Raw genomic sequence first — 104,834 nt, forward strand, 5'->3', positions numbered from 1 at the left:
CAGGGCCTCATGTCTGAGAGCTCCAACAACACTCCACCAAAAAGGAAGAGAATGGTTGTGGCTGAGGACTCCCTCCTGCAGGGATTGTAAGCATCCATTTGTCATCCTGGCAGATGTTATTTGCAGAGCCTGCATTTAGGATGTCACAGAGAGATTTCTAGAGCTCATCCATCCTTCAGACCACTAGCCATCCTGTTCGCTCATGTAGACACCAGCAATATGGCCAGGAATGATACTGTGCAAATTAGACAAGACTAAAAGGCTCTGGGCAAGGAAATTAAGGAGTATGGAGCTGAGGTAGTGTTCTCAATTTCTCCTTTTGGAAGATGAAGGCCTAGGCAGGAACAACTGTCATGGAGGTAAACACGTGGCTAAGAGCATGGTGTTGACGTGAAGGCTTTTGAATTCTTTAACAATGCACAGATGTTCAGAGAAGAAGGATTACTATCAAGCAATGGGATCCATAGACCAGAATAGGAAAGAGCATCTTTGGGCATAGTCTAGCCAACCCAGTAAGGAGGACTTCAAACTAGGTTTCATGGAAGATGGTAAATAAAGTTCTCCAGCCACAAAGCAAACAATCCAGAGGGGAGAGAACTGGAGGAAACCTATCTCGTGAAAGAGCCAGAGAGACATAAGCAGCAAAAAGTGATGGAAGAGGAAAATGAGTAGGTCAAAATGCAAAATACTTCAGATGCATGCATATGTAAAGCATATGGGGAACAGACAGGATGAACTGGAAGTTGCAGCCTGTAAAGAAAACTGACTTGATTGGTATTATGGAGAGTTTGTGGAACAGCTCTTACTGCTGGGTCATCAACATTGAGCAGTACGCTCAGTTTTGGAAGGACAGGGTTGGGAGAAAAAATGGTGGGCATCATCTTTTATTTCTTTTATATAATATAAAGTGTATAAAAAGTGTTTCTTTTATATAAAAGATATATAAATAAAAGAAACACTTTTTATACACTTTATATATAAAAGACATTTTTTCCAGGGTTCAGGAGGAAGAAGGCAGGTGATCAGTATATTTGGGTGAAGATGAAAGGGGAAAAGATAGTGGGGATTCGTTACGGATCACCAAGTGAAGAAGTGGAGGTGGATAATTCTGCATGAAGCACTCCTTGAAGAATGCCTCGTAAAAATTATCCAGAAGTTATGACATGGCACTGTAAGGGGACTTCAGGTTTCTGGATATCTGCTGGAAGAATAATACTGCTAAACAAAATGTTGAGCAAGTTCCTAACTGGAGGACAATTTTCTGTTCCAGGAAGTTGAGGATGCAACTAGAGGATCATTCATCTTGCATCGTTTCCTGACCAACAGGGAAGAACTGACTGAGGTTATGAAGCTTATGGGACACACGGCACAAAGTGATCATAAGATGATAGAATTCATGATTCTGACACAGGGAAAACATGAGGTCAGCAGAACTGAGATACTGGATTTCAAAAGGGTGAACATCAAACAACTCAAGGAGATGGTAGGCAAGGTGCCATGGGAGGACAGACTGAAGAATGAAAGGGCCTAAGAACTGGCAGCTTCTAAAGGGCACAGTATTGGCCCAAAAAGAAGATATTCTGACAGGAAGAATGGCAAGGAACCAATGTGGCTACACAGTTTGCTTCTAGGATTTCTTCAAAAGCAGAGGGAAAGCATATGGGCAATGAGCAGGCCACCAAGGAAGCCTAACATAAAATAACAAGAACTTGCAGAGACAGAATCAAGGAGGGAAAGGTAAACAAAGGTAAAGCAAAGGAAGTTAAAGATGAGAAGAAAAGATTCTATAAATACATTGGTTGGAAAAGAAAGACCAAAGAAGCTGCGAGTCCACTGCTAAATATCTGGGGCGAGCTCTTAGATGAAAAGAAGGCAGACCTGCTGAACAGATACTTTTCCTTAGTCTTCCCCAAGAAATAAGCTGCAACCAGATACTTAACAAGGATTATTTGAATAGGGAAATGAAGAAGCTGAAGATCAAAATAACGCAATTTTGATGGATTTGAATTATGTCAAGCCAGCAGGGTCTGATGAACTTCAGTTCAACATAATGGAGGAACTGTCAGAAAGGATCTCACAGCTCTTGGCAATAATATTTATCAAGTCATGGGAGATAGGCAAGATAACAGAGAACTAAAAGCGTCAACATGGTGCTCCTCTTCAAAAAAAAAAAAAAAAAAAAAGGGGGGGGTGGGGGGGAGACTTACAGGCTAGTTAGTCCATAGGTGGGCAAAAAACAAAATATGGCCTGCAAGCTGATTGGATCCAGCCCACATGTGGGCACCCTCCAGTTGATTGTATCCGGGCCATGACTGCTCCAGCAATGCACTTCATGGGGCTGAGTCCTGCCTGCTTCTGCCAAGTCAGCCTGCTCTGCACTCCCATGTGCTAGCCTCAGCCCTGGCCAGTGCGCACAGCTTCCTGGTGGGGCTGCTTCTGGTACGGCTGCAGCTGCTTAGTACTGCTTGGCTCCCCTGCCTCCAATGACTCCTCATCTTGCTCCTCCTGTGCCTGCTGCACCACTCTGGGGTTGGGGGGCAGCAAGGTGACCCCTGTCCCAACACATGGGTCTCCAGCTCCAGTTCCCAGCTGCCTTCCACACATTCGGCCTCCCACAGGCCAGCTCATTGTGTTGGGTGGGCAAAGTGGATGGAAGGCAGCCTGGAGCTGCAGCCCCATGTGCTGAGTCAGGAACCACCTGGCTGCAGCATCCTACCTCCCCCCCACCACACACACCTGGAGCAGTGCAGTGCAGGAGGCCCAGGAAGAGGAGCTGCTGGAGGCAGGGGAAGCCAAGAAGTACCCCAGCAGCAGCAGCCACAGTGGGAGCAGCACGGCTGGGAAACTGCACAGTGGCCAGGGCCAGCAGGTACAGGTGGGAGCACAGCATGGGCTGCCCCACGCAGGAGTGGGTGAGACTCAGCTTCATGTGGAGCACCATGGGGGCAGCTGCTGGCCAGATGGGGGAGAGGTGGAACTCACCTGCACCTCACCACTTGGGTGAGCTCTGCTGCACATGCTTCCTGCCTTTCTCCACCTCCTTCCTTCCCCACATACACACCCATGCAATATACAAAAATAAGACTTTATTTTGAACTATTATGCAATCCCCTCTATACATACTACTCAAAAAACTTAAATCAGGACAATTACTTTTTTAAATAAAAATAAAATATATTAGCTGTTTGATTTTTAGCATATAATTGTTTTTTATGTGTAATTTGTTAAAATTATAGATAAAATGAGAAATAAAATTTCGCAAAGATCTTATGTATGGCCCTCGACTGCTCACCAAAACCTAAGTGGCTCACCAGCCAAAATAATTGCCTACTCCCTGAGTTAGTCTCACTTCAATACACAGGCATTTACTGGAACAAATTGTAAGGAAATCCAGTTGCAAGAATTTGGAGTAGTAAAGCTGATCATGAGTAGCCAACATGGATTTGCTAACAAGTTTGATCTCTGTCTTCAACAAAGTAGCTATCTGGATCTAAGAAAGGAATGCAGTGGATATAGTGTATCTGGATTTCAGCAAGGCTTTTAACAAAGTCCTACACGACCTGTTCATAAACGAATTGGAGAAATGTGGGTTAGACAAACAACTACAAGGTGGATAGAAAACTGGTTTAATAGCTGTAAGCAAAGGAGAAGGATCTTGGAGTCTTGGTTTGATTATAAATGCAACATGAGTCTACAGTGTGTGATGCAGCTGGAAAAGGTGAATGTAGTTTTGGGCTGCATCAACAGGAGCATTAGATGTAAGACATGGGAGGTGATAGTGTCACTTTACTTGGTGCTGTTAGGCCTCATGTAGAGTCCTGAGTGCAGTTTGGGGCTCTATTTCAAAAAGGATGTGGAAAAGTTAGAGGGCATCCAAAGGCAGGCAACAAAAATAATAAAAACTTTGGAGTTGCAGCAACAGTAGGTTTAGAACGGATATCAGGAAAAACTTATTCACTGTTAGAATACTGAGACAGGGGAATAGGCTGCCTAGGGAAGTTGTGAAATTATTAGAGGTGTTCAAGAAGAGGTTGAATAAATATGTCAGGGATGATGTAGGAGTAGCTATTCCTGGAGTGTGTTGTAAAGTGGCAGTTGGAAGCCCAGGAGCCCCACATACGCATGTGCACAACACATCACTGGGTATGGCAGGGAAGATGCTCCCGCCACAAACTGTGGCAGGGAGGAAGCGTCTGCTTCAAGCAGAAACTTACCTAGAACATTGGAGTCATCGAAGAATCTGTTGGCATCCTCAGCAGCGGAACTAGGAAAAGAACAAATAGCACCAGCGTGGGAGCACTTTATAACTGTGTGCCAGCACTGATTAAGCAGGTGGAATGGACGCGCCAGCTTAAAAATAGCCCAGAGTGAAACAACAGGGGAAACAGAAGTGAGTTCCCTGCACTGTGCAGAACCACACACACTGAAAGTATGCCCCAACAGGAGTAATTGGTGGGAGCCCGCACAGAAAGGGCTTCCTACTAAGGCTGGCTCGGAGGAGCCAAGATATTTACCCGGAGAACCAACATGGTAGCCGGAACCAGACAACCAGAGCTGGAACACAGAGAGCCCTGCAAGAGATAAGCGAAGAAGGGAACATCAAAACTGTGAGTAAGGGAGCAACAAGCACTATTCAGTATATGCTCATTCCCTTTTGGGACTGTTTTGAATAGCTGTACCCATGGCTGAGTTACTGGATTTAATTATCAAGGAGTGCTGTAGCCCAGCATTTGCAGGCCACAGAGACCTTGTACTAATAATTATATCCTGGGTTGTTAAGAACTTGGACCCAAGCTGTTTTCCTTACACGTTCTGGAAGAGAGACAGTCATCGGGTTGGCTCTAGGTGGGGTGTAGGGGAGGTAGACCCCCAATTGACAACGCCTGTGTGGCTGACGAGAGCCAAAGTAGTAGGGAATAAGAACTACATCCCTTAACAAAGTTGTAACATTAAAGTCATGTCAGGTGAGGACAGATGGGACCTTGATTAGCCATTACAGGAAGTGAAACTATCACTACGGATATAGTAGTGTACAGAAGTGGCTAGCCACCCAAAGAAAGGCAAGAGATCGGCCAGCGACTGACACTGTCAACTACACTGGGATATCCTGAGGAGATCGCTGTAGACTCAAGCAGAAAAGACCAGGTGAAAATTGGGAAGGAATATACACAGCAGGAGGAGAATCCAGAAGACATCCGTGACTGACTCTAGTTATGAATGAAGATTAAATGAGCTGAGAAGTTTATGGAGGAGATCAGAGGGCCAAAACTCCCTGTTCTCCTGTTATACTGTGTGATGTAGGGGTTTGTGTTTACAATCCCCAGGTTGCATTACCAGAGTGTGGAGAATATTTGGTTTTCCCATGCTTCTGGGCTTGGAAGGATTTTTTTTTCCTCTCTTGTCCCTATGGGTATGGGGTGGGGGACACCTTCCTCAGAAGCATTAGGTGTTGTGACTGCAGCAAAGACTGATGGAGGTGTACCAGTGGTCCTGCTGAAACTAAAAAACCCGGAGCTTCCTGGTTAGTGGTTCCTGCCCCTCTGTTCAGGGTCAAACTGATCATCATATTTGGGATCAGGAAGGAATTTTACCTCCCAGTCAACTCGGCATTGACTCGGAATTGTGAGATTTTTTTGCCTTCCTCTGTAGCATGGTTCTCTTCCTTAAATCTCTTGAGTGTACTTTAACAAGTACTTCTTGTCCTTGCAGTAACAGGACATGGACAGTACCGTGCCTTATCTGTAGCATGTTAAGGTGTTTTTGGCATTTGGGGGCAATGTGACTTGTAGTTGTGTGACAGCATTGTTTGTGTTATTTTAGGAACAGATTGTTTAAACGTTTGTATGGGATGGTATAGGTAGGGTTGATCCTAGCTTGAGCAGAGGGTTAGAGAAGATGACCTCCAAAGGTTCCTTCTAGCCCTACTTTTCTATGATTCTAAGAATCCTACAAGTCTTATCCTTCTATCTATTTGATGTTGCTTTTGCTTCCATGAAACATAGTTGCCTTTCCTGAACCCATTACCTGCAGTCCTTTTTTCCCTCTGGGTCCTCAGAGGGAGCTATCCCTTCTTGGGCTAGCTCTGTCTCCCTTGAAGAATTATTTACTGAAGTAAACAAAACTCCATAATTGGTATTAATTAAAGTAATTTGAAAAATTATTAATCACCCAAGGGTTTGTAAGCAACCCAAGAAAGAGTGTTTTTAATTCAAAACATGATTTATTTAAAGCCTATGAAGTCCCTTTAAATTTACACTCTTTAATAAGACGAAAGAAATTTCATGATTTTTGTACTAGGTAAAAGGCAACACCCCACATCATGGGCCACATACCTGTTTGCTTCTTAACTTGGGGCTTATGCAAAAAATTGCAGCCATACAAGCCTGCAATAATTAACGTAGCCATATCCCTTTTATAGGACTGTATATTCTGCTTTAGGATTTAAACAGTCTCTTAGCTAAGCAAAAATTTATGGGCAAGCATACTCTTGTTTCCTGTCTAATTGATAGTTCTCCATAATTGGGAGTGCTTTTGAGACCAGCAAGCAAATAGCCTTGGTTTAAGCCAGAGCTTTAAGGGACAGATGTCATGTGGGCTTCCTCCATCAATCTTTCACCAAGCTTTTACTCCTGACCTGCAACACTCCCTGCTTTTCTAGTCCTGTGCCTCACCTGGCTCTGCTAATGCACCTCTGTCCTGACTTGGAGTAGGTCCTGCTGTTCCAGTCTTGGGACTGCTGAGTGGAAAATGCTGGAAATGAGAATTGCATGATGTCTTTATAATGAACAAATACAAAATAAGCATAAGCAGAAAGAACCTTTCTCTCAATATAAAACTAGCACTTTTAGGCCTTGTTTATAATCATACCAATGCATTTTCTTCCTTTAGCAGGATGGAAGCAATAAGGTCAATAGCCTATTGACTCAATGGTCTCCCTCTTCCCTTCTCCAATAATTTGGAATTCAAATGTTAAGCTTCTTTTAAATGGGATATTCCTAGTGTAAGTGACAGCTGGGGTGTTTTCAGTGAAGGAAAGCAGGAAGACCATGGAGAATGACAAGGCAGTAGGTTTGCCACCTTTTAAAGATTTGAGGAGGAATCTTCTGAAATGATTGAGGAGAAATGGGCACAGCAAGAGGAGAGAGGTGCATTTTGTTATTTTCCAGGTGCCACTGGATGTGCTCTGGAAGCCAAAGCACAATGTGAAGCTAAAGCATAAGGAGAACCATGACCTGCTTGCTCTTTAAGGCAGCAGGTCCAGTGAATGGGGCACTAGAATGGGGGAATCATGAGTCCTGGGTTCTATTCCCACTCTGCCACTGATCTGCTGTACAACATCATGAGTCACTCTCCCATTGTCTATTTTCTCTTTCAGGCTTCATCTGCCTCACATATTGAAACTGAAAGCTATCTGGGGCAGCCTTGCAAGTTCTTTGTCTCCTATTATAGCTCTCTGTGGTGACTAGTATATTGGGCCACTGTAGACACTATTGGGATGCAAAGAATTTTTGGAAAGCTACAACCTTGTCAAAAGTCTGAGTTTCAAAATAAGTCTCTGCACAACAATAAATGCAGTCACAAAAGAACAGTTAGTGATTCCTTAGCCATCTGATTTCTCCATCTAAACTCAGTTCAACTGCCCCCTCTTATTCATAGGGTAGATACAGAAGTAACGTGCAAAAGGAAATCAAAATGCTTACAGACTCTTTCTATAACCCTTCTGTGTTCCCACAATGCCAGCAGAACCCAGATCAGCTGTGAACCTAAACAAGGACAAATCATGTACAGCTGTACTCTTCTGCCAATGGTCTATGCCTGCAGTGTGATGCACTCTGGTTCTCTTATACTGAGTCCTGTGTGAAATGTTTATCCTGTAAATTCAGCTGTTACTGGTAAACAGGACAGCAGTTAGTGTGCACAAGTGTGCGGATTTGGATTTGAAAAAGCTAGCCTACACCTAGTTCAAGCAGTAATATACTTTATTCGTCTGGGACATGACAAATGTATATGTTACTGACATAGTGCTACCAATACAGATCCTAGCTTGAATGCCAATGTAAAGGTCCCTCATACCAGTATAGCATGTCTTCCATGCAGAAACAGCTAGAAGACAATGGGTTCATCTACATTGGTATAAGGGTATCTGTGCTGGGGAGCCAGTTTGTCAATAAGCTGCTATGGAAAACTAAGAAGTGATCAGACTGCTAAGTAGTAATGCTGAATATTAGAAAACTACCTTAAAGAAATCCTGCTGCAAGAACACTGAGCTTAGTTGTTATACAACAAAGTACTTGCTTAAGTTTTACCAAAGTCAGTGCATTAATCTTAAGATTAAGCACATGTTTAAATGTTTTGCTGAACTGGAACTTGTGTCACAAGTAAGGTTGAATACATATGTACAAGAAAAATTACCAGTAAAGGCAACTAGGGTGCAAGTCAGAAACAAATGAAACATTTGCCTTGGTTCCTGGAAAGAGTCTGGGGCTGGTATTCTGAACCAGGGTGTGGTTGGGGAAAACACAAAGAAAAGACCAAGAGCACTCAGCAAGCCTGTTGGGGCTTAAGTCCGCATCTTCTCTCTGTCCCAAAAGCTACTTAATAAAATAGAGTATATCACTTCACTGAAATTCATGCCTATTACTCATACATGACAATAAATGGATCAATTGAAAGTGGGTGTACAGGCAGTCCTCAGACTTATGACACAATTGGATCCTAAAAACAGTGTCTTAAGTTAAAATGTTGTAACTTGGAACCAATTTTCTCATAAGAAACAATGTTATAAATGGGAAATTGGTTCCTGAACCAAGGTCCAATACCCTATTTTCACTAAAAATCCCCCAGAATTTTGTACTTGATCAATTATAGATGAATAATATAGCTATATTAATGTATTTATATGGTAAATAGTAATCATATGGATTTGGAAGGACTTCTTTGAGGTGACTTCACTGGACTTTTTGAAAGTCTCTTGGTTGGACTTTTTGAAGGGTTCTTGGCTGGAGTCTTCTCAGGAGTCTTGGCTGCAGGTTTTTCTGGAGTCTTGTCTGCTTTCTTAAAGTGTCCAAAGAAGTTTGGACAGGTTCTCCAGGGAACACAGCAAACTTGTTCGCTGGTGTGGTGTTGCATCAGACAAGCGTTGTAAAGTTGAAACTGACATCATAAAGTTGAAACAGAGTCTCAATTTATGAATGTTGTAAGTGCAAAACATTGTAACTCGAAACATTATAAGTTGAAGACTGCCTATATTTGGAAAGACAAGGTTTCTTGGGTGAACTTGATATCTTTTATTAGACCAACCCAAATGGTTGGAGAATAGTTATTAAGCAAGCTTTCGGGTTCAAAAACCCTTCGTCAGGCTAAGGACACTGCAGCAGTTGCTGCGTGCTCTTCCTGGATGGAATGAAAAGTAAACAAGCCAGGGGCTGGGCTGGGCTGGGGAGTCAGTTGCCAGGCATATTTGGAAATGCATATAGACAGCAAAGGATCCTACTGATATTGATTACAGCAAATCTTCTGCCACATCAGGACCATCACTGTGTCACTGTAGCCACTCAGAAGTTCCTAGTGAAAGCAGGGAGAGAATTTGGACACTCACTAGAATCAACAGCTAGAGTGTGAGATACCTCTGAGAAATTCTGTTTTTACCTGGTACATGAGCCGGTAGTGACCCTTATATAGAGGTTGTGTATTATGCTTTCTCATTCAAAAGCTACTTGTAACCTTTTCTTTGAGAAGCTGTCATGCCTCCATTGTTTGCGGCAGGACTTTGATATTTGGCAGGAAGAACCTATTGGCCTTTGTTTTGGCCCATAAAATTCCACTCAGCTTTGGCTGAGATTTTTTAAAGTGCTGAAAGTCACCATTTCCATCCTTTCCCTTGTGTTCCTTGGAAAGACATAAGCATCCTGCCAAAACCATGGAATATTCTGAGGTGCAGCCCTGAGAACACGAGGATTCTGGCAGATGAGAGAGGAAAACGGGCTGAACCTCTAGCAGAAAAGCCCAAGCCCAGTACATGACCCAATTAGACCTTTAGCCCTTCCCTCTCCAGTGGTACCACATGAGGTTGGAACTCCCTCCAGCTCCTGAACAGAAAAAGAGATTTGCCTGTTCCCCCCTCAGATCAACCCCTGGCTCAAGCACAAAGTACCAGCAATAAGTTCCCCATCTGGGGATGGCAACATGGACATATCTATAATGTGTTTAATTACACTCTGTAAGTGCATAATTGCATGATTTTTTTCTCTGCAGTACCCCTGCCTCATTGAATATACACAATGGAACCGCAAAAAGGTACATAGAGGTTGCACAGGCAACTATAAATCTCCCATTTCCTGAATTTTGAGTCACTACTTTGCTGTCTAAATCAACCTTTAAAGAAGAGGGAGGGTTTGATTTTGTGCAGTTAAGTCCAGAACCCAGGACCCCCTCCTTCAACAGAGTGTATCCCTCTCTGAGCTTGAGTCTCATTTCTTGCTAGTTCCCTGGACGGTTTATGCATTTTACCTTAGACATTGGCTAACAAACTAGAATAATTTTGGCAGCAGGAATCAGGGCTCCCACCCTATTCACAGTGAGTACCATAAGCACAAGGCTATAGTCCATACTCTCTTACTTGCTCTCCTCTCCTCCTGCACTCATGACCCTTCTTCGCAGTGGTCCAGCTTGAACAGTAACCACCTAACCTTGCAAGTAACCTGGTAGGTGGGGTATTCCCTTGACAAGTGGTAAGTTTGAGTCCCCTCCCAGTTGAGGGCCTTGGGACCCAGGTCTGCTGCTTCTTGTGTAAGTGTATTTACCACTTAGGCTAGTGGACCAGAGGTGGGCACCACCACTACTACTACCAGATGTATTCAAGAGTGGCTGATGTTGGCATTTCAGCGCTTCTGTCAGGCAGCTTGGTTCTGGTAGGTGCCTCCTCTCTAAACAGTGTTGTAGCCCTGACTTAGAAGCCTAAATTCTGAGGAGGAGCAGGAGTTCAGGCATACTGGGTGCATCTACACTTTCATTAATCGCTTCTTGGCCTCTTGTCAGCTCAGATCAAGCATTGTCCTATGCTTGCCTGGCAAGGGAAACACTGTGATCACTGGGGCGGTCTTCCTAGTCACACCCAGGGAAGACCACTCTCTTGGCATGGGGATAGTATCTGTCAAGGTAATGTCAAGTAAACCTCTCACTTAGCTGCTGCAGTGGGAAAATCTTGGCTTTATGCCCACTTTATAGAAAGGGGAGACTCCTCCCTAGTTTTCTCCTGGGGTCTTAAGACTAAGGGCAACCAAAACTCGGGGGCATCCAAACCCTAAGCCTCCGGGCTTTGGCCTAAAAGTAGGATGCTTGCCAAAGGTTTTGGAAGCATATGAAGCCCTAAATGGGGGTGGAGGATGTTTCCTGCTAGTAGGGTCACTTATGGTTGTGGACTAAGTCATGGATTTGGAATTGTTTTGGCTGATTTGGCTTGGAATACAGAAACTTGAAATAAAAAACAATCTACACATTCATTAATGTACTGTAATTACTAAATGCACCATAACCGGTACTACTTCTCGGTAACACTGGCACACACTTTTTTGTGATACGCATTTACTAGTTCTGTGCATTAACACAGCTTTTGTCTGCCCCACTAATGCACAGTAGAATGAGTCTATCGTGCATTTATAGTGTTGTGTTGACACGCCTACATTTCCTGTCACCTAGCTGTATGCATCTCCCTACTCAGCCCTTTGGCAAACTGGTTCACCCTTGGGTACACAGTTTGAATTACACTTTGACTATAGGGTGGTGGGGTTGGGGGGTCCGCAAAAAAAATTAAACCAGTTCATTGATTAACAAGTCCACCTCAGTGAAGGAGCAATCCAATCAGCACTTGGGTTTCTCCCTGCTGCCCCACCATTATGCCTCAGTTCTCAACTGGAAGAATCAGAAGGGGTAGGGTACCTGATGTATTCAATTCTTGTATAACCAATTTAATCTCCTCAGACTGTCTAATGGGGTGCTTGGTAGTGATTGCCAAATTTCGAGAGTTTGTTTTTGGGTTTTTTGGGGGCATGTTCAGGGGGATTTTATCCTTTTTGTTCTTACGATTTTAGGAAAGGAACTCAGAGCAGTATTACCAACTTGCATGATTTTATTGTGAATTTCATTATAGTTTATGTTTTCCTTAAGGTCCCAGATGCTGGAATCTCAGCTACTGGGGCATCTCAGCTCTCTTTTCTCTTTACAAAAAAAAAAGAAAAAAGGATCTTTCATGTTGTGGAGAAATGATTGAAAAAAATTAAGCAAGCAAGCATACCTTAAAGGCTCAGAAACTGGGGGCACAGAAAAAGTAGTAACACATTTTTAATAGGTTTGCAGCCTGACATGGTTTTTGATCACTTGCCATTAGAGCTATCAAATACATTTTACATACATCATCAAAATAACCATCAAAACTTAGCACATATTTGCCACCTTGAATTCAAATTCAGGCCTCAACAATTTCTTGTGTCAAGGATTTTGCTGGCACCCAGAAAAGACCAGTGCAGGAGAACTACAATTGCTACTGAAGAAAACCAAAAGAGGCAGGAGCAATCTTTGGAAGAAATCATCTGGAAAGAAGGATGCTGTAGAAATACCCCTGCAGGGGAAAAAGGTGGTGGTAGAAGGGCTGACATACCCCCATGGATAAGGGTAGCCTCCATTTGATCCTATACTTCTGGCACACATCTCTAAAGTTCCTATTGCTGGAATATCCAGTCTTTATATAATAGAGAAAATGCTTAAACTGTCCAGTACCTCTCCCTCCTCTGCAAGTTTCCAGACAAGCTTCTCTTGAAGTTATAGAACTGGAAGTTACAACATCTATACAGCCAGGGGCGGAGGGAGGGAGGGTCTTCCATGGCATTCAAGACTGAAATGTTTAGTTTTGATCATTACAAAACACTTTATTTTGATTTTGGCCTTTATTTTTTTTAACTGTAATTCACTTAAATGTTTAAAAAGGGGGTTTTGAACCAAAAAAAGGGAAAATTTCATTTTGTATTTTGTTTCAAAAAAAGTAAAAATTGAAAAGTTTTCTTACAAAAGCTTTTTTTCAACAAATTGTCATTTTCCAATGAAAGAGCATTTAACTGAAACACTCCCAACCACCTCAATGCTTGATCCAGACCTGACAGATACACAAGTAGGTGCATGCCATAAGAATTCACCACCACCTGCCAACAACTACCACCAGGACCTTACCCAGGGATTCATATGCAAGTCATTGAACACGTCATTTCCCAAAATTTCACTCCCTGAAAGGATATTTCAAAGGAGCACCCCTGGATGGCAAGCTGCATCAAAGGGACACAGGTCACATGTGATCCACCAACCACGCTTTGGGAACCAGTGGACTAGAACATATCTTTCAGAAATACTCTGGTCCTGAACTTTGCTTAATGCTAGGGGGGCAGGATATTTGCTTTGCCTGCCCCTTGGGAAAAAGATCTGGAACTGAATGCCTTCAGGTCTTCAGTGACATTGCAGCCTGTGCATCTTACTCTTTCACCCATAGCTTCTTATGTTAAACAACCAATAGGAAGGAATCACGACATATGTGACTTCATAGCTGAAGGAAGAACAGTAAATGGAAGAAAAACAGTCTAAGGATCTCTCCAAAAGAAATGAACCATATTGATCATGTATACTCCTACTACTGGTTTGAAAGTTGCTGCTATACCAACTATATCCAATATACTGAAGGTCTGACTCTTGCTCATTGCTTCAGAACCACCAATCATCAGTTTAGTGTCTCTGAACTGTAGCCTAATCCAAAGACCGAATCATCGGGAACCAAAAGAATTGGAGATTCTTGGATGCTGCTAAAGGTGGGCTGCAATGGTTGCGGAAGCTTGTCCTTCCTCTTTCTATTCTTCCATGCTGAATTGAAGTGCATGTGTGATGTGAATATAACTGTACAATGTTAATTGCAGATGTCACTTGACTAATGTTCCTCTAAACCAGGGGTGTTAAACTCATTCTGAGCTCTGGGCTGACTCCGTGAGACAAACAGCTGCAACAGTGGTGGGCCAGGTGGTGGCTGTGGTTAGTCTGGTGGTGGTGATGGGGGTCCAGCAGTGGCAGTGAGAGGGCAGGGATCCAGCAGCAGGGGGAGATGGCAGTGGCCCAGCAGTGCTGTGTGGGGCCAAGTGTCAGCAGCAGGGCAAAGCAAGGCTGTATCAGCCTTGCCCCCCTGCTGCCAATGACCATGTTCCTGAATTCTGTGGCAGGCCAAACACCCTGGCCATACTCCCAACTTCCAGTAACTCAGCAGGCCAGATGGTACAGCTCTGCAGGTCAGATGCTTGACACCAACTTGACACCCTGCTCTAAACTGAGTATGGTCATTTGCTGCAATAATTTAGATGGTTTAAGAAATATTACAAGGTAAGGTTCTTTTTAAAAAGAGCTTTTAAAATAATTTTTGGAGAGCCCTGTCACTGTTTGTGGTCCTAAGGTGCATCTGCCTGAGGGAGCTGAAAGTTTGCTGTTACTTCCTCAGCCTGGATCTTCTGCTGAGAAATAGGTTACAGTACAGGAAGTGCAGTTTGTAAGAAACAGCAGATGCTTTCCAACTTGTTTGCAAGACCAGGTTAAAAATGGCTTGTACCTCTGTTAAGTTAACCATTGTTTTAAAACAAAACAGTTCACCTGTCCTTACAATGCTGCAAGCCTGTCTTTTCCCATGCATTCAGATGCACCATGTCATTGTCTGAGCCCTACTCTTCATCGGACTTGCCAAACTGGTAAACTCCTGGTTGACTGTAAAAATGTCTTTGATGTATTTGCAGTAAAACACATTTGACTTCAGTAACTCTCGTTTGACCTGCAGATGCACGAACTATAGAATCTCTCTGCTATTACAGTGCGGTTCTAGAAAGCCGCTCCTTTATCCAGAGCCCCAGCAACTTCCTTTCCAATGCCTAATCCATGCCTGCCTCCCTTTGGACAGGCCTGGCCACTTCCTTTCTGAACAAGCCTCAACTCCCCCCCCCCCCCCCCCCCCCCCCAGTTTGTTTGCTTTTCAGAAAGCTGATTCAGCCTTAAAGCAGAGCGTTGCAATGCCTTTCAATGGCGCTTTACACTCTGTCTGACAGTGCCCCCAGGGCTTGGAAGAAAGGGAAATAAGGACAAACTGCAAAGTAATCTACCCACAGTAACCAGTCTGAGCCCTTCTGTGAGAGTCTATCTAGCAAGAAGCAGCTGCAAAGAGCAAGGGCAAACTACAGTTAACACAAAGCCACTCCGTGTACCCAGCCTCTCTGTTACTTGTTCTATCCATATTTGATAAGGAAAGCTTGTCAGAATGACAGGCTGCACGATTTACAAGACACCAAATGGAGGTGCGGGGTACACTTGTTTGCTGGTGTCTCGTTTTTTCTCAGCTCCTCAGAGGCACAGTGATTGGGAGGTTGGGGATGCTCTGCGTGCAGAACTCTTCCCTTCAGGCCCCCTTGCTCCTGGCTGGGAGGGACATCATCTTCCCTTGGGGAGAGGAGGCTGTTTTTGCAAACAAGATGCCTTGTTGCCCAGGAAGAGGGAGAAATTCCCGGGGGGGGGGGTGAGGAAGAGAGAGGAATTTTCTCTTGAAACCACAGGAAGCTTGGGGGAAGCAAGGAAGGGGGATTGAGGCTCATCTCCCTGATGCATAAACTCCTGTCCTCAGTGCCCCAGGGAGCACCCCCTGGGGTGGGAGAGCAGGGCAATCCTGGTCTCCCCTGAGCCTTACCCCACCACTTGGCACCCTCCCACCAGTCCCTAAGTTCACTGGAGAGGGAAGAAGCTGGGGGGAGCTAGAAGCCCCCTCCCCGTTTTTTCTCAATGGGCACTGACCCCCCCCCCCATTTTAGCCCCTCCCTGCACCAAGCCTCTTCCCCCAGTGCACACTGGTGCTGCCCGCCCGGCCCGCCCCCCAGACCCCGCCCCCTCACCCCTGCGGGGCCTCCCCCACCCCAGGGTGACCTCCCCCGCCCCTCCCTCCCTGACCCCACTTGCCACAAGGGGCCCCGCCCCCTCCCCAGGCCTTGGCCCCTCCCCGCGCTGACCTCCCCCTCCCCATCGCTGGCCCCTCCCTCCACCCTCACTAGCCCCGCCCCGCGCTGACCTCCCCGCCCCTCCCCCCTCCTCCCGGCACTGACCTCCCCCCCGCCAGGCGTGCAAATCTCGCGAGAGTACACGCGCTTTCACTAGTGTCTTTGCACCAATCGATCCCTACCGGGCCGGGCCGAGCCGAGCCGGACGAGGGGGAGGGGGGCCGTGGACCCAGCTGCACCCAGCTCAGCCCAGCCCAGCCCCCACCCTCACCCTCACTCCCACTCCCACAGCGGGGCTGCCCGTGCCGGGCGGGGGCGCCCCGGGTCCCCGTGCCCCCCGCCCGGGCGCCGCCGCCGCCGCCTCCCTTGGGCCTTTGTCCTCCGAGGCCGCCCCCCACCCCCTCCCCGGCCCGCACGCCCCTCGGCCGGGCGCGGAGCTCACGCGAGGCCGGGGCTCCGCGGCCTGCCCCCGCCCCACGCGCGCCCTCCGCGGCGGGTGCCCGGCTCGGGAGAGGCCGCGGAGCCGCCCCGGCCTCCCCCGCCCGCCCGCCCGCCCGCGCCGCCGCCGCAGGAGCAGGAGCCAGGAGCAGCACGGCGGGTCCCTCCTGCGGCCCGCTGCGGATCCGGGCCGGGGCGGCCGCGCCAGGTGAGCGCCGGGAGCCGGCGGGCGCGAGTGCAAGCGGGAGCGGGGCAGGCCTGGGCCGCGGGCGGCGGTGTCAGCGCAGGCCCGAGGCCCGCCTGGCGCTGAGGCGGGGGGCGAGCGGCCGCCGGGCCTGCGGGTGGAGGCGGCGACGGCGGCGGGTGAGTGGGAGGAGGCGGCCTGCGGCTGCGGGCTCGGCGGCGGCCGGGGCAGGGCAGGGCAGGGCGGCGATCGCCCCCCGGACCTCGCCGGGGAGGCCGGCCCGGGACCCCGCCCGCCGGCCTCTCCTCCGAGGTGCTGCGAGCTGGCGCTGCCTCCAGCGCACAGGCCTCGCCCAGCCCCTCGGCCGGTCGGGTCCGGGGAGCGCAGGGCCGGGGATGCCCCCCGCCCTGGCTCGCCTTGCAGGTGGTCCCGGGCGGCCTCTCTAGTCCCCGCTCTTGCTGGGGGATCACCCAGGATTTCTGTGCATCACTATAGCAGGAGGCTTGATCAAAAATGTGGGGTGGGGCAGGGGGCGCTTCTGCCCCCCCTCCCCCAGGGTCTGTCTGGCTTGCTGATGGAAAGGTACCGTTTGAAAGCTTTATTAAACAGGTGCTTATAAATAGGTCCCTCTATTCATCAAATTTAGCAGCTTATTGAGCTTGGGGTTGTGGTGTTTTTCATGGCTGGGCGTGTTCTCGTAAAGGGCCCCAGTTGGATTCGCCCAGGACCTTGTTGTCACTTCGGTCTGCAGCGTTTGGAGGAAACAAGGGATTGTGGGGACAAAATGGACAGCAAGCAGAAAAGGAGCAGTTGCACAGTGCCTGTTCCAGAGGGCACCTGCTGCCCTTCAGGAACTTTCCTTCTCGGGTATGCTCATCGTATAGCAAACCTGTGTATTTATCTCTTTCTCGTTCGCAGCCCTGGAAATGAAACTGGAAAAGACGTTTCTGGAAATGACGGGCTTGCTCCGAGGGCAGTTGGGAAGATGTGATTCACAATTCTAAAGAACTTTGACATTTCTCCCTCGTTTCACTTTAATACTGAATGTGTCCATTTTGGAAATTAGCCCAAGCTACAGAGGAATGTTTTCTTAAATGCTTTGTATAATGACACCAATGTCAGTGATCACCTGGAGGTACCCAGGTACTTCCAGTAGGCAAATTCCTCTGATGTAGCTAAAAGTGCCTGGGTGTTTGGAATGTTGCAGGCTAAAAGGAGAAGTTTAAACGCGCGTCAGTGCCTTCCTCCCCATCGCTTTCCTGCTTGGAAGAACTCAGGATGTGTGTTCTAGGTTCTTGCCACAAGAATGCATTGTTTGGGGAAATCTAGTGCTTCAGGAAGTGGTCAGATATAGAGAACTGGGGTGTGAAAAGGCTTTTTACACTGTACAGAAGAGATGGAAATGTCAAAGCCCCAAGCCCTCTTTCTAATAAAGCATCCAGTAGGAAAATACAGAAACATTTTGTAACTCGGATTAAGAGATCTTGAAATAACTATTGACGCTGTTAAAAATGAAGCTCCAGAATGACCAGTTAAACAAATAAATAAATAAATAAAACAACAACCATCTGGGGCAAATCATCTTACTTCAAGTTATGTTGTACTGAATTGTCATACAGCTATTACCCTTCAGCTTCATCAGAACATACATTCTTTTCCTCACACCTGCATTTCATAAACTTACAGTGCATCTCTCTCTCCCTTTTAGCAGCAGAAATGATGGAAGAGTTGCATAGCCTGGACCCACGACGGCAGGAACTGTTAGAGGCCAGGTTCACTGGAGTAGGTGTTGCCAAGGTGAGTACAGATACCCACAGCAACAGGCACAAAGTTTGGTCCATTTTTCACATTACGTATTTTTTTAGTTGCGTGGATTCAATAGCAGAAAGATTCTTATTGATAGCTGAGCTTTGTCCACTTACATTTCTTAAAGTATGTGTAACAGGATGCATAGAAACAGAAAAAGTGAGAAATGTTTGCTTCTACACATAGAGGCTTCATGGTAAGAAACCTAGGTTTGTAATTAAGAGGTTCCTTTTTTAAAGGACTGTTACCATCTTATTGGCATTTTATAGTTAAAATAAAAAGTTCAACACAACAGCTTATTCTGGAAATGAGAATCCAATTAATCTTTTTCCTTTCTCAAGTTTGGGGACATAATTTGAGTATTTTAGGTAGACACACTTTTAAACCCATGTGTAATCCAGCATGTAACTGGGTTTTTAGGACCACTGGGAACTTGTCTGTTTAGAACTTTGTGAGCAGCTTCCTGCAATTGTGTGAGCTCAGTTAAATTCATTAAAACTTCTATTTATTCAGAGGTAAGCTTGCCTGATTCTGCGATCCACAACTCGATAGTGAAATCCTAGGTTTGTTCTCGTATAAAACTTTGTACCTGATCAAGAGTTGCCTCTATTGACTAAACCATTCAGTAATAAATTGCATAATTGTGACCCTTCTGTTGAAAATTTCAGGGCAAGCTGTTGGTCTCAGAAGGTGGTAGTGCGGTAGGTTCATTAATAGGGCCCCTTGCCTCCAGTAATTCTGGTTTTTGAGATGACAACAGAATGAAGCTAATGTTGCAGTGGACTCCTAATATAATAAATACATAAATACAAATACTTGGTTTAGATTTTAGGCCCAGGTTAGAATTGTATTGGGAAGAGATAGTATCTTCCTCCTTTATAAAAAAAAAAAAAAAAAAAAAAAGTACCAAGTGAATACATCAAAATTTGGAACAGTTACTTCCAAGTTTGTCTATTTTCTGAATTGTACTTTGTGTAGGAGTTGCAGTAAGTAAACTCTGAAATGGAATTGGTAAATAAAAAATTGCAAATTCAAGGCTTTTCACTAGTTTGAAAAGTTTGTTGATGGTCATTTCAGTTAGATATGATTTTACTCGTTTTTTGCTCCACACTACAATAGTTAAAGGTAAAAATTCTTATGTATTTAATAAAGGGCAGTTGTATCTTTATAAACGTGGACACATTTGCACTGCTACACTTCCCCTTTTATACCAAAATAGTTATTCCCTTTCTTGTGAGACCTAGCTCTTCTGGTATAAAGCATTTTTATACAGCTGTAGCTGGGTACAGTTGTTCTACATCTTTCGCTTTGCTCTCATCCCCTGTGCCCAGTGTGGACAGCTTAATTCTCCCAGTGAGGATAAAGCAGTGCAACTTTCCCAAAGTTCCTAGAGGGCAGAAGTGTGAAGGGAGTTTTTTTCTTACACAGTGTATTCTTAATGCCCAAAGTACTTTTAACTTGTGAGGAAAATGCTTCCTTAAAAAACAAAACAAAACAAACAACCCTTTTTAAGCAGATGTAGGAAACTTTAAATGCAAACCTGCAGCAAGTTGAACAATTGCTGGAAGGGGGGAGGAGGGTTAGGAATATGCCTTTTCACTGTTTTGGTTAATATGGAAAGCTGTCTTACTAATTCTTATATTATTGAACTGCTAACTTCTTTTTTTCTTTACCTAAAAAGCATATTGGGCTCACTTCATTTCTCAGTGGGTGTGCTACACATTACCAGGCCTCTTTACAGAATATATTGTAGCATATTCATTATTTAATGTAAATTATTGTGTTGTAAGTCTATTATTGCCTAGCATTGACCCAAAGTCTTTCTTCACAACACTCAGCACTGGCATGTCAAGGTTAGTGTTGTAAAGAGAACATGTTTGGAAACCCATGATGCAGCTTCTTATGAGATTGAAGGAAGATTTTAGCTCTCTCCAGTTGGATGTGCAAGGAAATCTACTTTAAATGAGTTAGTGCCATCTAGTGGGTCTGGCACTGGCCTCTTGGGATGGAAGGTATTCTGTTGCTGTTTGTTGCATAGAGGAAGAAATGACATCTCAGATGCTTTCCTATTGGATAAATAGGCCAGACAGCTGTAACTGTGCTTCCTGCCTTATATTGATTTGGCATATAGCTTGTTGCAGTTAATTGTCTTGGTTTCTTATAGCACAAATCAAGTCAGCGTAAAATATACAAATGCCAGTTTATCTTCTTCCTGTGAATTATAGTATATATAGTGAATGATAGTATATATAGTCTTTGTTATTTCCCCAGCTTTGCAATTGTTGCTAAGAACGAATGGAGACACATGCAAATATACGTTAGAAATTAAAGGACATTTCTAACCATCGCATCCCTGAGGTTATGTGTAATAGCCTTCTGGTAGGAATAGTTGGGGGAGAGGAGGTGAAAACATCTATTAGTTTTGAGCTGGAACTTAATCAGTTTATAAATAAGATTATTTGACTTGGTCATCTGTGATAGTGGAGCAATGGATTTGATGAGCCAGGAGGTCACTTTCAGTCTTGTGCACCTGAAAACTGTATTGTGGGCCTATGCTGAATTGTCAGCCTTGGTGATTAGGGATTATAGTCTTTGGAAGCATGAAATTAATAACCAAAATCAAAGTTTCAAGTGGGCAATATTTCAAGGCAGAAACACCCATGTAGCTAACTGTTTTTTTTAAAAACTGATTACCTTTGGATGCCTTGTATTGCCATTCAATTAAGTGTATTCCTTTACTGTACTGTACTGATTCAAGAAGGTCTTGCTATATGCATACCTGACATCAGCTCCTCGTGCTTATTTAGCTCCCATACCTGTTTACTTATGAAATAAAACCTAAGCAAAATTCAGTTGTGAGGTATACTTCTAACTAGACATCTCTGGTTCCTCCCTTGAGTCAGTAGGTATGGAAGGCAAGCTGTAGTTTGTTCTTTTAAATAACTGTTGTCTCACCTTCTGTCTTCTGCCTCCCTTCCCTCTGTCTGGCTGGCGGAGATGTGAGGTGGGGTAATTCTGAAGTATTTGTATCACTTGCATAAACTTGCATCAGATAAGAAGTGGGGCTTGTATGCGTGCACTTTTGCATGCCCACCCGTAGGCTTCATCAGAGTATGTCATCATCATCTCTGCAACATACCAATCTTCTACTGGCTTAGTATTAGAAATCAGAATCCTCCAGCTAAATTGTGTCCCAGTTGTTTTCTTGTAATTGTGCAGATCCAAATCACTGTTAGAATACAAATAATTCACGATGTAAATATGTATGACACTTCTGGAAAGCCAAACAGAGAGGACTGATGCTATCAGAAAGTGCAAGTGAACATGCTAGGATTTGAGAAGTGTTTGTCTTTCGTATCTAGTACCAATGTCTTTGAATTAGTCTGTAGAATACAGCAGAGAGGGAAATGGAAACAAGTAGTGCCTGCACACCATGTTTCTGTGTTGCACCATAGTAAGGTATATTGCTACCATTAAAACAGAACAGTATTTAAGTAGAGGTTTTTATCTCATAGCTGCCATATTTATTCAGAATTGAGTATCCTTTATCATCAAATTAATTTGACAACTATCAGTCTTTGTTAGTAACTTTGTAGCTACAATGCTAACCAAGTTCAGGACTGAAATTTGAGTGACTGCATTTTCCTTTGAGTTAAATAGGGCTACCCCAAAATGTTATCTTTTAACATGGAACGCAAGCTTTCTGAGGAGTTGCTGAGAAGCTTGAGGTATTGAAGTGCATTTGTGAACTAATAGTGTGTGGTATAATTTTTTTCTCATGATCCCAAAGTTTTGATAGTTGCCTGAATGCGTTTGAAGTGAATAATGTAATAAGAGAAAGCAGTGTCTTATTACCAAAGCAGAGAAATGGAGGAAAGATCTGGGTTCCATTTCCAGTTCTGCTGCTAATTTAGTATGGGTTTTAGAGTAAGTCACTTGATCTCTCTCTCTCTCTCTCTACCTCAGTTTCTCCATCTCTGAAATAAGAATACTACTTTACTTGCTGGGAGCAACATATTAATTGGGCTTGCAAAGCACTCTGACTTGTTGATAGAAGTTGCAGTTAGTGGTACTTGGCAGGTCTAAAGCCATTGCCAATCTGATGGCTATTAGAATTATATTTGTATCTTGAGGTGAAGCATAAAGTGTAGGGTAAAATATTTGAACTATTTCATTAGTGCTTGTTTACACAGTCATTGCATGTGGATTACAACCAACCTCCTTCCACTTTTTATTGTGTTGGTGTCAACTTCTATGAAAGTAAACTTTTAATTTATAGCGACACTAAGAGGAATTGACTTTTTGTATTTAAACCCTATATGATCTAATTATGAAGCTCCTTGCTTTCTCTGTTGAAAAGCAGATGTGGAATTATGCAAAAGTTCAGTTCACCCAAGAAAGATCCTACTGTTTGAGCTAATAAGCTACATTTCCACAGGTGAGCTGGTAGAAGGATTATGGCAGAGGATGCTATTGTGAAATCTACCTTAAGCTGGAAACAGATGTTAATTTTTTTTCTTTTTGTTGCATAATGAAGTTTTCATGGTGGCACAAAGCAAAAGCAAATAGACATCCAGGCCCTTTGTCCTGGAGCTGCCTGCACTCTCAAGCTGCTCTGGCCAGACATTCCCAGGGCTTGAGGGACCTGATATTGCACACCCCAGGAATTTCCACAGAGGACCAGCCCCTCAAACTCTCAGAGTTTCTTCCTGGCTTTCCCTGCTTACAGAGACATGCCCCAGAGATGTCTGGGGTCACATCTCTGAAGGCAGAAAACATGTTGCCTGTTGTCCCTTGCATTCAGAACAATGGGCCATGTGTTTTGCTCAATGAGGCTGTGCTAGGATGTCACCTTTGAACATACCCACCACTTCTAAGCAGGTGACAAACAGGGTCAGTAGTTTGAGGCTACTTCTCTGATCTTGGTTGAAGAGTAGCATCTAAACCAAGTTGTGGAAGGGCTACATATTGCCAGACTGTTGCAAGAGGCTTGATGGTAGTTCTCTGACAAACTGTGATGGCTGAGATGATGAAGGTAGGCCATGCTGGGGAGTAGTCTGACTTAAGTAGGAGTCAGGCAAGATACTATTAACTGGGCCCACATTCTATCAAGGCGTTTTAGTTGAGGGCTATCCTACAGAATACATTTTTGTCTGTTATTTTCTTTCTCCATGTGGAGAAATGAGATCAGGCTTTTGAAATCCTTGAAGAGCCTTGCAAGTAACTCCAACTGAATTGCTGCATGGACACTGTAGTATGCACAGGAACATCAAATGTGGGCCTAGGTACAGCAACACTCAGGCAGGTGAATCACAGATTGGGAAACACCCTGTCTTATATCAGAAGGAAATTACTTGCCATGTAAGCAGTGCATGCCTTGCCACTGGGTAAACACTACTGAAACTCCTTACTTAACTGGCCTATAATGGTGGCTTGCCTCCATCACAGTTCTTGTTCAGTGGCATGAGACAAACAGGTTGAAGGGGGGAAAAAACCTAAAAAAACCCAAAACATTATTACCCTGGGATAGCACTTGTATTATTCTGTTCTTACATGGCTAAAATGTCTGTGCTAGCGGACTTGAGGAAAACTACCACTTCGTGCCTTTCCCTCTCAAATAGCATTGTGAGAAGAGCTACATAGGTGAGGACTGCATCATATTCCTTGGGCTGTCTGGGCACTCAGGCCTCTGTTATTTCAGTGTTGGAGTGATCAGTGTGGTCTCACTGTTAACAGTGGGAGTCAAAACCTATGTTTCACTTATGTGTCATCTGCTAATATGCTGTATAATATTTCATTTATTTGCCTACCTTTCCAAAAAGACTCAGGGCAGCTTATGAAAAAAAACTTACAAAATATTAAAATAAAATTATATGGGTGACACCTCAGCTTCTTGCTTTATAAAACATGGCCAACATTTTGCAACGTACTTAGTTCTGTGTATCACCTTTTATCTTGGGATGGAGATGGAGGAGGAGAAATGAGATCCTACTGAAATGTCTTTGTAAACAGTATTTGATTAATCTTTTTCATGTTCAGCATGGACACAGTGATATAGTTTAACTTGCATGTCTACCCTTCAGATGCTGTTCCGCTATTCATTTGAGCTGGAGCACTTTATTCAGATTGTGGCTACAATGTAGAATTGAAAAGTAGTCAACTCTCCCCATTCCTTGTTTTACTGCTGCTGGTTGTATAAGCATATCCTCTTTGTCTTTTAGGAGAAACCTCATAAAGAATTTAAATGGGAACTTACATTTTCCAGAATCTGTGGTCAGTGTTGAGTTGACTAATTTGTTCATAGGCAAACCAGACTTGCATCCAGCTTGCACTCCATGGCTGCTAATTTTTAGATTAAGGTTACTTATTATAGGTTATGGTGATGTCAAGGATAGAAGAACATATGTGACTTTCAGGTTCCAGGTTGTGTTTCTGGGGTGAGCAACTGGAAGCTTAATATTTTAACAACAACAAAAAAAGATCTGCTTGGTTTTTACATCAGTAAGGATAACTTCATGTTGCTGTCAGTCATAGACTTTTCTGGCTGTAGACTGGCTACCTTACATTAGAGGTTGACAGTTTATGGCCTACAGGCTATATCTGGTCCACAGAGCCAAACTTTCTGGTCTGTGACACTGGGGCTGGATTTCAGCAGTGGAGGTGTTTACGTGTGTAGTGGCTGGGCAGTGGGGAGAAAGCAAAAGGGTCAGTCTGCCTTGGGTCCAGCTAGGTAATTTCAGCCCACCACTCCTGAAGTGTATAAGGGAGTAGGCAGCAACAGTTCCTCTAGGTTGCTCTAGTTTAGAATGCAGGTTAGTGGGATGAAAACCACTCAAATGTCCTTTTAACCATAATCCTCCCTGAAAAAGCTCAAATGTGACCTATTGGGCAGTAGTTTCTGACTCTTGCTATCATGTATGAAATGGAGACTGTAAGATTTCAGAATGTGTGGAAATAACTTTCACTTTAATCTTTATAATGTTAGAGGCTCCTAACATAGCTGTCTGAGACAGAAGGACCCTAACTTGCTGTGACACTTCTGTACCTCATAAAGCTTTAACACTTGCACAGAAGGTCTTGAATATGCTGCTAGGGTTCAGATTCTTCGAAAGAAATGAAACGTTTTAGAAAGCAACACTTGTAGAGTTTGTGGACAAGCTTTTTACATGGGCCGATTTAACCTTAAGTTGCCACTTGCCATAAGATCTTCTAAGTTTTTATATGCGCTATCTTCATGTGGCTGTAGTTAAGGTTAATATTGGCACTTCTGTGCTGTTAAGCCAAGGGTAGGCAAAATATGGCCCGCGGGCTGGATCCAGCCTGCCAACTGGGTGGATCCAGCCTGCAGTTGCCCCTGTGGTGCTCCACATGGGACTGAGCATGCAGCTTCTGGCAGCGTTGTTCCCAGTGCAGCTGCAACCGGCCAGATGTTCTGCTTCCTTCACCTCCAGCAGGAGCAAGTGGGCTAAAGTTTTCCCCTCCCTCTACCGCACCCACCTGGAATGGCGCAGCAGGGAGCAGGAGTGGGAAGAGGTGTGGCTGCTGGAGGCAAGGGGAGCAGAGTAGCACTCACCCAGCTCCAGCTGCGCCAGGAATACCCATACCAGAAGCTGCGCACTGGCTAGGGCTGGGGCCGGCAGGGCTTTTCAGCTCCCCTTGCCTCCAGCTGCGACTCCTGCTCCTGTCCCTGGTGCGCTGTGCCATGCCACTCTGGGTAGGTGGGCAGGGTGGAAGCTTCAGCTGAGTAGCTCCTGCCCAGCACATGGAACTCTGGCTCCAGCTCGCAGCCACCTTCTATCCGCTTCACCCACCTGCAGGGACTGCTCATCATGCTGGGTGGGTGGAGCTGGTGGAAGGTGGCTGGGAGCTAGTGCACTGGGCAGGAGCTGCCTGGCTGATGCTTCCCAGCTGCCCACCTAGAGCAGCGTGGCAGGGGTAGGAGCTGGAGCTGCAGCCCCAGCTAGGGGCAAGGGAAGCATAACAGCCCTGGTGGCCCCGAGCAGCATGAAGCTTCTGGTGTGGCTGCAGCCAGCTGGGTGCTGCTCTGTTCCCCTTTCCTCCCAGTGACAAGGTGAGCTTGGCTGGCTGCAGCCCCACTGCAAACAACCCCACCAGAAACTGCACACTGGCTGGAGCCCTGGGCTGGGGCTGAGGCCAGAGCCAGCAGGTGTGGGTGGGAGCGTGGCACAAGCAGCCCGGGACCGGGCTCAGCCTCACGTGGAGCACTGCAGAGGCAGCCAGCAACTGGGCAAGCTCTGCTGCATGCACCACCCCCGCTGCCTCCTCCCCCTCACCCCTGGCTGGCTCCCAGGGAGCCCCACTCACACATAAACATCCCCCCCATGCCCCGCCCGCTGTGCCCACAGGGAAAGGTGTGCAGAGAATGGATCACACCTGTCTCGCTCCTGGTACACTGCTACTCACCAACCCAAAGCCTCAAGAGAGCTTTATTGCGGGGGAAGCGGGGGCATGACCCAGCCTACAACAGCTCATCAAAACTCCTTATACGGCGCTAGGACCCAAATAATTGCCCACCCCTGTGTTAAGCCCTGTTGGCCAAGCAACAGAAAAGCACATGGCTGCTAATTGGAGTACAGGATTCTGTCAAACATCCTATTTTAAACAACCTTAAGTCACACTTTTGAAGCTGTCATGTGTTTACAGGTAGGAATTAGATTTGCTGTAGTTGACACTTTCTCTCTGTGTGCACATTGAAACAAAAGAAAAGGAAGAAATTTTGCATGTTGTCTGGAATAACTTTCTTCAAATGTTACAGACTTCTTTTAGATGAGAATCTTAGATTAGCTTAAACTACGTATTTAATGTAACTTCTCTCTTCTTGCATTGCAAAATTATGACCATTCCAGTTCTTATAAGGGAAACAAATGTGTACTTATGATAAAATTGTAATATTGCAACAACTGAAATTAGTCACCGTATGTGTATCTTTACTTTGAACTTTTTGATTTTTAGTTGGTTTGTGTCAGTCTTAACTTCATTTTAAACATAATAGCCTTGGTATAATCAAAATGTTATTTAGAAGGAGAGATGACCATTTCACCAGTATATTGAGAAGTAACTGAGTGCAATAAAAACTTTGGCATATTAAGAACCTACACAAATAGAGCAGATAAAAGTTGTAGGTAGGGGTGCACTGATAAAGATTTTTTGGGTTGATACTGATGGCTGATTATTGACCAGACGTATTGGCTGATACTGATCCAATAGCTGATATGCAGCCTGGAAGCTTGGAGAGCAGCATCCAGCTGGTAAGTCTGTTGGGGGTGGAGGTGGCAGATTGAGGCCCCCATGGTGAGGAATGGAGTAGAGCTGGGGCTGGGGCTAGGGCAGGGACAGGGGCAGGCACTGCACAGCTGGGGTGGGGGCAGGGTGTGGGATGGAGCCGTGGGTGGCTCGTCTCGGGGAGTGGAGTGCAACTCCCATCGCTGCGTGCACTCCAGGGGAGGTATGGGGGGGCATGTGCCCCCCAGATCTGTGCACGGGGCAAGGGTGGGCTGCCTCTGCGGGCCAGGTGCTGCATCGGGCTCTTCCCAGTGGGGTGGCTGGCCTGGGCCAGGGCTGCACTCTGGGTGGGTGGCGGCACTGATGGGAAGGGGGAATCAAGGGGGGGGCTACAACCTCCCCAAAATTTGCTATAGCCCCTTCTCCCAGCACTGACACCTGCCCCAAGCATAGCCCTGGCCCAGGCTCCTCCCCCTCCCCCCCCCCCCGATGAGCCCAGCGCAGCCCCGCAAGCACACAGTGGGCAGCCCACCCTCATCCCTTGCACAAATCTGGGGGGGATACATGCCCCCCATGCTTCATGTGGGGTGTGGGCAGTGATACTCCTGACTGCATGAATGCTGCGACTGTGCAAATTTATTGCGCAACATTTATTGGTGACATTATTGGCCACATCAGTCAAAAAAAGCCAATTGCTGATAATGTCAATTTTCCTTTTATTGGTGCCGATACGATATGGACCAATGTATTGGTGCACCTCTAGTTGTAGGTCAAAGTAATAGGTTTCTGCTTTCAACGCAAGCTGCTTTCTTGTTGAAAATTTTAACAGTATTTCATGGCTGTTTGAAATCTTCAGTGATGCTTTCACACTGTTCTTATTGGAAAAATATACTTAGCATTCATTTTTCTATTTGCTGATTAAAATCTTCGTCTTGGACCTAAAAATTGTTGTGGCCCCACTTGATGACCTCCTTTTCCAGGGAGAAAAAAGAATGTCTCGCAAGTGATTCTAGTAAAGACTTGTAGAGAGGGAGAAGACATGCATGTAAAAAGGAAAAGATGCTCAGTTTACCAGAGACAGTTTTCTCCTACTATTCTTGCATTGAAGACTGAACCACTGATTATTAATTATATTTTTATACCTTTTCTCAAACTGTGAAATTTCTTGAAATTTGCTTAGTTAAAAGATATACATTTTTGTGCAAGAGCACCAAGCTATAATGGTGAGGTTATGTGGTTCATGCATGCCCTTTGAGATGGAATTTAATGCAGGAGTTACAAAGAAATTTGGGCCTTTAAAGATGCAGATTTCTATTTCAAGGACATTACAGAAATATTCATAAAATCTGAAGGCATGAAAATACAAGTATAAAATCTGTCCCAAAATCTGCATTCTGTCACTTCGGTCGGATGGGAGCAAACTTCTCTAACTTGGAGTTAATCACAGGAGAACAAATAGATAAGCCATAGAAATTTCCTGTCTTGTGTTATTAGGGCCTTGTTGTACAGTAATTTTGGGCAGCTCCTGGAGCTTTTAAACCCTGGATTGTCTTCACATTAACACCTTCAACTGGTTTTAAGCACTCATCGTGTGGCTCAAAGTGACACCACTCCAGGGCAGGGTCATCTCTGATCCATGGTACCCTGCTGATGTTACACTAAGGTGCAACTGCTCTAGGCTACACCTAGAGTAAACACCCCTCCCATCCCCTTCCCTGCTGGCCTGGATTGGGTGCAGTGCCCCCTTGTCCCGCAGCAGGCCAAATTCCTACTCACTGCCCTCCCTGCTCCCTGCCTTTCCCCATCCCTGCCTGCTCCACTGGGATAGGCAGCTACAGGCAAGTAATGCCCCAGGGGTGGGTGGGAACTGGCATAGGTTGGGGGGGGGTAGGAGACAACTTTTACCTTTTCAGTCTTCCAGGCCCCTGCAGACCTGAACATGTGACTGCTCCAAAATTGAGCTAGCACTAGTACTGGTCAACATTTGTGTAGCTCACAGTGTAACATGTAAGAAAGCCCTTAGTGGTGAAACTGTTGCCCGTAGCATTTTATGTGTATTTTCTTAGCACATTTTATGCATTAAAACAATCTCAGCTGATGTTGTTGATGCATGCTAGCAGCAATAGTCAACTGGTCAGATGGAATATACTTCTAAACTCTTAGCTCTCTAGTCAAGCAAGTACTTTCTTGAAGACCCGAGTCTTGCACTGTACTTAACCAATTTTTTCTTCCTCAAGGTAATTATTGTAGTCTTTTGCACTGGGGCCTATGATTAACATTTAAGGTGCACATGAAAAGTAACTATGGGGAAGGGAAGGAAAGGGGAAATATAAATGGATGAAAGACCTGGGTAGGAATGAAGAATAACCCCACAAAGTTATTCAGGTTGTTTAACAGGTCACAGTGCGATTGTACGGACAAAATGTTACTTTGGAATCGGAGGGGTACACAGACTCCAAAAAATCTGAGAACCACTTGTTTAGTCCATTGCTAGCTCTTCCCTATTAGATAGGGCATGATACCAGATGATACAGAAGCTACTGACACTCATTCAGAGGTGTGGATCAGTAAACCAGGTCATACAGCTCTCTTGTCTTGTATGAAAATTGTGTTTTTTAAGAGGCTTTTATTTTTTTCCACTAGGGTCCATTAAATAATGAGTCTTCCAACCAGAGCTTGTGCAGCGTGGGTTCTCTGAGTGATAAAGAATTGGAGGTAAGCAGTTGCAATACTTGATAGTCCCCATTTACAGGATAAACATAATTGGGCTAACAGAATGTCCCCTAAAATTGTAAGACCCAGCAATAAAGTACTCCTGATTGAAGAAGTGCATAGAATAAATTTCTTAAGAGTTTAGTCTGAGTTCAAGTCCAGTGGAATTTAATTCCCTGGAATGAAAGGCAATTAATTCAAATTAACCTTCCTTATCCAGGAAAAAATATTATCTAAGATACTTCACAAGTACCTAAAGCTCCTACAACTGTAGGATCCCAGGATAAAAGACTTGTCCCAGGTGAAATCCCACATCTGTGTCTCTTACCCTTCAAGTGTAATTCCAAAGCACTGACTTCTGGAACTAAGCTTTCAGTTACTGTTCTGATGCTCCGTTGCTATTTCAGTTGCACTTTTGGCCAAATCAAAAGAAAAGCAGCCTTTGTGGAGTTGTCAAATTACTGTCCTTCTTATTTGTACTTGACGCTTCAGGAATATTTACCAGCTGAGAGTCTGCGTAAACTGCCATGTTAAGTTTTTAACCATTTGTAGTTAAACATATAGATGACATAGTGTGGAAGATGATGCCTCATCCATTATTAATTGCCTGGAAATGACTGCTGAAGTAATAAAGATGGATTGTAAAGTTATAATTTAATGTCCCAAGTTAGTAATGTTTTACAGAGATCCTGGTTTTCTTTGTTTAAAAATCACAAATTCTCTGATATTTAAAATCAACAAAACAATCCCAAATTCTGATTTTAACCCCCCCAATCCACGTTTTTCCATATTAAAATGAAACACCACTAATTCTCTCTCTCTCTCTCTCTCTGTCTGTCTCATGTACATACCTATGTATGTATCCAGAGAGAGAGAATCAATTTAACATAGTGTTCTAATGATAGCACCCATGGTGGATGACTTGAAACCCTCTGGGTTAAAATCCGTGGGGAACACGACACAGGGGATACTATGGTGGGTGTCTACTGCAGACCCCCTACCCAGGGTCAAGACCTTGACCAGGAGTTTGCCAGGGAATCGGCTGAGGCTGCGCGCTCCCAGTGTATGGTTGTCATGGGAGACGTAACTATCCAGACATCTCGTGGGAGGAGCGCTCAGCCAAATCCGAGCGATCTCAAAGCTTTCTCTTGTGCATGGATGACCTCTACCTGACACAGGAAGTCTACAGGCTGACGAGAGGTAAAGCGCTGCTTGACCTTGTACTGGCAACCAGGGATGACCTAATCAGTGACCTAATGATCGAAGGGAAGCTGGGTGACAGTGACCACAAGCTGATCACCTTCACCATCTGCTGTAAAGCTGGCAAGTCAGTCAGTAATACAGAAGTCCTCAACTTCAGGAAAGCTGACTTTGACAAGCTAAGGAGGTTTGTCAGTGAGGCCCTAAAGGACCACAACCCAAAAGGGAGGGGAGTTCAGGACAAGTGGTTGCTTCTCAAAAGGGAGCAATCCTGGATGCACAAGCAGAGTCTATCCCGTCTCGGAGGAAAGACAGCAAAAGGGCACAAGAGCCCTCTTGGCTCTCCAGGGAACTGACGGACCTCCTGCACCTTAAAAGGAAGACCTACAAAGGATGCAGGACTGGAACCACCACCAAGGAGGAATACTCTGCTCTGGTCCAGACCTGCAGAGAGCAAACCAGGAAAGTCAAGGCTGTGATGGAACTCCAGCTAGCTACAAATATCAAGGACAATAAAAAGTCCTTTTTTAGATATGTGGGGAACCAGAGGAAAAGCAAGGGCAACATTGGACCCCTGCTAAACCAGATGGGGCAACTGATGCCCTTGAAAAAGCAAACTTGCTAAATGGGTACTTTGCAGCAGTTTTTCACCAGTCCCATGGGACGCCCCTGCTCACTGTGGGTCAGGGAGGCCCGGGTGGGGGAGATTCCTTGCCCTGCATTGAAGCTGACCTCATGAAGGAACATTTTGACAGGCTGGATACCTTCAAGTCAGCCGGCCCTGACGGTTTACACCCAAGGGTACTCAAGGAGCTGGCAAGCATCATAGCTCAGCCCGTGGCAGGGATCTTTGAGAACTCCTGGTGCTCTGGTGAAGTGCCCAAAGCCTGGAAGAAGGCCAGTGTCATGCCTATCTTCAAGAAAGGGAGGAAAGTAGATCCAGCAAACTACAGGTCCATCAGCCTGACCTCTATCCTGGGGAAGGTCTTGGAAAAGATTATCAAAGAGGCCATCCTTAACAGACTAGCTGATGGCAGTATCCTGAGAGATACCCAGCATGGGTTTGTTGTGGGTAGGTCTTGCTTGACCAATCTTATTTACTTTTACAACCGACCTATCACCTGGACAAGGGGGAAGAGATTGATGTTGTATATCTTGAGTTTAAAAAAGCCTTTGATCTGGTAGCCCATGATCACCTCTTAGCAAAACTGGCCAACTACAGCCTTGGGTCCACCACGATCCACTGGCTGCGGAGTTGGCTCCGCGGTAGGACCCAGACGGCGGTGGTTGATGGAAGTCAATTGTCATGATGCGTGTAACCAGTAGGGTCCCTCAAGGCTCTGTCTTAGGGCCTATACTGATTAATATCTTCATCAGTGATGTGGACATTGGTGTCAGAAGCAGACTGGCCAAGTTTGCCGACGACACCAAACTTTGGGGTAAAGTATCCATACCTGAGGACAGGAGGGTGATCCAGGCAGATATTGACAGGCTTATGAAATGGGCGGATGAGAACCTGATGGTGTTCAGCACCAAAAAATGCAAGGTTCTCCACCTTGGGAGGAAAAACCTGCGCCATGCTTATAGGCTCAGCAGTGCTATGCTGGTTAGCACTACAGATGAAAGGGACTGGGGATCATGATTGACTACAAGATGAACATGAGTATCCAATATGATGCTGTGGCTAGTAAAGTGAGCAAAACGCTGGCCTGCATCCATAGATGCTTCTCAAGCAAATCCGGGAACGTCATTATCCTGTTATACTTGGCCTTGGTGAGGCCGCAGCTGGAGTACTGCGTTCAGTTTTGGGCTCCACCATTCAAAAAGGATGTGGAGAAGCTTGAGAGAGCACAGAGAAGAGCCATGCGCTTGATCAAAGGTCAGGAAAACAGACCTTATGACAAGAAGCTGAGAGCCATGGGACTCTTCAGCCTGGAAAAGCATAGGCTCAGGGGGGACCTGGTGCCTGCCTATAAGTACATAAGGGGGGGTACATCTGTTCACCAGAGCGCCCCAAGGGATGACAAAATAGAACGGTCACAAACTCCTCCGCGACCGATTCAGGTTGGACATAAGGAAGAACTTCTTTACTGTCCGAGCCCCCAAGGTTTGGAATTGACTGCCACCAGAGGTGGTTCAAGCACCCACTTTGAATGCTTTCAAGACACATTTGGATGCTTGTCTTGCTGGGATCCTATAATCCCTGATGACTTCCTGCCCCTGGGGCAGGGGGTTGGACTCAGTGATCCTCTGGGGTCCCTTCCAGCCCAAATGTCTATGAAATCTATGATATATTTACAATTTTAAAACAAATTGGGAGCCTACCAGTGCCTCAATCCATTATAATAAAATACATTCTGAATACCTATATATTTTGGCATTTGATTTCGGGAGGTGGGGTGGGGTTATTGTGGGAAATCGGGGTTCTCCTGCCACCTTTATTCACCAGAATACAGGTCTAGCTTTTGATTATTGGAAGATTAAGAACAAGTGTTCAACTTTTTGTTTTGCTGGATGTTTTGTATCCTTCTGAAGAGTGACTTAAAGGGCTTTAAAGGGCTCGAGGTGATCCAGTGGATACACTCCTTGCCTGTAGCTGTTCCAGTAGTGGGTAGCTGCCCTGCTAGTTACACAACTGAACAAATAGGAGTGGAAGCACTTGAAACTTAATCTTGTTAATATAAGAATCATCTGAAACTAAAATATTGACAGTTTTCTTGATACTGTAACAGTGCATTACTGCGTTTTCAAGCCTCAGGTAGTTTAAGATGCTTTAAGTGCTTTAGTTGCTCTCTCCTCTGTCCAGCAGTCTATAAGAGGCTATTGTGTGTATTCCAGTTGATAAGAGTACTGGTATTCAGGTATTGAATGAGTTGCAGTCAGTTGGGCTGTGATTTTTCAGAAGTATTTAAGTGACTTAAGAGCATGGTGGATTTAATTTAAATCAAATAAATTTAAATCACTGTTCAGGAAGCCCTGTTTTATTCATTGTTTTCTACAAAAAGTGCATTCTTGTTGTTTGATATCCTTTATTCATTTAATTCCTTAGAACTGCACTTTTAGTGAAAGGTAAGGGTTTGACTCTGTGTACACAAACTTGCAGAGAAATGATAGGGCTGATGGATAGGGAATCGGGTCTGTTCTCTCATCTCCATATACTGCTTTTAACCAAGGATGTTATCACTGGAGACACAAATCCACAGTTTGAGAACTGAAACTAAGCATCACAGAGATCTTTTAGACTGAGCACTGAGTCCTGTTGGGTAGAGTGGTTTTCTTCAATCTTTACTAATCTATAGAGGAACCTCTGGGAACCCCATAATATTGGGCCTGTAGTATAGTCCCATGGCCTGTTGTGACCTATTTATAAAACTTTTTTCTAAAAAGGTTGCATGAATATATTGTCTCAAATAGCATATCATTAGCAGTTATAGTCCCTATTCTATGATATCTTTGAGCTTTAACGTATCTTAAATTAAAACTACCTTTATATGTTTATTTTTTTTTAAGTATTTTAACAAAAAAAGTTTTAAAAAATCCAATTATTTTTTTAAGATGGTTGATTTTTATCCACCCTGCTTAACAGATATGTCCCTTTGAAAAAGCAATTCAGTGTGCGGTCCTAACTCACTTATACTTCTGAAACCCTACTACTGGATCCTAAACAGACTGGGTCTCAATGCAGAACCCTCAGGTGCCAGATGCACCTACCCATTAGGTATTTAAGTGGACTTAAGTGCCTAAGTGTTATTTTATACCACCCTGGTTAAGACCCTTAAAATCCATTAATGCAAATACTTTTGTAGCATGCCATGGGACTCTTTAAGACTGAACTGCAGAAAAGTACTGAGCAGGATGACCCACCTGTCTCTTGCCTTAACGGTTTCTTGAGACATTTTAATGGGCAGGGGTTGGCAACATATGGCACGTGAAGCCACTAGATCTAGCTTGTGGAGCTGAAGGGTTTTGCTTGTGCAGGCTCGAGAGCAAAGCTGCTCTGGGGCCAGGGAGCTGGAAGCTGTGCATGCACCACTGCTGCCACTTCTCTCAGCCCCTGACCCTGCTCCCCAAAGCTGCAGTATGAGCAGAGCTGTGCTGTGCTGGACTGGATAGGACATGGAGTGGGGAAAAACCGCAGCAGGATGGAAGCAACTTCCAACTGATCAGTCTTGGCACAGCTTCCTTCTAGGTGGAAGCTACGATTGTATCACAACCAAGGAGCAAGGGACTGGGAGAAGCAGCAGCACAGGCCTAGTTCCCAGCTTTTTTACTCCAACAGGTGTTCAGAGAAAACCTCCCTGCCACTGACAGGCTGCCAAAGCCACTTGGCCTGTGCTAGACTGGGGCCAAGCTGTTCTGATGTGCAGCTTAGAAAAGGTTGCCATCCCCTGGGCTAGATAAAACTTGTCCAGGGTGGTTTAGATGTGGATGATTTGCCTTGAGCGGGCAGTTGGACCAGATGATGACCTCTCCTAGCCCGAAGATTTTGTGACTGACTCAAGCAGGGTTAGACTCTCTCTTCAGTACTAAAGTGTAGTTGGCACCTACCACATTGAAAAGTAGCTAGCCTTTTATGTAGCCACCCTAACAACCAGTTTGTGCTGGTCTAACACTAGTGTTCAGCTTAAGTAGAATTTTACACTTGCTCTCTACTAGACCTAAATGAGTGAGAAGCACACAGTAGAGGAGGAAAAGTGACTACAGAAATGAGTGGACAACACTGGAACATAATATCTCTTTAAGAACTATTGTTTCTTTAAGTACTGAAAGGAGAAACAAATGGATTTGGGACTTGGAATGCCCATTAGTGAATTGCAGTCTGTTTATTTTGTATTTTGATTGTTCTGTTTTAAATTCTGGAATAACTGCAAAAATGTTAATTTTGAAGTATTGTTTAATAGACTCCTGAGAAAAAACAGAATGACCAGCGGAACAGGAAAAGGAAAGCAGAACCGTATGAGACCAGTCAAGGTAACCCATTCTCCTGACTCCTTTTCAGGATTTCCGAACAGTTGGTAATTGCTATATGCTTAACACAGTCACAATGTCCAAAGAGACTAATGGTTCACCTCAAGGGTGTGTCATGTAGCTTGTTATGAACTTACTGTTCATACTACTCTGTGATCATGCATCTTTCCTTTGGGAGCCTCGTTATCCCCATTTTAAGAAAAATAAGAAAAACATTCACTCCTAAAATAGTTTAAAAGTGGCATTTATTTTTACTTTTAAATTCTTTCAGATTCTTGAGGGGAAAATACAAAGCTGAATTGTAAAGAGACTGGACGTGGCTCTGAGGAGCTATGTGGATATCCTGCATTTAGTCTCAGGGATACTGTCTGCATTTTGAAATCTTGGTCCCTTGCATTTTCTTGCACTTTGAAACTCTTCCATAGATTTTGTTCCTTGTAATGGTGGCAACCTAATTTAACAACTAGCTAGAGAACAGGCTGTACTCACAAGTATTAAACAGCAAATGTTGTCTTCAAGAACTAAGAAAAAAACACAGGTTCCAGTCCAAGTCCTCAGATCCTTCTTAGTGAATGAACATTTGGAGAATAGGAGAAAGTTATTTTTAGCAATACAAAGCTGTTCCTACAACAAAATAAGGAGTTTCTCTATAGAACTCTACCTGTAGTACTGGGTGTTGTGATTTAACAAACATATATTTAAACACCATTATCTCTTGAACTCTCATAGGTTGGGTGGTGGGAATTTTTTAATATACTTACCATTATGAGCACAAGGAGCTACCTGAAAGCAGAGGTGGATTATAGGCTTATCTCAAGGGAAATTTGAGCGATTCCCTCCTGCTGCTTACCATGACCACAGGAGTTTCCTTTGAAATTTGCAGTCATGAACATAGTCTGATTGCAGTTGACAATTTTGCCAGTTGGCAATTTGACTAACTCGGAGTTCTAAAATTGGCAAATTCCAAGTTTCAACATTTAAAAAAATTTACTTTGGGACAGACTGTTGCTGTTCAGAAGCTTTTTGTAGGTGATGTGAAGTTGGACAAATGTAACGAATACCTAAATATGCTTGTTGCTTTTACATGAGTAGGTTTCTCAAAATGACATCAGAAATTTTTGTTCATAAATGATCAAACTTTATATTTCTTTCAGGTAAAGGCACTCCTAGGGGACATAAGATTAGTGATTATTTTGAGGTAAGACAATTTCATGTATTTATCTGAAAAATCCATTTTAAATCCTTTTTTGAAACATCTTTTTTTTTAAAAGGGAAATACATAGTATAACTTGTTTTTACCATTTCCCCTTCCAAAGAAAGTGATTTGTATCTCTCGATAGGTTTACGAATCAGATTAAAGCAGACAATCTGCATATTTTGGTAGTCTGTTTCATTTTAACCCAGCTCTTAATTTCTGTAATATTGGCTTAAATAAGTATTGCCTTTAAAAAGTTTTAAATGGACTTACGTTGGGATTGTGAATCTTCTCTCATGATACTGAAGCTTCCTTTTCATAAGTCCATTGCAATAGTAAGGGTCTGGTCCAACAAAAAAATGTTAGACAGTATCTCTCAGTAGGACTGTTTACAGCTTAAACATCAGTGTAATTCCCTTCCAGAATTGAAGCTGAGGTAACCCCCAGCAAGAGGCCAGCACATTTCACTTGCAGAGTATACCCATTGCTGTTTTGTTAGCTCTTCTAAATTTCCCACAGTCCCTTTCCAAGCATGTACAAATTAGAAGGTTTTTATTCTTCACAGTTTATTCTTCCATTTATGCTGAATAGTTTAAATGGCTTGCAGTTAGCTGTGTTTTTGCTGGTACTTATTTCTTACAGTCCTTGGGTATTGATTGGTATATAACTTTAGAGCGCAGGAATGCAGGAACTTCCTTACCCATCAGACCAGTGCTACAGCTAATATGTTATACTGTCTTCTGATAGTGATTGGCGTTGAATGCTACAGGTGTGCCTCCACCTCTAGACTTAATGAGTGCCCAGGGGAAAGACTGCTTACTAACTCTAGAAAGATTAGTTTAGCCTGAAGAACATAGTTTAGAATAAATTGTATCTGGCATGGATGTGTTAACTATCTTGATCCATTCACCTTCACTTTGAGTTGTTTATAAATATAATTGTAGCTCGCATTCACTTTCCTTTCTAAGTAATCAATCTTCAGTCAATCCATGACATTTCAAGGCATTTTTACCATACTTTATATGCACTAACTAATAAAATGGATCTCCAGAGTTTATTGGGAATGGCTTTGTCTTAAGATTAGTGTTGTGCTTTCATCTCTCCCCACTAAATTTCCTTAGGCAGCTCCTGATGATCATGTGTATTGTTTTGTTCAGTTTGCCGGGGGAAGTGGTCCAGGAACCAGTCCTGGCAGAAGTGTGCCACCTGTTGCCAGATCCTCACCACAGCATTCCTTATCCAATCCCTTACCAGTAAGTACTTTTTCTGAGGAAGATGCTAAGCAATAAAAATTATTACATCTGCTACAGGAAATGAGGTCCTGAATAGTAGAGTAGAAAATCAAAACAGTGACTGTTAGGAATGGGTTTGTTGTTAGTCTCTGAACAAGTTCTCAGTGATCCTTCTGTCTGTTCTGATATAAGATTGCATCATAGTTATGAAGCCAGCTGTCTGGAGCCTGATGAGGACATATTTATTTCAAAATAGATAGTCTTAATTTTCTTGATGTCAAAGTATCCTATCTATTTTGAAACATGTAAAAAAATTGTTTGAGGGTTGTGGATCTGCTTCTGTACCTAATAATAAAATGTGGAGCTAACCTATTTGCCGTTCAGTCACTTTGCTTGCAGGTTGAATTCTTCTTCCTTTGCGAGCTCCTCCAAGAATGGGACTAGTTTTCTCTGTACAGTCCTAGTGGAGTGATATTGTGGTTGTGATTAGGATCTCTAGGGCCACCGTTATTATCCATACCATTATTACTGCAGAAAGGTCTCTGTCTTCAGGTATATGTAGCCTTTGTTGAAAACAGTAAAACTGTCAGGGACGGCAAGGTCTGTGTACCTTTTACCAGATTATTCACCAAGAAACTTTCATTGGGCTACTTAGGTCTTTTTGCAAGGTCCAAATGTGAAGAAGTAACTAGTATTTTCTTTTGTTCTAAAACAGTTCAGGACATTTCACAAAGCTGATTTTTGTGCTATGATAACCTAAGTGGCCTGCTTGCTCCCCCCTCCCCTCCCCCCCCCCAAAAAAACCCAAAACCAAACTAAAACAAACAACCAACAAAGCAAAGCCCCACAGCCTTTGATAATGGCTTGAACTGAATTCTCAAGCTTCTCATTTGGAGATCAGTATGGCAGATTGAAGTCTTACTGGGAGTGTAGTGTACTGGGAGAAAAACAGTGTCTTCTTTCTGACTTCTTTTCAAGAGAACCTTCCTGCCTTAAGTGAGATGGCGAAGTCTGCGGGATCATGTTTGACATTTTAAAGTACATTTAACTTTCAAGGTCCTTTCAAGTCGTATACAAAAAAAGTTAATGAAACATTATAGATGAAATTTTGAATACAGCTTTTGAGATATTTCTTCTTCCAGAAGCTACAGTTACCCCATTATAAATGCTTAAGAGGGACTGTTAGTCTTTTACTTAAAATACAAAAGCATGCTAAAGATCTTGATAGAATGCTTTCCCTCTATAGTCAAAACTGATAATATCAATATAATCAGTTTGTCATCTTTTTATGAATGTGCTCTTTATATTCTTTGTCTTCACTTTTTTGGTGATGGACGCAAACCTTAGCTTTAGCTTATAGCCATAGCAAAACGTTTTTGCTTGTTTGGCTTCCTTCAGCACTCCGAATCAGGGCTGTCAGGGTTAGTGTCAGTTTCAGGGGATTTTGAAATGCTTGGCTGAGGATTTTTTTGAGGGCTGGCTGCAGGGTTTGAAGCAGGAGTTTGGATTCCTTCTTCAGGAAATGCACTTGATGGCTGTACTTTGGGCTGCTGCTTTTCATCGTAAAGCAGCCTGTAACAATTGACTTGATTGTTAACTCCTCTTGCGACTACAGAACTGTGCTGCATGTCAGGGTCATTCTCATCAAATTAGGAAAGAAAAGCTTCAAGATGTTTGAAAGCTTCAGCCATGCCTTTGCTAGTTAAGGCCCTTGCTGGTTGAACATCTTTCTCAGCATCTTCCTCTTCTTCATGGCTTTTCTGCTGCTCTATTTGAATGAGGTCCTCGTTGCTCAAGTCCTTCCTGCTGGAATCGATCATCTCCTGAATGTCCTCAGGTTCAAATTCATCAAATCCAATTTTCCTTCCAAGCTCAATACTATTGTCCTGAATTGTCACCACTGGTTTCTCAAACTCTTGGGAATCCTGGGCATAGTCTGCCCAAAGCTTTTCCCAGACACCATTCATTGTTTTGGGAGCAACTTAATCCTAGGCACTTGAAATGTTATCTATTGCCTTGCAGATATTGTAGACATTCCAAAATTCTCTTAGGCACACCCTCTCCACCTGTAGCCCTGAGAGCCTGGGCGAATGTTTTCCTTATGTAATAAGCCGTAAAGGCAGCAATGGCAACCTGGTCCATTGGCTGTATGATGGAGGTGGTAATGGGGGGGGGGCAGGAAAACAAGTTTTACATGATTACTGAGGTCATCAAGTATGGTAGGATGCCCTGCTGCATTGTCTAAAATGAGAAGTGTCTTGTGGGACAGATTGTTTGCAGCACAATATTTCTCAACTGCAGGACAAAAATAATCCCTGAACCAACTCTGAAAGACTGACATTGTCACCCAGGCCTCCTTGTTAGACTTCCAAATGACTGGCAGACTGCTTTTAAGATACCCCTTGAGAGCCCTGGGGTTTTCTGAGTGGTATACAAGCAGTGGTTTCAATTTAAAATCCCCTGCAGCATTACCACCAAGCAATAAAGTCAGTCAGTCCTTGGACACCTTGAAACCTGGCATCAGCTTCTCCCTGGAAATGTAGGTCCTAGAAGGCATCCTCTTCCAGAAGAGGCCTGTCTCATCAGCACTGAAGATGTGTTGAGGTTTATAACCCCCCCCCCCACTCAATGATTTCCACAAGCTTATTTCTGTAACTGGAAGCTGCTTGAGTGTCAGCACTAGCAGCCTCCCCCTGAATAGAAACATTATGCAAGTTGCTGTGCCTCTTAAATCCTTCGACCCACCCCTTATTTGCAAAAAAAAAAAAAAAAGGCTCAGAAGCAGACCTCTCAGGCAATTTTTTCTGTAAATCATCATACAGACTCTTAGCCTTCTTCTGAATAAGCAGCATGCTTAAAGGTATACGGCATTGAGTTACATCCTCAATCCACACACTTAACAGCTTCTCCATTTCTAACATAATTGGAGCCCTACTCCTGAATTTCAAAGCATTTAAAGGAGTTACAACTACCACATTCTTTTATTTTGTCCTTATTTTTCAACATGGTCCTAACAGTTGACCTAGCCAAATTCAGCGCTCTACAGGCCTCTATCTGGCATTCCCCTGCTTCAATTCGCTTTAGGACATCCAATTTAAACTCCAGTGTTATGCTTTTGCACTGTTTTTTCTCAGCACTTGCACTCAAAAAATGAATTAAGATGCTGACACAAGCACAAAAGAGCATGAAAGCGTGCAGAGCATGAAAGGTTTTAACAAAAGCAAGATGGTGACGAGGCTGTGCGCCACCAATGCTCCCTGCCCAGTACCTATGAGCATTATAGTGCTCATGGGTTTTGCTAAGTGAAATGAACGCTATCAAAGTGAAATGAACGCTATAGGAAATAGCACTAAGCAAAACAGCGTTAAATGGGGGTTGCCTTTATGAGGTTTTGTCACTGTCACTTATGCTGCAGTGTACTTGTCCATGGCCTAAGCTAATGGAATAATTGTAATATCATCCAGGAAGTTTCTATGTTTTCCAAGAATTTGAAGCAGACAGCAGATCCCCTTTCCTCTCAATTGTGGTCTCAGAAAGCTGCAGCTTGGGTTTCAGCCTTTTACTTTATTGCTGTCCCACAAAAGCTCTGTTCGAAGGGGAAGAGAGAACTGTGAAATTTCTAATAGTGTACAGAAAAACTTTTGGATAAGTTATCCTTCACTGCTTTCATTTCGTTCACCTGTTAAAATTGTGTCATTCCCCCTCCTTCGTTTTAATTGCCCAAGAGGAGGAAATGCATGAGGATTAACTGGAGAAAGAAGTTTCCATGTAATGAGGCAACATGTACAGCTTCCTGTTTCAGATAACAACTGAGCAAAACTAAGGGACTCCAGATTCTAGTTATCGTAAATCAGATTTGGCTACTCTTTGTACCTGTGGTGCTTTCCTGGTTTTAAATAACAGCACAGTGTGTGTTAGACTAGATGGAACCTAATATATTGCATTGAAAAGTCTATGGCACTTAAGATCTCACACTTCCTAACTTTAATCGGTACAGTTAAATAGATGATCCTTGATTGAACAAGAATCTATGTACAGATGCAAGAAAACTGTTGTGTCCTGAAAGAATGACTTTCCTTTGGCTGTACATGCGCATCTCCTTAAAGCATTGGGGAAAAAAGAGTGTGCCTTATCAATCTCCCAGAGGGAGAAGTTTTTGCTTTAGCAGCAAAAATCAGTATTTCTTCAGTCTTAGATGTGGCTTTGCATCTAATCTGGAACACCTGTGCTTTCAATTTACTTGTCCCAAAAATGAAGACAGTGGAACCTAAATCGCCTAAGAAATAGTAAGCATTAAAGTTCTGAGCTCTTGTGGGATGCATGAGCCAAATTAAGTTATTGTGAAATCTTTAAGTATGTAACTCATGTTACTTTGTTGGCTCTAAAATATGCAATAATTGTATTGAAGTAGAGAAATAGTATTCTGCACATGAATATATGTTACAGCTTATTTCATACATGTTAATCTAGCCTCTCCTTTTTGGTCACTGTAACTGGAGCGATCTTTCCAAGAATCCTGCTTTATTAGATCCTCACTGTTTTGGCTGCCTGTTCCTGAGCTGCTGTTTCACTGACAACAATTTTGGCAGAACCAGAGAAGCATTTTTTTCCTTCTTTTCCAAGAGGTTTATTTTTGTTTGTTTGTTTGTTTTTTTAATGTATTACAGCGGCGAGTGGAGCAGCCGCTGTATGGTGTAGATGGCAGCACAGCAAAGGAGCCACAGGAGGAACACTCTGCTCTGCCAACGCTGATGTCGGTGATGCTGGCGAAACAGCGGCTAGAGAACGAGCAGCTGGCACAGAGGGGAGCTGGCCTCTGTTTTACTTTTGTTTCGGTGAGCAGTTTTTTAAAAAAGGAAATAAGAAAGACAGAAAGATTCCAAACCCAGGGGAATGACTTGTCATGGGTTTGGGTACGGGATTTGTGGAGCTGTGCGCTCTAGAGCCCTGGTCTGCAGCCAGCCCTGGTTATTAGTGATGGTCTCTCTACCTTCTGATGGCTGGATCATAAGATCTGGAATTCTTCCCATGTCAGCTCTTATCTGCATGACAGGGGCATCAGTTTAAGACAGTTTGTTGTTTTTTTTTTTTAAGTTTTAACTTTAAATCATATGAAACTATGTACAGGTGCTCTTATTTCAGTTTGAGAGTCTAACTCTATATAAACCAAAGTAAATTCCTTACTGATTTGGGCTAATCCAAAATAAACCATGCTCAGAGCCAAAGAAATTACTCTGGATGAAATGTTATCAGTTGCATGGAAGCTTGTAGGATCACTGTTGGAAAAAATTGGGCTGGATTTTTCTGGAAAGGATCTGCTGGTTTGTACTTCTTTGATGTAATAAATCTCTGAAGCTCTCTAAACAGGTATCCTAAAAGTATGTTGACAAGATGAGTAATCATTTCCCATACAAAAATGAGAGCATCTTCCTGAACAATTTCAGAACATATAACTACGTTGAATTCCATTTGCAGGCCCAGCAAGGCAGCCCCTCTTCTACAGGATCAGGGAACACAGAGCATTCCTGCACCTCCCAAAAACAGATTTCCATCCAGCACAAACAATCCCAGGTATGTGCCATTGTATGGTACAGCACAAGTCATCTGTTTGGGTTGGAATTTTTCATTTGATGCAGCCTGCAGGTTTGCTTTATCACTGAAGGTAGTGATGCCACTTTGTTAGGCATAGTGTAATGGCTTCATCAGAGTGGATGGGGCTGAGACTAAAGGCTCAGTAATTCTGCTACCTTGAATGAGTTCTTTACTACTTTTGTACCGCATTTTCTTCTGTAAGAAATGTTTGCTACTTAACTATCAGATGGTAGGGGGCTGTTTTCCAAGATCCTGTGCGCACAAATTTGTCTCAGGATTTGTTTTTTTTAAATAGCTCTGTCTTAGTGCCGTGCCTGAACACCAGAAGTGAGGATGCCCACAGTCTTTACTCAGGGCCTTCTTCCTGCGTATGACTGCAAGAGAGATCCCTGCAGTGTTTGCATTCCTTGTTCTTGGTGAACACAACTGCAATGAATTTTAGAAACTGAGGGACTGATCAATTTAATAACTATTTCAGTGCCACTTTCTTTTGTAAACTTTTAGATAGTAAGGTTTTCCTTTATTCAGGGATGTTTGTCTGAATGCAGGGCCCCCAGTTCGTGTGTGTGTGTGTGTGTGTGTGTGTGTACACTTAAAACATCAGATTCTAAGTTGCTATGACTGTCCATCTCACAGTATAGCTATATTGATCGCAGATGCTCTGAGTGTCTGCTGTGCTTTGTGGAGGCCATGCTCTGGTTTGCTGGCTCATCTCTTTAAGTCCATCTCTAAGAAGAACCAGAAGAAGTGGGAGGTCAAGGTAGAGCTCTTCCTTAAGATCCACTATAAGATTTTTGACTCAATCAGGCCTTCAGAGAAATGTAGGTCCTACTATATTTTCTCACATGACCAGTGAACTGTGATGTCCCTTAAAGTTTCTAGACTGTTTTCTGTAAACCTCTTTCATTATCCGCACTGGTCATGCTCCGAAAAGGGGCCCACAAAGAGCCCCACTTCCAAAACTGAGACCCAGCTTTGATTTCCTTTTTTTGGCATGGGGACAAAATGCTTTTAAGACATGCAGTCTTAAAACAAAATCTCATATTGATGTTGTGCCACAAAATTCCACACCTGTGCCAGTTGCCTTAACTAACCATGAAGATGAGAGAGACTTACAATGACAGGGGAGTTCAGGCAAAGTGGTTATCACAAAATATCCCTTGTCACACTATTGTTGAGAGAGAACATGAAACAGCGTGACCCTTCCGGAAGAGGAAGCTAGGCTACTCCATCAAGTCCTTGATCATTCTGCTTCCTCACCATTGGTAGTTTAGTTCCACTGTAGGCAGAGCTTAGGGAAGACTCCTTCAGGGGGCATACAGGTCATGGTGGTTACAGCAACACATCTGGTACCCACCTGTTCTGGCCTTGTTGTTACTTCTGCTGGCCATGGTCCCCTTCAGTAGACCAGCTGGTTAGTTTCATGGACCATCTCAAATCCAGATTGTCCCTGCTGGAGAAACTAGTATCATCTTGGAGCTATTTCCTGGCTTAATCCCCATATAGAGAGTAAGTGGAGGAATGTAGTGGGACTGGCCGCAATCCTGAAGAGCACAAGCCTCTGCTCATCTTGTTGCTCTCCCTAGATGTGGTGTGGTCAGTCCTCCCATGTCTCCATAGATTAGTTACATTTTCCAGGACCTGCCCCAGTGAATGGTGACGGTACTTGATATCGCCCTGCAAGTCATCCAGAAAAAACAATGTAAATAATTAGATATCCCACAGCCTTTTTCTGCAACAGCTAGCAATTAACGATAGACTCTTTGAACCAACTAAAATGATCTGGCATACCATTAGCAATTGCAGTAAGATCGAAAAAGGCAGACAGATATAAGGTACCCACTAGGGCAGCAGTTGCCAGACTGGACAGACTGTGCACCACCAATTTAAAACAATACAGCCTTAAGTACCACCAGCAAATTTTTGTCATAACAGATTTATTATAATTACTTTATAACGTGTACCACTGGTGGTACCCGTACCACAGATTGGGAACCGCTGCACTAGGGGTTTGAATATTTGTATCAGAGTCCTTCCCCTGATGCTGTCATGGTTCTAATAAAGGCTTGACCTTCCTGCTTTGAAGGGACTCCATAGTTGCAACTCTTTAATAGTAAAATCTCCTCCAGAAGAAAGCCAGGAACCTAGTAGGGGCTACTTGCTTTATGAATTTCTAATTTGCAGAAATTTTGCTAATTTTATGAATACACTGTAAAAAGCCTGACAACCAGTGCTTCGAGCAGTGTTCAGTATATTGCAGGTGACCTCAGACTTTGGGATTACAGTTCAACAATATTCAAATAGACCTCTGCTAACCTGCCTTCTGGTACCAGTGTAACTGCTTGTTAATTTTCACTAGTAGAATTGGTATGGACCGTTTACTAAAAGAGTAGTTACTTATCTAGTGTGATAGTAAGATGTGATGCCAATATAGATTCCATGCCCTGTGTATCCATTCCTTTTGGTTAGAGTCCTACTCCTGAAGAAATGAAGCATATATTGTGAATGGTCCACTTTTTTTTTTTCCCCCCTGCTCTTGGCAACAGTAAATGCCCTAGGGGACACTTGTTCAAAAGAATTTGACCTGGTTACTAGGGCACATGCACACACACAATGAAATCTATGGGAAGAACCAGCATTCTATAACTAATCATTTTCTTCCACATATTCAGACCTCCTGCAAATTATGTATATCTCACAAATTAAATACATTTTGTTTTGTTTCAGAAATAAGGGCTGGTCTAAACTATGAGAAGGGAACATGTTAATTCTGAGGCAGTCATTTTAAATGAGTCTTTAAAGAGAATTCTTTTTACAAGGCAGTCTTAAGACTCATCTGATAACCACTTCTCCCACATTGAGGGACTACATATATAATTTTTTTCTTTTTCCTCTCCCTGTTGAAGCATTAGTTCAAAGGTCACGGTTCAGCTTCCCATGTGCTGGCTGTGCTGCTATTGTATGGAAGAACAGTGAAAACCAAATTGGCTGTGGGGACACTAAGCAGATTTCAGGAATGCAGCACAAGGAGACTATTTTGCAACCCCCGAAATGTCACTAATTTCAGTGTTTTCCCAGGGTTGAGTTTTCTGTCACTTTCTGCTTTCTGCCTGACCTTTATGCTAAGAGTGTCCCCTGAAGTGCTTTAAAATAAGCACTTCCTCAGAGTTTGAGAATGCAGGAGGGTCCTGCTTTCTAGATTAAACTGTTCAGACTCCAGCAGATATTGAAGACTAGTCTGCAGAGAGAACTTGCTTTCTGAAATAGTAACTGTTCTCTGTGCCACAGGAGGTCATTAAAGGAAGATAACATAGCCAGGTTCAAAAAGGGACTAAATCGGGCAATTATTTCAGCTGGGGAGCCGCTTAATGAGTTTTAGTGAGCTGTCAAGGGCCGCACGGTTAGCCTCACCCCTTGACAGGTGCCCCGCCCCCTGGTCACTGTCTTACAACTGGAAATCCCACCCCCTGGCTTTTGTCACTGGATGTCCCTCCCCTTGCCCCTGGAAGTACTCCTGTGGTGGAGGGGGCTGCCATCTTGGAACCAGAAAAAACTAAATCATATACTAAAAATCAAACATCTACTGCAACATATTTTAGTTTTATTTAAAAAAAATATATTTTTATCGTGATTTGCATGTGTTTGTGTAAGGTATATAGAGGTGATTGCATAATAGCTTAAATTAAAGTCTTACTCTTGTATGTTGTGTGTGGGGTGCAATAGGGTATGCTGCGGTGTTGCATACATGGGCACCTTGCTCCCTTCCTTGTAAGTGGAAGGGTTGGGCAGGGCACAATTTGTTGGGTGCTGCGGGCTGGATGAATGTGCCTGGCGGGCTGGATCTGGCCCACAGGCCGTATTTGGTCACCCCTGTATTAGGTGGTCTGCTGACTCCCAGGTACCCGCAGGCCACAGGTTGAAAACCACTGCTCTAGATGCATCCAGTTCAGTGCTCTCTTTCCTATAGCATCCACTTCTGTCACTGTTTGAGACAGGATACTGAGCTCTGTGGACCGTTAATCTGACCCGGTGTGGTGGTGCTTTACATTCTTATGACTTTGGTTTGTGATCTTTGTTTCTGCAGTCTGACCTCACAATGGAAAAAATATCTGCATTAGAAAACAATAAAAACTCTGACTTGGAGAAGAAAGAGGGGAGGATAGATGACTTATTAAGAGTAAGTATTTAAAATGGAATGACATTTTACCAGAGATGTGGGTTTTCCACAAAATTTTGAATTGGAAAATTTTCCAATGCCCTAAATGCAGCGTGATCTGATTTGGCATGTGTATTTGACTTTTATTTAGTAAACAAAATTAAACAAACTATCCCCATGTTAATTCTGTGTCCCAATAGCTACAAGTATTTGAACCAAAATATTTGATTAGGAAAAAAAAATTAAGTACAGCACACTTAATGTGGTTTAAATGTATATTCAAACAAATTCAAAGCTTTATGTGGAAAGGAGTAGACTTTTATCAGATGATGTTGTTCCACCACTTCGTTGTATTAGCTTTCTGTATACAGCTTGTACTCTTTCAGGACAGTTTCTACACATTATTAAATGTTCTTTTGTTCTTGTTGTGTTGTTAGCATACTCCTGCCCGCAATATTTACAGTTACCAACTTTCTTCCTTCCTTCAGTGGCTTGCACTTCACTGTAACGATACCACACACTAGTTGGTTTTTTTTTTCTGATTAGGCATTATTGTGACTACTTCAAACCAAATGCAGCAAAAAACTAACAGATCTAATGCAAACACTTACAACTTCCCCAACTCAAGAAAATAAATGAGACACTGCTCTGTGTGTTTGCTGAACTGAAACAAAAATTAATCACAGTTTTAGTTTTGCTTTTGCTTTCACTTGTGGTCTGAGATGAAACAAGAATTTTAGCTTTGGTTTTGATTTGACCTGCACAGCCAATTAGGTGAATTCATAACTTGATTTTTGGTTTAGATTATTATGCGAGTGTATTTACCGTCTTGTTGACAAATCAGTAAAACATATATGCACTCTCTCTCACACTTCCTAGGAATAATCACCTGAAAAACATTCATTACAGCTTTGAAACTGCCAAGCTTGCCTAATATAATATTGGCATTTATTCATTGTTACTAATGAATTTTATGAAACAATGAATTTTTAGAAATGCAAAATTTCCCACGGGAAAAATAAAGCACTGGAAAATTTTCCGTCTGACATCTCTGCATTTTACAAAAAAAGGGGAAAAAGAATAACCTGCTATTCAGAGATGGTTTCTGAGCATCCTGGTATTTCAGGAGGGAAGGGCATATAAAATCAGCCTCTAAATAAATCACGCTGTCCTACTTGTGTTGGAGAAACTGCCATCTTAAAATAGTGTGAATATATCTTTAATTTTTTTTAAATTAAATTGACAAAGCTAAGCTGAGATGGACTGTTCTTGATACTGAGTATATCAAATAGGTTAGTGTAAGAGGTACAACCATTTTTCCCAAGTACTTGAAAGATTTTTGTGAAACACTCCAGTCAGCCAATAGAAGGCAAGAAATAATTCTATTTCCTAACTATTCCGAGAATCACTTCCTAAAGTTCTCATTAAAAGAGAAGACTTAATCAAATGCCAAACTACAAATTCTCTGTGTTTTAAAGAGGTAGTTTTCCAGTTAACAAAGGAAACACACTTGCAAATAGAACATTTCATGGAGTGATCTTAGAAATTGCTTACTTACAGAAACCAGGTGTTGCAGGAACTGACCAACTGCATTTCATTGGGAATACAGTTGAAAATGTATCAGTTAGTCAGTTTACCCATTCCCACTACTAGCCCCACTATTCACTAGAAAAAAGGCATAGTCCAGAGGTTACTGAGCTACCTTACTGGAAAGAGTGTTTGATTCAATTCCCTGTATTGTTGCAGACTTCTCCGTGAGTAAGTCATTTATTTTATAGACAGTAGAGCCGGAAGGGACCTCACAAGATCATCAGGTCCAGCCCCCTGCCCAAGGGGCAGGAAGTCAGCTTAGGGTCAAAGGATCCCAGCAAGATAAGCATCCAGATGTTTCTTAAGAGCCCAGAATAGGTGCTTGCACCACTTTTGGGGGAGTCTATTTCAGGCCTTTGGGGGCTCGAACAGTAAAAAAAGTTTTTCCTTATGTCCAGCCTAAAACGTCTTGCAGAAGTTTGTGGCCACTGGACCTTGTCATCCCTTGAGGTTCTCTGGAGAACAAGTATTCCCCAGATCCTCATGCGTGCACCCCTTAAGTACTTATAGGCTGCCATCAAGTTACCCCTGAGCCTTCGCTTTTCCAGGCTGAAGAGTCCCATGGTTCTCAGCCTCTCCTCGTAGGGCCTGTTCTCCTGCCTTCTGATCATGTGCATGGCTCTCCTCTGGTCTCTCTCAAGCTTCTCCACATCCTTTTTTCAATTGTGGAGCCCAGAATCGGATGCAATACTCCAGCTGCGGCCTCACTAAAACCGAGTACAGCAGGAGGATGACATCCTGGGACTTGCTCAAGAAGGACCAACAGATACAAGCCAGAGTTTTGTTCGCTTTACCGGCTGTGGTATCATGTTGGAGGCTCATGTTCATCTTGTGGTCAGTTGTGACCCCCCAAGTCTTTCGGCCATGGTGCTAGTGAGTGTAGTGCTGCTGGGCCTGTGATGCAGAATTATCATCATCCTCTCCTCCTCCTTCCCCCCCCACCCCCCAGCTGAGGTGGAGCACCTTGCATTTTTCTGTATTGAATGCCATCAGGTTTTTGTCCGCCCACCTTGCAAGCCTATCAAGGTCGGCCTGGATCATCAGCTTATCTTCAAGTGTGGATGCTGTTCCTCAAAGTTTGGTGTTGTCAGTGAACTTAGTCCACTTTTAACACCAGAATCCATATAATTTATAAAGATTTCGAAGAGTACAGGTCCAAGAATGGAGCCGTGGTGGACACCACTGGTCACTGAGTACCATGTTGATTCAGTTCCATTAACTACCACCCTCTGGGTCCAACCTTGGAGCCAGTTCCCCAGCCCTCAGACTGTCATGTAGCCAAGGCTGCAGTTGACCAATTTTTCCATGAGGACATTGTGGGACACCAAATCAAAGGCTTTTTTAAAGTCCAGATATAATATCAACCTCTTCCCCTTTGTCCAGGTGATATGTCACCTGGTCATAGAAGGAAATGAGATTGGTCAGGCAAGATCTACCTGCAACAAACCCATGCTGGCTATTCCTTAGAATGTTGCCTTCAGCTAGCCTGTCAAGAATGGTTTCTTTGATAATTTTTTTTCCAAAATCTTCCCAGGGATTGAGGTCAAACTGATTGGCCTGTAGTTCCCTGGGTCTTCCTCCCTTTCTTGAAGATAGGCACCACATTGGCCCTCTTCCAGTCTTCGGGTACTTCACCCGAGTGCCATGAGTTCTCAAATATCCTTGCCAGTGGTCGTGCTATGATGCTGGCCAGTTCCTTAAGCACTGTTGGGTGCAATCTGTCTGGACCAGCTGATTTCTGGGGGTCCAGCCTCTCAAGATGATGTTCCTTCATTAAGTCGATGCCAATGATGGATGTATATGCACCCCCACCCTGGCCATCTCGCATCATGTTAGGCAGAGCGGTCCTTTTGGGCTGATGAAAAACTGATGCAAAGTAATCATTAAGCAGGTTGGCTTTTTTCTGAGCGTCAGTTGTCAACTGTCCCATTTGATTTAGCAGGGGACTAGTGTGTTACCCTTGTTTTTCTTCTGACTCCTCACATATCTGAAGAAGGAGGTTTTATTGTCCTTGATTCGTGAAGCCAGTTGAAGTTTGGTTACAGCCTTGGCTTTCCTGGTTCGCTCCCTACAGGTGCAGACCAGTATAGAATACTCCTCCTTAGCAATGTTTCCTGTCTTCCATCCTTTATAAGCCTCTCTCTTTAGAGGTAAGAGGTCCACAGGTTTCCTGTTGAGCCAAGGGGGTTGCTGTGCTATTTTACTACTTTTCCTACAGTTTGGGATGGACATCCCTTGAGCTTCTAGGATTGCTCCCTTAAGGAGCAACCATTTGTCATGAACTCCCTGTCGAGTCATGGCCTCTCAGGGCCTCAACAACAAGCCTCCTGAGCTTATTAAAGTCAGCTTTCCTAAAGTCAAGGACTTGTGCATTGCTGACTGACTAGCTAGCTTTGTGATGCATAGTGAAGGTGATCAGCTCGTGATCGCCGTCTCCCAGCTTCCCTTTGATTCTTAGGTCACTGACTAGATCACCCGCTTTGGCCAGTACCAGGTCCAGCAGTGCTTTACTTCTAGTCAGCCCATAAACTTCTTGAGACAGGTAGAGCTTATCCACGTACGCAAGGAAGCTTTGTGACCGATTGGATTTGGCTGAGTGTTCTTCTCATGAGATGTCTGGGTACTTGAAATGTCCCATAACAGCCATGCACTGAGAGCATGCAGCCTCAGCCAGTTCCCTGGCGGATTCGTGGTTGAGCTTTTGTTCCTGATTTAGGAGGTCTGTAGTAGACTCCTACCATTGTGTCACCTTCACCATGTTCCCCTTGTATTCTGACCCAGAGGGTCTGCAGCCTTCCTCCATGTGTGCCAATCTTGGCCAATCTTAGTTTCTCTATAGTTCAGTTTCCCATCTCTAAGATGATAGGACTTTCCTATCTCCTCGAAATGCTGTAAAGCTAGAAGTGTTGAAGACTGATATTCTCAGAAACTGTGGTATTAGGAGGGGACCATATAAATATCACAGTTGAATTCATTTGGTATTTGCAACAAGTTATGGTGCTGGTTTGTTTTCCTACTGTGATGTCTAGAACGAGCTGAGTAATTGTTTTCCTAAGTAGCATTTGGGTTAAGTTTTCAGGACAGACTTGCTTCCTGTATTTTTAACCTTGTATCCTTTTTTTATTTTTTATTTTTTTTTAGGCCAACTGCGATTTGAGACGACAGATTGATGAACAGCAAAAGATGCTAGAGAAGTACAAGGAACGGTTGAATAGATGTGTAACCATGAGTAAGAAGCTCCTCATAGAAAAAGTGAGTGTCTGACTTTTCAAGTCTTGGCATTCAGAACCTGCCCTGCTTAGATGCACCCAGGCCTTCTGCAAGCAGTCAGTCCTTTTAAGAGCTCATTGCCTCTCAGATACATGATGCACAATGTGAGTCGGATACATTCAGGTGGCTTTTGCTGGCAGGCAGCTGCTGCTACAGAGAACTTTTGTGGGCAGACCATTTGTTATTGTATGGAACCCTTTGCTTTTTGGAGAAGGTCTGCTCTAACATTGTTGAGAGAGAACAACTGTAGTTACCAAAATCCAAGATGACTTTGAATTCAAGGCAACCCCCCCACCCAATAATTAAATTTTATACATGGAAAATGATAAGTTTGTTATAACTTTCCACATATACAATCTAATTAGTGGAAGGGTGTCTTAAAATCTGCTGTGGTGGGGAAAGCAGTAACAGGGGGTGGGGGGCAAACCCATGCTCCTTGCTTCTCTGCCCCTCGTCTCCCCACTGCTGCCTGCTCCTCTGTCTGTGCTTGCTCCCTTCTGCAGCCTGCCCCGCATCCTTTATCACCAAAGTACCTGCCCACCGTCTACCTTGCCCTTACCTTCTGCTGCACCTCTGCTTCTTTGGGGCAGTCAGCAGCAATGGCAGTTCGCGGACAGGTCTGGGGGTGGGGAAGGGGGTGTGGCACAGCCACAGCCATGTGGGGGGGGGCAAGGTGTGGGTGGAAAGGCTGCAGGCTTCTCTCCCCCATGCTGCCTTCCAGCTGTGTGCCCCTTCTCCACCAAACAAGCCATTCTATCCAGCAGCAGGCAGTGACTCCACTCCTGCTTCAGCCCTGACCCTGGGGCCAAAGCTGAACTGCTGTCTGTCCTGGGCTGGTATACGTATCCAAGATGGGGCTTCCTCCCTCTTTCTCCTCCCCTCCCCCCCCCCCCCCCCAAATGCTGATGGTTGGGGAGCAACTTTTGTCTTGGATTCAAGTAAATACAGTAAAACTGTTTCCGTTGCTTTTCTGCAATTAGGGAGGTACTGGGCTAAGGCTTTAGAGCTTCTTGGTTTAGTTTTGTCAGCCTCAAAAGGAAGCTTGTAATAAAGTGTCTAAATAGAATAGCCTGAATTGTTGCTGGAGCTTCATTAATTACAACTGGTGTTACTTGATGTGGATGGCTATGTGGTAGTCGTGTATGACCCTGGCAGTGCAAGAGCACATTGAAAGAGCCTACATATGATATCATCATAATTAGCACAGTGGGGTCCAGCCTTTTGGACAAAGGTACTGCAAATTAACCTGCATTCTCCCTGAGTACAGCTGCAGTCCCCTTCCTCTGCCCAATTTTCTGCTCTGCTTTCTCTCCCCTCCCTGCCCTGTAATCCCTGCCCAATCTCCTCATCTGCTTTCTGTTTCCTGCCCTGCTCTCCCTTCCCAGTTTGCAGCCCTGCTTTCTTCTTGTCCTGTCTGCCGCTGTGCTGCTTGTCCCTACCCTGATCTGCCATGTGTCCCAAAGGCTGCTTGTGGCGCAGGTGCCACTGGTTAGTCACCCTGGTCTATTAGAGTGGTTTGCAACCTTGTCAGTCACCTTACTGTTCCACAACTTTTTCAAACATGGCAGCATCCTGGGTTGAGAACTACTGTTATACTCGACCTCAATGGCTCTCAACTGGGTGTTGCTGCTGCCAGGTGAAACTGTCCCATGCACCTGGTGTGCAGCCTGACTGGGAAGGGCTGTAGCATGTATGCATTCTACTGCCTCAGTAGGGTTTTTGATAACCCTAAAGTAGACAAGAGAGCTGGCTCATACTGCAGCCTTTTCTTCCACTCTTGCACATTATCTCCCAGAAACAGGTGTGCAGGGCAGATGGAACTGTCCTGTGCACCTCTGCTTCCAGGAAGAGCATTGGGATGGAGGGGTGGCAGAAAGGGGTACAGACTGAAAAGGGATGCAAACTGGCTACAGCATGAGCCAGTTCTTCTGACTGCATTAAGATTATCAGAGAACCCTAACGCAAGAGGAGTGAGTGTGTATGCTGCAGCCTCTTTATGCAGGGCAGCTTTATCTGGCTGCTACCACTTCAGCATCCCTGTATCACATCCCCTCCCCAGTTGAGAATCATGGTTCTAATAGATATGGTATTAAGCATGACAGGTGGTTTTAGTCCTAGCTCTGACACATCAGCTTTGTGACATTACACAAATTATTTAACTACTGAATTCTTTACACCTGGAAACAAAACTTTACTTTTAAAGCACTTTAAGACTCATAGATTAAATGAAGTAGGTTCCCAACTTCTAGCTTGCTAAAGTGTTAAAGAATTTCCAGTCGACTCTGGTTTTTAAATTGCTGTTTCTTGTGGCACTCATGCTTTGCATCTGAAACACAAATGTCAGATGGATGCAGAGGACATATGGGGTGACTTGTTTGGATTTCTTTAGTCATATTTAGTCAGAGTATTGGTCTGAAGTGGGCACCACTTCCCTTTTTGTGGTAGTGAGGGATTTAACTCTTGACAGCACTGGATATTATGTAAATAGGTGCTGTTTAATCTTCTATAACAAAAGCTTTGCCTATCCACCTTAATCCTCATCTGTCCCCTCTTCCTATTTTGAATTTCAATTGTTGACCAATTAGAGGCAACTATTGTTAGACAGATGGACACTTTATTAACTTGAATTACGATCTGATTAAGACTGGAGGTCGATTTAGAGTGGCTGTCAGGAATTTGAGTTGGCAGTCCATCCAGCCCCATTTCTTAATGCTGATGAAAAATACATGTCTTCTCACTCCCCTGCTGACTACACACATTTAGTTTAGAAACTTTTTTGTTCCTAACTAAAGTTGCATACACATGTTCAAATGATCTGGGAGAATCCTAGGTTTGTTTTCCTGCTACAGAAATTTGCCCAGAGACCCCTGAGCCAACATTTTAATGCTGAGTCCCTGTAGAGCCGAGAGCTTGCAATGCTGACACTAGCACAGCCAGGGGCCTCTATGCACGCATCTGTGTGATGTGCAGGCTCCCTCATGCTGCCTGGAGACAGATGGCAGTGGTACACAGGGCATCCCTGATTTGGCTGACCTGGACTGCTCAGGGTCAGCCTGTATCTCCCTACAGCACAATGTGGGATTTGTGAAGAGGGTGTGTTCTGCTCCCTGCTCCACTGGAACAGTAGAGTCCAGCCTAAGCAACAGTGTCTCAGGGGAGGAGGAGAGGAGCAATGCACCCTGGGATGCTGGGAGACTGTTCTCTGATTCTTATGGGAGAAACGTGGCCTAAATCCATATAGGAGATAGTCTTAAGTCTACTGATGCCTTGAATTCAAGTAATGATAAAGCAGATTCATGGTGGGACAGAGTTCTGGAGTGAATGGTAAGACCTAAAGCATAGGAGTTGCCACCTGTCATAGTCCCATACAGCCATTTGCGAGACAAATGTGCAGTGCTTTCCAGGTAAGGGAATTTAACCTGGCTGAGTAACGAACACTTGGATTTGTTTAGAAGCTGAACTGGCTCAGTGTACAGGCAATGTAAAGAGTTGGTTAGAAAATTAAAACGCCACAGAGCTTTAAACTTCACATTGATTAGTGGCTGGTGTATTAATGTTTCTTTTTTAATTTTCCTTAAGTCAAAACAGGAAAAAATGGCGTGCAGAGATAAGAGCATGCAGGATCGGCTGAGGCTGGGTCACTTCACTACTGTCCGGCATGGGGCATCTTTCACTGAGCAGTGGACAGATGGTTATGCTTTCCAGAATCTCATAAAGTAAGGGCGGAACCTCTCCTATTTATCTGCAAGACAAAGAAAATCTTTCTCGTTTTATATAATGCTAGTCCCTCTCATGCCAAAAATTTGACTCGTGAGTCTTGTGCAAGGATTGGATTGGCCTTTTGACAGGAAACACGCTTCTCAGACAACCTTTGAATCCAGAGAGTGAACAGTACCATTCCAGTTGAAACATTGAGTTGAGGGAATAGAGCTGGAATCAAATTGTCACAGTTAGGGTGTTAAGAGCACCGGAGTTGACCTCTGCTCTCTCAAAAAGTCAGTGTCAACTTAAATTTTAAAACACTGTTTTTCCTTGTTAAAAATGAAATTTTATTTAAATGCCGAAAATGTTTTTAGAGTTCAAAAGGTTCAGTACATCTACACAGCTGGCATGTCTTCCTGTACTTTGCATTAACACTTGATTACTCATCTACTTCTGTTACTTGGAAACCATCATAATACATCTGCCCATTTCTCTCCTAGGCAACAGGAGAGGATAAATTCCCAGCGGGAGGAGATTGAAAGACAACGAAAAATGTTAGCAAAACGGAAGCCACCTGCCATGGGACAGACCCCTCCAGCAAGCAACGAGCAGAAGCAGCGTAAGAACAAGACCAATGGAGCAGAAAACGAAACGTATGTTGCATGGCTTTATTGGGGCTTTCTAAGTCTCCCTGCTTCTATGGAATAGAATTCTCGACCTGTTTCTAGGCTTTATTTTTTATCTCCAGTAGCCATTTGTATAGACAAATGTTGGAAAATAAGTATAGTCTTCAGGGCTACAGCCAGGTGTTCCTGAGTATTTTCCATGGGAATGGAACAAGGATACCCATCTCCAAATTTGTTATGATATCTGTATCTTTTCCAGTATTGTTGCTGTATTTGATTGATGAAACATGGAAAAGTGTCCTTGTCTTCTGTAGAAAATCAGCTCTAAAATTAAACACTTCCCCAAGATTTCAGTACATTTTTCCAATGGGTCCACTTTTTTTTTTTTTATTTAAGAGTGGTGCCCAGAACCAAAGTCAGTACTCCAAGTGATGCCTTGCCAGTGTTGAGCAGAGAGGAAGAATTACTTCAGCTTAGCACTCCTGTTTGCATGTGCCAATATAGTATGTGTGGCTTTTTTGCAGCATGGCATTGTGGACTCTCTTTTTAGTTCATGACCCACTGACTCCTAAGTCCTCTTCTGTAGAACTATTGTCAGTCAATCTTTTCCTCGTATTGTATTTGTGCAGTAGATTGTTTATATCAAAGCAGGGTGCTTTGCACTGGTCCATACTGAATTGCATCCTGTTTGTTTATGACCATTTCTGCAATTAGTCGACATCATTTTGCATTCTAATCTGTTCTCCATAGTGCTTGAAGCCCTTCTCAGATAGATACCATCTGTTAAAGTAGTAGGTGTATTCCTACTATCCAAGTCAATCAAAACACTACACAGTTCTATACCCAAGGCAGATGCCTGCAGAACCCCAATTAAGTCTTCCAGTTTGAGAGTGAGTCATGATGTTGCTGCAAGTACAAGTGTGTCTTTTGTTTTTGTTATGTATCAGTCTTCCCTTAGTTTAGTCTAGACCATGGTTCCCCAGCTAAGGCCCCTGTAAGGGCAGGAGGACACAACTGGTTGGAAAACCAGATTTTATTTCTTGAAACCCTTATTCAACTACGTTCTAGCTCTGACTTCAGTTGGTAGCAGTCTACAGCTTGCGATTGAAATTCTGTTCACTTTTCCTTTTGGATCTAGGTATTGTAGCATGCAAGATGCATTCATTTCCCCCCACTGATCTGGAAGAAAAAACTTGTAAGGGTAGAGTAAACAGAATTTGTCTTTAGTCAGCATACTAATATTTTTTAAAGAAATTGCCTGCTTGATGTGTGTTTGTGTCTGCAATTTTAGAGAATGAGGTTTTAGGAAATGTTTTTACCCTAGAGAATAAGTGGTTTCACATTTCTGATGCTGAAATATCAACCACTGATCAAAGCATCCTGAAAATAATGTTCAATCTGGAAAACCCTCTTTTAATTTCAAATTTACTTTGCTTTACAGAACAGTGTGGATTAATTAGATCTGATTTAAATTCAGGTCAGCTCCTTTCTCAAGAGAGCTTGTCTTATAGTCTGTCTCAAAAAAGAATTATCAATATGCTTAACTTTTTTGCTAAATGAGTCATTGTGTAAACATTGTTAGAATCGGTTATTTTCTAGTACAGTTAATATCTTAATTTTGGAACAAAAAGATCCTTCACAAAGTTGTTGGTTTTTTTTTTCAAGGAGAACTTGCATTTTGAGCAATGGGCTAAATACATTGACTTGTACCGTGGCAGAACTGGCAAATACTAGTTAGATTTATTGCTTTACTTTAGCTGAACTGTAGTTGAAATGGAGAAACACCATCAGAAGAGTTGGTATATTAACTAGGAAACTGGCTACTCCCAAGTTTTACATCTTAATTGGTGGTGATTTCTTATGTGTTTGTGCAAATGTAATGAGATCTAGAAGGCAGTATAGGCCACAGGGTGGTATCCTGTGGTTTGTGGCCCAGATCCAGTCTGCAGAGCCATTTGATCAGGCCTGTGGACATGGGGCTTTCATGGTAGGAGGTTTTGGCATTAGTCACTCTCCCCATGCCACTGCAGCAAAAAACAACCCACTTATTTCTGACTCAGACTGGGTCATGTTAGCCTGCAGCCCAAAAAGGTTGCTGACCACAGTGCTAGACAGCTAGATACCTTACTACTGTGCCCTGCCTCTTTCTTTCCCTGTTGTATTTTACTGTTTTCTGTACCTGAATATCTCTTGGCATGGTGAGGCCAGCAGTGGATGAAGCAAAGAGACGTGCATTAGTGCAAGACTGAGAAAGAAACTGCTTTTTTAACATTCAGCACAGTGCTAGCAAGTTGTTAGGCAAGGGGGAAGGATAGCCTTAGTGGCTAGGAGCAGGGATGGAGTTGGGACACCTGTAAAGGGCAGTGACAGGAGAGAGGTAGAGTCTATATGGTCTGATCTGCAGGTTTGAAGTTTAATTTCAACCATTGTGACACTGAAGTAGGAGATCTCATTACAAATATAGAAAAAATACCTCTTAAGTGATGTATTACATCACTTTCAAATGCTTCAAAATTTGTTTATGATTCTGCTAGCTACTGTGTAGAAAGGGGTGGGACTGTTCACAGTATCTAGTAGTATAGTGTTCATACACATGAATATTTATCTCCATGCTGGTAACAGTCTGAGCTTAGTCTCTGTTCCTTGCCAGTAGCATGTATACGGTCTAGAACAGTGCTTCTTAACCCTTTTTTTTGTACCGGGACCCATTTGTAAACATCAATGGCCAGTCCCAACCCAGTGCCCCTCACTTCCAACCCACTGCCCCTGACTCCAGCCCCACAGTGTGCGCGGCAGGAGGTGGGTGTATGGGGCTAGGGGGCGGTGTGTGGGGGGTGTAGGGGGACAAGCAGTCCCTTGCGCACTTGCAAGGGAAAAGCCATGGTTTCCTGCACTTTTTCTCCTCTAAAGGAGAAAAATATATGAAGTTTGTTCATGACCCTTTCATATATTCTTGCCACCAACTTTTGGGTCGCAGCCCCTGGGTTAAGAAACACTGGTCTAGAAGATTGATATAACTCACTTCAAGCCATTATTTTAGCTAGTGTGCAATAGCTATACTAATGTACCTGAACAGTTTGTTTACAGCTTCTTTGGTAAATGATCCTTCAATTTCATGATAGTTTGCTGAAAATGTGGATGTTCTAATAAACTAAAAACCTATTTTTAAAAAAATGGTCTTTGTCAACATTAAAAAAAATATTTTGTTGAAAATGAAGCAGTCAGCTAAGTGCACCAAACCTTAAGATGGGTTCTTTTCCCTTACCTGCTTGTAGAGGCATAACCGCTGTGGTGCAGGCACTGTATTGTTAACAGACAAACTGTCCAGGGGAATGGCCTGACCTTTCTTTTGGTGCAAAAAATATAGCAAAGAACTATAAACAGTGTTATATGAGCATCTTATTCCTGAAGAAAATAATGGGCTTGGTATGCAATACTCAGCGTTAAACTATTCCCAAGTATACCATGCTTTTACTCTCCCATTGCTTTGTAGTAATGGGAGAAACCAGTGTAGTAGTTCAATTTTTAACTTGAACCTTGCGGTGACCCATCAGACTTCATTAATGTACTCAATGGTGATGTCTGATTTAGTTAAGTTTGAGTTCAAGTTTTTGTTGCACTTTTTATACTTTCTTGGTTAATTACTTTCCTTGGATTCCTTTTGCACTTATTTCTCTCCCTTCTCCTGTTCTTGGCCTCTGCTCAAAATAGGACATGCTCAGAAATTTTTGCCCCAGATCAATTTGGATGTAATACTGTCGCAGGGAATGGAATAATTTCCATTTTCAAAAAGTGAAAGTCTCTGGAACATTAAACATTTACAGTATCTTTTGGTTTTCTTTTTTTAAGAGCAAACTTCATTGTATGAAACGCATGCTATTGATGAGTTAGGTTTCAATTTCAACTAGCACAGAAGGTCAAGTAATGAATGTTCTAATGTAACAGAGATTTTATACAGTGTAAGACAACTACAACCAATCTGTCAAACCTGAAGAGTGCAGGTAGGCAGTGCTCCCTTCCATCACATAAAGGGTATGCTTTCAGTGTGGATGCACTGAACACTTTCCGTCCATTATAAATTGACTGAATTTAAAGATTCATTTCCCTTTCAGGAGTTTGTTTAAAATAGACATACATTCTAAAATGTAGCTCACAGATATCACATTTACATTCACACAGGTTAACATTAGCTGAATATCATGAACAGGAGGAAATCTTCAAACTCCGACTAGGTCATCTTAAAAAGGTAAGAACATTTCTCCAGAAATGACTTCTCAATCGCAATTGGTTAAGGTACATTTGAACAGTATTAGGCCTCTATGTAGAAGTGATTGTAACTTGTTTGAGAAATAAGTGTTCCTTTACCATATTTCCTGAGGGCAGAGACGTCAAGGAAAAGGTGCTCATAGCTTCAGTAAATGAGGCCATACGTTTGATGTAGTTATGATTTTCCTGGTCTGCAAAATACTAAAAGGGCAGGAAAAACCCTTTTTGTCAGCATAACTAGCCCACTCATCTGTATTATAATACAAAGTTTTCCTGGTGTCCGTGACCCCAAACATTAATTAAAATATTGGGTGCCACTAAATTATTAAATTAATTATGATGCATATATAAAAAGATAAAAAAATTATATAAAATAAAACTTATAAACATGCCTTTCTGCAAATTTTTGCTATGAAAAGAACAACCATCCTTATGAACAAGGATAAGGTCATTGTTAGGCATCTTTGGATACTTCAGGTAATTAATAGTAAGTAACCAGATGTCCATTTTTCAATCTTCTTGGCTTCAGCAGGTGTCATATCTGCAGGTGAAACAAGTATTATGTAACTGGTTGGTTCCTTATTAATTTGTTAATCACTACAATGGTGTGTGCATGTTTTCTGAAAACTTTAATAAAAAAAAAAACAAAAAACACCTAGCAGATACTGTGTTAACAAAAACTAACTAAGACGAGAACATTCTTAATTTTTTGGCCAACTCCCAATCCTACTTACCCAGCATTACTGAATTTTGTTACAATGCTGTGGTGTGAGGACAGCTACCTTTTACCTTTGGCTGCAGAGTTTCCTTTCAGCCCCTAAGGAATAAACAGGATTAGTGCAAGTGGGTTGCTGGAGTCTGCAGAAGCTTGTCTTCCAGTGTGTTTTCTGCAATTGAACTTTGCTTTAACAAGTTGTAGATCCTTGGCTGAATTGTATGCCTTTCTCTATGCTAGATCATTTCACCTACCCTTATTTCCATTGATCATAGGATCAAAGGAAAGTAGGGTTGGATGGGACCTCATAAAGTTATTGTAGCTGGTTGTTGTTTCAGCTTTTATTTTCATGGGGCAAACTTGTCCCCACAAGAACCCCAGCATCCATAACAGAACAAGTACATATACAAATAATAAAGGGTTTTGGAGAAACCCAAATCCAAACTGCAGTCCTTCCTCAGACCTGGAGAGGGCACCTCAGCTCTGAGCTGCCTCAGCCATATAGCCTTCCCCTTTTCCCTCAGTTCCCCTCCCTGGAAGCTGGAGCTTTTAACTTCCTCTGGGACCAGCAATCATCCCTCAGCTGGCTCTGTCCCTTGAACAGGCAGGCTGTTACTCATGAACCTCCTGGAACTATGCACTCATAGCTGTGCTCCCAGTTACAGTCATCTATTCCAGCCCCCCACTTAAGGCAGGATCATCCCTGGCTAAGCCATCTTAGCCAAGTGTCTATGTCTAACCTGATCTTGAAAATTTCCAAAGATGGAGATTCCACAATTTTGCCAAGTAGCCTGTTCCAAGACTTGGCCACCCTCATAGTCAGAAAGCTCCTCCTAATCTCCAACCTGAATTTCTTCTTCTGCATCTTGAGGCCATTTTTCCTGGTCCTGTCCCCTACAGCCTTGGAGAAAAGCACATTTCCATCCTCTCTCTGATTGCCCTTCAGGTATTTGAATACTGTTATCAAATCCTCTCCCCCTCTTCCCCCCTACCCCAAGTTTTGTCTTCTGCAGACTGAATAACCCTAGCTCTTTTAGTAATTTCTCATAAGTTCTGTCTCCCAGGTCTCTAATAATTTTTGTGGCTCTGCAGTGTACTCTTTCCAATTTGTCAATGTCCTTCTTGAAGTAGAGGGCCCAAAACTGGACACAGTACTCTAGGTGAAGCCTTGAGAGTGCTGAAAAGAACTGAAGAATCACTTCCTTTGATTTGCAGTGCTACAACCCAGTATGCCAATGGTCTCTTTTTCTACAGGAGCACACTGTTGGCTCATATTCAACTTGTGTAACCTCCAGGTCCTTCTCTGCAGTACTGCAGCCTAGCCAGTCATTCCCCAGTCTCTATTTGTGTATGCAATTATTCTGTCCCAAGTGGAGGACTTTGCATTTGCCCTTGTTGAATCTTATCTGATTGATTTTTGGATAATTTCTCCAGTCTATCCAAGTTATTCTGGATCCTAGCCCTGCCCTCCAGAGCATCTGCAACTCCACCTAATTTGGTGTTATCCACAAATTCACTAGGCTTGCATTTGATATCATCATCCAAATAATTTAATGAAAATATTAATACTGGACCCAAGACAGATTCCTGGGGAGCCCCGTTTGGTACCTCCTCTCCCAGCTAGACATTGAGCCTTCATTGAGTACTCATTGAGCACAATGATGCAACCAGTTATGTATCCATGTGTTACAGTACTTTAGTTTAGTCTATATTTCCATAACTTGCTAATGAGAATATTGTGGGAGATGGTGTCAGAAGCCTCGCTGAAGTCAAGATGCATCACATCCACTGCTCTACCCCAATCCACAAAGCCCATCTCCTTTATAGAAGGAACTCAGGTTGATCAGGCATGTGATGCTAGCTACAATGGGAATCATACTTTGCCAATAAGAGCTACTGCCACTTTAGCCATTGCAATAGAGACGTGACCAAAATTAAATGACGTAGTCCTAAGAATGCCTAGGCTCTACTTACCCTAGAGCTTTCACTCTCTATAAATGGATTACTCTCAGATCTATTTATCATCAGTGTTTAATCTGCAGCCCAAAACAGGAGTCCATTTGGAACTTGGCCTTCATAAGCATGAAATAATGTTCTGGGTTTGTGGCCCTATCTGGGGCTGTGCTGACCATTCTCTTTTTTTGGTGACTGGCTCATTCTTAGTTCCTGAAAATAGAAAAAAGTTGAGATGAAAAAAGATGAAGTCCAAACAAATGGGTTAGAGAGGCATGAGCTTTCATAGGCAAAAGCCACCATACCTTACTTTGTTTGACTTCAGCCTAACATGGCTAATTATCTCAAAACAAATGGAATAGTTCTGTAACCATGCATAATGAATTGTATAGCTTAAGTCCCACACTTTTCCCTGAGCTTTGAAATCCTGTCCAAGTGATGAAAATCCTGTCGTAGTATATAGAATAGACCAGGGGTAGGTAGCCAGCCTGTGGCACACGTGCCACGAGCAGCACAAATAGCAGAGCGCATGAAAATCAGCAATTTAAAAAAATAATAAAAAAACTCACAGATTTTTTTATTTAAATCAGATTTTTGATTTAATCGTATTTTTACATTTTTTTAAAAGATGCTTTTAAAAAAAACCCAAAACAAACCTATATAAAGATAGAACTTTAACATATCTTAAAACTAAGATATCATCATGAAATAGGGATTATAACTTCTAATTATATACTATTTGAGACAATATATTCATGTAACCTTTTTAGAAAAGTGTTTTATAGATCACAACAGGCCATGGATTATACTAGGGGTCCAATCTTTTATAGGGTTCACAGAGGTTCCTTTATAGATTAGTACCCAGTGGGACTCTGTGCTCAGATTAGAAGATCCCATTAAGCATCTCTGTGATGCTTAGTCTCAGTTCTCAGACTGTGGATTTGTGTTTCCAAAGATAACATCCTTGTTAACAGTGGTATATGGAGATGAGAGGACAGACCTGATTCCCTACCCATCAGCCCAGTTGTCTCTCTACAAGTCTGTGTACACAAAGTCAAGCCCTTACCTCTTTCTAAAAGTGCAAAGTTTCAAGAAGTTAAATGAATAGAGGATTGTGGAGAGTAGAGTATATCTGGGCAAAGAGTAGGAATCTGGAGATAAATGCGAGGAGGGTGGGGCAGTAGAAACAAGAGAGAAACATTTTGAGCAGAATATTCCAGAAGTCTTGAAGAATAAGTTTGAGTATATCCTCTCCATTTGATTTTAGTTCTAGTGAGGGAATGGTAGGATAGAAGGGGAAACCTATTATGGCAGCAGGCTTGCCAGGCCATAAAAAAGAGAAGAAATCAAAGACGAGAAGAAATCTAGAAGAAAGCCCCAAGATGATAATGCATGGCTGCATTGCTCATTTGATGTCCTCCTAATACAGCATGGCAAAAATGTCCCCCAAATATCCATGATCAATTTAGTGAATTCACCTCCCCATGACTTCACAAGTATCTGCTTCAGTTAGCTTTGGTAAATAAAATAACCAAATGATAATTCAGTTTTCTGATGTAGCTTCAAAATTAATCTGAAAAATACCAAAATAAATTATTGCTTTAAAATGCATAGTGTGTACCTTCTAAAAACAAAACCTACATCTCAGTTGTGAATAATATGTATTAAAATTATATCAAACAACAAGAATGTGCTTTTTGTAGACAACAATGATTAAACTGAAGCTTCTTGATTAGTGATTTAAGTCATGCTTTAAATTGATTTGATTTAAATTGGATCCACCCTAACTGGTAGCCTCTGTGTGCAGCATGTAGCAGACTGGGGAGGTGGTAGGCAACACAGCGGCAGATAGAGCAGGGAGCAAAAGGCAATGCAAGAGAGAGGGCAAGAAAAGAGGATCAGAGTGGTATTTGAGAGAGGCATGGGACTTAATTTGTGGCATGCCTGGCAAAAAGGCTGCCTCTGGGTTCTGGATATACCTTGCAAATATCTGCCACTTAAAATATCCATTTAAGAAGAGTACTTCACAAAATCTGTCTCTGCTTCCTTAGAAGCAGTTCTGAGTGAAACATCCCAGCTCTCTGCTCCTCCTTTACCTACTAGCTTGAAATTGGCTAACAAGTCTTTATTCTGCCAAACAGGTCATCTTAGAGCAATAACTGCATCCGCAAGTGATGTTCCAGTTGTACTTCTGTAAACTGGGTTAAGCTGTTAACTTTACAGTGTTTTGTTTTGTTTTGTTTTTTTTAATGCAGGAAGAAGCAGAGATCCAGGCAGAGTTGGAACGGCTAGAAAGGGTTAGAAATTTACATATCAGGGAATTGAAAAGGATACACAATGAAGATAATTCACAGTAAGCAAAGGGTGGCATGGGGGCAGGAGTAGCAAATGTTAACTTTTCAAGAAATGCTAAAATTATCACAGGACACTTACTTCTAGTAATGAGTGTGTAGCATGCTTAAGAACTTGAATTTTGTGTTTATATCAAGGCAGGTCAGAAGTCATTGCAAGTCAAATGTTGAATTTTATACCTGATTTTGAAAGCATTTGCAGCATTATTGAGAAATGGTCAAATTGCATGACAATCACTGATAAATCCTTAATTATGCTTTTGAATCTTTAATATTAAAGTGTCTTCTCTGTAAGCCAGGGGTCGGCAATTATTTTGGGCGGAGGCCCGCTTACTGAGTTTTAGCAAGCTGTTGAGGACTGCATGGGTAGCCCTGCCCCCTGACAGGTACCCTGCCCCTGGTTACCACGTTGGGACCAGATTCCTATTCCCTTGCCCCTGGATATACTCCTTTCAGCAAGGGCTTTGCCATCTCAGAACCAGAAAAACACCAAATTATATTTTAAAAATCAAACATCTACAATATTCATTAATTTGATTAAAAAAAATACTTTTGTCCTGATTTACATGCTTTTGTGTAGTGTACATAGGTGATTACACAATAGCTTAAAATGAAACCTTACTCTTGTATATTGTGGGCGTGTGGGGGCATGAGGGAGTGGGAATAGGTTTGTGGGGGACCGTGGGGGTGGATAGGTGTGTGGAGGGAGAGAGCATGTGGGTGTGTGGGGGTATGTGGGGTGTGGATATGTATGGGGCTTGTGGGGGTGGAGGGTGACTTGGGGGTATGGGGGGTTTGCTTGTATGGCAGTGCGGGGTGGGGGTGCTTGTGTATGGTGGGGTGTGCATGTGGGACTCGCCCTACAAACACACACACTCTCCTTCTCCCTCCCTTGTGTGTGTGTGTGTGTACACACACACACACACACACACACACACACACACACAGTGTGCTTTGCTCACTGCTCTCACTCTCTCACTTCCCTTATTGGTCTCTCTGTTTCCCCCTCCCTCATTGCACGGACACACACACACGCGCGCCAGCTCTGGCAGGCAGAGACTTGTGGGGTGGGGGGTGGAACAGGGAGGACCAGGCTGGCTTTTCTCCTGACTCCTGCTAGTTTCCCCTGGCTCCTATCAGCTTTGACAGAGAGCCTGGAGCAGATGAATGTTCATCTTCTGAAATTTGTAGGTGCCCCACAGGCCAGATAGAATAGCCTGGTGGGCCAGATGTGGCCCGTGGGCCGTATTTTGCCCGCCCCTGCTCTAAGCTATGTAATAGCTGTAATCGGTTGCAGTGTATTGATGGCACTTCCCTTTGTTGGTGTTGATTAAAACTATGTCATCCTCCCCAGATTTAAAGATCACCCAACGCTAAATGATAGATATTTGTTGCTACATCTTCTGGGTAGAGGAGGTTTCAGTGAAGTATATAAGGTAAGTCTGAAGAGTTAATCAGTTTCTGTATTTGAGTCTGATGAAATGCTGCAGTAAGCAAAATCTGACACTTGTTTTCTCAAATGGTGTGTGGATGTGGAGGAAGGGAGGTAGAGACACATGACACATCTGGATTTGATTAGTCAACAGGCTTGATATTTAGTTAGTGCTCTGATTTTCATAAGTTAGATTTTTTGAAGAAATTGTTTTAGGAATTTTTACACTGGCATCTGCAAGTGTTACCAGAACAATGACATTATACAGCTATTCCTTATACCTAAACAGGTGTTAGAGATATTTTGGTTTATTTAACATAGTTACATTACAGTGAGATTGTGAATCAAACATTTTTTGTAAGCTGGGGAGGGGGATGCTGCAGTGTTAGGTGGCGCAGCCTTCATTTCTTAAGTCATTGACACTCAGTTAGGAAACCTTACACACACATTGAGTAATCTCCTTGCTTCCTTGTAAATCAAGATTATGTACATGCTAAACATTTTTTGCAAAATCAAGATGCATAGTATTTAGAGCAGGTTAAGCTGCTTAAAGATCAATAACTTCAAGCACCTGCATCCTCAGATACTATATGCACTCTAGTAGTACATAAATAATGTTTAAATAAAATTAAATAAAAGTAACTGTATGAACTCTAATGGCTAACAAAAGAGTGGTGTAGTATTAACACTTTTTTTAAAAGGGCTATTACATTTTATATGTCAGATATTAAGCCAGTTTCTGTCTTTTGAGGGTTAGGACGGGGGTGGGCAGTTGTTTTAGCTAGAAGGCCACTTAATGATTTTAGTGCCCTCTCATGGGCCACATTCTCTCCCTTTCTCTGCCTCAAGTTCCCACCAGAGATTGGGGCTACTGGCCGGAACTGCAGCTGATGCAGCAGTGTCAGCTGCAGACCTGGGCGCTCACGCATTGCTGCTTTGGGTGCACAGGGTGGGAGCTGGCATAAGCTGCAGAACAGGCTGGGACATGTCCAGCATGACCCAGCAGCCAGAGCCTCTAGCCCCCCATGAGCCAGATCCCATGACTTTGTGCATGGGTGGATTGTCGCAAGGACAAGGCATTTTATTTAATTACAGTTTTCAGAAAATGTTTTAAATATAAAATAAAAATAGATTTATAATTAAGTGTAGCAAAGCCATTGAAGGGTTTAAGGAAATAGTGGCAAGACCTTTCTCTCAATTCCAATCTTAATCCAGTGATATAAAGTTACTCTTGTTGTTTGGTCTTTGTGATCTGAATGTAGCTTTTACTGGCTAGATCAGTGTTGCAGTCACGGGTACAGTGTGTATTGTACACCAGTTTATCAACAGGTAAATTGAAAGATAGATTCTTTAAATCACGTTTTAAAATAGCTTGTTGCATTAATTAACCTTATTTCTCTAATGCCATTTCTTGTTTGTCTGTTCATTGTAATACTGATGCCCTAGACTGGAAGTGGTGTGAATCTCTTGTTTGCATTTGCAGGGTTGTCTTGAAATTTTGACTTTGTCCTCTCCTCTTCACTTTTTAGGCGTTTGATTTAACAGAACAGAGATACGTAGCTGTGAAAATTCACCAGTTAAATAAAAATTGGAGAGATGAGAAGAAAGAGAATTACCACAAGTAAGTGGTGCTGTCAAGCAGAGGGCTGGCTTACAATATAGTGAAGTTGTGCTGTCTCCACATACTAATGGAAACTCTTTGCTATCCATGGAAGCTACATAGCATTCTCCTTTTCCTCCCTTTCCTCCCACTTGCAAAGTCACTTTCCACCTTGGTATCCATATATAAAAGTTATGGGCATCTTAGAAATGCCTGAAATGTGCAAAAAAAAAAAAAAAAAGTGAGTGAGTGTTTGCAAGCTGCTGGTGTGCTGCTGTGTTCTGAATCATGAGTGATGTCGTGAAGTGAACACGTAAGTGCACTACTCTTCAGAACATCTGGCTGTCGCTCCTTGCAGAGAACAAGAGTTTGTGCCCAGCACCCCAGATGTGCTCGTTTGGAATGTGCTTTCCAAAAGCTGCCCTCTCTTCTTTATTGAATATTCTAGGGCAACTGATTAGGAACATGTGTATGTAGGTACAAAAAACCTTGAGCATTTGGTAAAACTTGCTTCTTAATGCAGTGGGTTAGACTCCTGTATCCTGCTTGTCTAGAACTTACTGCCTTTTATATTTCTCTCTCTTGGATCCACAAATGCTCTTTGTTATAAGGTTATTTTTATCTTGGCTAGCAGAACCATTAAACAGCATTAGTTATTCTGCAGTACTGCCAGTGCTTATATCACACTCAGATTGCTTGGTTTTCAAGGATTGTTATGAGCAATTCGAGCTTGTGTTTCAGTTTGAAACATTCTGAGAACTAAACTGAGATGCTATATATGCAGAGCTAAATGATAGCAAAAGTATTTACTACCTGTATTGCTAATGCCTTCTGGTATTTTATTTCCAGACATGCATGTAGAGAGTACAGAATTCACAAAGAACTGGATCATCCTCGAATAGTTAAGCTGTATGACTACTTTTCACTGGATACTGACTCGTAAGTGATATACCTTTTTGACTGCATTTGACCAATTTGCCTCCTATATATAGCTCCAACTAAGCTTAGTGACCTAGCCATAGGGACATTTTTACCTTTGGATATATGCCACATTATATCATTTGGGCATGATTTGGGGATTACTAAAAAACATTGGTATCTTTAATGAGAGTACCCAGTTACAGAAAGGCTAGCAAATGTATAAAGGACTCTTGTGCTTCAGGCCAGCCTGTAGGGACTGACTGACAGGGACTGTGAAGAAGCTTCCCCTATAGACAAGCTGTTCATAGTTGCCCACAATGGGTTTTATGGCATCTTAACTCTGAATCTTTGTTATTGGCTCCTGTTGGAGACCAGATCTAGACAGGCCATTTATCTTGCCTGTTAGAGCCGTTATGTTCCTGAGTTCTTATACCCAGGGCTATCCCTGGAGGGGGAAATCGCGGCAACCAGCCTGGGCCCCATGCTTTGGGGGTCCCACGAACAGTGCCGTACAGGCCCTGCCATGGCTGCCGTGCACTGCCAGCTCCGCGCTTTGGCCGCTTGCCACCCTTTGGCCCTGCATGGGGCCAGACATGCCCCGGGCCTCACACCCCCTAGGAATAGCTCTGCTTATACCTATTGTTCATCACATCTTGGTTGTGATGTATTCTGTGCCTAAGTAAGGTGCCATAAGGGGACTTTCATGATCAAGAATATATAGACATTTGAATTCATTTTGCAGTTTCTGGAAGGCTTTTTAATTTTGCTGTGAAAGGAAATTTAACTGCACCAGGATAAACTTGGTATAAGTGGATGTGAACCTGGTCTTTCTGTGTTTGTGTAGAGGTGGGTTGAGAGATGTATATACATGAGACTTAAGAATTAGATGCAGTTGTAAATGTAAAATGTTTTTGTTTCTTTAGGCTGACTTCTTTTAATTACTGTTTTGCCTTCAGGTTTTGTACAGTATTAGAATACTGTGAGGGAAATGACTTGGATTTCTATCTGAAACAGCACAAGTTAATGTCAGAGAAAGAGGCACGGTCCATTATCATGCAGATTGTGAATGCTTTAAAATACTTAAATGAAATCAAACCGCCCATCATACACTATGACCTTAAACCAGGTATGTTATGCTGCTAAGTGGCATGCTTCTACCCTGTTATGACTAGTTAGCCTCTTTGAACAACTATGGAAAATTCATATCCATCGAAGCCGGGAAGCTGACAGGCCTACCGAGACCCTTTCTAAACCTGGGAGCTTATCTTGTGGAGTAGGATGACTGCTCTGAAATAGTTACTGGCTCCTGGAGTTGGAGATGAAGCTGGAGCATTAAAAGTAGTACAGTTCTAGAAAAAGAGTCTCCTGGTCTGGGCAAGCTTTTGAATTACCACATGCCTGTATTGAGTTCTCTGTATCCTGGATGTCCTTCCTGCTATAGCCACTAGTGATGGGCTTGTTCAGCTTCGTGTGCATGTATGCACATGCACATTCTCTCTCTTGCTTGATGCTTAAATAAATAGCAGTAACATCTACTCTGGGAAAACTTGCTCATTAATTATTTTTTTCAGGGTTCCCAGCCGTTAGGTTAATGTAACAGGTCAGAGTGATCTCAAAGGTTTGAACTTCCAGATTCACTAATGCCCAGTATGCCAGACATATGCCATACACTTTGCTATAAAAGTTTCCATCTCCTTGTGTGCCATGGAGCTGAGGGTAGTAATAGTAAGAAGTCTCTTTACTATCTCTCTCTTTTGAGGAGGCGTATGCTGGGTAAAATCCAGCCACGTGTTTAATTGGGCTGGAGAGCAGTTTTTAACTGTTTTTGCTTCTTACTGTGATGTTTCATTAGCGTTGTGTGGGTTTGTCTGCCGTTGCTTCCTATATGGATTCATGATACTAATACAGTAGGTGGTGCTATTGCACTAGGTTGGGGGGGTTTTGTGTGCCTGTTCTCACTTTTCCCAAACTACTGTGTAATAGTATAGGATCACTAAAAGGCATTTGAACTCGTAGTTGGGTGTACAGCCATTGCATGTAATTCTGCTTGAAAAATGAACCAAAAGTCAGATTGTAAAATGCGTGTTCATTTAGTCCTTAGAGGTAATTCTTAGACCTGAAGTCCTTAGAGCTAATAGAGAAAATGTCTTGCTAATAAACTGAGTACTTATGAAGGCCACTGAGGAGCTCTGTGCCTTGGAGATTAATTTCTGACTACTGAAACATCAGAGCATGTTAGGATTTCTGGGCAGAATAAGGGAGTGGGAGGCACTGGCAACAGGAAGAGGAGAGCTGTCTTCTTTCCCTGACCTTTACTACCAAAACAACCAGTCTTTTCTTGTTCTGACCCCACTTTGAAGCCAGAAAAAACAAGGAGAATAGATTTTGGTTTGGGAGGCCAGTGTAGAGCTGGGAGACAGGCAAAAAATGCAAAGCCAGCAACTCGCTTGAGGCTGGAAGGCAGGTTCTGGCTCCTTACTGTGTTTTAGGAAGTCCTGGTTCTCTCCGGGCTATGCTGTACTTTGAGAGTTGTAACATTTTTCCCAGTCTACCATTTGCTTCGGTTTCTTGTGCAAGTTGGCAGCGTTGTCCTTTGTTTAACACACCACATGCTGCTGCAGTTCCAGTACTGCTTTTTCTTTCCCTTTTCTCTAATGGATGTTTCTAAGAAATTGTTGTCGTCTTCTTCTAGGCAACATTCTTCTAGTCAATGGTACAGCATGCGGAGAGATAAAAATAACAGATTTTGGGCTTTCCAAGATCATGGATGATGACAGTTACAATTCTGTTGATGGTATGGAGCTGACATCACAGGGAGCTGGTACTTACTGGTAAGTATCACTTGGGGCAAGTGCCAAGTCAAAATTTTAGAAAATTTACAAATAAATATTAAAATCCCAGTGGTCAAAACTGGAGTCCACTTTGTACATGTGCCTTTATTAGCCCTTGTGTGTGGTCCTTCCTTGTACAACACTGAGGTCCTTGAGGATGCTCTTGAAAGTCGCATGACATCTGTTTCTATGCTGGCAGCCATATAATTTCCAGGGGGTTAATGTTTATGTATGTGTAAGGTTACCTCTTATCCAGTGGGCCTGATCAGAAGACTACAAACTGCATATGCTGCCATTGATTAAATGCAGCCAGATCAGGTTAGAACTTGGTAGCATCAGACTAGTACATAATGATTTTAACAAGCCATTTGGGGCAGGAACGAAAGAATCCCATACATTTGAAAATGCATTGAGACTACTGTCACTTTTTAGGGTTAATGGTCCTACTGTGGAAAGTGCAACAACACTTTCATTGCCATGCATGACCATAACTTTGGCACTGCAAGTGTCACATAAAAAACAGTTCCAGGAATATAGTGCCCATTGCATCAGCCTTCGCACTGAGGCTAGGACATGCAGTAAGAACTGCTGAGTGCAAAGGCAGAAATTGTATTTTACACTGTTTGTAGCCACAGTGGTTATTTTACGTAGTGTCTCATCCCAACAGATTGAGCAGGCGTGCCCTGTAGATACTCCTGTGTTGTGGCTTTGTGCTCTTCAAAAATTCACTCCAGTCTCGGCAAAACCAAGTTTCTTTAAGAGACAGCATCAAACACTATTTTTAGCAATGTGCATTTTAGCTGGATGTTTCCATTGTGACACTGATATTAAAATGGTTTGGGCAGCAAATGCCAGTTTTCACACTTATGAAGAAGTGAGGCTATCCTGCTGTGTCTAACTGCAGTTAAACTGCTCCAATGAAAAAACTGCAGCTGTTCACTAAAAGAGACAACAAAAGCCCAAATCTTCCCCTTTGTGGGCTGGCTGTCTGTTAAAAGAGCTGAGATGCGTAGTTGAGGTCATAAACCCACTTCTGTATGTACCAGTTTAAAATTGGAGTGGTGCTATAGGTTAGAGCAGCAGGCTACACATGAGAACTGGTTTACTGTCTTAGCATGGCACTGAAGAAGCACACACTAGGAACTGTTTAGTTCTGTTAGAAGCAAGCAGTGATGGAGCAGAGAAGTAAGTAATGAATTGCATTGATAAAGATGTGTGAAGAAACTTTTCACACCTGCTCTCACTGCGCTAGCCATGTACTTAGAGGGGCAAAATTAATGTTTGTGTGTTCACATAGTGAAACAAGTGGACAAGAAAATCACTGAGTGGCAGGAAGGAGACAGTGCTTCACTGCACATCAACTGCTCATAGATTACTTTGTGAACACTCTTGCTTCTTTCATTGAGTCTCGAACTGCTGCAGTTTAGCATCCATTTACCCTGGGGTAGGAACATGTCTTTACCATGAAGGAGTTGAAGAGTGGTAAAGCCCCACCCCATGTCCGCCCCCAGTAAATTGCTTGTGTATTTTAACAGTTTCAGATAGCTTGCCCTTCAAAGTGAATATAGTCATTCCAAAGCTTGGTGGCAGCATGTTATTGTAGAAGATTCAGAGCAGCCTCTGGGCCATTTCTTAGTAAAGTGGGAGCTTAGGAACACTATAGAAATCTCTTGGGCCTTTTCTGTAGCACAGATGCACTGATATAAAGTAGGATTCCCAGTGTATGCCAGTATTGGTGGTTCATGTTGGCATCATTATACCAATTGGTTTCCAGTGGTGCAAATTCCTCTTCTCCAGGAAAACCATCAGGCTGCCACAAGACCCTTCCCTAGCAGCTTCAGCTGGACTTCGTGATGGCACAATATCTTCTGTCTATAGAAGAGTACTTAAGATAAAAGGGTGGGAAGGTGGAAAAATCTAAGGACCCCACTTAAGTCTTGTTGGGCCCTTGTTTAGGGAAGTAACAGCCTGGAAATGACTTGGCCAGAGATATATGGGAATGAATGGTGAACTAAGTCAAGGCTCAGACTGACACTGGGGCCCGATTCACTGGGTCATCCTCTTCTTGTGAAAGTGATATGGCAGAAAAATCTAGACACCTTACTGAGCATCTTACCTTCCTCCTTTCAATCAGGTATTTGCCACCAGAGTGTTTTGTGGTTGGAAAGGAACCTCCAAAGATTTCAAACAAAGTTGATGTCTGGTCAGTGGGAGTTATCTTCTACCAATGTCTGTATGGCAGAAAGGTGAGAAGAGCATTTAAACTCTTTCCTACCGAACATCCCTTCCTGTTCCTTGTGGGGGAAATGGTTTCTAAAGGCCAGCCATGTTATTTGGTATCTTCATGGTGTGATACACATCAAAAAGAAAACCATTCTGTATGTGATTTTAGACTGCTCCTCGTTTGCAATGCTGGTTGACTGCTAAGCAGGCTACTGCTTAACAGCCCCGGTAGTTGGGGACCAAAGAGCAGGAAAAAATGCATGCTGAAAGTTGAGTTGATTTTTGTCAGGGAAGAGCTAGAAGCCTCAGAGTTGAAATCAGTAACTGTCTTTGTGGGGTGAAAGTGTTTTCATACAAAGGCTTGAAATGACCCACTAGGTATAAGCAAATAGAGTTCCCTCAGTCTTTTAAACAGGGAAGACACTGGATACAAGGCAGTCCCTGTTAATAGTGTTCTGCTAATCCAAGCAGTTCTATTGTATCTTCCCATCACTCTGGTGCAGCGTAACTAGAAAAGCTACTGATCTCAGAATAGCTTTGTTATGGCAGGTTGCCAACTTCTTCACAATTATCTGTCCTTCTTTCATAGCCCTTTGGCCACAACCAGTCACAACAAGACATTCTGCAGGAGAACACAATTCTTAAAGCTACAGAGGTACAGTTCCCTCCAAAGCCAGTAGTCACACCAGAAGCAAAGGTAAATATCTCTTTGGGAAGCCTGATGCACACAGTGTGGTCTTTTCTCTTCCCCCCGATTACGTCCCCTCCCCCCACCCCCCAATTACTGAAAGCACTAGTTCATCTGTGAGTCTCAGCAATTTAAATCTTTGCACTGAAATGCCTAGCCTCTGGGAAACCACATGAATCATTGAGTCCACAAAGAACCATTGAGTGAACACCTTTTTAGTTTCTTTCTTTGGTCCTTCTTAAATAGGAGGTCTCTTACAATCTTAAGTCCTGTCCTATAGACATGGAAGACCAGTTTTATTCTTTGGTGTTGCTCAGTGTCATTGGTGAAATGCAGTGGCTATCAGTGACCAGTGGAAGACTGATCTCCAGGCTGAAATGAGATTTCAGGTGTTGCACACAGACTTTTCCATCTCCCTGGTTTTACTGGCTTGGCTAGATCTCTGTTCCTGCAGTCTAGCTGGAAGAGGTATCCAGGAGATAAATTATATTCTCCTCCACTCTGCTAAGCAACCATCTTTTTTTTTTTTTTTCTTTTATGGTCTCAAACTCACAGCCCCAAACCAAACCCCTTCTCTATTCTCACACTAACATTCATAAAGTGGTTACTGAAACTTGGCTAATAATGAGAAAAACAATCCTGTTATGTTGGGTGAGTTTTACTTTATATTTGGGGGTGATAGATCTTAGTTCAAAATGTGACTTGCATTTTACTTCAGGTTTAGGTTTTAGCATTGGGCTCATCTCTGTTCGAGTCTCCCTCTTTGGCTTGCATTATAATGTACAGCAAATGGTAATAGAAAGCTGTAGAGGCCCTGGGCATATCATAGCAAAAGCCCAGCACAGTTAAATGATCATTCAAAAAGGGAGCCATTAGCTTACAGCATGCCACATACAAAAATATTCCTTTTCCCCACCTGTCTGGACAGGTTCATCCTTTCAGCCTTTTCCCTAACCCAGGCTGATACTTCAGTGCATTATTCTGACATGAATGCCTGTGTCCCCAAAAGTCCTATTGATTTCCTCTTTGTGGAAATTTGCTTAGTAAGACAGTATGGCTGAGGACTGAATAGACAAAAGTTTGCAGTTTTGGTTCCTCTCTCCATGGGCTGAGACAGTTTGAGGTGGTGGGAAGTTGATGGAAATATCCATTTGGTCACTTAACGAAAAATTTAAGTTTCCAGGGTTGTCGCAAAGAACAATTAAAGAGAACTTTTCTCTAACCCCTTCCACCTCCTAAATCTTATTCTACCTTTGGGGGATGTTTGCAGGCATTTATCAGACGTTGCCTGGCCTATCGAAAAGAGGATCGGATAGATGTCCAGCAGCTGGCCTGTGATCCATACTTGCTGCCTCACATCCGCAAATCTGTATCCACAAGCAGCCCAGCTGGAGCTGCAGTTGCTTCAACCTCTGGATCATCCAATAACAGCTCTTCAAACTGAGAGGCAAAATAATAGGCCAAAAATTGCTCAAGATGCCGGCAAAAAGACTTTCAGAAACAATTTTGGAATAGAGGAAATCCGCAAGGGTCTCAAGAAACCTGTAACAGGTGGTTTTTTTTCTCTTGCTTTTTTCCATCCATGGAGCATGACAACATCAATTCTCATCAAGAAAACCTTCAGCATCTTAGTCCAAGCCATGTGGATAAGAGGTGGCTTGAGGTTTATTCAGTCAGTGACCACAAAGGATGGCTGCTCTGAGAGAAGGGGGAAAATATGGTTCCATGTACTGTGAATTTCTGAACACGCAGACTTCGGGAATCCATGAGGCAATGTGTGCTTCAGATGAAGAATGTGGACTTTGGAAAAAGACTGGGCTAGTCCAGTGTTGATATTTAAACATTGTTCTTTTCTTTTAATAAAGTTTAGGTAACATCTCCTGAAAAGCTCGAAGCACCAAGGTTCAGCTGGGGATGGTATATGACTCTTTGCCCTTTGGAGGGGAAAAAAGTTGATCCTGCCTGTTCTTGGCACTAGAGTTAGTGTTTTACCCCTAATTAATTTCAATTTTTTAAAAAAAGTAACAATTTTTTGAAAGAAAACAGTTTTCTGGTCATAAAGTGAAACCCATATTAGCAAGTATGTGGCAGCACTCATTCCTTGATGTGACCTCTTAAGTAATCTGCCTTTTTTTGGGCAGGGGGGCAGAGGGAGAAGGATAAACAAAGAGGAAAATAGGCCTCTTTAGATCTCTTGCCATCAGATAAACTGCAACTTGGAGTACCCTTAGGTTTTCAACTGCTGCTTCACTGCTTTCTCACTCAACAGTTGTCCCTTTTTTTTATTTATTTTTGAAGTGCTGTTTCTTTTTTTTTTTTTTTTTTTTTTTAAATAAAGGTTGGTCTATTCATGTGGTGCTCTCCACTCCTGTGAGCACTGTTTCTGTTGAATAGTCAAAATACAGGAAGCAAATGGGTAGGAATCCAGATGCTGCACTCGATGGTTCTTGTGTGATCTCTCTCTGTGCTCACACAGTCTGTACATATCATGTTAACATTATTAAAACCTGAAGTAGGAAGACTTGTGTGCTCTCCTCAGTTAGGTGACTTGGCAAGGAAACATTCTCCCTCCCCTAATGATTTTTCTTTCAAAACTAATGACTTCTAATTCTGCTTGGGGTATCTTACCCCTTTTGGCCTTTGCCATCCTGCTGTTAACAGGGCGTTGACTACTAGTGCTGCCCTGCCCCTTAAACCAAAAACCAAAAAAAAACTAAACAAAGAAAACCCACTTGAACATGTGGCAGCCAGGTTGGAATGTTCTTAACATATGTGGCAAGGGTTTTTAGCCAGAGATATTTAAAGATGCAGCATTCAGTTAAAAGCCTGTAGGGGGAAGGAGGGAACTGAGTAGTACATTAGCACAATTTAAGATATTGCGTCATGTAAACTTTCTTCAACGCCAAACTCCTGTTATTGTGGATTGTTTTTTCTATGCAGCGCCTTCAGGATTGCTTCTCAATGCGTTCATGTGTGCACACACACACTCATATGCATCGTCTCGGGCATTGAGTACTTGATTAGAGTTCCTGTGGCAATGCACATTTTCTGATGTGTGCTTTCTAGGAGAACTGTGTCACTTGTTTGCCTTGCCACATTAAAAGCCACGGTCAACAAACCCCTCCAGGAACCTAGGGTAGCTGAAACGCTAAGTAGTCTGTCAAAATTAAACTGGCAATGTGGGAAAGTTCAACATTTTGCTGCTGCTCTGACTTTTTTTAATGACTCCCGGGCTTTAATCTGACGTGTTCATTTGCAGCTGGATTAGCGCGGTGTTTAAACTCTTGTGCTATTCAAAATACTGCATCTTTAAATGCTCAGCCATAGTTTCTAAGTCCTTCCCATCCCTGCTGTTCTCTTTAGAAATTAACTTGTTAGTGAGCAGCATGTTCAACCTCTGTGAGGCCAAGGCAGATCTGATCTCTCATCCTGTTTTGTTGAAGTTGATTATTTGGTCTCTATCCACAGGAGAATTCTAAAAGGGTTTTTTATATTCCAGTCCAATTGTCTTTTGGACAAAGTGTGTGCTATCTCTGTGGGTGTGACTAGTTTTGTGTTGGATGCATTTATTCCTGCTGTGCGACACCGATAGAGGGGTGTGTGGACAGCATTAGCCTTTTCCAGTGCTAAATGCAGTAACTAGTAAAGAACCCTGGTAGAATTCTGGCTGCAACACTTTTGTTAATATGGGTTTCACTTCACTTCAAGTAACAGACCCTTATTGCCACGCTGTTCATTTACTTGAAAAGAAAAGTGTATGAAGAATTTGTAACTTAAACCAGGCCAGACTGTTTTGGCTCTTCCCAACAGATGAGACATGGATATTAAAATAAGTTTTAAGAAACCAAATTGCTTGCCTCTCTTGCTTTTACCATCTGTCATTGCTGGCTTGAGGTTTTCCTGCAGTGTGTGTACGAGGGTCATGACTACATGGACGATGGGGTTATGTTGATATCAGCCAGGTTCCATTCACACCAGTGGGAAATACCTGTGCATCAAAGGGTGACTGCTGGTTCAGCCAGCTGTTGTTGAAAACAGAGCTAAATAGCTGTGATCCTGTCTGACTGGCCATCCCAGCTTATACAGCATGCTTGTCACCAGGGTCCTGAGCACTAGCTAGGCTTTTCCTAAATCATTTGTCTCTAATATTGGTAGTTCTAAGCAAGTAGAAGGCTCAGTTCATGTACCTACTGTGAGATTTTGCATAAAATCTCACAAGCACATCCCCCCCACCACTTTTGTGATTTCAGACTTTCAACAAAGGGCTGAAATCACACTACAGACAGCTTGAAGCTGTAGTGGCTGAGTCCTTTAGCTTTACTCCTTGGAAAACTGGCTGCAACTTCTGTGTCCATTCACTCAAAATCAGTCAGTTTCAGCTAAGAATGCTAACTTGCAACCCCTATCACACTTGGTCAGTTGATTTTCCCCCCCCAGCTCCCTTGCTGTTCCCACTTTCTGATGGACCAATGGTTTGCAGTGTTGGCCTCTAACTATATTACTTAAGTTGGTTATGGGATGGGAGAAGGAGCTGCCATCTTGGCAATGGAGTGACAAATTTGATACTGTGGAATCAATATTGGACACCTCTGCATCCATGCGATATGTCCAGTATGTGTATATGCACAGTGGGTTCATGCACTAGAGTAAATCAGTAAGTACCCTTTTTGGTTTTAAGCACAATGAGCCGTGCTCTTGGATAATTTGTCTCAACCGGGTGAATTGGGAGCCACACCATGAAATAAGCTGCTGCCTCTAAGAGTAAGCAGGCTACCCACTTTTTACTTCCTGACCTAGCAGGATCCTGGTAGCCAACATGTTAATGTGGTCCCTGGCACACCTGCTGTTTGCTGCTACTTGTTTGTACAACAATGCCTAGAGGATCTATCAAGAAGAGCTAAAGTGACCTGCCCGCAGTCTGTGGAAGAAGTGTGAAAAGAACTAGCTCTCCTGAGTCTCGAGCCTTATGCTGAGTCCTAACACTGCTTGTCTTTCCTCTCGGGTATGTATGGGGAAGCGGGGTGGCTTCACGGCAGTGAGTATCTTGAGTTTGTACAAAATGGTGGGTGCTTATTTGTTGTCGGGACCCAGTTTTCCAGAAGTCGCATCTGCTTCCATTTACACCTCTATTACACTGTAAAGGCTCTGGTTTGTCCCTAACCTGTGTAGCAAGTTGCTCAGGGAATGCAAGAGCCACAGAGCATAGATTGATAATGTGGTATTCCAGCAATTTCACCATGCAGGGATGAGAGACTGTGAGCTATTCAGTCTCTAGTGGAGAACACTGAGGAAGGGGTATCTTGCATGTAGGGAGGCTTGATCCTCACCAGCCATGGGCAAGACTAGGTGTGGGAACAGCTTTTTCACAGCATGCCTCAAAATATATTGGGGAGTGGGATGGAGAAGAGACTCGCATGTCAGTGGCCTCGGTGAGTATTCCCCGACCTGTCTGGCATGTTTAATTGGTGGATGTGACTCACCCTGCTCAGTCTACTCTTAGCACTTTTCTGCTCCTGGTCTCTAGACCCCCTGGTTCCTGTTGGTGCAAAAGCTGCTCCCACCAGAGCTCTCTCAAGCAGCAGTCTTCTTTATCCTGAAACCTTCTCTCTTCTTATTCTTCCTTTTTTACTTGTACCTTTTTGAGTTTATTTTCTGTTATGGGGACTAGTACTGTGGTTTGTATGCCCAGAGGCAGCTACAAGCCTTGAGGGTGCTGACTTTGGTCACTCTTCATTCCCCAGGCTTGGAGACTGCCAAGGCACAGAGGAACTTAGTGGTTTGAATCAAATCTGCATGTAGAGTTGTTTGTGTAATGACCTCTAGTCATCTGTCTGTAACACTTCATTCAAACTTCAAAGTGCCCAGTGATCTTACCTAACACAGGACAAGCAAAAGATTTTTCTTGCAAGTTCCTGGTATATTCTTTGAGTCCAAAGACCAGCAGGATTGGTGGAGGGGAGTTTAATTCCAAAACCCAGAAGCAGAGGATTAGGGAAAGTTAAACAATCATGTTCTCCCTGCTGGAGTCATCTTCCAGCAGCAGATGATTCACAATAGTATCTCTGTATGAGGGTGTTTCTCCTTCATAGTGTTCCTTGATCAGCAATAATATAGACTGACATTTAAATGGCAATCATCCAAGAGTGTAAGCCACCTTCCTCATTTCAGGAGTAATGTCTTTTGGACTGTCCTGACAGAAAAAACCCTGCCCTTAATAGCTGATGAATATGGGGGGGGGGCAGCTAACTCAGCTGAACATTGGCAAATGCAGACTTGCTCTGTATACATTTGGGAAGTGACTTCCAGCCCTAGATATTCTAGATTCTGGGGTGGGACTCTGGTTGCACACCCCACAGATGGGGTTTGTTCATTTACAGTCATATAAACTGTAATGGTAAATCCAAGCTAAGGTAGTGATGGTGGTCAAAATTTTTCTCGGTTGCAAGGTGTTGCCTGTGAGTTGCTCCTGAGACGGGATACAATCACTCATGACCAAAGAGGCTAAGTGGGCTGAATTATAGCTGGAAGTTCTTGTGGTTAACATTTTTTGAAGGACTCAGTGTAAGCATCTTTTGCTGTAGTTTCACAGTAAGACCCCCATCTCAGAGTGCCCTTTTCACCCTAGGGAAAATAAGCCTGGGCCAAGCAGCAGGGCCTAGAAACTGCTCGTTGATTGGTTCCTGATAACAGTTTCATTTTATTGGGTAAGTGCTAGTCCCTGAGTTAATTCTATAGTTTTGTTTATACTTTGTTAATGTGGCTCACTGTGCCTTGGTGAGGAAAGGAGGTTCAGAGGAGCTGGAGGGGAAGAAAGAAAGAGTCACAGAGATAAGGGAGGGGAGAGGTAGAAGAAACTGCCATGGCACAGTAAAGACTGCAGCAAAGCTGTCCTCTTTACCATTTGGGACATTGACATTTTGGGGCACTCCTCCCCTACCAAACTGTCCCAGGATCTGAGCAAAGGAGGAGCTGTAGGTGAGGTAGGGGTGCTACAGATAGTCGGGGAAGTCAGAAACAGAGAGCCAGGATCCTGAAGCCATAGGCTTCCCCCTCAAGAAGCCATACAAGAGCTGCCTTCAGTCAATCCTTTGGGACAGAGACTGATGAGGCTTCTTTTTGGGATGTTCTGAGGTAGAGGTTCAAATCAAAGGGGCTGATCCATGACTACCATCATGCCTTGCTTTGCCCTGATCTTGTTTGATTACAATGAGTACATCTACATGAGTTATTAAGACAGTTGAGTAAACTGAAGCACATTTTGCACTGGAGCTGCTAGGGAGGGCCCCAGGCGTCTAGCAGCCCCTGAAATGACATACAGCCAGTCTTCAGACTTGTGACACAATTGGTTCCTGAAAACCATGTCTTAAGTTGAAGCATTGTAACTCGGAACTGGTTTTTCCCATAGGAAACAATGTTATAAATGGGGGATTGGTTCCTGAACCAAGGCCCGATACTATATTTTCACCAAAAATAACCCAGAAGCTTGTACTCAGATCAATTATAGATGAGTAATATAAATACATTCATGTAGCTATATTGTAAACAGCAATCACATTGATTTGGAAGGACTTCTTTGAGGTGACTTTGCTGGATGTTTTGAAGAACTCTTGGCTAGACTTTTTGAAGGTTCTTGGCTGGAGTCTTCTCAGGAGTCTTGGCTGCAGGTTTTTCAGGAGTCTTGGCTGCTTTCTTAAAGAAAGTGTCCAAGGAAGTTTTGGACAGATGTTCTCCAAGGTGATGGGTGACGCAGTGAATTTGTTTGCTGGCATAGCTTGGCATCAGATCAAGTGTTGTAAAGTCAAAACTGACATCAGAAAGTTGAAACGGTGTCAATTTATAAATGTTGTAAGTGCAAAACATTGTAACTCAAAACATTGTAAGTCCAGCACTGCCTGTACTCTCATGCCCCAGCCTGCCCTGTCCACATCTACACATGCATTGTGGTGGAGTAAACAATTCCACTGTAGGATAGTACTTGTGTCTGGCAGTACTATCCTATGGTGGAGTTGGTTTAGTTTACCCCATCGTAATATTACTGCATGTGTAGACAGTGATGTTTTACTGTGGAGTTAATTAGGTAACTGCAGTAAACATCTCATGCAGATGCACCCAGCGTGACAAAGCCCCTCACTGGGCTGGGAGCTAAGACGTTCCATTGTGTTATTAACTGGTGCACAAGAGGGCATTTCCAACACTGCTTGCTGTTGGTCTGACTTACCAGGGGTCAGTTGCAAAAATCCCCTCTTTAATGAAGGAAATTGAGGTGAGATCTGAGACCTTCTGAAGATCCTACCCAAGCCATTTCTGCTCCAAAGACTTCATAGCTTAAAGAGGTAGGAATGACAAAGGACGGGAGGTGAAACTGAGGCACATAAGGAAGGGGATGACTTGTCCAATTTCGCAGAGCAGAGCGCCAAGGTGAGAACCCTGGCCTCTCAAGTACTAGCTGGGTCCCCTTGCTGATGGCCCTACTGCTTCTGCAAGCGCTAATTACTGAGCATTGTTGGGAGGGTGGAATGGACTGTGGTACCTCAACAGTGCGCTCTGCCTGGGTTGTGGTTCTTGCCCCTCACCAGGTCCTTCCACAGCAGGACTTGGGTATATTCTTGCTTGGGGCAGGGGGAGCTGGTTTGGCCTATGCTTTCCCAGAGGTGCATCCCCGGGGCTGTCACTCTGGCTCAGCTAACTGGCACTTGGGTTATGTGAGGAAAACATTTTAAGTATTATTTCTTGTAAATTATTTGAATTTTTTTTTCTTCTCTTTGTGTTTCCCCTCTTGTAGGCTGTGATGGAGACAGTATCTAGGGGTGAAGATGATGCTTTACATTCTCTAAGGAAAGGGTCCTGTCTCTCTGGTAGCCTCTGGCCTGGTCTAACCCCCCAAGCTACTCCTGAACTGGATAAAAAGAGAAGGCATCTTAGTGCTGGCCCGCTCCGGCTGGAGTGCATTGAAATTCCTCGTGGCAGCTCTGAGTAAAAACATCTGTTTTTAATAAATTATTTGAAGCATGAACTTGCCTGACATTTAAGAGCTGCAGGAGAATGAATATCCTGTTGGAGAACAGCAAGGGGAAAGGGCACTGAAAACTACAATGGGAGACAGCTGGGTGCAGTCTCGCACAAAGGAAGTCTTATTGTCTCTGTCACACTGAGTCCTGAGTAACTGGGCATTGACTGCAGTGAATGAACAGGGACAAGGAAATACCAGCAGCTGGAAGGGAACCTGGAGTTCAGAATCCCAAAACAGAGAAAGCTACCAGGCAGGCAGTGTTAATCCCAAGTCCCTGGGGTCTAGGTGAGTTATTGTCTCCTTCCTGACTACCTGAACCGGTTAGAAGTGCCTGTTCCTTCCCTGATGAGGTCACCTGAACCTTGCATACTGAAACCACCTACTGAAGGATATGGCAAAGGCATTCTTAGTGGTAAAATCAGGCTGCGTGCGCTGATACAGTGCTGTTTCCCACTTCATCCAACTACAGTCAGACACCTAGGACAGAATCATGGACAGCTGGGTTTGGCTGTGGAAAAATGATGAGCAAAACTGCTGTCTCCTGACTCTGTGCCACTAGCCAGGCAGGATGTTGAGATGGGTCTTAACCTGGCCTCCATCTTGGATAGTTGTTGAAAGCAGTCTCAAACAGGAGAGGAAACTCTTAATCCAGTTTTCCTTCTGAAATAGTCCAAGCTCCACCTGTTCCTTTCACTCTAGTTTCTGGTTCCTTGCTGTACTAGGGGAGGTCATGCTCATTTCTCTTTTTGATATCTCCACCTCAGCAGTGACACATGCTCAGGTGCCCCTGACCTGTCTGCAGCCTTTGATTTGGTTTGCAGTTGTTTTGTAGGCAAGGAAGACATGACTTCCCTTCCATGATGTTCTTGATTTAAGAACAGTTGTCTTGAGGACCCGTTTGAGGTGCATCTTACTACCCGAATAAGCAAGCTTTTTCGAACAGATATCCACCTTGGTCATCCAGGCCCTGTTGAGGAAAAAACCCAAGACTGCATGGAGTCCGATTAGTATTACTGTGGATGTCAAAGCAGTCTCATCTAGGGCACAGCTCAGGAACCAGGTTGGGTGTGGGGACAGCTGGTAGCAGCTCTCACTGCTGGAACTAGAAAGGCCTTCAGGATGCAGGGCTGTGAATCTGTCATCTTTCAGCACCTCTAATCTGCTACATCTGCCTTGCTGACTAATGTGATCTTCCTAAGTCTCTGGGGGCATCAGCTTGCTGCTGACCTCCCCATGCTTGCTGTGTCCAGGAACCTGGTGCATATGTGCTAACGTTTCTTTCAACAGAGAATCTTATACGTACGCAGTCCCAAGCCCTCATTTTAGAATAGCTTCAGCACATTGTACAGCTGGGATTATCTTTTCGTCCAACTCTAGAGGCTTGAAGCTTGGAATAAACAAGCCCATGGAATGGAAATCTGTCATTGAGTCAGCAAACATCTTGCCATGAACTGTCTTCAGTGTTTCCATGCAGATGAGGAGCTGTGCCTGCGCGCGCACATTTGTGTGGCTCCAGCCCATCCCAAATTTTCCAGCCTTATGTTCAGAAGGGGAAAGACTTATCCTAAGATATGCCTGACCTAGGCCCCTATGGCCACTTGGGGCTAATCTAAATTTATGTTCAGTGCTCCAAACCTTCCCCTGTCCTTGCCTGAATGCCCCAGGAGGAGGTTTCCTTCCTGAGCCTGCATGGGGACCACCACATTCACTTTCTGGACACAAGCCCCTCTGCTAGGAAAGACCTAGCAGGGTAAATGCAACAGGAGCTCAAAGTACTTAGTAGCTGGGATGTGGGTCTACAGCTGCTCCTGGAGGGACAGGAAAATGAGAAGAACTAATAGTTAAAGCTCCACAGATATTGGGGCACATCTGCAGCTGGTGTAAATTGCTGTAACTCCACAAAGTGCTCAAGTTTTGTTCCATGGGCTGGTGAGAACATGTCAGGTCACAATTCTGTACCTCGCTTTCCTTTTCTGTCAGATAAGGATGACAGTCCCCTGTCCCTCTTTCCTCAATTACTGCCTGAAAGTGCTAGAGAGAAGCTGCCTGTTCCTTCTGAGAAGGTTCACAGCACAATTTGGCCTCTGTCTGGAGAGCCTTTCAGCTGTTAATTCACACATCTGCTTGAGTTCATTGATAAAGTACTTAATACTTGGTGAGTTATGTTAACAGTGTCCAGAACCTCCAAGGCCTCGCACAATCCAAACAGGTCTTATTTTTCATTGCTGCCAGCTGGAGCTCTCAGTCCCATAAAAGCAGTGGGAGAGGAGCAAAGCATGTGTGAATATCTTCAAGGCTTGTAACTAGGAAGCTGGTCTCCATCTCTGCATGGGCCTCTGACTCAGCAACCAGACCTCCAGTCTTCTGTCTTCACATAAATCTTGGGAATTGTTATGCAAGGTCAGACAAATGGTCTATTTGTCCAGCACCCTGTCAATGGGTTCCAGTAGCAGATGTTTCCCCACCTTTTTTTGAAACCCCTTATTGGAGAGTTATAGGATAACCTCGCTCCAGCAGCTGTAGACCTTGGGGCAGGCTGTCCCTCCCTCAGAGCTACAAAGTACTGAGCTCTTATTTCATTTTTCCCTTCATGCTTTAGGAATGCTCTCTCATTCCTAAGGCATGATGTCCTTCACAGCAAGAAGTGAAGGGCTCACATTCAGAGGGTTAAAATGATAGCAGTCTTGGCTATGGAGTCATTTAGGGAGGATCTGGAACACAGCATGGAGGTCCCCAATTAAATTCACAAAAGTGTGTTGCTGGGTATGGTTGAAGATCACTGTTTCCCTTTCCACATTTTCCTCCTAAACGCTAATAGAGACCAGCCTAAGCACTGACGCATGTGGATTTATAGTTCTAATTTTTTAAAACATTACTCTTTTCTCTCTGGATATTCTTGTTACCTACACACACACTTCTAACCCTTTTAGAGACCCATTAATCTCTTTAAAATATTCTGTAGCGGCAAGTTCCAGAGGATGAATCCCATTATCACATGAATTTGTCATGCCATACAACATGTTTTGAAGATGAAAATAGTATGGTTAGCATCTTTTCAAGTATATTCTCTATTGTGGCTTTCCCAACCAGGTCCTGCATATAGATTACACAAATAAGATGGAAACAACACATTTATCATCTTTTTGCCCACCTTCTGTTTAAGCCTCTCAACTAATACTCTTGATAGCTATTATGGCTGGATGCAGACATGCAAGCATGTTCAGTTAGTGGTGCTGCAAACCACTTTGTGGCACCACAAAGTGCACACATTGCACATGAATCCATGTGAAGCACTTCTGATTTGCAGTGCTGGGGCAAAATTTGCTACGGGGATTTCCTGGTAGCAAAAAAAGACAACCCTGGAAAAAAGAAAAAAAAAAAAAGCAGTGCAAAGCATGCCAAAGTGGCATGTGCTGGGGCAAGTGCAGAGATGGGGGAGTAGGCAGCCCTCCAGAAATGGGGGAGCTGCCTGCTCCACCATTCCCACGCACTGCAGCCACTCCCTGGCTGGCTGAGGTTTAGTGTGCCTTGAGATGAGGGACCAGGCAGGCATGGACTGGCTGCTCCCCTGTCACTGCATACCTCCTCTGTGGAGCCCCTGTGCTAAGGCACATGGAAATGGGGAGCAGGCAACCCTGTGTTGCCTGCTCCCACATCTCCACATGCTGTTCCCCAGCTGGCCAGAGCACAGGGTGCCTCAGAGCAGGGGCTGCCTGCCAGCTTACCCTACCTTGAAGCACCCTGTGCCTGAGCCAGCCCCACCACTGCAGCACATGGAGCAGCGGGACAATGTGTCCTGCTCCAAAGCGCACAGGAAGGGGTGTACACTGCAGCACAAAATATACACAAATTTTGCCACTGCTATTTGTGCTGCTGCAAATGCATCCTCTGCTCGTGTGGTCATGGTCTATGTGGTAGGATACTGTTAATGGGCAGTTGTCCACGTTACACTTTTCCTGTGTCCATGTGACAAAAATAGCCATTAAACTAGCTAAATTGCATCTGCAGATCCACATTGTCAGCTCATTTTACCATTTTAGGTTTCTTTTATTGTGGTAATTTAAAACACCTCTGGCATGTTTTATTTTTAGCTCCCAAATTTCTTCCATGAGTGTTTTTTTTTTTTTTTTAAACGTATTAAATTTTCAATGTGTATCTGACTTGCGTCCGAAAATGGGATTCTCCTTGCTTTGCAATAATTTTACCACCAGGTGTCACTTGGGTTCACTCGGTAATCCATGGAAATCGAAATGCCTATTGCAATACTGCAACAAGATTCCAGGTGCTAATCTTGCAAATTTTTACTGGTGATTTAGTTCAAGGTTCAGATTAATGAAATATACAACTTCTTTGGATTCCAAAAAAAATTCTTCCCTGTATTTGCATGCACTTCGTGGCAAAGGTCAAATTGTTATGGGTCAGGCAGTTCAAGATTCAGGTTAATTGAAATTACTTTTTGTTGGACTGGGGTTTTGGTTGTAGCAGCATTGGTTTAAGGACATAGGTAGACCCCCGGGGTTTTAAACTTGGTGTGTTTTTTGTCTCCCTGCGGTTCAGGAGTTGTAGGTCAGGAGTGAGGGGCACCAGTAGGGCTGTGGGGGCAGGGGGCTGTGGATCAGGAGTGAAGGGCACCCGCTGGGCTGTGGGGGCAGGTCAGGTGTGAGGGGAACTGGCAGGGCTCGGGGGGCCAGGGGGCTGCGGGTCAGGAATAAAGGGCATTGGCAGCGTATGGTAAGGATTGTGCTAAACTATTATATGTGGCCGTTACACCCCAGAGCTGGGTGCATCTCAGCCCTCCCCATACACTATTATATGCAGCTGTTACCCCCCAGAGCTGGGCACATATCTGTCCTTCCCATGCACTGTTATATGTGGCTGTTACACCCCAGAGTTAGGGCTACCCCATGCCATGCCTCTGTGGCACTAGGAGGACTCTCTTGGACACCCCTGGCCATATGGGCTGGACCAGGAAGAATTTCCAGCTGTAGTCCCAGCCCAAAAACCAACCCAGTTCCAGGAAAACCAGAAAACTAGAAAAACCAGAAAAGACCGTTCCAGAAGACAAGACCCTCCTCCCATCCTGCTTCTAGGTATTTTTATGCTGGGTGTCCTGCCCTCTCTTTCTTAAGGGATAATGGCTGGTGATCTCAGTGACAATTCATTAAAGTCCTTTGAGGTGAGAAATGCTCTGAGCCAAAAAAAAGTCCATGGAAGCCTTCATGAGAAGGCCGGGAGACTCTCCCAGATGCATCTGACCAGAGTTTTGCCCTGTCCAGAGCACAGTTTGTTCATGCCAGACTGCCAACCGACAGCCCCACAAGCCACTGTACTAAGTATAATGACTTGAATAAGGAATTGTTTTGGGGCTGGGATTAGAGATGGAAAAACCTTGGGCCACTACCCCCTCCCTTGGCACTGTATTAAGTATATAGGCTTGAATAAAGAGCTCCATGTTTTGGGCTGGGATTACGGTAGGAAATCCTCTTTGGGCTACCCCATGCCATGCCTCTGTGCCACCAGGTACTCTCCCAGACACTCCTGATCAGAGTCTTGCCTTGCCTAAAGTGTGGTTTGTTCATCCTAGGCTGCCAAGTGACAGCCCCCCAGTGCCACAGAGGCATGGCGTGGGGTGGCCCAAGAAGGATTTCAATCTCTAATCCCAGCCCAAAAGAAATTTCTTATTTGAGCCTGTATACGTAGTACAGTGGGCATGGGGGGGATTGTCAGTTGACAGCCTGACATGCACAAACCGTGTTTTGGGTCAGGCAAGACTCTGGTCAGGGATGTCCAGAAGAGGCCCCCTGTGGCACACAGGCATGGGGTCAGATGGGCGAAAAAGGATTTCGATCTGTAATCTCACCCCAAAAGCCAGTTCCTTATTTGAGCCCATACTTAGTACAGCAGGCATTGGGGGGCTGTTTTGGCAGCCTTGCATGAACAAATCGGGCTGTGGGCTGGGCAAGACTCTGGTCAGAGGTGTCCAGAAGACTCCTCCAGTGCCACAGAGGCATGGTGTGGGGTGGCCCAAGGAGGATTTCCAGGCATAATCCCAGCCCAAAACCAGTTCCTTATTTGACCCTATATATTTAATACAGTGGCTGGGGTATTGTCATTTGGCAGCCTGGCACTGTCAAGTTGTGTTTTGGGCTGGGCAAGACTCTGGTCAGGGATGTCCAGGAGACTCCCCTGGTGGCATAGAAGCATGGTGTAGGGTGGTCCAAAAAAGAGTTCCAACCATAAAACCAGCCAAAACCGGTTCCTTATTTGAGCCCATATACTTAGTACAGTGGATATGGGAGGCTGTCAATTGGCAGCCTGGCATGCACAAACTGCGCTTTGGGCCAGGCAGGACTGTGGTCAGGATTCTTTGGGACAGTCCCCCAGTGGCATGGACAGGAAGCTGGGGATACATCCTGCACTGGCTGGCCACCAAACCATTGCCAAGCCTAGCCTTTCTCTAGTCTTTCTTGCCTCCCTCCCCTCTGCCCCCCCCCCTTTTTTTTTTTTTGACAGCACCTATTATAAAGTCCCAAAACAGGGTTCTATTTGAGCTAGGCACTCTTGCTCCCTCGCAGACTTTGGGAATTAATGGAGTCGCCAGCATTGCTGGGTGACAGAGAAGCTGCCCATGCCAGCGCTGTCCCCGCACCCTTTGCCACCCTTTGGCAGTGTGCAACCCATTGGGCTTTCCAACGAGGGTGTGCACCAGGGGCTTCACACCTTGTCTGTCAGCCTTGCTGGGGTGCTGGTTTTAGGGTTACCCCACTGGTCACCCAGGCAGTTCCCTCATTGACAGAACAGCTTCTCCTGACACTGACCACAGTAGCAGAGACCATTGTCTCTGTTTCATTGCCAGGTAAAATGAGGCTGAAAGAAAGGGAATGAATTGCCCCAGGTCAGTAACAGAGCTGGGAAGGGAATCCAGAACAGCCTTCATCCCTTTTTCTAAGCACCGGACCACACTTCTGGGTCTTTGGCTCAAATCATATTTTGTCGGCTCAGATCAAGCGTAGATCCTATGCTTGCCTGGCAAGGGAAACACCATAGCCACGGAAGCGGTCTTCCTAGTCACGCCTGGAGAAGATTGCTTTCCTGGCACAGGGATAGTACCTGCCAAGGTAATGTATAGTAAACCTCCCACTTAGCTGCTGGAGTGTGACGTTCTTGGCTTTATGCCCACTTTATGGAAAAGGGACACTCCTCCCTAGCTTGCTCCTGCAGCCTTATGGCTAAAGGCAAGCAAAACTCAGGGGTATCCAAACCCCAAGCCTCCAGCTTGGGCCTGCAAGTAGGATGCCCGCCAAAGGTTTTGGAAACATCTGAAGCCCCAGATGGGGATGGAGGATGTTTGCCAGTAGTAGGGCCACTTATGGCTCTGGACTGACTCTTGGATTTGGAATTTATTTTGGCTAATTTGGCTTGGAATAATATGGAAAACTTAAAAAAAAATGGGATTAGTTGGCACAGAACCCTTCAAATCCATGGACAGATATAGAGACATTCTAGTGCCTGTAACTCATCAGCTGGTGTACAGCAGCCTGTAGCCTCAAGTTGCTGTCCTAGGCTATTTGCAGATAGGCTGCAACAATGAACGATTTTTCTCTCCCTGATCCTCATCATTAGGACTCTCGTTTCTGGCAGAGAGCAGCACAGTCTCCCCTTATTCCAGAAGCAATTCAAATGCTTTACTGCATGTGAAAACAAACAGCAAACAATCTTACTTTTTTTTAAAGAAATGGTCATTTCAGAGTATGAATTGCATGCCCGGTGGGTGTTGATCTTGGCCTGGTCCATACCTTTTGGGGGCCAAAAATGAGGTCAGGTTGGTGAAAATGGAGGTCTGAGCTCATGGCTGAGCCTGACAGGTGCTCCTGTTTTCTAGCAGCATGACTCAGGAGAAGTCATTGCCCCACTGTGGGTTTGTCCTATCTGCCCCCTGCCTCACCCCCAGATAGGATTCCTCCACCCTCTCCCAATTTCCCTTCCAAGTCCAGACCCTCACTCCTTCCATGGGGTGGTCACTGTAACCCCTGCCAAAATGCACACTTCCTCTCCCTCCCCCAGCAAACACAACATTAAATTAAAATGAAACTTAATGACATAAAGTCCCAGCCTCCTAGCCTCTGTCACCACCAAAGGGTACTTTTCAGTGTCCACCACCTAGGGAAGCCTTCTGGCTTTGTAAGCCCGTAGGCTGGCTGGTTCTTTCCTCCTCCGTTTGAGCAGCTAAGATGGTACCAGGTCTGGGTCCTATTCCTCCTTTTTTGGTGGCAGGTAGGAGGAAGTGATGGTGTGATGCCAGTAGTTCTTTGGCCCAGGGAGGCCTACAGATTGATAACTAAAATTCCCCCTTCCTTAATCTTCCTGATAACAGCTGCTTCAGCCTCATGGCCCATCCAAAATGCCCCCCATCCCCTACTTGGGGGAAGAACCGAAAGATTCCCAATCCAGGCCAGAGGAGTTTTTCCCTTCCCCTCCTGGGTTCCAGCTATGTGGTGAGATAAGCTAATATTTGTGTCAAGGGCAAACTGAATCCTACCCAACCCCTCCAGGCAATAGGGGGCTGTGACAGGGTAGGGTCTGTAGCAAGCTCTGAGAGCAGCCCTCTGGTGCTTAAGGGGAATGAGCCTTTTCTCCTGGTCATCCCACACCCGGTTGTGCTACTGGCGTCTGCCCCAATGGTGACCGGAAAAACAGACTCTATTGTTCCCCACCCCATGGACTGAGGGAATAAAGCATCTCCCAAGCCAAGACTCCTCAGTAGTGTTTAGCCTACCTGCAGTGGGGCTTCTACCCATTGCAGAAGAGGAGAGAGCCAGGGAACAACAGGCTGGCTCCAGGGTCCTATAAGAGCTGTTAAGAGTCAACTGGCCTTTAAGAAAAACAGCTGCCTGCCCCAGGGGTGGAAAGCACAATTGGGACTATGCTTGACAGGCCTGGTAGGGAAGTGGCTGGTCAGGTGATGGAGGGGAAGGGCATGGCTACAGGCTTTTTGTATGGCCAGGACTCGGCATGGGGAAGGACCTCCAGACCACAGGGGCTGAAGGAAGCTCTGCAGCACCAGATGTTGAAGTTGAGCTATTTATGTTATATGTTTATTCTTTATTATTGTAGTGAGGCACAGATCCAGACTGAGGGTGAATTTTAGTTCAGAAGTAGTTTACTTACTCCCAGGGGTGGGTCCAAGGCGGGGGTGCACTGATGCAACAGCGCTCCCCTGCCCTTGATGTTTGTTCCACCCCAAGTTTTAAAACCAAATGACTGAAAGTGGTAGCAGCACTTCTCTTCAGCCAGCAGTGAGGAAGTCAACTGACTTCGTGGCTCATTAAAATCTACCCAATTCTTTCCAAATACTTCATTCCACAGGTGTCAGTGATCCTTTCCTTTTTAATGGTCTTGATGTTCCACTAATCAAGCTAGCCTTTCTTCTCCAATTCTGCTGTCTGTTAGCTGCTCCTAGTAATGTAGCTCCTATTTCACAGCCTAGCAGACAGTTTTTACCTTATCCTAACAAGTGGGGTTCTGTGGGAAACGGAAAACCCAGAAAACGGAAAAAACCACAGATTTTCCCTTTCTTTCTGAGAAAAATGAAGATTTTTCATTTTAACAGAGAAACACAAAGATTTTACTCTTTTGCAAAGAGCTCTCTGTAGGCTGGCAGAGTTCCAGCCTGCAAGGGAGTGGCGGGAGCGGGAGGAGGGTGGTCAGGCAGAGGGTGCTGTGTGCATGTGCGTGCTTACATATGCATGTGGCCACCAGGCAGCTTGGAGAGCACCACTCGCAGGTAAGCCTGGTTGGGGCAGGTGGGTATTGAGGCTCCCCTAGGGAGGGAGGGAGTTGGGCAGGGCAGGGCTGGGGCTGAGGTGGCTGCCCAGCTGGGTGGTGCATGGGGCTTGGGGCCCAGGTCCACAATGCACGGCTGCAGGGCCCTGGCAGGGAATGGGACAGAGCTATAGGCAGCTCATCCCAAGGTCGGCAGGGGGTTGGGGCCAGCTCCTCGCCACTGTGTGCACACCCAGGGGGGCAGGGGGGAGCACATAATCCCCAGGTCTGTGCACAGAGCAGGGGCAGATGCGGGCTCCCTGCCCTCCTGCCTTCCCCTCAGGGCCTCCGCAGCCTGGTGGGTGGGACCCAGAGTGGCAGTGCAAAGTGAGGCCAGGTGGGGTAGCTCATTTTGGCTGCTCTGAGCCCCATGCTGCCCTGGCAATGGACCCCCTGCCCACCCTAGGGTAGTGAGGGGTACAACCCTGCACTGCTGCCCCCACTACTCCAGGGCAGGCAGGGAACATGTCACCAAGGCAGTGCGGGGCTCGCAGAGGCCACAGTGAGCTTCCCCACCTGGCCCCACTCTGCCCTGCCATGCCAGGTCCCGCCTGCTGGGTTGCGGTGGCCCTGGGGGGAGGGAAGTAGGAGGGAAGCCTGAGCCCACAGCAGGCAGCCCTCTCCCGCCCCTGCCCCACACAGATCTGGGGGTCACGGGTCCCCTCTGTTCCCCCTGAGAGTGTACACAGCAGAGGGGAGTTGCTCCTCCACCCCAACAAGCCCAGAGCAGGCAGCCCATACCCACCCCGCCCACAGGCTCCACTCTGGCCATGCTGCACGTGAGGGAGGGTGAGCTGGGCTCCATGCTCTGCTAAGCTACAGCAGCTGCTGCCTCCTGTGGGTGGTAGCCAGGGCTCAGGTACTGCTGTGGGGGGCAGGGGGGCTGCAGACCTGGGTCCCTGGCCCCATAGCCCTGGCAGCTGGAGACCCGCTCCAGCAAGGCAGATGGCTTGGGGGGTGGGGTGGGGAGGGCAAGGGGCACTAGCACAGCTGGGGGGCTGTGGGTGACGAGTGAGGGGCACCAGCCAGGCTGGGGGGCTGTGGGTGGGGAGTGCAGGGCCTGGACCTGCACCATGGTGAGCTAAGGGGGCAGGGAAAGCTCTGATTTTCCATGAAAAAACCCCCCAAGATCAAACACCAAAATATATAGGTACTTAGAATTGATTTTACTATAGTGACTGAGGCACTGGTAGGCTTCCAAATTGCTTTAAAAGTGTAAACAAATCAATAAAATATGGTTTTCAATTGATACCTATATATATAGTGGTGTTTCATTTTAATCATGGATTTTGGGTGTTTTATCAGAGAATTTGTGATTTTTTTTTTTTTTTTTTTTTTTTTTTTTTTTTTTTAATCCGGGAAACCCAGGATCCCTGCTAATAAAGCTCTGTTTTTTGCATCAATCTTAAACTGAATTTGTTCACCCATGTTGGTGAATTACCATTGATACTGCCAGGGAAAACCCTGAGCAGATCAAATGCAACTACAGAGCTCTGGGTGCAAGGGCGAAGGGGATGGAGGCTCAGGTGTGTTCTCCTTGATCCTTCCAGACAAGGTGAAAGGGCCCTGGCAGGGGTGGATGCATTCTGCAGATCAGTACCTGGCTGCACAGATGGTATCGTCAGAAGGGCTTTGGCTTCTACGATCACGGGATGTTGTTCCAAGAAGGATTGCTAGGAAGAGACGGGATACACCTGATGGAGAGAGGGAAGAGCATCTTTGCAGACAGGCTCGCTAACCTGGTGAAGAGGGCTTTAAATTAGGTTTGTCAGGAGATGGAGACCAAAGCCTTGAGGTAAGTGGGGAAGTGGGTGACCTGAAGGAAGAGCAAGCAGGTGGGGGCAACAGGGGAGGCCTTCTCATTCTTCCCAAGGAAGTAGAGCAATTGTCTAGTTACCTCGTGTCTGTACATAAATGCATGGAGCCTGGGAAACAAGCAGGAAGAGTTGGAAGTCCATGCACAGACATGGAATTATGATGCAACTGGAACAACAGAGACTCGGTGGGATAGCTCGCATGACTGGAGCACCATCATGGATGGGTACAAACTGTTCAGGAAGGACAAGCAGGGAGAAGAGGAATTGTAAACTTCACAACATGAACACTTCATGTAAAAGAGCTGTATGATTGCTTAGAGCTCCAGTATGAAACTGGAGAGAGGCCTGTTGAAACTCTCTGGGTTAGGGTCAGAGGGGAGAGCAACAAGGGTGATGTCATGGTGGGGGTCTCCTATTGACCACCAGACCAGGACAGTGGGGCAGACAACTGGCTTTCTTCAAACAGCTAGCAAGCATTTCCCCATCATACACCCTGGTTCTCACAGGGGACTTCAATCACCCTGATGTCTGCTGGGAGTTCAATACAGCAGTGTGCAGGCAATCCAGGAAGTTTTTTGAGTGTTGGGGGAAACTTTCTGGTGCACGTGCTGGGGAGACCAACTAGGGGCCATGGTCTTCTTGAGCTGCTACTCACAGGCTTTGAATTACACTTTGACTCTTGGGGGGGGGCGGGGGAAGGAGTCTGCAAAAAAAAAATCAGTTAATTGATTAACAAGACCACCTAAGTGAAGGAGCAATCTGATCAGAGACCCCCTCCCCAGGTTGTGATTTTCATATCTTACAGGGGGGCTCTCATCTCTGGGGAGGCGGGGGGGTCAGCCTCCCTGAGCTCCCCCTTAATTTGTACCCTGGCTACTCACAAACAGGGGAATAATTGGTGGGGAATGTCGTAGTAGATAGCAACTTGGGCTACAGCAACCATCAGATGATTGAGTTCAGGATCCTGAGAAAAGGAAAAAAAAGAGCAGCAGAGTAAGGACCTTGGAGTTCTGAAAAGAAGAGTTCAACTTAAGGAACTAATGAGCAGGATCCCCTGGGAGGCCAGTCTGAGGGGGAAAGGAGTCCAGGCGAGCTGGCTGTATTTTAAAGAAACATTACTAAGGGCACAAGAAAAAACTATCCTGATGTGCAGAAAGACTAGCAAGTATGGTAGAAGACCAGCTTGGCTTAGCAGGGGATTCTTTAGTAAGCTAAACCACAAGAAGGAAGCTCACAAGAAATAGAAACTTGGTCAGACAACTAGGAAGGAGTATAAGAGTATTGCTTGGGAATGCAGGGATGAAATTAGAAAGGCCAAAGCACAATTGGAGTTGTAGCTAGCAAGGGATGTGAAGCATAACAAGAAGGGTTTCTACAAGTGTGTTAGCAACAAGTGGAAGGTCACGGAAAGTGTGGGTCACTTACTGAATGATGGAGGCAACTTAGTGACAGATGATGTGGAAAAGGCTGAAAATACTTAATGCCTTTTTTTACCTTGATCTTCACAGGCAAGTTCAGCATCCAGACTACTGCACATAGCAGCACAGTTTGGGGAGAAGGTAAGCAGCCAAAAGTGACAAAAGAATACATTGGGGACTATTCAGAAAAGCTGGATGGGTACAAGTCTATGGGACCAGACGTGATGCACCCAAGGGTGCTGAGGGAGTTGGCTGATGTAATTCCAGGACCGCTGGCCACCATCTTTGAAAACTTGTGGTGATTGGAAGAGGTTCTGGATGTTTGGAAAGGGGCCCATCTTTAAGGAAGGGAAATATAGCGCCCATCTTAAAGAGAAATAGGAGAATCTAGGGAACTACAGACTGGTCAGCCTTACCTCAGTCCGTGGAAAAATCATGAAGCAGGTCCTCAAGGAATCCATTTCTAAGCACTTGGAAGAAGAAGGTGATTAGGAACAGTCAGCATGGATTCACCAAAGGCAAGTCATGCCTGACCAACCTGATTGCCTTTTATGATGATATGACTGGCTCTGTGGATGCAGAAAAAGCAGTGGATGTGATATATCCAGAATTCAGCAAGGCTTCTTATACTGTCTCCAACAACCTTCTTTTAAGCAAGTTAAGGAGGTATGGGTTCCATAAATGGACTGTAAGGTGGGTAGAAAACTGGCTGGATCATCAGGCTCAAAGGGTAGTAACCAATGACTCAATGTCTAGTTAGCAGCTGGTGTCAAGTGGAGTGCCCCAGGAGTCGGTCTTGGGGCTGGTTTTGTTCAATATCTTTATCAATGACCTTGAAGATGGGATAGAGTACACCCTCAGCAAGTTTGTAAATGACAGCAAGCTGGGGGACAGCAAGCTGGGGGAGTAGCAGATATGCCGAAGGGTAGGGGTAGGATTCAGAGAGACCTCGGCAAATGGAAGGATTGGACCAGAAGAAATCTCACAAAGTTCAATAAAGACAAGTACAAAGTTCAAAGGACAATTGGAGACTAACTGGCTAAACGGCACCTTTGCAGAAAAGGACCTGAAGGTTACAGTGGACAATAAGCTGAATATGAGCCAACAGTGCACCATTGTTGTGAAGAAGGTTAACAGCATACTGGGCTGCATTAGTAAGAATGTTGCCAGCAGATGAAGGAAAGTGTTTATTCCCCTTTATTTGGCATTGGTGAGGCCACATCTGGAGTACTGTGTCCAGGTTTGGGCCCCCCACTACAGAAAGGATGTGGAAAGATTGAAGAGAGTCCAGTGAAGGGCACCCAAAATAGGTAGAGGGCTGGGGCACATGACTTCTGAGGAGTGGCTGAAGAAACTGGGCTTATTTAATAGCAGCCTTCAACTACTTGAAGTGAAGGGGGGGTTCCAGAGAGGGTGGAGCTAGACTGTTCTCAGTAGTGGCAGATGACAGAACAAGGAGCAATGGTCTGAGGTTGCAGCAAGGAACATTTAGGTTAGATATTAGGATAACATTTCTCATTGGGAAGGTAGTAAAGCACTGGAACAGGTTACCCAAAAAGTCAGGCTTTAACGCTAAACTTTCTGCATAGGACCAGCACCACTAGCTGGCAGCTAGGGAAAGCTGTTTTCGGGGGGAGTTGATGGAAGTTAGGTTACTGAGTCTGGAGACTAGCTAAGGGAAGGTGTCAAGCTTGGACTGCTTTCTCACCTTCCCCAAAAGCTAAGTGTTCCAGCTTTTGTTATGCATCTTTGCAGGGAAGGAAATAGACCACTTGGTATAGGCATTTGTGGCAGGTGACCCTCTTCCATCCTCCCTCAATACAGATGCTCTGCACACCCTAGTGTTTTCTAGTGAAGCACATGCTGCTGCTGCAGTAGAGATGGGGATCACAACTTCTGAACCTACTGTGATTTTAGCAGGCTGCCTACACTATCCAAAGAAGTGCATACAAGAGGGTGGAAATGTTGGTTTTCACCTTTTTATATCAGTCACTACTGAATGGAGTTTCATAGGAAAAAAAACCCAAACAAAACCCCTTCCCATATTCTAGGCCATACTTCCTTCTGAATACCACAGATCTATTATAAATAATGCAGCTGTGACAGCTTCTCTGTAGGGTCCTAAAGGATTCTTTACAGAGACCAGTGGATGATGCTCAGTGTAATGGGACTGGGCCCCAGGGGCAGCTGTCACACCCTCTGGTGGCAACTTGGCTTCTGCTCCACTTAACTCTAAGGTCCCTTCCTTTGCTCTTTCCTGCCATGCCTTGATTTTATTAATGAAACCTGAAAAGGGAGGCTGCCCCAAGAAAGTCTTAGAGTGAGCCACAACCTGTCTTCTTTATTCATGGATCCCTCTTGAACCCTGCTACTTGGAATCAACCCCTTCTGCTATGTGGGCCCTTTTGGCCCAAAGATGCTCCTCAAGGACACCTGTTGCCTTAGGGGCTAAACTTCCCCTAGAGCAGAGTTTTCCAAACTTTTCATGTTGGTGACACTTTTTAGACATGCATCATTTCGCGACACAGTAATTCAGTTTTACTAGCAAGCTGGTGGTTAAACTAACCCATTATAAGAGATACGGACACATACATAAATTGTAATAACGAAATGTATGGGGACACAACATATCTCATGAAAACCTTTCATTTATATTTTTAAAAATATATGATTTGTAATATAATAACATACATTGTTGTCATTTATGAGTAACAGTATGTAAGTATGTGCAAGAATTAAAAAAAGTTGAATAACACCAATAACTACTTACCATTTTAATGGGATGTATGAGGTTGATGGGATGAACACAGTTTCTGAATATTTGATGGAATATTAGATAGAGACACTTGCATTTCGTCATCAAGCATTTTTAAGCTTCCACGTTTCAGTGTCTTTAAGTTTGCCATCGTTGCAAAGGATACTTCACAAATGTATGTAGTAGAAAACTACAGAAGAATTTTTAACGCTTTTTTAGCTATGTTTGGATGCATTTTTGAAATGCGAATCCAAAAGCTGTCTAAGTCACCTTCTTCATACATCATTAACATCGATCATCGATGCTGCGGCTAGTAAAGCGACCAAAACGCTGGCTTGCATCCATAGATGCTTCTCAAGCAAATCCCGGGACGTCATTCTCCCCCTGTACTCGGCCTTAGTGAGGCCGCAGCTGGAGTATTGCGTCCAGTTTTGGGCTCCACAATTCAAAAAGGATGTGGAGAAGCTTGAGAGAGTCCAGAGAAGAGCCATGCGCATGATCAGGGGTCAGGGAAGCAGACCCTACGATGACAGGCTGAGAGCCCTGGGGCTCTTTAGCCTGGAAAAGCGCAGGCTCAGGGGTGATCTGATGGCCACCTACAAGTTTATCAGGGGTGATCACCAGTATCTAGGGGAACGTTTGTTCACCAGAGCGCCCCAAGGGATGACGAGGACGAATGGTCACAAACTACTACAAGATCGTTTCAGGCTGGACATAAGGAAGAATTTCTTTACTGTCCGAGCCCCCAAGGTCTGGAACAGTCTGCCGCCGGAGGTTGTTCAAGCGCCTTCATTGAACACCTTCAAGATGAAACTGGATGCTTATCTTGCTGGGATCCTATGACCCCAGCTGACGTCCTGCCCTTTGGGCGGGGGGCTGGACTCGATGATCTTCCGAGGTCCCTTCCAGCCCTAATGTCTATGAAATCTATGAAACAGATTTCGATCATTTTTTATGTCAACTAATTCTTCTTCTTCAATAAGTGAAAAGTTTCTCATTGCAGTTGAAAGAAATGGATTTCTGATCCAATCATAGTCTTGGATTTCAACATTTGGGAAGTAATGCTGAACTTTCTCTCCGAGCAATGTTAAATGGTCAACAATTAGCGAGCTGATATCACATTTTAGCTTGCACTCAGCAGTTTTGGAAAACATTTCAAAATTTCCTTCTTTCACTTTCCTTTTCCAAATTGCTATTTTGTCTCTCATAGTACAAATTTTATCTACCGCTGTTAAGATATTTTCTCCTTTTCCTTGCATACTGGTGTTTATTTTATTCAAATGTTCAAATATGTCAGCAAGATATGCCAATTTTGTGCACCAAAGTTTGTTTTGAATTAGATTGCAGAATTCATTTTGCTGATTTTCCACAAAAAGTTTAAGCATCATTTCCCTCAATTCGTATACATGACAAAGCACTCGACCTCTTGAGAGCCAACCAACTTCTGTGTGTAGTAGAAGCTTTTTAAACCTTGCCCCCATTTCTTCACAAATATGAGCAAATAATCTTGATTGAAGAGGTCTACTTTTAATGTAATTGACCATTTGAACCACTTTGTCCAAAACTTTTCTTAATTCATTTCCAATGGTTTGCACGACTTGTGCTTCGCGATGTAAAAAGCAATGAGTAATTATAATATTTTCATTCTCTTTCTTTGCTAAAGCTATAAAACCTTTTGTTGAACCAACCATTGAGGGTACGCCATCTGTGCATATTCCTACACAATTTAACCATTGCAAATTATTTTCCTTCATGAAGCAATCTAAAATTTTAAATATATCTTCACCTCTAGTTCTCATTGGAAGTTCTAGACAATACAAGAATTGCTCAATAATTCTGTCAGTATGAATGAAACGTATAAAAACCAATAATTGTGCTAACCCACTGACATCTGTTGCTTCGTCTAATTGCAATGTAAAGATCATGTTATCGTCTTGAAAAATATCCTTCATTTGCTGCTTAATGTCATCAGACATGTCTTGAATACGTCTTCCAATCGTGTTATCTGCCAAAGGGATTTTATTAACTTCTATCTCAAATTCGGGCCCAAACATTGTTCGAACAATAGCACAGCAAGATTCCTTTATGGTGGTTTCGGCAATAGTGTGTGGGTCCTTGTTTTTGGCAATTATTTGAGCAACCAAGTAACTTGCCTTTTGAGCTTTCTCTGATGTCTTCATTCTCTTTGTGAATGATGCAGACTGCTTCTTTATAGATTTTGAAAGCTCAATAAAGTATTCTACTGGTTTTTCTGACAAATGACTGTGTTTTGAGGTAAAATGACGCTTTAATTTATTTGGTACCATACTTTCATTTGCAAGTATATCCCCACAAACTAAACACTGAGGACAAGGATTGTTTTCATTACCAGAAAATGTGAACCCCAGTTTCATATAATCTTTATTGTATAAACGAGGCTTGGAAATTTTTCCTTTACACTTCTTATGTACTAATACAGACCGTTCAACGTTGATTCTTGCGTAGTTTCCTCTATAGCGGCTACATTTTGTTCATCGCAAACGTCATCTTCACCAGCTTTTCTTTTCTTAATTAGAAACTTATCCATTTTACAGGTAATTCAACTGCAATTTAATGAATAAATCTATGCGAATTTATTTTTAGGTTTTAGCATTAACTAAATATGAAAATAACAGGACTGTTTTTAGCGCTTATCTTTCTCTGTTTTTTCTTATGAAAATAACAGCACCTGCGCTCCACTCCCACAGTGATAAAGTGAGATAAAGATAGGAATCAGGACCAGGAGAAAATGTGAAAAATAAACAAAATTAACTAAAGTATTTACAATACATATTAGGACACACAGGTCCAGGTAGGAGCTCAGCTGCAAAAACACATGAAGTAGAGAAGCAAACGTCCAACAAAAATGGTGTAAATATATATGTCTCACTACAAGGCTATATTGCTGCAAATATTTGCAATGCCTATGTCCAGAGTCCAGTTCCAGCACTCTCCGGTGGTACACTGCCGGTGGGTGGTCAATCCACAATTACAGCAGAGTAAAAATAAAAATAAATGGCAGAAATCAAATTATTAGTGCCACGTGGT

The 104,834-nt window shown here is 43.9% G+C and overlaps 1 protein-coding gene across 3 annotated transcripts; it reads left to right on the plus strand.

Moving 5' to 3' along the window:
* The first annotated feature begins 16,209 nt into the window (after positions 1–16,209).
* TLK2 (tousled like kinase 2) lies at positions 16,210–80,795 on the plus strand. 3 transcript variants are annotated; one of them, XM_059726836.1, is made up of 22 exons: positions 16,210–16,698; positions 18,383–18,471; positions 30,367–30,438; positions 36,537–36,606; positions 37,758–37,801; positions 38,956–39,051; positions 43,698–43,865; positions 44,506–44,601; positions 48,707–48,799; positions 53,510–53,620; positions 57,218–57,354; positions 57,841–57,993; positions 62,146–62,212; positions 67,156–67,253; positions 68,606–68,687; positions 70,213–70,304; positions 71,133–71,222; positions 72,161–72,330; positions 73,897–74,035; positions 76,170–76,281; positions 76,848–76,955; positions 78,217–80,795. In XM_059726836.1, exons 2-22 carry the CDS (start codon positions 18,391–18,393, stop codon positions 78,388–78,390), a joined length of 2,253 nt encoding a protein of 750 aa, XP_059582819.1. In that variant the 5' UTR covers positions 16,210–16,698; positions 18,383–18,390; the 3' UTR covers positions 78,391–80,795. The 3 variants fall into 3 exon arrangements, with proteins under 3 accessions (XP_059582819.1, XP_059582821.1, XP_059582820.1); XM_059726838.1 differs by having other exon boundaries at positions 18,386–18,471; XM_059726837.1 differs by lacking the exon at positions 16,210–16,698 and adding an exon at positions 17,067–17,256.
* The last annotated feature ends 24,039 nt before the right edge of the window (positions 80,796–104,834 follow it).

This window comes from Alligator mississippiensis, chromosome 4 (assembly GCF_030867095.1).
Source record: "Alligator mississippiensis isolate rAllMis1 chromosome 4, rAllMis1, whole genome shotgun sequence".
NCBI classification, from domain to species: domain Eukaryota; kingdom Metazoa; phylum Chordata; order Crocodylia; family Alligatoridae; genus Alligator; species Alligator mississippiensis.

What these genes read in the sequence shown, in the direction of transcription:
- TLK2 (XM_059726836.1), top strand. Translation starts at nt 18,391, where the DNA reads ATGATGGAAGAGTTGCATAGCCTGGACCCACGACGGCAGGAACTGTTA. An exon ending in TGAGTGATAAAGAATTGGAG is followed by an intron (nt 30,439 to 36,536) that starts GTAAGCAGTTGC and finishes ATTGTTTAATAG; the next exon opens with ACTCCTGAGAAAAAACAGAA. An exon ending in TTTTCACTGGATACTGACTC is followed by an intron (nt 71,223 to 72,160) that starts GTAAGTGATATA and finishes TTTTGCCTTCAG; the next exon opens with GTTTTGTACAGTATTAGAAT.